The following is a 133305-nucleotide window of genomic DNA, read 5'->3' as shown; positions in this document are numbered from 1 at the left end:
TGATGCCCTCAGTATCAAAAAAATTACTGGCAATCTCATGAGTACTACTTCAATACAACCAAACTCAGGCGTTGGCCTGGTGGTATTACCACTAGACTATTAATCCAGAGACTCAACTCATGCTGTGGGGACCTGGGTTCAAATCCCGCCACAGCAACTGATAGAATTTGAACTCAATTAAAAATATCTGGAATTAAGAATCTACTGATGACCGTGAAACTATTGTCGGAAAATCCCATGTGGTTCACTCATGTCCTCCAGGGAAGGAAATCGGCCGTTCTTACCTAGTCTGGCCTACAGTAAGAAGTCTTACAACACCAGGTTAAAGTCCAATGGCTACGTGTGACTCCAGAGCCACAACAACGTGGTTGACTCTTAACTGCTCTTGAAGGGCAACTGGGGATGGGCAATAAATGCTGGCCAGCCAGTGATGCCCATGTCCCACAAATGAATTTAAAAAATTCAACGACTGAGCTCATCTACAGCTCCCTGCGTAGAAAATTTCCAAAGGTTCATAATCCTTTGAGTGACAGAATCACATATCAGTCCAATACAGCTGACCCTTCATCCTGAGACGGTGACCCCCACCCCCCCCCCCCCCCCCCCCCATCACCCCGCTAGCTCCAGACCAGACGTCCAGCTAGTGGGGGAGAGGAGCAAACAGCCTCTCACCTTTGACCGTCCCAAACCCTCTAAGGCTTGCATCAAGGCCCACTCACTCTCCCTGTCCTGTTATTTGCTGTTCTCTGCTTGTCAAGGCCTCAGCTTTAGATCCCTTCATGGCCTTCTCATCCCCTCACTATCTCAGTAACCTCCTCCAGTGCTACAAATCTTTAAAATCCATGCACTCCTTCTGTGCCCTTGCCCATTCCCAATTTTAATTGCTTCACCACTGGCAGCTGTGACTTCAACTGCCTGAGACTTAAACTCTGGGATTCCCTCCCTAAACCCTCTGCACCTCTGTGTGTGTGTGTGTGTGTGTCTCTATCTCTCTCACTCTCTGTCTCTCTTTCTCACTCTCTCTCTTTCCTCCTTTAAGACTTCCATCTTTGGTTTAATTTAGTCACCTCCCTAATTTCTCTGTATGGCAGAATGTCAAATCTTGTTTAGCAACATTCCTGTGAAGCACTCTGGGGCATTTTGCATTGTTAAAGGTGCGAGGGTTTTAGTTGATAGTGCTGTGGGCCCCACTGCCATTGCCACTTTAAGAATATATTATCTTTGCTCAAAGGCGAACTGGTCCTTAAAGCAGCAGTGCTGTGTGTTTACCTGGGGGTGCCTGTTTTTTAATGGATTGGTGATTGTTTGATCTTATCTAGCAAACAGATGGAGGGGAGGGGGGATGGGGAAGGGCGAGAAGGAGAGGAGGGGGGATGAGGAAGGGTAAGAGGGAGAGGATGGGGGGATTGGGGGAGGAGGAGGATGGGGAAGGGGGGATTAGGGGGAAGGGGGATTGGGAGGGGGGATTGGGGGAGGGGTGGGGGGAACCAAGATTGTGGAGATGTAACAGTGATGTAGAGATGACGGCATTGGACTGGGGTAAACACAGTAAGAAGACTCACAACACCAGGTTAAAGTCCAACAGGTTTATTTGGTAGCAAAAGCCACTAGCATTTGGAGCGCTGCCCCTTCATCAGGTGAGGGGGGGGTTCTGTTCACAAACGGGGCATATAAAGACTCAAACTCAATTTACAGAATAATGGTTGGAATGCAAGTCTTTACAGATAATCAAGTCTCTAAGGTACAGACAATGTGAGTGGAGAGAGGGTTAAGCACAGGATGTGTATTGTCTCCAGCCAGGACAGTTAGTGAGATTTTGCAATCCAGACAAGTCGTGGGTGTTATAGATAGTGCGACGTGAATCCAAGATCCTGGTTGAGGCCGTCCTCATGTGTGTGGAACTTGGCTATCAGTCTCTGCTCAGCGACAGCAGAGTCACTCGATTGTCTGTACCTTTAAGACTTGATTACCTGCAAAGACTCGCATTCCAACCATTGAATTTGTGTCTTTATATGCCCCATTTGTGAACAGAACTCCCGCTCACCTGATGAAGGAGCAGCGCTCCGAAAGCTAGGGGCTTTTGCTACCAGATAAACCTGTTGGACTTTAACCTGGTGTTGTGAGACTTCTTACTGAGATGTAACAGCACAAAAGACAACCAGGCCAGGGTCCTGGGAAACCAGTGCTGGCACTTACACATTAGATGAAGGCTGTGATTCAGCCCGGCTGTGATATCCTCACATGGTTGAATAGCCAACACTCAATGAAGAAATAAAAGCAAATTACTGCGGATGCTAGAATCTGAAACCAAAAGGGAAAATTCTGGAAAATCCCAACAGGTCTGTAAGGAGAGAAAAGAGCTGATCTTTCAACAAAGGGTCATCTCAAAACACCAGCTCTTTTCTCTCCTTACTGCTGCTACCAGTCCTGCTGAGATTTTCCAGCATTTTCTCTCTTGCTGAAGAAATCTGTATCTGTACAAGAAACAGTGGTTTTACCATTCAAATCAGCCTGTGGAGAATTATTCAATATATTTAAGTCTGTACTTGTTTGTAATTAGATAAAGAAATTAGGGGAGGCGATGGCCTAGTGGTATAATTGCTTGATTATTAATCCAGAAACTCAGCTAATGTTCTAGGGACCTGGTTCGAATCCAGCCACGCAGATGATGAAATTTAAACTCAATAAAAATATCCGGAATCAAGAATTTACTAATGACCGTGAAACCATTGCCAATTGTCGGAAAAACCCATCTGGGACACTAATGTTCTTTAGAGAAGGAAATCTGCCATCCTTACCCAGTCTGGCCTCCATGTGGCTCCAGAGCCACAGCAATGGGATTGCCTCTCAACTGTCCTCTGAAATTGACACTATTCTGAATCTGGCTAAGTTAGGGGTTCCATTCGTAGACACGCAGGGTAGAATAGGTGTAGGATGATGCGGCGGCGCGGGCTCGTTGGGCCGAAGGGCCTGTTTCCCGTGCTGGGTTGTTCTTTGTTCTTGTTCTTTGAAATGGCCTAACCAGCCACTCCAATTCAAGGGCAACTAGATGTGTATTGATTGCTGCCAGCCAGTGATGTCCACGTACCACAAATAAATAAAAAAATAGATACAGCCCTTGAGTTTTGAACGGGTACAATGTGGAAGGGGTATTAAGTCATAATGCTTGTTTGGAGAGCAATGGGCTGAATGGCCTTTTGCATCATAACGGATTGTGTGACTGTGGGGGAACGTGGTAGGCACAAATTATTTGTTGTTGACATTATAACAATGACCACACCTCCAATTCGTTGTCAAATGCTCTAGACTTTGCTGGAAGCGTGGCACAGTGGTTACAGCACCAGGGACCCGGGTTTGATTCCCGGCTTGGGGGTCAATGTCTGTGCATTAGCACTGCTGCTTCACAGCTCCAGGGACCTGGGTTCAATTCCTGGCCTGGGTCACTGTCTGTGTGGAACTTGCACATTCTCCCCGTGTCTGCGTGGGTTCCCTCTGGGTGCTTCGGTTTCCTTGTACAGTCCAAAGTTGTGCGGGTTAGGTTGATTGGCCATGCCAAATTGCCTGTTAGTATCAGGGGGACTAGCTAAGGTAAATGCATGGGGTTATGACGATGGGGCCTGGGTGGGATGGTGAGCACTGCAAACTTGATGGACCAAATGGCCTCCTTTTGCCCAGTAGGGTTCTGTGATTCTATAAGGATGTAAAAGGTGCTATATTAATGCAAGTTTCTTTATTTCCCCCTTTTTAATCATTTTCATCATCTTAGGTCAATTCATAACTGTCTACATTGGAGGGATACAAGCTTTGTCTATGCCACTGATCCTCATTTATCCTTATAGAATTAACTAATGGTGCAACAATTTCAGCCTATAGCATGTGCTACATGTACCAAAAAGGAAAATAAAATAAAAATTGCTCAGCAAAACATCCAGAAGAGTTTCATCAGAACATGTTTCAAATGGACAAACCAATCTTGCGCCAAATTGGTTCGGGAAAAGAGCTTGGTCAAAGAGGCAGTGTAAAGGATCACTATAAAGAGTGAGAGAGAGGTGCAGATGTTTAGGGCAGGATTCCAGAGCTTAGGGCAGCACCGCCCTCCAACAACACCACCACCACCCCCGCCCCAAGCCAGCTGAAGATACGGCTGCCAATGATGGAGCGATGGGAATTGGGGGATGCTCAAGAGGTCGGAACTGGAGGAGCGTAGAAATCTCAGAAGGTTGTAGGGGCTGGAGGAGGTTACAGAGATAGGGATGGTTATCAGCAAACAATAACCTAAAGAAGCTTAAAATTGAGATGTTCTTTAATGGAGATGTGTGTCAGCCAACAGAAGGTACACAAGCAGGAATGTGAGTTAGGAAAGGGGCAGCAGTTGGAAAATGTACTGTTAGAAACATGGAGAAAGAGAGAGAGTGAGGTGGGTGGACTGGAGATGAGAGAGAATAGAATCACCCGGTAGGCAAGAAGCTTTTAATTCCTCCCCATTCGGACAGTAAATGCTGTTCGAACAGGCAGACGGAATCAATCAGCTCCCTACAGGCATTTAAAGCCACTCTGAATGAGTTATACTGGGCTCTGCTAATTGTTTTCTAAACAACCCATTTCCTCCTGAGTTAAACTGAGGTTGCATGGATAATGCAGCACAGAATGGGGAGGCGTAGACAGATATTCTGGAGTATTTACTGAATAGGGCAGGGTGGGGGAATCATGTGAGAAGATGAAGGGTAAGGGGTGAATATGTGATGGTGTACGGTGTGTGATAGGAGGTACTGGATGGGCTGAATGGCCTCAACCACCCTGGCAGAACATTCTTCTTCAGGAACAATGGGGGCATCAATGTGTCAGTGAGCGAGGGAGGTTTCATCATGGATCTGTGGTGACATTCCTCAGTGTTGGGTCCAAGTCTGAGACTGGTCCCCACCTGAACCTGGACATTTGGGGGATGGTAGTTGATTTTGAAGGTAATGCCACACGACCACAGTCTTCTCGTGTGGGTGTTATTCAACCAGGTGAAGCATCACGATTGTGGTATCTTCAAAGACGGGCGTCCACCAAGTAGACTAACGAATGAACAGTTTATTAGAGGTGAGTGACTATTTACAGAGAGTGATCGGAAGGTGACCATAACCCTAAGATTCCAGACTCCTAACTGCGGGGAAAACCCACTCTCAGCCCCAAGACTTGCGTACTGAACCCCCTTGGCTGAAGGGGTCATATGACCCTCCGAGAAACCTGTGCCTTAAAGGACAGGGACAGCAAGCAAGCCTGTCCTTCTCGCAAGATGGACACTCCTGGTATGTTCCGTCACTGGACAAGAGGTAATTTTTCCCGTTTCCCACACTGTTCAAGGTCCCAACCAGCTTCCCAGTTGAGTTCGAGCTAAGCTGATATACATTAGCCTGGAGCCTCCACTCTGCCTCACCACTAATGGGAACGTTTTATTCACTCAGAACTGTCAGAAGCACTTAGAATCCAGACTACACCCACGTGATAACAACTTGATTACGGTTAATGGCTGTTGAACATTTGTCAATCCTTCAGCCTACTTCAGCTTTACATTCTGCTACCAAAGATGTGCGGGTTAGGTTGATTGGCCATGTTAAAATTGCCCCTTAGTGTCCTGAGATGCGTAGGTTAGAGGGATTAGTGGGTAAATGTGTGGGGATATGGGGGTAGGGCCCAGATGGGATTGTGGTGAGTGCAGACTCGATGGGCCAGATGGCCTCTTTCTGCACTGTAGGGCTTCTATGACAAAAATATTTCTATGATTTACTTGTTGGATGTGGCCAAATGCACAACACTTTCCGCCACTGATATTCAAATGTTGTGGGTTCCAGTCCCCCTCCAGCAACATGAGCCTGAAATCCAGGCCCAAACCCCTGGTCTTGGAATAGAAGGAGCACCACATTCAGAGGGACACTACGGAGGGAGTGCCGCACTGTCAGAGGGTCAGTACTGAGGGAGTGCCGCACTGTCAGAGGGTCAGTACTGAGGGAGTGCCGCACTGTCAGAGGGTCAGCACTGAGGGAGTGCCGCACTACCAGAAGGTCAGCACTGAGGGAGTGCCGCACCTGTCAGAAGGTAGTAGAGTCATCGAGGTCTACAGCATGTAAACTTTCAGCCCAACTTGTCCATGCCGCCCATTTTTTAACCCCAAAGCTAGTCCCAATTGCCCTCATTTGGCCCATATCCCTCCATACCCGTCTTACCCATGTAACTGTCTAAATGCTTTTTAAAAGACAACATTGTACCCGCCTCTACTACTACCTCTGCCAGCTTGTTCCAGACACTCAGCACCCTCTGTGTGGAAAAAATTGCTCCTCTGTTCCCTTTTATATCTCTTCCCTCTCACCTTAAACCTATGCCCTCTAGTTTTAGACTCCCCTACTTTGGGAAAAGATATTGACTTTCTTGCTGATTTATGCCCGTCATTATTTTATAGACCTCTATAAGATCACCCCTCAGCCTCCTATGCTCCATGGAAAAAATCCCAGTCTATCCAGCCTCTCATAACTCAAACTATCAAGTACCAATAGCTTCCTAGTAAATCTTTACTGCACTCTTTCTAGTTTAATAATATCCTTTCTGTAATAGGCTGACTACAACTGTGCACAGAATTCCCCCAAGTGTGGCTTCACTAATGTCTTGTACAACTTCAACAAGTCATTCCAACTCCTGTATTCAATGCTCTGACCAATGAAACCTAGCATGCTGAATGCCTTCTTCACCACTCTGTCCATCTGTGACTCCACTTTCAAGGAGCTATGAACATGTACCCCTCGATCTCTTTGTTCTGTAACACTCCCCAACGCCCTACCATTAACAGAGTAAGTCCTGCCCTGGTTCCATCGACCAAAATGCATCACCTTGCATTTATCAAAATAAACTCCATCTGCCATTTGTCAGCTCACTGGCCCAATTGATCAAGATCCCATTACAATCCTAGATAACCTCTTCACTGTTGACTATGCCACCAATCTTGGTGTCATCTGCAAACTTGCTAACCATGCCCCCTATATTCTCATCCAAATCATTAATATAAATGACAAATAACAGTTGACCCAACACTGACTCCTGAGGCACACCGCTGGTCACAGGCCTCCAGTTTGAAAAACAATCCTCTACAACCACCCTCTGGCTTCTGTCAAGAAGCCCATTTTGTATCCATTTAGATACCTCACCTTGGATCCCATGAGATTTAACCTTATGCAATAACCCACCATGTGGTGCCTAGTGAAAGACCTGCTAAAGTCCATATAGCCAACATTAACTGCACTGCCTTCATCTACCTTCTTGGTTACCCCTTCAAAAAACTCAATCAAATTTGTGAGATGTGATTTTCCACTCACAAAGCCATGCTGACTGTCCCTAATCAGTCCTTGCATCTCTAAATGCCTGTAGATCCTGCGTCTCAAAATTCCATCTAACAACTTATCCACTACAGATGTGAGTCTCTCCAGCCTGTAGTTCCCAGGCTTTTCCCTGTGGCCCTTTTTGAACAAAGGCACAACATTTGCCAAATCCAATCTTCGGGTGCCTCACCTGTGACTGTTGATGATTCAAATATCTCTGCTTGGGGACTCGCAATTTCCTCCCTAGCCTCCCACAATGTCCTGGGATACACTTCATCAGGCCCTGGGGGATCTATCTACCTTGATGTACTTTAAGGCTTCCTATACCTCCTTCTCTGTAATATGTATACTCAGGACATCACGATTTATTTCCCCAAGTTCCCTAACATCCATGACTTTCTCAACAGTAAATACTGAAGTGAAATATTCATTTAGGATCTCACCCATCTCTTGTGGATCCACACACAGATGACCTTGTTGATCCTCTCTCCCTTGTTGCCTTTTATGTATTTGTAGAAGCTCTTTGGATTCTCCTTTGCCTTATCTGCCAAAACAATCTTGTGTCTCTTTTGTGCCCTTCTGCTTTCTCTCTTACCTCTACTCCTACGCCCCCTATACTCTCAAGTGATTCACTTGATCTCAGCTGCTTGTGCATGTCATGTACCTCCTTGTTCTTCTTGGCCAGGGCCTCAATATCCTGAGTCATCCAGGGTTTCTTTCTTTTGCCAGCCTTGCCCTTCACTCTAAGAGGAATGTGCTTACACTGAACACTGGTTAACACACTTTTGAAAGCCTCCCACTTACCAGATGTCCCTTTGCCTGCCAATAGACTCCCCCAATTAATTTTTGAAAGTCTTGCCTGATACCATCATAATTGTCATGATGTGGATGTGCCGGCATTGGACTGGGATAAACACAGTAAAAAGTCTGACAACACCAGGTTTTAGTCCAACCGATTTATTTGATAGTAAACGCACAAGCTTTCGCGGTTTCCCTCTTCGTCAGGTGAATGGAAACCTCGAAAGCTTGTGAGTTTACTATCAAATAAATCGGTAGGACTAAAACCTGGTGTTGTCAGACTTTTTACCATCATAATTGGCCATGTCCCAATTTAGAATTTTAACTTTTGGGCCAGACCTATCATTCTCCACAGTTATTTTAAAACTAATGGAATTATGATCACTGGTCCCAAAGTAATCCCTCACTAACACTTCTGTCACCTGCCCTTCCTTATGTCCCAAGAGGTGGTCAAGTTGTGCCCCCTCTGTAGTTAGGCCATCCACATTCTGAATGAGAAATTCCTCCTGAATACACTCAACGAATTTCTGTCCATCCAAGCCTCTAATACTATGGCTGTCCCAGTCAATGTTGGGAAAGTTAAAATCTCTGACTATTATCACCCTATTTTTCTTGGAGCTATCTGTAATCTTCTTACATATTTGCTCCTCAATTTCCCACAGACTATTTGGGGGCCTATAGTACAACCCTTCTTATTTCTCAGTTCTACCTGTATAGACTCAGAGGGCGGACCCTCAGATAAATCCCCTCTCGGTACGGCCATGATGTTTTCCCTAATCAAAAGTGCAACTCCCCCTCCTCTCTTACATCCTGTTCTACCTTTCCAATAGCATCTGTATCCTGGAATATTGAGCTGCCAGTCCTGTCCCTCCCTTAGTCATGTTTCAGTAATTGCTATAATATCCCAGTCCCACGTACCCATCCATGCCCTGAGTTCATCTGACTTGCCCGTCAGACCTCTTGCATTGAAATAAATGTAGTTTAATCTGGACTTCCCTTGCTCTGTCGTGCTCTTGCCTAGTAAAAAGTCTGACAACACCAGGTTTTAGTCCAACCGATTTATTTGATAGTAAACTCACAAGCTTTCGAGGTTTCCCTCTTTGTCAGGTGAATGGAGAGTTCTGGCCTCGGACAGAGCATATAAAGCACAGACAGTTTATAGATTACTGATTAGAATGTGAATTTTTACACCTAACCTGCTATTCAAGTCCTAAAGTGGCTGACAATGTGTGTGGAAGGAGCACTGATCACAGGTTAAAGAGATGTGTATTGTCTCCAGACAGCACAGTGAGTGAGGTTTTGCAAACCCAGGCAAGTCACGGGGGTTACAGATAGTGTGACATGAACCCAAGATCCCTGTTGAGACCGTCCTCATGTGTGTGGAACTTGGCTATCAGTCTCTGCTCAGCGACTCTGCGCTGTCGTGTGTCGTGAAGGCCGCCTTGGAGAATGCTTACCCGAAGGTCAGAGGCTGAATGCCCGTGACCACTGAAGTGTTCGCCAGCAGGAAGGGAACAGTCTTGCCTGGTGATTGTCGAGCGATGTTCATTCATCCGTTGTCGTAGCGTCTGCATGGTCTCCCCAATGTACCATGCTTCGGGACATCCTTTCTTGCAATGTATCAGGTAGACAATGTTGGCCGAGTTGCAAGAGTATTTACCGTGTAAATACTTCTTCATGCACAGGTTCAAACAAGACTTCTTCACTGCACAGAATCTTCAACCGATGCTATACACTAGATACATCGATGACATTTTCTTCCTTTGGCCTCATGGTGAACAATCACTGAAACAACTATATGATGATATCAACAAATTCCACCCCACCATCAGACTCACCATGGATTATTCCCCAGAATCAGCTGCATTCTTGGACACATGCATTTCCATTAAGAACGGTCACCTCAGCACCTCACTGTACCGCAAGCCCACAGACAATCTCACAATGCTCCACTTCTCCAGCTGCCACCCTAAACATGTTAAAGATGCCATCCCCTATGGACAAGCCCTCCGTATACACAGGATTTGCTCAGATGAGGAGGATCATGACAGACACCTCCAGACGCTGAAAGATGCCCTCTTAAGAACAGGATATGGCGCTCGACTCATAGATCGACAGTTCCGATGCGCCACAGCGAAAAACCGCACAGATCTCCTCAGAAGACAAACACGGGACACAGTGGACAGAGTACCCTTCGTCGTCCAGTGCTTCCCTGGAGTGGAGAAGCTACGACATCTTCTCCAGAGTCTTCAACATATCATTGATGAAGACGAACATCTCGCCAGGGCCATCCCCACACCCCCACTTCTTGCCTTCAGACAACCACACAACCTCAAACAGACCACTGTTCGCAGCAAACTACCCAGTCTTCAGGAGAACAGTGACCACAACACCACACAACCTTGCCACAGCAACCTCTGCAAGACATGCCGGATCATCGACATGGATACCATCATCACACATGAGAATACCATCCACCAGGTACACGGTAAATACTCTTGCAACTTGGCCAACATTGTCTACCTGATACATTGCAAGAAAGGATGTCCCGAAGCATGGTACATTGGGGAGACCATGCAGACGCTACGACAACGGATGAATGAACATCGCTCGACAATCACCAGGCAAGACTGTTCCCTTCCTGTTGGCGAACACTTCAGTACTACCGGGCATTCAGCCTCTGACCTTCGGGTAAGCATTCTCCAAGGCGGCCTTCACGACACACGACAGCGCAGAGTCGCTGAACAGAGACTGATAGCCAAGTTCCACACACATGAGGATGGTCTCAACAGGGATCTTGGGTTCATGTCACACTATCTGTAATCCCTGTGACTTGCCTGGGTTTGCAAAACCTCACTCACTGTGCTGTCTGGAGACAATACACATCTCTTTAACCTGAGATCAGTGCTCCTTCCACTCACATTGTCAGCCACTTTAGGACTTGAATAGCAGGTTAGGTGTAAAGATTCGCATTCTAATCAGTAATCTATAAACTGTCTGTGCTTTATATGCTCTGCCCGAGGCCAGAACTCTCCATTCACCTGACAAAGAGGGAAACCTCGAAAGCTTGTGAGTTTACTATCAAATAAATCGGTTGGACTAAAACCTGGTGTTGTCAGACTTTTTACTGTGTTTACCCCAATCCAACGCCGGCACATCCACATCGTGCTCTTGCCTGACCAGTCTAGTACTAGGATGACTGACACTGCCTTTACAATTTAATGTGCTCTTCTTAACTTCTGTGCTGTCCTCAACCTTCTCTTCTGTCTCCGTAATGTTGTTTTGGGACTCCTACCCACCCCCCAAACTAGTTTAAATCCTCCCGAGTGGTTCTCGCAAATCTCCCCACAAGGGTGTTAGTCCCCCTCCAGTTCAGGTGTAACCCATCCCCCTCCAGTTCAGGTGTAACCCTCCCCCTTGAACAAGTCAGCCTTTCCCCAGAAGAGATCCCAATGATCCAAAAATCTAAATCCCTGTCCCCTGCATCAGCACTGAGGGAGTGCCGCACTGTCAGAGGGTCTATACTGAGGGAGTGCCGCACTGTCAGAGGGTCAGTACTGAGGGAGTGCCACACTGTCAGAGGGTCAGTACTGAGGGAGTGCTGCGCTGTCAGAGGGTCAGTACTGAGGGAGTGCTGCGCTGTCAGAGGGTCAGCATAGAGGGAGTGCTGCGCTGTCAGAGGGTCAGTACTGAGGACAAACCACACTGTTGAATGTGCCATGTTTCAGATGAGAGATTAGTGTGAGTCTGCCTTCTCAGCTGATAGTAAAAAGGATGCCATGGCTAGTAGGTTCAGGAAGAGCAGGGGCTCCCTGGTGGTTTCAGTCCAGTGTTGTACCGTCAACCAGCATGACACAAGAGATCGATTATCCAGATGATGGCCGCAACATGGCGGAAGTGATGGCCAAGTGGTATTATCGTTAGACTATTGATTCAGAAACTCAGCTATTGTTCTGGGTGACCTCAATTTTCAGAAGGCGTTTGATAAGGTGCCGCACAAAAGGTTGTTACAGAAGGTTAGGGGACAAGGAGTTGGGGGTAAGGTGTTAGCGTGGATAGGGGATTGGCTGTCAAATAGGAGGCAGAGAGTAGGTGTCAATGGGTGCTATTCGGATTGGCGGTTGGTGACTAGTGGAGTGCCCCAGGGATCGGTGCTGGGGCCTCAGCTATTTACCATTTATATAGATGATCTGGAGGAGGGAGCCGAGTGTAAGGTGTCGAAATTTGCTGATGACACAAAGATAAGTGGAACAGCAAATTGTGCGGAGGGTGTAGAAAGTCTGCAGAGGGATCAAGATAGGCTGAGCGAGTGGGCGAGGACCTGGCAGATGGAATACAATGTTGGCAAGTGTGAGGTTATCCACTTTGGTAGGAATAATAGTAGGAAGGACTACTACTTACAGGGCGAAAAGCTGCAGCATGCTACAGTGCAGAGGGACCTGGGGGTCCTTGTGCATGAGTCGCAAAAACCCAGCATACAGGTGCAGCAGGTGGTCAGGAAGGCAAATGGGATGCTGGCCTTCATAGTGAGGGGGATTGAATATAAAAGTAGGGAGGTCTTGCTGCAACTGTACAGGGCACTGGTGAGGCCGCAGCTGGAGTACTGTGTGCAGTTTTGGTCGCCGCACTTGCGCAAAGATATTTTGGCCTTGGAGGGAGTGCACAGGAGGTTCACTAGGCTGATACCGGAGTTGAGGGGGTTGAGCTATGAAGAGAGGCTGAATAGACTGGGCTTGTACTCGTTAGAGTTTAGAAGGATGAGGGGGGATCTTATTGAGTCATATAAGATGATGAAAGGGATGGATAGGATAGAGGTGGAGAGGTTCTTCCCGCTCAGAAAGGACAGCAGGACTAGAGGACACAGCCTCAAGATAAGGGGGGGACAGTTTAGAACAGAGTTGAGGAGGAACTTCTTCACTCAAAGGGTGGTGAATCTGTGGAATTCTCTGCCCGTTGAAGTGGTGGAGGCTACCTCGCTAAATATATTTAAGACACAGGTAGATAAGTTTTTGGTAGGCAAGGGGATTAAGGGTTATGGGGAGAAAGTGGGAAAGTGGAACTGAGCCACTTCAGATCAGCCATGATCTTATTGAATGGCGGGGCAGGCTCGAAGGGCTAGATGAAGGACTCCTGCTCCTATTTCTTATGTTCTTATGACCCAGATTCAAATTCTTCCACGGCTGCTGCTGAAATTTGAATTCAATAAAAAATCTGGAATTAAGATCTACTGATGCGCATTTTCTGATTGTGGAAAAACCATCTGGGTCATTAATGTAAAGGACAGAGAAATCTGCCATCCTTACCTGGTCTGGCCTACATGTGACTCCAGAACCACAGCAATTTGGTTGACTCTCAACTACCATTCAATTCAACAGCGATTAGGGATGAGCAACAAATGTCGGCCAGCCAGCGACACCCATGTCCCACAGATGAATTAAAACAAAATTCAACAGCACATGATTATATTAAAAGTTTAAAGTTTATTTATCCGTATCACAAATATTCTTACATTAACACCACAATGAAGTTACTGTGAAAATCCTCTAGCCATCACACTCCAGCGCCTGTTCGGGTACACTGAGGGAGAATTTAGCGTGGCCAATGTACCTGAGCAATACATCTTTCAGACTGTGGGAGGAAACTGCAGCACCCGGAGGAAACTCACGCGGACACGGGGAGAATGTGCAGACTTCGCACAATCAGGCGAGCGTGGCGGATGGGGTGCCAGTCAAATGGGCTGCTTTCTCCTGCTTCTTGAGTTCCTCTCAAGCATTTTGATACATCTTCAGGCTGCATCAAGGTAAGATTTAATTCACATATCCCAATTTGACTGCAAGGGAGTGGAAACTCTCCACAGAGAAATATATGTCTAGCAAACGACACAGTGTTTGGGAGTTGTCTTTGGCAGATAATAGCCCAGGCCAGCCATAATCCTGTTTTGCAATGATTGTAATAACTGGTTTGGCAGTTCCAAGTTGATTACAATGTTCGGACTATAATGCACACAAGTTGATGACTGCTGCAGTGTAATGTTACCAAAGCTGTTTTGCGTTGCCCCAGTTACACCTCAACCACCCGATCCTGAGAGAGGGAAGCATCGCTTCTCCCTGTACTCGGAACCCCCATCTGAAGGGGTCTTTCTCCCATGACGGAGCTTAGCCGCTTGAATAGGGGGCAGAGGAGATTTACTCTGGTGGTCCCAGGAATGAGGAAACTTTAGCTAATGTGGAAAGACTGAGAGAAGCTGGGATTAATCTCCTTAGAGCAGAGGAGGACATTTAATCAATGCATTCTAAACCATGAGGGGGTTTGAATAGAATGAAGGAGAGAAAGTGTTTCCGGTGACAGGAGGGTGGGTAAGCAGAGGGGACACAGATTGAAGAGAATCGGGAAAAGAACCAGAGGAGGAGAGATGAAAAGAATTCTATCATTTACACACAGCATAGAATCATAGGAACCTTACAGTGCAGAAAGTGGCCAGTTGGCCCATCAAGTCTGCACCGACCACAATCCCACCCAGGCCCTACCCCCATATCCCTACATATTTTGCCCACTAATCCCTCTAAGCTATGCATCTCAGGACACTAAGGGGCAATTTTAGCATGGCCAATCAACCTTATCTGCACTGTGGGAGGAAACCGGAGCACCTGGGGGAAACCCATGCAGACACGAGGAGAATGTGCAAACTCCACACAGTGACCCACACAGACAGGAATCAAACCGAGGTCCCTGGAGCTGTGGAGCAGCCGTGCTAACCACTGTGCAACCGTGTCGCCCTAAATTACAAACCACGTGGCAAGGCCCTTGGGAGATTTGAGCTCACAATCCCTATTTTGTAAGGCCAGTGCCTTAACCTCTGAGCTGCCTGAAATGGTGAGTTGTTGTGATCCGGAAGGCGCTGCCTGAAATGGCGGTGGAAGCAGACTTGATAGGAACTTTCAAAAGGGAAAATTGGAGAAATACTGGAAGGGAGAAAATTTACAGAGATGTGGGATGGAAGAGGAGGGATGAAGAGTGTGAGGAATAATTGGATACATCTTTTAAAGAGCTGGCACAGGATATGATGGGCTGAATGGACTACTCCTCGACTGCATTATCTCGTGATTGTATTCAACAGTTCCTATCCAGGCCATTGTGATTATTAGACTTGAGCTTTCCAGTACAGTCCAAACCTCTGCAGCCCTGAATTTTATCTGGATCCTACTTCCCCATCATCCTCAGGCTCACTGAGCTACTATGGCTCCTGGTTTCATCAGAAATCATTCTTAAAGTCCTTATCCTGGTGTTCAGATCATTCCATGGCCTCTCCCCTCACTACCTCTGTAACCTCCTCCAACCCTTACAACCCTCCCTATCTCTGTAACTTCCTCCAGCTCCTACACCTCTCTTTATCTCTGTAACCTCCTCCAGCGCCTACACCCCTCTCTATCTTTGTAACTTCCTCCAGCTCTGACAACCATCCCTATCTCTGCAACTTCCTCCAGCCCCAGCATTCCTCCCTGTCTCTAACTTCCTCCAGCCCCTACAACCCTCCCTATCTCTGTAATATCCTCCAACCCCAACAGCCCTCCCTATCTCTGTAGCTACCTCCAGCCCCCACAACCTACCATACCTCTGTAACCTCCAGCCCCAACAACCCTCCCCTATCTCTGTAACCTCTCCAGCCGTCATAACCCTCCTTATCCCTGAAACCTCCTTCAGCCCCTATAACTCTCTCTATCTTTGTAACTTTCTCCATCCCCCACAACCTTCCCTATCTCTGCAACCTCCTCCAGCTCATACAACCATATCTCTATAACCTCTATTAGCCCCTACAACCCTCCCTACCTTTGTAACCTCCTCCAGCCCCTACAACCCATCTAGATCTCTGCACTCTTCCAATTCTGGCCTCTTGAGCCTCCCCCAGTACCCATCACTCCACCATTGGTGGCCATGCCTTCAGCTGCCTGGGTGTCCTAAAGCTCTGGAATTCCCTCCTTAAACCTCTCCACCTCTTTCTCTCTCTCTTACTTCAAGATGGTGGTTAAAAATGACCACTTTGACAGGGTTTCTCATAGAGCCCCTACAGTGCACACGGAGGCCATTCGGCCCATTGCGTCTGCACCAACTCTCTGACAGAGCATCTTACCCAGACTCTATCCCCATAACCCCACACATTCACCACCCCTAATTCCCCTAACCTTATACATCTTGGAATGCTAAAGGCAATTTTAGCACGGTCACTCAACCTGACTTACACATCTTTGGACTGTGGGAGGAAACTGGAGCACCCAGAGGTAAACCATTGGAGACATGGGGCGAATGTGCAAACTCCTCACAGACAAGGCTGGAATCGAGCCTGGGTCCCTGGTGCTGTGAAGCAGCAGTGCCACCACTTCTGGTGATCCGACCCTAATGTCTAAATTCCAGATGTCCACTCACTTGAAGAAGGAGCAGCGCTCCGAAAGCTTGTGATTCCAAGTAAACCTGTTGGACACTTTCCTGGTTTCGTGAGACTTCTTACTGCGCCTGCCCCAGTCCAATGCCGGCATCTCCACATCATAAATTCCTGGCACAAATTGTCTGTCTGATAACACTCTGGTCAAGTGCATTGTGACACTTTGTGACCTCAGTGGCGTTGTATGAATGGAATGAGTTGTTATCATGGATTCCTGAGGGGCTGCCTGTGCAATACCTGCTAATCTACTATGCTGCTCCGGGAGAAAGTCGGAGAGGGGAGTTTATTTAACTGTGAGATCCATCGATTGTGACAAATTCAACTTTCGCCTCAATTGCTTTCGGGAAGCTGAGGGGGCTGGACTTACCACAAGCAAAGGCGACAACAGAGATCTTTTATCAGAAAGGAATGTTCAGCTGCTTGTGTCAATCTCAGAAAATTGATGATAGACACAATAAATATTCGGCATTGCTCAGAGACTGAGGCAGTTAGGCTCACTCACTCACTCACTCAAACACGCATATACTCACTCACACACACACACACACGCATACACTCACTCACTCACACACACACCACACACATACACTCACTCACTCACACACACACGCATACACTCACACTCACACACACACCACACACATACACTCACTCACTCACACACGCATACACTCACTCACTCACACACACACACACGCATACACTCACTCACTCACACACACACCACACACATACACTCACTCACACACACACACTCACTCACACACGCATACACTCACTCACTCACTCACACACACACACGCATACTCACTCAATCACACACACACCACACACATACTCACTCACTCACACACACACACTCACTCACACACGCATACACTCACTCACTCACTCACATACACACACACATACTCACTCACTCACACACACACCACACACATACTCACTCACTCACACACACCACACACATACTCACTCACACACACACTCACTCACTCACACACACATGCATACACTCACTCACACGCACACATCACACACATACACTCACTCACTCACACACACACCACATACATACGCATACACTCACTCACACACACACTCACTCACTCACTCACACACACGCATACACTCACTCACTCACACGCACACACACTACACACACACACACCACACACACATACAAATACACAAAGACTAATGTTGTTTCTGTTAGAGATCTCACAGGAAGGAATAGACTCATGCTTTATTGTTTCAGCTGTGAGTGATTGCTTAGCCCTCTCGCCTCTCAGGGCCGTGTGTTCATAATGCACTGCAGAGATTGGAGCCCACAGTCCAGGCAATATTCCCAGCTCAGTGCTGAGGGAGTGCCACACTGTCAGAGGGTCAGTGCTGAGGGAGTGCCGCACTGTCAGAGGGTCAGTGCTGAGGGAGTGCTGCACTGTCAGAGGGTCAGTGCTGAGGGAGTGCCGCACTGTCAGAGAGTCAGTACTGAGGGAGTGCCGCACTGTCAGAGGGTCAGTACTGAGGGAGTGCCGCACTGTCAGAGGGTCAGTACTGAGGGAGTGCCGCACTGTCCGAGGGTCAGTGCTGAGGGAGTGCCGCACTGTCAGAGGGTCAGTGCTGAGGGAGTGCCGCACTGTCAGAGGGTCAGTGCTGAGGGAGTGCCGCACTGTCAGAGGGTCAGTGCTGAGGGAGTGCCGCACTGTCAGAGGGTCAGTGCTGAGGGAGTGCCGCACTGTCAGAGGGTCAGTGCTGAGGGAGTGCCGCACTGTCAGAGGGTCAGTGCTGAGGGAGTGCCGCACTGTCAGAGGGTCAGTGCTGAGGGAGTGCCGCACTGTCAGAGGGTCAGTGCTGAGGGAGTGCCGCACTGTCAGAGGGTCAGTGCTGAGGGAGTGCCGCACTGTCAGAGGGTCAGTGCTGAGGGAGTGCAACACCGTCAGAGAGTCAGTGCTGAGGGAGTGCTGCACTGTCAGAGATGCTGTCGTTTGATGAAACGTTAAAATTTGGCCCTTCTGCGCTTTCAGATGGATGTTAAATGTTCGCTATTTCCACGCAGACGGAATCTCCTCCAATGTCGCGTGTTCAAACATTGTCCACATCTATTTAACACTCTTGTATGTTTGGAGCTTGCCAAAGTTTTGTTGGCCCTCCTATATTACAGTAGTGACTGTGCTTCCAAAAATGTAATTAAGCGGATTTTAAGCATTTTGAGGCATCTTGAGCCAGTGGCACGTGCTGTGGGAATGCAATTCCCCCTTTTCCAATGGTCTGTAAACAGGGAAGCAGAGACTGGGGCCAGATTTCACGGTTTCGCTTGTCCCGAAAGCATGAAATACTGCCCGAGGTTAACTGGATCTTTCCATGGTTCGCCCCTCGCCCACTTTGATTCCCGTGGTAGGCGTGGCAGTAAAGTTCCAGCCTCCAGCCCTGTCGGTCAGACCATTAACTTTATATTTACTGTGGCTGGGTACATCAACATGTAATGAAAAAGCGCTCTGCTTTGTAAAGAGGAGGAGGTTAATCCTCAAAGTGTAGTTTAATTAGAGACTAAAAGAGCATTCTAAAGTTTTGACGATTTGCTTTGAGAGAAAATATTTAAAGATGGCACATTCTGAACCAGATTTTGGAGTGCTGGAGCAGCACGGTGGCACAATGGTTAGCATTGCTGCCTCATAGCGCCAGGAAATGTAGACTCCACACTGTCTGAGTGGTCTGCACGTTCTCGCCGTGTCTGCTTGCGTTTTCCCCAGGTGCTCTCGTTTCCTCCCACAGTCCAAAGATGTGCAGGTTAGGTGGATTGGCCACGCTAAATTGCCCCTTAGTGTCATGGGGACTAGCTAGGGTAAATGTGTACAGTTTGGGGGAACGGGCCTGGTTGATTGTAGTTGGTGCAGACACAATGGGCCGAATGGTCTCCTTTTGCACTGTAGGGATTCTATGTTTCTTTAATATAAAAGCAAATTACTGCGAATGCTGGAATCTATCCTTCGCCCTGTTGCAATGTTCCAGCGAAGCTCAACGCAAACTGGAGGAACAGCATCTCATCTTCCAGCTCGGCACTTCCGGTCTCAACATCAAATTCAACAGCTTCAGATGATTAGATCTACCCTGCTTCTACCCTTTTGTTTTCATTTTATTCAATTTTTTTTTACTGTTCTCTACCTTTTTTTATTGTCTTCCTTCATCTTTCTTCCTCCCACTCTTCCCCCCCTCCATTTTATTCTCCCTTTGTGTACCTTTTCTCTCCTTTCCCCATTTTGTAAATCTGACCTCTCTCACACCCATTCTACCCACCCCCCTTCCCCCCAACATCTTTATCTGTCACAGCATACCCTCTGATTTCAGCCTCTCTGCCATTTGCCCTGGGTACAGAGCTGTCCCCATGTCGCCTTTGGTTCTTTTGAAAAATCACCTTAAACCTACGTCCATCAGTTACTGACTCTTCTGACAACTGAAAGAGTTTCTATCTCAATATTCCCTCCAGCTCTTTTTTTAACGATCAATTTTGTTTTTTCTCTAAGACCACACCCAGGTTTAACAAATCAAACACAGTTAATTTAGAACAGTCAACAAATGCAGATTAGTAATCTTGAAATTTTAAATTGGAAACAAAGCATAACATTCGAAGCATTGTTTTAAAAAAAAGGCCATTTGCCCATTCACACCTCCTATTCTTTCCATGGACTGCCATTAGCAGTCTTTCTGTGGCTAAGACTTATCTTTGATTCGCTCATCCTGCAATATAAATATCTCTCACTTTCTATGCCTTTTAACTTTGACAAATGGTCGCCTGGAGTCAAAACGTCAGCTCTTTTCTCTCCTTACAGATGCTACCAGACCTGCCGAGATTTTCCAGCATTTTCTCTGCTGGCTGTGATTCTTTAATGTACTCCATGAGAGTCGAAGTGAATGAATAGTAAAAGACTTGACTGCACTTGAAAGCAGAAGGGTGTTATTGATGTCTTTAATCGTTGCGTTGATTTCCGTAGCTGAAAGAACGGGAAACTAAGCAATGATTACCATGTTGCAAACGTGTTTGATGATGAATGAAAGGGGAACAGTAATCAGGGGTTGGGACAGTCCTGCTTTGTGATGGAGCACCACCATCGTGTGGTCAACAGCATCAATTACAAGAATGCCTTGCAAGGTTCCACAAAGAGGCAGCCCGCAAACATAAAGCATTTTAAGTGATATAAAAACTGGTAGTGCTGGAAGTACTCCTGGCAGGATGTGCGGAGGGTGAAGCTGATTCAACAGCCTTTCTTTCATCAGAATTAGTTGTGGGTTTTTTTTTCCCCCAGAAGAAAGATGAAACTGCATTGCTTCTACGATTACAACTGTGATTTCAGCTGGAAAAGGCCTTTTGCACATCATGGGCTTTTGGACATCCTGAGGTTGCTGAGCGTGCTATGTAAATACAGCGGAAGGAACTCTACCACCTTGCCTGCCCGGAATCGGCACGGGCAAGGGTCTGACAACGGAAATCTCTGCTGCCCTCAGGCGGGAATTTACTCGCCAGAGCAGGAAAGTGAAATCCCGCCGAGCGTTCCTTGCGACAACAATTCGTATTTATGTAAGCATCTTTAAAGTAACAGTAAGTCCCAAGGAGATTCACATAAGCATTATGAAATAAAGTTCGGCACTGAGACAAATTATAGGATATTAGGCCACATGTCCTAAAGCTTGATCAAACAGGTAATATAAGGAGTGTCTTAAAGGAAGATAGAGAGATGGAGAGATTTAGGGAGGTCCCAGGTAGCTAAAAGCATCTGAACGTACCCCTGTTCAGAGGGAATTTCATACTAACCCCAAGCCCAGGCCTGCTCCCCCGCGGATGGAGCCCTACAGTCTGAGCAGCCTAATGGAAATGCCCTTTGCCATGGCATATGGTGATTTCCTGTCAGGGCTGCTGCTGGACACCGTCCATTGCTGTGCCTACATCCATTGCCGGGACACGCCTTGGCAGGCCTTGTTGCCATCCAGTGGCAGAGGTCCCTCTATGGAGGGATCATCCCCCAATTCATCAGGGACATGGGGTGGAGGCTAGTACACCCAGCAATCCCAGTACAGCCAAAAATTGCACCACTTCACAGGCTCCCAAGAAACTTGTCCTTTTTACCATCTTGGGGAGCCCGTTGACCATAGTTATGTTCATTGTTTTGGGCTGCACTCTCTGTCATTCAAAAAAATCCTTTTATTGATGTTTTATTTGCACTTCAGTCCCACGCTCCTGATCTATAGGCACACTGTGCGGAGGTGGGTCTGGGGTGGAGGGTGAGGAAGGCGGAGGACCTCCTCGTGAACCTGCTCCTGGGCCTGGCCAGGCTCGCCATCAACAGGTCCAGGCAGCAGGCAACCAAGGGGGTCATCCAACCTGTCTGCCCTTCTACCGCGGCTACATTCACACTGGGTATCCCCAGAGAGGGAGCGTGTGGAGTCCACAGGTACCATCAAGGTCTTCTGTGCCTGTTGGGCAGCGTAGGGGGCTGGAGTGTTTTATTAACCATTTTAATCACTTTTTGGTTTGAAATTTTAAGTTAACCACCCTTTGAACATCTTCACTCAAAGGGTGGTGAATCTCTGGAATTCTCTGTCCGTTGAAGTGGTGGAGGCTGCCTCACTCAATATTTTTAAGACGCGGGTTGATAGGTTTTTGATAGGCAAGGGGATTAAGGGTTATGGGAAGAGGGCGGGAATGTGGAACTGAGCCACAACAGATCAGCCACGATCTTATTGAATGGCGGGGCAGGCTCGAGGGGCTAGATGGCCTACTCCTGCTCCTATTTCTTATGTTCTTATGTTTCCTTTCTGGTTTATTTTTTGTTTCCGGCTGTCCTCCCCTTTAAGAGGCTGCCCTACTCACTTTGCCCCTCAGTTTGTTTAGTTTAATTTGCCATGCCAGAAAGAATGGCTGAAGAAACGGCCACCAATGGTGAAGAAATGGGATAAAAGGCCAGAATTAGAGGAGCGCAGATATCTGGGAGAGCTGTGAGGGCTGAAGGAGATTCCAGAGATAGAGAAAAACAAAGCCAAAGGGCTATTTTAAAACAAGGATAAGAATTTTATAGTCAAGGGGTTGACTGACTGGGAGCCAATGTTGGTCAGTAAGCAGAGGGGTGAGGAGAGGGAGTGATAGAGGATTTGGACTTCAGGGGGTAGCAGAGATGAAATTTATAGATGGAAGAATGTGGGAACACAGCAAGGGTGTGTGGGAATGGTCAAGTGTGGAGGCAAGAAAGGAATGGGTGAGGCTTTCCAGAGCAGACGAGCTGAGATGGGGCAAAGTTACCGAGATAGAAATCAGCGGGCGTGTACAAGCATGAAGTGGGAAACTCGTCTTAGAGTCTTTTATTCATCAATGGAGATGGCTTCACTGGCTAGGCCAGTATTGTGGGGTTGATATTCAGTCTTTAATCACAACTTTTATACTCTTCAAATAACCAGACCAAGTCTTGGAGTTTTCTTAAACAGTCGTTTTAATTCAAGCTGTAGCAAAGACTCTGGAAAGTCACAGGTCACAGTGTGTAACTGACCAGAGTTCAGAATTCAGGAATACAGAAGCAGTTGTAGTTTCAAATTCGATGATTAATGAACATATAGCAAAGAATAGGAGTTATCTCCATCCATTCACAGCTATTAAGGTTACATCACACAAGATGTAGATATTAAAATCAAATCACCATTATTGGATATTATAATTAAGCAGATGAGCAATCAGCATAAAGACTTAATCATGTTATTTTAACTAATTCAGCACTGTTACAATTTATCATTGATGTTCCAGTTTGTGTCTGCGGCCATCACTCCTTCTTCCCAGTTCCAGATGTCTGATTGTTGGTGAGAATTCATTCAAAAAGCTTTGGTGCTTTTCTCTGTTGACATTTACAAAAACCTCTGGTTCTTCTGATAACAGCTTCTGTGATTATTCACCCTGATGTGGAGATGCTGGCATCGGACTGGGGTAAACACAGTAAGAAGTCTCACAACACCAGGTTAAAGTCCAACCAGTTTATTTGATAGTAAACCCACAAGCTTTTCAGGGTTTGCCCCTTCGTCAGGTGAGTGGAAAGTTCTGGTCTCAAACAGAGCATATAAAAGGCACACACAGTTTACAGAATACTGATTAGAATGCGAGTCTTTACAGCTAAACTGCTATTCAAGTCCTAAAGATGCAGACAGTGCGAGTGGAAATGCAATCAGGCACAGGCTAAAGAGATGTGTATTGTCTCCAGACAGGACAGGAAGTGAGATTTTACAAGTTCAGGCAAGTCACGGGGGTTACAGATAGTGCGACATGAACCCAAGATCCCTGTTGAGGCTGTCCTCATGTGTGCGGAACTTGGCTATCAGTCTCTGCTCAGCGACTCTGCGCTGTCGTGTGCTGTGAAGGCCGCCTTGGAAAACGCTTACCTAAAGATCAGAGGCCGAATGTCCATGACCGCTGAAGCATTCACCAACAGGAAGGGAACAGACTTGCCTGAGTGATTGTCGAGCGATGTTCATTCATCCATTGTTGTGGTGTCTTCATGGTCTCCCCAACGTACCATGCTCCAGGACATCGTTTCCTGCAGCGTATTAGGTGGACAACGTTGGCTGAGTTGCAAGAGTATGTGCCGTGAACCTGGTGGATGGTGTTCTCACGTGAGATGGTGTCATCCATGTCGATAATCCGGCATGTCTTGCAGAAGTTGCTGTGGCAGGGTTCTGTGGCGTTGTGGTCACTGTTCTCCCAAAGGCTGGGTAGTTTGCTGCGAACAATGGTCTGTTTGAGGTTGTGCAGTTGTTTGAAGGCAAGAAGTGGGGCTGTGGGGATGGTCCTGGTGAGTTGTTCGTCTTCAACATATCATTGAAGACTCCGGAGAAGATGTCGTAGCTTCTCCGCTCCAGGGAAGTACTGGACGATGAAAGGTACTCTGTCCACCGTGTCTGTCTTCTGAGGAGGTTGGTGCGGTTTTTCGCTGTGGCGCGTTGGATGTATCAATCGATGAGTCAAGCACCATATCCTGTTCTTATGAGAGCATCTTTCAGCATCTGGAGGTGTCCGTCACGATCCTCCTCATCTGAGCAGATCCTATGTATGTGGAGGGCTTGTCTGTAGGGGATGGCTTCTTTAATGAGTTTAGGGTGGAAGCTGGAGAAGTGGAGTATCGTGAGGTTATCTGTGGGCTTGCGGCACAGTGAAGTGGCTGTCCTTGATGGAGATACGTGTGTCCAAGAGTGTAACTGATTCCGAAGAATAGTCCACGGTAAGCCTGATGGTGGAAGGGAACTTGTTGATGTCATCATATAGTTATTTCAGTGATTGTTCACCATGAGCCCCAAGGAAGAAAAGGTCATTGATGTATCGAATGTATAGCATCGGTTGAAGGTCCTGTGCGGTGAAGAAGTCTTGTTTGAGCCTGTGCGTGAAGATGTTATGATGTGGAGATGCCAGCGTTGGACTGGGGTAAACACAGTAAGAAGTCTAACAACACCAGGTTTAAGCCACATTGTTACCCACTTTAACACTTGAATAGCAGGTTAGGTGTAAAGATTCACATTCTAATCAGTAATCTGTAAACTGTCTGTGCTTTATATGCTCTGTCTGAGGCCAGAACTCTCCATTCACCTGACGAAGAGTTTAACTACGAAAGCTTGTGAGTTTACTATCAAATAAACCTGGTGTTGTCAGACTTCTTACCATGAAGATGTTGGAATGTTGAGGTGCGAATTTGGCCCCCATGGCTGTTCCATGTGTCTGGATGAAGAACTGGTTGCTGAAGGTGAAGACATTGTGGTCCAGGATGAAGCAGATAAGTTGTAAAATTGCACCTGGAAACTGGCAGTTGTCGGTGTTGAGTACTGAGGCAGTTGCAGTAATGCCATCGTTGTGGGGAATGTTGGTGTACAGTGCCAAGACATCCACTGTGACGAGGAGTGTCCCTGGTTCAACTGTACACTATATGTGCCTTTTATATGCTCTGTTTGAGAAAAGAACTCTCCACTCACCTGACAAATGGGCAAACCCTGAAAGCTTGTGGGTTTACTATCAAATAAACTGGTTGGTCTTTAACCTGGTGTTGAGAAACTTCTTACTATTATTAACCCTCTCAGCCAGCGTTTATGCCCCATCCTTAATTGCCCCTGAGAAGGTGGTGGTGAGCTGCCATCCATGGTTGTAGATACATCCAGTGTGGTTAGGGAGGAAGTGCCAGGATTTTGACCCAGTGACAGTGAAGGAATGGTGATATTTCCAAGTCAGGCTGATGAGTGGCTTGGAGGGAGACCTCCAGGCAGTGGTGTTCCCATGTGTCTGCTGTCCTTTGTCCTTCTAGATGGCTGTGGTCTTGGGTTTGGAAGGTGGTGTCTCAGGAGTTTTGGTGAGTTGCTGCAGCAGCTCTTCTACATCATCTGTTGCTGCTAAGCATCGATGGTGAAGGGAGTGAATGCTTAAGGTGATAGCTGAAATGTCAATCACGTGGGGCTGTTATGTCCTGGATACCCTTTTGTCGTGGGTATTGTTGGCACTGCACTCATCAGCACACCTAGCAAAAGATACCAACTACAAAGGGAACAACAATTGGTACTATTTGAAAAGAGGAAAAAAAAATGCTTGGCAATTGGATTCTAATTGGTGAAAGCATTGCTGTGGGGAATGCACCAAGAACCAGTTAATAGCCACGCTTTTCTTCAAATTCAAAGAAGGCAGATCAACACTGACGGAAAACCTTAAAATGTTTCAGGAATTACAAAAAAAAAATCAATCAGGATTGTTTAGCAAGTGATGTCCAGTTACGGAATCAGATTTAATGGAGTAGCTTAAAGACTGTAAGGAATTTCATTCATGCAGCTGAAGATTCAGAGAGGGCAAACAGATCATCTACGTATCAAAAATACACAATGGGAACGGGAATGTGTCATTCCGTCAAATAAGCATTTCTTGTGGAAACTACAAAGATGTTTGTGACATCTGTGTCTGGAAGGAATCCTATGCCAACATCATCTATTTAATTATTTTTATTCATTCATGGGACATGGGCGTCACTGGCTGGCCAGCATTTATTGCCCCCCCCCCCCCCAGTTGCCCAAGGGCATTTGAGAGTCAACCACATTGCTATGTCTCTGGAGTCTAGGCCAGACCAGGTAAGAACGGCAGATTTCTTTCCCTAAAGGAAAGGGTGAACCAGATGGGGATTTCCAACAATGGGTTCACAGTCATCAATTAACTCTTTATTCCAGATATTTTTTATTGAATTCAAATTCCAGTATTTATTGCCTCCCCTCCTAGTTGCCCAAGGGCATTTGAAAGTCAACCACATTGCTTTGTCTCTGGAGTCACTTGAAGGCCAGATTTCCTTCCCCAAGGATATTAGTGAACCTGATGGGGTTTTCCTACAATGGGTTCACAGTCATCAATTAACTCTTTATTCCAGATATTTTTTATTGAATTCAAATTCCACCCGCCAGTGGTGGGGTTTGATCCCAGAACCCCAGAACATTTAGCTGAATTTCTTTATTAATAGCCTAGTGATAATACCACGAGGCCATCATCTCCTTTTTAGGCATTCATGATGTTGTTAAAAACAAACCAAGTTTCTCCAACCTCTCCTCATAGTAATGCCCTCCATACCAGGCAACATTCTGGTCAATCTTTACTGTACCCTCTCCAAAGCCTCCACATCCTTCTGGTAGTGTGGCAAATGGAATTGAACACAGAGCTTTTATTTCTGTATAAATTGTTGTTCCCTATCCTGCTGCTTTTCTTGTGAGCTGTCCTAGAATGCCTACAGCACAGAAGGAGGCCATTCAGCCCACTGGGTTCTGCACTGATTCTGTGTGCGTCTTACCCAGGTCCCAGCCTATCCCTGTAACCCTGCACGTTTACCATGACTAATCCATCTAACCTGCACATCTTTGAATACTGAGGGGCAATTTAGAATGGCCAATCCACCTAACCTCCATGTCTTTGGACTGTGGGAGGAAGCCAGATCACCCGGAGAAAACTCACACAGACACGGGGAGTGTAAACTGCACAAAATCAGCCAAGGCTAGAATCAAGCACAGTCCCTACCACTGTGAGGCAGCAGCGCTAACACTATGCCACCTTGCCCTGAGGTGTGCACAACAAAAAAAACTCTCGCGGGCATCTTAATGAAAGGGGAAGAAAGAATCTGCAAAAGCTTACATATAGGTGAAGCAACTACATCCTAGCAAGGCAGCTGGATTGGAACTGTGGACAGCATCCCACCTCAGAGCCGACACTGAATACCTCCAGATATCACGATGGTCTCTCCGGTGATGTAGGCTGCATCCTGCGAGCAGAGAGGAAGGAGGCAGCACCTGCACAATCTTCTGGCGCACCGAACCGACGCTGGGCGATGTTCCTTTTAATGTACTGCTTCAAGTTGTCATCTGAAGTGAGGACAGAGCTGAATGGGGTCTTCATGAGACCAGGGGCCAGGCAGTTGACACGGATGTTGGCGGGGGCCAGCTCGTCAGCCAGTACTTTGGTCAGGCCCAAGAGTGCCGTCTTGCTAACGCTGTAGGGCCCAACAATGGACAAGGGCCTGTAGCCAATCGCGGAGCCCACAAACACGATGGAGCCCCCACCTCTTTGCTCCATGTGCGGCACCACCAATCTGGACAGGAGAAAAGCCGCCTTCACATTGACCTCAAAGATTTTGTCCCAGGCGTCCTCTGGGCAGTCCAGTGTCCTCCCCACGAAGGGATTGACCGCAGCGTTAGAGACCAGGATGTCGATGGCTCCGTGGCGCTTCATCACCTCACGGACCAGCATCTCCCTGTCCTCCCTCTTGCCCACGTGGCAGGCGGTTCCCATGACGGCCAGGCCCTCGGACCGCAGCTCTTCCAGGGCACAGTCGACATTGGCCTGGTTACGGGAACTGGGCACCATCCTGGGCACCATCCTGGGCTAGGCGCCGAGCAATGGCCAGTCCGATACCTTGGGTGGAGGCGGTGACCATGGCCACTTTGCCACTCAGCCTTCCCAGCTGCATGGTGCTACCAAAAAGGTGAAACTGGCTGATTGCTTCCTGGTAACATGACTACAGGTTAAGCTGCTGTCTCACCCCCACCCAGTCCCACCTCACCCCGGGCGCACCCAGTGGCCCTGTCAGCCAATCATTGGATGCATGCGTTCTCCGTCCCTAGCGTCGCGGCCAGTCAGAAAGCTACTGGCTTCCTCTGGCCGGGGCGGAGGGAAAGTTTGCCCCTCCCCGGGAGAGAAACGGTTAGCCAATTCCTGGCCGTCCCCAGAGTGCCCACTCCCGATTGGTTGTCAGAAAGCGTTTCGCCCATTTCGCGTGGTGGACGACCATCCTATTGGCCAACCGAGCTGTCAGTCAGGATGTCAGGCGCGGCAGTGGAAAGCGCGCTCAGCTCAAACACTCGAGGCGCCTCGTGAGCCTCATTAGCATAACAGCACTTCATTAGTATAACAGCCAATCGAAATTTGAATTCAAAAACAGGTCAGCAGTAAAATACCTTATAGAAAATGGAAGGCAAAGTATTACCTTCAATAGAAATCTGAAAGCTTAACTCTAATTCCCTTTTCACAGATGCTGCTAGATGAACTGAGTATTGCCTGTTCTTATTTTTAAAATAAGATCATCCGGTTTTTTTCTGGGGGAGGAGGATAATGTTGGAGGGACACTAAACTTCATCATTACCCGTGAATCCAGATGGGCTAGAGTCTTTAACATAAGAACTGGGAGGAGGAGTGAGCCATTTGGCCTCTCAAGCCTGTTCTACCATTCAATAAAATCATGGCTGATCTTTTCTTGGATTCAGCTCCACTTACCCGCCTACACATCACAATCCTTAATCCCTTTACTGTTCAAAAATTTATCTATCCTTGCCTTAAAAACATCCAAAGAGGTAGCCTCAACTGGGCAGGGAATTCCACAGATTTGTAACCCTTTGTGTGAAGAAGTTCCTCCTCAACTCAATCCTAAATCTGCTTCCCTTTAATTTGATGCCATGCCCCCTAGTTCTAGTTTCACCCACCATTGGAAACAACTTCCCTGCTTCTATCTTATCTATTCCCTTCATAATCTTATATGTTTCTATAAGATGTCCCCTCATTCTTCTGAATTCCAATGAGTAGAGCCCCAATTTACTCAGTCTCTTCATTCATAAGCCCACCCTCTCAACTCTGGAATCAACCTAATGAATCTCCTCTGCACCCCCTCCAATGCCAGTATATCCTTTCTCAAATAAGGAGAGCAAAACTATATACAATACTCCAGACATGGCCTCAGCAGCACCCTACACAGCTTCAACATACCCTTGCTGTTTTTAAACTCCATCCCTCTAGCAATGAAGGAAAAAATTCCATTTGCCTTCTTAATTACCTGCAAACCAACTCCTTGAGATTCTTGCACAAGGACAGCCAGGTCTCTTTGCATGCTTCAATTTTTTTATCATTTAAATAATAGTCCATTTTGCTGTTATTCCTACCAAAATGGATGACCTCACATTTATCAACATTGTACTCCATCTGCCAGACCCTTGCCCACTCACTTAGACTATCTATTATCCCTTTGCAGACTTTCAGTGTCCTCTGCACACTTTGCCACTCATCTTAATGTCATCTGCGAATTTTGACACCCTAAACTTGGTCTCCAACTCCAAATCATCTAGTAAATCATTAACAATTGCAGTCCCAACACTAATCCCTGAGGCACACCAGTAGTCACTGATCGACAACCAGAAAAACACCCATTTACTCCCACTCTTCGCTTTCTGTTAGTTAACCAATCCTCTATCCATGCTAATACGTTACCTGTAACACCGTGCACCTTTATCTTGTGCAGCAGTCTTTGATGCGGCATCTTGTCAAATGCCTTCTGGAAATCCAGATATACCACTTCCCTATTGTCCACTTTGCATGTAATGTTCTGAAGAATTCCACCAAATTAGTCAAACATGAGCTGCTCTTCATAAACCCATGCTGCTTCTTACCAATGGGACAATTCATATGCAAATGTCTCACTATTTCTTCCTTGATGATAGATTCAAGCATTTTCCCTACTACAAAAGCTAACTGGCCTATAGTTACTCACCTTTTGTCTACCTCCTTTTATAAATAGTGCCATCACATTTGCTGTTTTCCAATCTGTGGGAACCAACTGAGCCACTTCAGAGTAGAACTGAGCCACTTCAGATCAGCCATGATCTTGTTGGGTGGCGGGGCAGGCTCGAAGGGCTAGATGGCCTACTCCAGCTCCTACTTCTTATGTTCTTATGTTCTTGAATCGCCCCAGAGTCCAGCAAATTTTGGTAAATCACCACTAACGCATTTGCTATTTGTTACCAATTTAGTTGATTGTCAATTGCCATGGTCAATATGCCACTGTCAATGGCCTTGACACTTGAAGTAGACCCTCATGAAGAGGGAAATGTTTTATTTTGAAAGGCTCAGACGAAGGGTCAGCCATACTCAAAACGTTGGCTCTATTCTGTCAGACCTGTGGAGATTTTCCAAAGTTTTCTGTTTTTTCAGATTCTAGCACCTGCACTAACATTTTATTCTGACAACGATGAAGCTCTTACTGCTGTCCCAAATGAAGAAAAATATAACTTTATTGGGTATGTTAACGCCATTGTTGGCCACGGCACACAGTGTACGGAATAGAACCATTGGGAAAAATGGCTGGAGACGCCAACGTAAACAGCGTGCTCCTGCTGATAACATGCTCTCGGCAGGGCATCATTGGTGTAAACACTCTCTTCTGCAAGAATATTATATAGAAGATCGCACAAATGCATCCTAGATCAGAGCATTTACACCTTCAGATTATATAATTGTTCAGGTCAAAGATCTAAGTCATGATCCATTGGGAATGGGGTGGGGGGAGGGTGAGGGTGGCTGTTAACTGCTGGACTGATCATCAAATTGTGCACAAGAATGATCCCAGGAATGAAGGGTTTGTCATATGAGGAGCAGTTGAGGAATCTGGGTCTATACTTGATGAGTTTAGAAGGATGAAGAGGGATTTCATTTGAAACTTACAGAATATTGAGAGGCCTAGATAGAATGAACGTGGAATGGATGTTTCCACTAGTGGGAGAGACTAGAACTCAAGGGTACAACCTCAGAGTGAAAGGATGATCCTTTAAAACTGAGATGAGGAGGAATTTCTACAGGCAGAGGGTGGTGAATTTGTGGAACTCGTTACCACAGAGGGCTGTGGAGACCGTAATTGGGCATCTTTAAGACAGAAATTGATCAATAGAGGAGCAAGGGTTGTGGAGAGAAGGCAGGAGAATGGGGATGAGAATCATTTCAGCCATGATTGAATGGCAGAGCAGACTTGATGGACCAAATAACCTAATTCTGCTCCTATATCTTATGGTCTTCTACTGGCAATGGACATCTAACTAGCACCAAAACATTGCAAGACCCAAAGTCCAAGTGGAAGCTCAATGTCTCACTCCCATGAAATTGCAAGAGTAGCATACAATCAATCTGGCAAATCTTCACAAAATTAACTCAATTCTAGTAGTGTGTTTGAATAATGTCTGCTCTCCTAGTCAACTTTGTCCAGACCACTGGATTTCGGTATCGCCGTACACCCAGGACTGGTACAATGAAAAAGATGCTCAGGTAGGTGACCTCCTCGAAATAAGAAACACAGAAGTAACTATCATCGCTTGGCACAACAATCCAGGTGTGCTATTCGGGAAGGGAGCATTCCATCAACTCAAGGCTGATGCCCAAAGACAAATATATGGTGATGGATATATGATGGGTAGAAAAAGTCCACGAGATCTAACAATATGCTAATCATCATGACATGAGGCCACCTATCGATTGATGTTAAATGGGCCAAATCTGCTTTGTTCACAGGATCTCCAGCATCACAGATGTCAGTCTTCAGCCAATTCAATTCACTCCACGTGATATCAAGTAATGTTGAAGACATAGGATATTGCAAAGTTTCTGGACTCTGAAAATATTCTAGTGATTGTCCTGAAGACTTGTGCTCCAGAGCCTTTGACATCACAACCTAAGCTTTTCCAGTACAACTATAACTTTGGCATCAACCTGGCAAGGTGAAAAATTGCCCAGGTATATCCTGTACATGAGGAATAGGTAAAATCCAACTTGGCCAATTACCGGCCCATCAGTCTAATATCGATCATCAGCAAAGTGACAGAGGGGTCATCAACAATGCTATCAACTGGCATGTACTCAGCAAAAACCTGCTTACTGATGCTCAGTTTAGGTTCCACCAGGGTCACTCAGCCTTGGTTCAAACAGCTCTTGATTCAAGGCAGCATTTGACCAAATATAACATCAAGGCGCCCAGTAAAACTGGAGTCAATGGGAATCGGTGGTGGGGGTGGGGGTGGGGGTGGGGGTGGGGGGGGGGGTGGTGGCTGCGGAGGTGGGGAGCTCTCTGTTGGTGGAAGTCATCCTTAACACGAAGATGATCTGGTGGTTGGAGATCAATCATCTCACCTCCTCACTTCTAAAAACCTGTCCACTGTTTACAAGACACAGGTCAGGAGTTAATGGAATACTCTCCATTTGCCTGGATGAGTGCAGCTCCGACAACATTCAAGAAACTCAACACCATCGAGAACAAAGCATCCGAATGATTGCTGTCCCTTCCACAAACATTCACTCCCTCCATTACCAATGTACAATGACAGCCACATGTACTACCTAGAAGATGCACTGTAGGAACTAACCAAAGCTCCTTAGGCAGCAACTTACAAACCCATGATCATTACCATAGAAGGACAAGAGCAGCAGATACCTGGGAACACCACCACCTGGAGGTTCCCCTCCAACTCACTCACCATTCTGACTTGGAAGCATATTGCTGTTCCTTCACTGTCAGTGGGGCAAAATACTGGAATTCCCTCCCTAGAAGCACTGTGGGTGATCATACTCCTTGGGAACTGCAGCAGTTCAAGTAGGCAGCTCATGGCTCTGTGGCCTCTGCACTTCACTGACCTGCACCTCCCAGTCCTCCCTCTTAACTGTGTGGCAGATGGTGCCCAACTTCACAGGCCCTCAGGCTGAGGCTATCCCGACACTCTGATCAACTCTTGGCCCCATTCCGGTTAAGGCCCTGGGCAATGGCCAGACGGATATTGTTGGTAGAGATGGAGGCCATGACCACTTGAGTTGGATCTGAGCAAAGGCAGCAGCAATATGTCTGTGCGTGTATCCGTGTGTGTGTGTATGCATATGTGTATATTTTAAATATATGATACAAATCAAAATGGAGTATAACAGTTTGAAAACAACCATGGGGCTAGCTGACTTGACCACATTGCAGGAGATATCCAGTAATACTGACTCAAAACAGTTCACTCAACAGGTCTTCTCACTTTACTTGCTGAGTATGTTAACAGTTACTAGGCAGAGAAAAAGTTGAGGCAAAGGACCTCATGTTTATGTACGGAGAAAGTAGTATGTCTGCGATGACTCTCACCAGCTTTTACAGATGTACCAAAGAAAACATCCTTTCCAGACATATCACAGCCTGCTCCGATCAAGACCACAAGAAACTAAAAGGCTCATGAGTCCAGTTTCCCATCCATTAACTCTGTCCACACTTCCCAGCGCCTCGTAAAAGCAGCCAGCATAATCAAAGACCCCTTGCACTCCAGACATTCTCTCTTCCACCGACCGCCTTCTTAGTCGGGAAAAAGATAAAGAAGTTGGGATCACGTACTATCCAACTCAAGAACAGCTTCATAAGAACATAAGAAATAAGAAATAGGAGCAGGAGTAGGCCATCCAGCCCTTCGAGCCTGCCCCGCCATTCAATAAGACCATGGCTGATCTGTCATGGCTCAGTTCCACTTTCCCGCCCTCTCCCCATAACCCTTAATCCCCTCTCCTATCAAAAACCCATCAACCCGCTTCTTAAAAATATTTAGTGAGGCAGCCTCCACCACTTCAACGGGCAGAGAATTCCAGAGATTCACCGCCCTTTGAGTGAAGAAGTTCCTCCTCAACTCCGTTCTAAACCGCCCCCCCTTTATCTTGAGGCTGTGCCCCCTAGTCCTACTGTCTTTTTTGAGCGGGAAGAGTCTCTCCACCTCTATCCCGCTCAAAAAAGACATCCCAAATGCCATCAGCCTTTTCAATGACCAAACCACATAATACGCTGATCTTTCTCTACACCCTAGCTGTGACTGTAACATTATATTCTGCACCCTCCCCTTTCCTTCTGCGCTTTGAACGCTCTGTTCATCTGTAGAGTACAATAAGCAATACTTTTCATTGTATACCAATGCATGTGGCAATAATAAATCAAATTAAAAAAACCAAAGGCAGTTGATGGGGGGAGGGGGGCTCAGAAACATGAAAGAAGCCACCTATCTCTCGTGATGCCCAGTGATTAACTTTCTTGGATCTATATGTGATGTATGTAAACTGTAACCAATATGATTGGATTGTGTGTTCAGCAAGGATGGGCTGAGTGATTGTATAAGAATTACTGATTTTCTTTGTTTGGTGGAGTAGCACATGGCCAGTCCCAGTGGCTTCTCCCTGCTGGTGTAATTCAATAAACTGTCGATTGAATCAGGTTGGAGTGTTGAATGCTTCTTTTGGGTTCATTCTCCTTAAGATGACCACTCAACACTCCGAGCTGTACGGTGCCAGGCCCACTCCATTTCTGTCACATGCTAGGAGTGGGCTCACAGCTCAGCAAATCAGTGCACAATGCTCACACAAAGGAATGTTACTCCATGTGGCCAAGTGGCCAAACAAGAGGCAGCAACAGGATGGCTCCTGACCCTGTCACCCATCATTATGTGACAGAACCTGACTGTGGTTTACGCAGAGAGCTGTGGGGGTCTGGAACGCGCTACAGAGTAGGGTGGTGGAGGCAGGAACGTTGGACTCGTTTAAGATGCAGTTAGATAGGCACGTGAGTGAAACGAGAATGGAGGGATATGGTAGGGGCTATTAAATAGGGTTAAACCTCGGAGACACCGGAAGGGCAGGCTGTATGATTAATATTTTTTGTCTTTATTCCACAGGTGGAGGTCCACCTCGTGTCAAGCGAGGGGCATGCACACGGCGGGTCGTGCGTGGGCTGCTCTTGGAAGTCCAGGAGTGGCCTAGTACTTCATGTCGGTGTGTGTGCTTGATCCTGGACCGGTAGACGGGCACCGCAACAGCTCAGTGACTAGCACTGCTGGCTGTGCAGACACATGGATTTGGGCCTGTGTCTGTGGGAGTTTGCACATTCTCCCTGTGGTTGCGTGGGTTTCCTCCGGGCGCTCCGGTTTCCTCCCACACCCCAAAGATGTGCTCTTAGGCTAATCGGTTTTTACCAAATTGACACTATTTCTTCCCTGAATCTGACTGAGTAGGGTTCCATTCGTAGACATGCAGGGTAGAATAGGTGTAGGGTGATGCGGCGGCGCGGGCTCGTTGGGCCGAAGGGCCTGTTTCCCGTGCTGGGTTGTTCTTTGTTCTTTGGTCAGTGCTCAGAGAAGATAAAAGCTCTGTCACCATTTGGTGGATTGCAGCAGGTTGATTGGTCCAGAAAATAGGGCAGAATTGATTCAGAACAGAACGAAGACCAAAGACATTTGCAAAACCCACACTCAGTAAACTGTTACCTTTTCCCAGCTCACAGCACGGTGGCACAATAGTTAGCACTGCCTCACAGTGCCAGGGACTCGGGTTCAATTCTGGCCTTGGGTCACTGACTGTGTGGAGTTTGCACATTCTCCCTGTATATGCGTGGGTTTCCTCCAGGTGCTCCGATTTCCTCCCACGGTCTGAAAGATGTGGTTAGGTGGATTGGCCATGATAAATTTCCCCTTAGCGTCAGGGTGATTAGCAGGGTAAATATGTTGGATTAGGGGTAGAAGGCTTGGGCAGAATTGTTGATGGTGCAGGTTTGATGGGCCAAATGGCCTTTTTCTGCACTGAAGGGATTCTATGATTTCCTGCCCATCACTGCACCACTACTCCCTATTGGTTGGAGCAGACATAGAACATAGAACATAGAACATAGAACATTACAGCGCAGAACAGGCCCTTCGGCCCACGATGTTGCGCCGACCAGTTACAAAAACAATGACCCACTAGCCTATACCAATCCCTTTTCGTCCATAAACCTATCCAGAGATCTCTTAAACGCCCCCAAACTAGACGCATCTACAACTGCAGCAGGCAGGGCATTCCAATCCCTCACCACCCGCTGGGTAAAGAACCTACCCCTGACATCCGTCCTGTAGCTACCCCCCCTTAATTTAAAGTCATGCCCCCTCGTGCTAGCTTTCTCCATCCGAGGAAAAAGGCTATCACTATCCACCCTATCTAAACCCCTAATCATCTTATATGTTTCAATAAGATCCCCTCTTAGCCGCCTTCTTCCCAACGAAAACAACCCTAGATCCCTCAGTCTCTCCTCATAGGACCTCCCCACCATACCAGGCAACATCCTAGTAAACCTCCTCTGCACCCTCTCCAACGCCTCCACATCCTTCTTGTAATGCGGGGACCAGAACTGCACACAGTACTCCAAGTGCGGCCGCACTAGAGTAGTGTACAGTTGCAACATTACACTGCGACTCCTAAATTCAATCCCCCTACCAATAAACGCCAAGACACCGTACGCCTTCTTGACAACCTTATCTACTTGATTCCCAACTTTCAGGGATCTATGTACACACACACCTAGATCCCTCTGTTCATCCACACTATTCAAAGTCCTCCCGTTAGCCCTATACTCGACACATCTGTTGCTCCTACCAAAGTGAATTACCTCACACTTTTCCGCATTAAATTCCATCCGCCACCTCTCGGCCCAGCTCTGCAACCTATCTAAGTCTCCCTGCAGACTATGACACCCTTCCTCACAATCTACCACACCTCCAACTTTGGTGTCATCAGCAAATTTACTAATCCACCCAACTATACCCTCATCCAGATCATTAATAAAAATTACAAACAACAGTGGCCCCAAAACAGATCCCTGAGGCACACCACTCGTAACTGCACTCCATGATGAATATTTACCATCCACCACCACCCTCTGTCTCCTATCTGATAGCCAATTCCTGATCCAACTTCCTAGATTACCCACAATCCCATACATCTGCATTTTCTGCAGAAGCCTACCATGGTGAACCTTATCGAACGCCTTACTAAAATCCATGTATACCACGTCAACTGCCTTACCCCCATCCACCTCTTTGGTCACCTTCTCAAAAAACTCAATAAGGTTAGTAAGGCACGACCTACCTGCTACAAAACCATGCTGACTATTTCTAATCAATTCATTACACTCCAAATAACTATAAATCCTATCCCTAATAATTTTTTCTAAAACCTTGCCCACAACAGAAGTAAGACTCACCGGTCTATAATTCCCGGCAAAGTCTCTGTTCCCCTTCTTAAACAATGGGACAACATTCGCTATCCTCCAATCCTCCGGGACTACACCAGAGACCAATGACGACCTGAAGATCTGAGCCAGAGGCTCTGCAATCACCTCTCTAGCCTCCCAGAGAATCCTAGGGTAGATCCCATCCGGACCAGGGGACTTATCTATTTTCAGCCCCTCAAGAATTTCCAGCACATCCTCTTTATCAACCGTAATACTTTCTATTTTACACCCCTGCAACCCAATGTCCTCCTCAGCTATATTCATGTCCCCCTGCGTGAACACCGAAGAGAAATATTGGTTCAATACTTCTCCAATCTCCTCCGGTTCCACACACAACTTCCCCCTGCTGTCTGTAACTGGCCCTAATCTTGCCCTGACCAACCTTCTGTTCTTGACATACTTATAGAACGCCTTAGGATTCTCCTTAATCCTATCAGCCAAAGTCTTCTCATGTCCTCTTTTAGCCCTTCTCAACTCACTCTTCAACTCCCTCCTAGCCAATCTAAAGCTTTCTAGTGCACTATCTGAGCCCTCCAATCTCATCCGAACATAAGCCTCCTTTTTCTTTTTAACCATCGACTCAACTCTTTTAGTGCACCACGGTTCCCTAGATCTACCAAATCCACCATGCCTGACAGGGACATACCTATCAAGGACTCGCAGTAGCTGCTCCTTGAAAAAATTCCACATTTCAGATCCCATCATTTGTCTGATGTCAAGCCCTGCTGGTGTGTTCTTATTGGCTATTTCAATCAGCGCTGAGAGAAATGATACCTCAGCCATTCCAATGTCTCAGAACATGCAAGTCTCTCATTTGCCTATCGGTCACCTCATCTACATAATGGTCACCAGCAGACATGATGTCAAGCAGTGAGGAAGGGATAGTCTGCGCTGACTAGCATTAGAAAGCACCAAAAGAAATTGAGATAAAAGAAGACAACAGGAGCAAGTTCTTAAACAAAAACAATATGCTGGAAATATCAGTCAGCCAAACTGCATTGGTGAGGGCAGAAACAATCAATGTTTCAGGTTGCTGACCTTTCATCAGGAAAAGATCTTCCAATGTTATTGGCAGTATAGCCACTCAGTGGAGGAACAATCAATAGTGGCCACACACAGATTAATATGAATTGGAGTCTTTGTATTATCAACACAATAATACATGCAAAGAAGCGGCTAATACAAATTTGTTTAATCAAATACATTAAGAAGGTTGTTTGTATTTTCTATCGGAAACATTCATTCCAAGGTATCTAATCAGTATACTTTCATTGACAATATACATTTGTACAATCATAGAATCCCTACAATGCAGAGGCCATTCAGCCAAACAAGCCTGAATTGACAACAACCCCACCTAGGCCCTATTCCTGTAATCCCACATATCTACCCTGCTAATCCCTTTACACTAGGGTCAATTTAGCATGCCCAATCCACCTAATGCACATGTCTTTGGACTGTGGGAGGAAACCGGAGCATCCAGAGGAAACCCATGCAGACACAGGAAGAACTTGCAAACTCCACACAGACAGTGACCCAAGCACAGAATCGAACCCAGGTCCCTGGAACTGTGAGGCAGCAGTGCTAATCACTGTGCCACCGTGCTAATGGCATATCTGAATGTGAAAATGCTTTATTGGACAAAATTCCCTATTCAATGCCTTCTCAAATTTTTGATCAGAGGAAAGGAGGCTTTAGTATATTTTATTAACAGTTTCATTTGAATAAGGCCAACACTTACATTGGGAGTTAAGGAATTCCCAGAATCTGATGCTCTACATCTTAAGGTTTGAAGAGGTTGCTGTAGACATAACAATGTGGTTTTTATGATTTTCCAAAATTGTCTACATTTCTGAACAACCACAATAATTTGGAAATGTGATGCAATGGATTTACAGGCCACTTCAGAGAACAGTTAAAGGTTAGGTATCTGTTGTAAGATGCAGATCACACATCACATGTACATAGTGCCATTAATGTAAGTAAAATTTCAAATAAAGCTTCAAAGGAAAGAAAAATCAGGAAGCATTTGACAGGGATGCTCATAAAATGATACTACCACATGTTGATTAAAGGAGGAGGTATTAATGAGTATCTCACTGGAGGATCGAGACAGGACAGAAGCTCAGGAATTTTAATTATTAGAGTTGAGGCAGTGGAAGCCATTGCCAATCAATGGAGGGTGAATCAAGTGCAAGAGTTAGAGAACGCAGAGAGAACAGAGGATCGCAGTAGGTTAAGTCGATAGTGTAGAGTGAAGGAGTGACAAATATGTAAGAAGCCAGGGCAAAAAGACATAGATGACAGTTGGTGCAAGGACGGTCAGAAGATTACAGAGATGAGAAGCAAGATTTGGAAATCGTGGAAAATGTCACAGATGAAGCCCTGACTCAGAGTCGACAGTGTAAACCTCCAGCCACGACGATAGTCTCTCCAGTGATGTAGGCTGCATCCTTTGAGCAGAGGAAAGAGACAGTGCCAGCACACTCCTCTGGCTCACCAATTCGACGTATGGCGATGGTGTCCTCGAACTGCTGACGCATGCTGTCATTGGACCAAATGGCAGAGCTGAACTTGGTCTTGATGACACCTGGGGCAAGACAGTTGACCCGGATGTTGGCAGGGGCCAGCTCATCAGCTAACACCTTGGTTAGGCCCAACAGCGCTGTCTTGCTGACACTGTAGGGCCCGATTGCGGGAAAGGGCTGGTAGCCGGCGGCAGAGCCCACCAGCACAATGCAGCCCCCACCCTGTCGCTCCATGTGCGGCGCCACCAGCTTGGTTAGGAGGAAGGCACCCTTGACGTTCACCTCGAAAATTTTGTCCCAGGCCTCCTCTGGGCAGTCCAACGTCCTCCCAGCAAATGGATTGGCTGCCGCATTGGAGACCAGGATGTTGATGGCTCCGTGACGCCTCAAGGTCTCATTGACCAGCGCCTCCCGGTCCTCTCTCTTGCCCACATGGCAGACAGTGCCCATGACATCCAGACCCTCTGCCCGCAGCTGCTCCAGGGCCTTGTCCACACTGGCCTGCTTGCGGCTGCTGATCATAACCCGGGCACCGTCCTGGGCCAGGCGCCGGGCAACGGCCAGCCCGATACCCTGGGTGGAGGCAGTGACCACGGCTACTTTGCCACTCAGCACTCCCAGCTGCATGATGCCAGGAAATTGGATAGGCAACAGACAGCGCAGGGAGCCCTCAGCATCTATAGAGTTAGAAACGAAATTCTTGCTTCGAATAAAAATGGCTAGGACAGTGGACTCTGAACACACTTGTTCCGGTCACGTGCCCCAAGAGGGCGTGGTTACAGCTCTGCCAATCGAAGACCAGCTCGCATGACGGCCCGGCGACGTTGGCCAATGGGATGTGAGCATCTCCCCCCCACCCCCAACGCGAACCGACAGCCTTGCGGCTAATCAATACCCGGCGGAGGCGAGGCCAGCGCTCCCCGCTCAGAGTGCTGTGCGACGGATGGTCCAACTCGCCCCGCCCTCCACGTCACTCAATCAGAAAGTCTCATTACTATTGGTCGGTTGCGTCGCCAATCATGTCTGTGCGTCAGAAACCTCGCCCATTCGCCTGAGCGGTCATTTGCGTAATCGCCTATTTATTAGCTCAGCCGTCACCTCATTAGCATGATAATTTGCGTAACGTTCATTTTATTAGCATAACGGTCAGTTTATTAGCATAACGGTTGGCTGGTGTTCTGTGCTCCCGAGTGTGCGGGTTGATATTAAAAAAACAACAGAAATGATGATACTGAAATGGCCTGCAAAACAAAAGCATAAAAGCGTAAAACCGCGGATGCGAGAAGTTTGAAATGTTTATTCTGTCTTTTTCTGCGGGCACAGGCAAGTATTTCCAACATTTACTCATTTGAAAAGATCTCCCCCTTGTTAATTTTAAGGATCACATTCCCGTCCGTTGGAAAGTCAATAAGTGCCAGCTCGCACTTAAAGTTTATTAATGTCACAAGTAGGTTTTCATTAACGCTGCAATGAAGTTACTGTGAAAATCCCCTAGTCGCCACTCTCTAGATAACACAAACACCTATGTCAGACTCCTATTTTTTTGATGACAGTTCAGCAAACAACACCATTATTTCCACAAAACTCATCTCCAAACTCCATGGCCTAGGGCTCGGTTCCTCCCTCTGCAATTGGATCCTAAACTTACTAACCCACAGACCGCAGTCAGGACAGACAACAACACCTAAGAACATAAGAAATAGGAGCAGGAGTCGGCCATCTAGCCCTTCGAGCCTGCCCCGCCATTCAATAAGACCATGGCTGATCTGTTGTGGCTCAGTTCCACTTTCCCGCCCTCTCCCCATAACCCTTAATCCCCTCTCTTATCAAGAACCCATCAACCCGCTTCTTAAAAATATTTAGCGAGGCAGCCTCCACCACTTCAACGGGCAGAGAATTCCAGAGATTCACCACCCTTTGAGTGAAGAAGTTCCTCCTCAACTCCGTTCTAAACCGCCTCCCCTTTATCTTGAGGCTGTGCCCCCTAGTCCTACTGTCTTTTTTGAGCGGGAAGAGTCTCTCCACCTCTATCCTATCCATCCCATTCATCATCTTATACGTCTCAATGAGATCTCTCCTCATTCTTCTAAACTCTAACGAGTACAAGCCTAGTTTATTCAGCCTCTCCTCATAGCTCAATCCCCTCAACTCCGGTATCAGCCTAGTAAACCTCCTCTGCACTCCCTCCAGGGCCAAAATATCCTTGCGCAGGTGCGGCGCCCAAAACTGCACACAGTACTCCAGCTGCGGCCTCACCAATGCCCTATACAGCTGCAGCAAGACCTCCCTACTTTTATATTCAATCCCCCTCGCTATGAAGGCCAGCATCCCATTCGCCTTCCTGACCACCTGCTGCACCTGCAAGCTGGGTTTTTGCGACTCATGCACAAGGACCCCGAGGTCCCTCTGCACCGTCGCCTGCTGCAGTTTTTCGCCCCGTAAGTAATAGTCCTTCCTACCATTCTTCCTACCAAAGTGGACCACCTCACACTTGCCAACATTAAATTCCATTTGCCATTTCCTGGCCCATTCGCCCAGCCTATCTAGATCCTTCTGCAGACTCTCCACACCCTCCGCACAATTTGCCTTTCCCCCAATCTTGGTGTCATCAGCAAATTTCGACACCCTGCACTCGGTTCCCTCCTCCAGATCATCTATATAAATGGTAAATAGCTGAGGCCCCAGCACCGACCCCTGGGGCACCCCACTAGTCACCAACCGCCAATCCGAATAACACCCATTGACCCCCACTCTCTGCCTCCTATTTGACAACCAATCCTCTATCCACGCTAACACCCTACCCCCAACTCCATGTCCCCTGACCTTCTGCAATAACCTCTTGTGAGGTACCTTGTCAAACGCCTTCTGAAAATCCAGAAAGACCACATCCACCGGCTCTCCTCTATCCACTGCCCTAGACACATCCTCATAGAACTGCAGTAAATTTGTCAGACACGACTTCCCTTTAATGAAACCGTGTTGCGTCCGCCCTATCAAGCAATTCCCTTCAAGATGCCTCTCAATTTCCTCCTTAATGACGCCTCCTCCATGCTCATCCTCAACACCAGTGCCCCACCAGTGCTGTATCCTCGGCCCCCCACTACTTACACACCTATAATTGTACGGCTAAATTCCCCTCCAATTTGATTTTCAAGTTTGCTGACAACACCACTGTAGTGGATCGGATCTCAAACAATGATGAGACAGAATACAGGAATGAGATAGAGAATCTGGTGAACGGGTGCAGCAACAATAATCTCTCCCTTAATGTCAACAAAATGAAGGAGATTGTCTCGACTTAAGGAAACGTAGAGGAGAACATGCCCCTGTCTACATCAATGGATAGTAGTCATGATGTGGGTATGCAAAACCTCACTTACTGTACTGTCTGGAGACAATACACATCTCTTTAAACTGTGATCAGTGCTCCTTCCACTCACATTATCAGCCACTTCAGGTCTTGAACAGCAGGTTAGGTGTAAAGATTCGCATTCTAATCAGTAATCTCTAAACTGTCTGTGCTTTATATGCTCTGTCTGAGGCCAGAACTCTCCATTCACCTGACGAAGAGGGTGTCCCTCGAAAGCTTGTGAGTATATTATCAAATAAATAGGTTGGACTAAAACCTGGTGTTGTCAGACTTTTTACTACATCAATGGAGACAAGTTGAAAGGTTCGAGAGCTTCAAGCTTTTAGTTGTCCAGACTACCAACAACCTGCCCTGGTCCCTCCATGCCAACACTATAGTTAAGAAAGCCCGCCAACTTTCTCACAACACTAAGGAAATTTGACACGTCAGCTACAACTCTCACTAACTTTTACAGATGCACCACAGAAAGCATCCTTTCTGGTTGTATCACAGCTTGGTATGGCTCCTGCTCTGGCCAAGATCGCAAGAAACAACAAAGGGTCGTGAATGTAGTCCAGTCCATCACGCAAACCAGCCTCCCATCCACTGACTCTGTCTACACTTCCCACTGCCTTGGAAAAGCAGCCAGCATAATCATGGACCTCACACACCCCAGACATTCTCTCTTCCACCTTCTTTCATCAGGGAAAAAGATACAAAAGTCTGAAGTCACGTACCAACCAACTCAAGAACAGCTTCTTCCCTGCTGCCATTAGACTTGAATGGACCTAACTTGATGTTTTGCTACACCCTAGCTATGACTATAACTCTATATTCTGTACTGTCTCCCTTCCCTGGTATGCTTTGAATGTATAGTATGCAAGAAACAATACTTTTCACTGTATACTAATATGTGACAATAATAAATCAAATCAAAACTCTGGCCCCTGTTTGGATACCCTGAGGTGGAATTAAGTATGGCCAGTGCACCTAACCAACACGTCTTTTGGACTGTGGGAGGAAACCCAAATAGGCATGGGGAGAATGTACAGATCCCTCACAGACAGCAAACTAACCTGGGATTTGAACCTGGATCCCTGGTGCTGTGAGGCAGCAATGCTAACCACTCTGCCACCCTTATGGAGCACCATGGGCTGGAGTCTCAGTGCTACCAGCCGAGATTTACTAGGCTGATACCGGAGTTGAGGGGGTTGAGCTATGAGGAGAGGCTGAATAAACTAGGCTTGTACTCGTTAGAGTTTAGAAGAATGAGGGGAGATCTCATTGAGACGTATAAGATGATGAATGGGATGCATAGGATAGAGGTGGAGAGACTCTTCCCGCTCAAAAAAGACAGTAGGACTAGGGGGCACAGCCTCAAGATAAAGGGGAGGCGGTTTAGAACGGAGTTGAGGAGGAACTTCTTCACTCAAAGGGTGGTGAATCTCTGGAATTCTCTGCCCGTTGAAGTGGTGGAGGCTGCCTCGCTAAATATTTTTAAGAAGCGGGTTGATGGGTTCTTGATAAGAGAGGGGATTAAGGGTTATGGGGAGAGGGCGGGAAAGTGGAACTGAGCCACGACAGATCAGCCATGATCTTATTGAATGGCGGGGCAGGCTCGAAGGGCTAGATGGCCTACTCCTGCTCCTATTTCTTATGTTCTTATGTTCTTATTATTGTCACATGTATTGGGATACAGTAAAAAGTATTGTTTCTTGTGCTGGTAGGCTTTTCTTAACCGGATAAAGATGGACTTCAATCCGGATAAATGTGTATTGGTCCATTTTGGCAGGTCAAATGGGATGAAAGAGTATCATATCAAGGGTAAGACTCTTAGCAGTGTAGAGGATCAGAAGGACCTTTGGGTCCGGCTCCATAGGACTCTTAAATTGGTCTCGCAGGTAGAGGATGTGGTTAAGAAGGCGTATGGTGTACTGGCCTTCATCAATCGAGGGATTGAGTTTAAGAGTCAGGAGATAATGCTGCAGCTTTATAAGACCCTAGTCAGACCCCACTTGGAGTACTGTGCTCAGTTCTGGTTGCCTCATTACAGGAGGGATGTGGAAGCTATTGAAATGGTGCAGAGGAGATTTACAAGGATGTTGCCTGGATTGGGTGGCATGCCTTATGAGGATAGGTTGAGGGAGCTCGGTCTTTTCTCCTTGGAGAGATGAAGGATGAGAGGTGACCTGATAAAGGTTTATAAGATGCTGAGAGATATAGTTCGGGTGGATTCTCAGAGGTTTTTTCCCAGGGCTGAAATGGTTGCTACGAGAGGACACAGGTTTAAGGTGCTGGGGAGTAGGTACAGGGGAAATGTGAGGGGTAAGTTTTTCACTCAGAGGGTGGTGGGTGAGTGGAATCGGCTGCTGTCGGTGGTGGTGAAGGCAAATTCGATAGGGTCGTTTAAGAGACTTCTGGATGAATACATGGAACTTAATAGGATTGAGGGTTATAGGTAAGCCTAGTAGGTATGGATATCATCAGTGCAACTTGTGGGCCGAAGGGCCTGTTTATGCTGTAGTTTTCCTATGTTCTATTCAATCAAAATGTGAAGATAAAGAAGTGATTCCAGTGAGGCAACTAAGGTTGGATCCAGAGTAGGTATTAATAGCAGAATAATGATTGGCTCCGTTCAAAAGCAACATCTTCCTCCCAGTGTCAGATTTGTCACAGTGCTCAAGGAGACTATTCAGCCTATCACAGAGCATAGAATCCCTCAGTGCAAAATGAGGCCATTCGGCCCATGAAGTCTGCACCAACAGAGCACCTCACCCCCCCAACCCCACACCACCACCACCACCACCACCCTATTCCCATGGAAGTTTAAAGTTTATTAGTGTCACAAGTCGGCTTACATCAACACTGCAATGAAGTTGAACCCTTAAGAGTATTGACAGGCAAAGGGATCTGGGTGTTCAGGTACACAGGTCACTGAAAGTGGCAATGCAGGTGGAAAAGGTAGTGAAGAAGGCACATGCTCGCCTTCATCAGCCGGGGTATTGTGTTTAAAAATTAGCAAGTCATGTTGCAGCTTTAAAGAACCTTAGTTAGGCCGCACTTGGAATATAGTGTTCAATTCAGAAGGTAGCAAAGGCTTTGGAGAGGGTACAGAAAAGATTTATCAGGATGTTGCCTGGTATGGAGTGTATTGGCTATGAGGAGAGGTTGGAGAAACATGATTTGTTCTCATTGGAGCAACAGAGGTTCAAGGGAGACCTGATAGAAGTCTACAAGATTATGAGAGGCATGGACAGAGTGGATAGTCAGAAGCTTTTTCCCAGGGTGGAAGAGTCAATTACTAAGGGGCATAGGTTTAAAGGAGAGATACAAGGCAAGTTTTTTACATAGAGAGTAGTGGGTGCCTGGAACTTGTTGCTGGGGGAGGTAGTGGAAGAGGATACAGTAGTAACTTTTTAGGGGCATTTTGACAAGTACATGAATAGGATGGGAATAGAGGGATATGGTCCCCGGAAGGGTAGGCGGTTTTAGTTAAGTTGGGTAGCATGGTCGGTGCAGACTTGGAAGGCCGAAGGGCCTGTTCCTGTGCTGTAATTTTGTTTGTCCTCGTCTTTGTTCTTTGGTAGCCACACTCTTGGCACCTGTTCAGGTACACTGAGGGAACATAAGAACTAGGAGCAGGAGTAGGCCACCTGGTCCCTTGAGCCTGTTCTGCCATTCAATAAGATCAAGGCTGATCTTTTTGTGAGCTCAGCTCCACTTACCCACCTGCTCCCTTAATTCTGTTACTGTTCAAAAATTTTATCTATCCTTGCCTTAAAAACATTCAATGAGGTACTTCAGTGGGCAGAGAATTCCGTAGATTCACAGCCATTTGGATGAAGAAGTTCCTCCTCAACTCGGTCCTAAATCTGCTCCTCCTTATTTTGAAGCCATATCCCGTAGTTCTAGTTTCTCGGAGAATTTAGCATGACCAGTGTATCTAATCAGCATGTCTTTGGGAGGAAACTGGAGCACCTGGAGGAAACCCATGCAGGCACAAGGAAAACATACAAACTGCACACAGACAGTGACCTAAGCCAGGAATTGAATCCAGGTCCTTAGCATTGTAGGGCAGCAGTGCTAACTACTGCGCCACCATGTCTCAACAATTCTCCCACCTTCTCCCCCCCACCCCACCAACAATGCAAATTCTATTTTTTATCAGATGAGAAAGCAATTCGCTTCTGAATACTGAACCTATGTCCATTGCATTTTCAGGTGCTGAATGTCAAATCCTAACCACCCAATGGGTTAAAACAGATTTGACTCGTGTCAATTTTGCTTCTTTTGTCTATTACTTTAAATCTGTGCCATCTCATTCTCAATCCTTGCCTGACGGGCAACGGTTTCTCACTATCTATCCAGACTCCTAACAATTATGGATACCTCAACCAAATCTCCTCTTAGCCTTCTCTTCAAGGAAAGCAGTCTCAACCTCCCCAATCCATCTGTGTAACTCAATTTCCTTATCCATGAACCGTATTACAATATACAAACCTTCCTCAGTCTCCAATTGTCAGGCATCCAGCTCACAAAATTCTCAACCCCTGATTTTGCTTTTGTTCGGAAGTCAAGACCATATCTTGTTTCCTGCATTGTAAGGGTGTAGCCTGTGTCCACATCTTCCACTGGTCGTATGATTCCTATTCTGAGAGCACTAATAGGATCGTAGAAAAAACTTACACTTGTTTTTGTCATTTTCCACAATGGCCTCTACTTAATTTCCAGCCGTCACCTTTAGACGATAGTTCTCTCCTACCATTTTATAATCAGATAGCCAGCCGGTCTTTACTTGGAATTGATCAATTCAAAGGGTGAAATATTACAGACATATACCGCCTGACTCCACTTTACTGTGTTAGTAAATGTCCCTTTAAATGTGGATGGCACAACGGTTACCACTGCTGCCCTACAGCGCCAGGGACCTGTGTTTGATTCCTGCTTGGGTCACTGTCTGTGTGGAGTTTGCACATTCTCCCCATGTCTGCGTGGGTTTCTTCTGGGTGCTCCAGTTTCCTCCCACATTCCAAAGATGTGCAGGTCAGGTTGACCGGCTGTACTAAATTGACCTTGGTGTCGGGGAGGGATTAGTAGGGTTAATACATGGGCCAAGGGGATAGAGGGATTCCTCCTATAGTCCAAAAGATGTGCTGGTTAGGTACATTGGCTATGCTGAATTCTCCCTCAGTGTATCTGAACTGGCAAGTGTGGCAAGTACGGGATTTTCACAGTAACTTCATTGCAGTGTTAATGTAAACATGTGGCACTAATCAAAAAGCTTAAAACTTAAATGCAGGTTTAGGTTTTTGTTGAGAACAAATTTCAAAACAGTTGTTTAAATATAAATGCATCTGATTCTACAAATTAAAGTACTGCTGTGACTTTTTTTTTCAGTTGTTTGTATTGATAATATGATCATAGAATTGTATAGTGCAGAAGAGGCCCCTCGGCCCATTGAGTCTGCATTGATATGTGTGAAACGCCTGACCACCCATTTACCAGCACTGTGCCTTGAGTGATTTGATTTATTATTGTCACATGTATTAGTACAAAGTAAAAAGTATTGTTTCTTGGACACTATACAGACAAAGCATTCCATTCATAGAGAAGGAAAGGAGAGGGTGCAGAATGTAATGTTAGAATGATAGAGTGTAGAGAAAGATTAACTTAACGCCAGATAGGTCCATTCAAAAGTCTGATAGCAGTGGGGAAAAATCGGTTTTTGAGTCAGTTTGTACATATCCTCAGACTTTTGTATCTTTTTCCCGATGGAAGAAAGTGGAAGACAATATGTCTGGGGTATGTGGAGTCCTTAATTATGCTGTCTGCTTTTCCAAGGCAGTGGGAAGTGTAGACAGAGTCAACGGATGGGAGGCTGGTTTGCTGATGGACTGGGCTTCGTTCACATCCCTTTGTATTTCCTTGCAATCTTGGACAGAGCAGGAGCCATACCAAGCCGTGATACAATCAGAAAGAATGCTTTCTATGGTGCATCTGTAAAAGTTGGTTAGAGTCGTAGTGGACATGCCAAATTTCCTTAGTGTTCTGAGAAAGTAGAGACATTGGTGGGCTTTCTTAATTATAGCGTTGACACGGGGGGATGAGGACAGATCATTGGTGATGTGGGCTCATAAAAACCTGAAGCTCTCAACCATTTCTACTTCATCCCCACTGATATAAACAGGTCCTCCACTATGCTTCCTGAAGTCGATGAGTATCTCTTTCATCCCTACAGTGCAGACGGAGCCATTCAGCCCATTGAGCCTGCAGCAACAACAATCTCACCCAGGCCCTATCCCTGTAACCTCATGTATTTACTCTGCTAATCCCCTGACACTAAGAGGCAAGTTAGCATGGCATATCAACCTAACTCGCACATCTTCAGACTTGGGAGGAAATTGGAGCACTCCGAGGAAACCCATGCAAACATGGGGAAATGTGCAAACTTCACAACAGACACCCAAGGCTGGAACTGAACACGGGTCCCTGGTGCTGTGAGGCACCAGTGTCAACCACTCTGCCACCCTTGCTCATCCAGGAACTTTTTAAAGGGTGTGAGGCCCTTGTGACTGACCCTTCAATTGACGGGAACGGTTGCTCCTTATCTACTCTGTCCATCTCCCTCATAATCTTCTACACCTTGATGAGGTTGCCTCCCGCTCTTCTCTGCTCCAGTGAAAACAACTGAAGCCTATCCAACCCAAACCTATGATAATTGTCACTTATTTCTAATCTAATATTTTATAATATTTCTTTTTATTTTTATTTTCTATTTTCTAAAATTTGTTTTTATTTTTATTTTTTAAATTTTTATTTTCTAAAATGTGGAATCATTCAAATATAGTTCTAATCACAATCCTGTTATCTAAAAAGAGACAGTTGATAAAGATTGTGTGCTAAATGTAAAACAATATGGTGACAAAGATGACATTTCGTTTGGTCATTCAGAACCTGAGAATTGCTGAATAAAGAAGCTTTTTGTCTTGCACTCAACAGGACAGATCACAAGCTAACCAACAGTAAAGGGAACAATAATTTAAACTTCATGACAAGATACTGAAAAGTGCCCAGTCTTCGACCACAGATTATCCTGGAAGGGTAGGTATCTCAAAAACCTAAGTAACACGTGAAGTTAGTCGTTTTATTGTTCTATAGAGGAGGCAGTGTCATGGTGGTATTGTCACTGGACTAGTAATCCAGAGACCTCAGGTAGTGCTCTGAGGACCTGGGTTTGAATCCCACCATGGCAGATTGTGAACTTTGAATTCAATAGAAATCTGAAATTAAAAGTCTAACTGTTGTAAAACTCCATCTGGTTCACTGATGCCTTTTAGGGAAAGAAGTTTGTCACCGTTACCTGGCCTATATGTGACTCCACACCCACAGTGCCTGGTTCTGACTTGCCCTCTGAAATGGCCTTGCAAGCCACTCAGTTCAAGGGCAATTTAGGATGAGCAAGAAATGCTGGCCCAGCCAGCGATGCCCGTGTCAATGAATAAAAAAAATCTATGAAACAGTAACACGAGTGATATTCTCCACAAGCAGCATGCTGCAGTCAACCAGAGAGATGCTCTGCCTATCTCACAAATGTGTAATGTGGTTTACGAATTTCATTGCTGATCTAATGCCAGGTATATATGCTGATGTCCCAACAATCAAACAGCAAGTCTCTTTGGCTGTTAGCAATAGAAAAGCACAGACTATACCCAACCAAATCGAAACAGGGGGTGGGATTTTCGGGCCACACTCGCCCCAAAACCGGAAAATCCCACCCTAGGTCAACAGACCTTTCCATGGTCCGCCCCTCACCCACTATGATTCCTGTGCAGGCAGAACAGGGAAATTTGCCCCATAGTGTCCAATAGTAGATGTGATTCCATGATTGGACAACATCTGCTAAACAATCCTGATTGTGCCAAGAAATCCAATTTATAATTGTCAGTCAGGCTCGCAGTGTGGCTCTCTTATGCATGCCAGAAACCACATATATTCACTCACAGAGCCCTGTTCTTTACAGACAGGAGCATGTCTACATATTACACCTTTTCCAGCAAAAGCTTGGGGGAACTGCCATTCTCTAATTCATTCCCCATGACAAAGCATTGACCAATCAGAGTCAACCCGCCCGGCTTGCATTTGAACAAAAGCAGTTAACTGCTCCCTACTGCATTCTCCATTGTAAAGCCTCTACTAATGTTGACTTGCCATTCGATCAGCGTATTCTTTTCTCATGCAGTATAAATTATTGTTCCCTTGACTGTTCACTTGCTATCTGTCCTGAAGAGTGCAAATCGAACTGTTTAGACAGCATGGGGAGAATTTTCCCATCCTGCCTGCCCTGGGACTTGTAGTAGGTGGGGAAAACCATACAAAGGTGGTTGACTTCAGGAGGGAATTTCTGGCCTTGAGACAAACGTGGCAGGAAAGTACTGCTCCATGTCTCTTTTTTCAGCAATACTAAATGTGACATTGACTGTGACGTGTCTGGTCTAGAAACAATAACTGATCAAGATAACATACAGTTGATCAATAGTTGGGCTGTAAACGGCATCCTTCTTTGATAAAGCTGGAATTTAAATTGATTGTATGATATATTTTCAAATGCAAGAGCCAGATTTCAGTAACGGTGTTAGGCTACAGACAACTTCCCATGCTGATTTCACAGAGCTAACTAGTGAGAGACAAACTGACTGCTAGGCTTTGGAAATTCCACAGAATCTATATTTTGCTACTGCATTCTGTTTCTCATTGGTTGCTGGGAGTTTTGAAAGTAAGGGTGAGATTAACATAGAGGTTGAGAGCCATTGTAGGTCACTGAATGTGGGAGAAATGAGTGAACAGGACTTGGTGCAGGTGAGGACAAAGGCAGCAGAGCTTTGGATAAGCTGAGGTTAACAGTGGAAGGAAAGTGGGAACTAGTGAGGATAGCAATGGAATAGCTGAGTCTAGAGCTAACAAAGGAATGGATGAGAGTGTTAGCAACAGATCAACTGAGACAGGGAAAAGTTTCAGAGGTGGAAACAGACATATAAAGGCAAAATACTGCAGCTGCTAGAATCGGAAACAAAAACAGAAAATGCTGGAAAATCTCAGCAGGCCTGACAGCATGTGTTGGTCAGAGACTAGAGCCAACTTTTCCAGTCAGGATGACACTTTGTCAGAGTGAGAATAGGGAATCTTGGTGATGGCACAGAGATGTGGTCAGCTCATCTTGGGGACAAATGTAACATCAAGGTCATAGAATCCCTACGATGCAGAAGGAGGCCATTCGGCCCATTGAACCTGCATCAACAACAATCCTACCATGCTCCATCCCCATAACCCCACATATTTATCCTGCTAGTCCCCCTGACGTTAAGGAGGAATTTAGCATGACCAATCTGGTTGCAGTGCAAAGAGATTTAGCGGTACAGGTTCAAAGCTCCTTGAAAGTGGAGTCAGAGGTGGACAGAGTGGTGAAGAAGACATTCGGAATGCTTGGTTTCATTGATCAAACATTGATACAGTAGTTGGGATGTCTTGTTGAAGTTGTGCAAGACGTTGGTAAGGCCACATTTGGAGTACTGTGTACAGTTCTGGTCACCCTATTATAGAAAAGATATTATTAAACTAGAAAGATTTATTAGGATGCTACCAGGACTTGATGGTTTGAGTTATAAGGAGAGGCTGGGATTTTTCCTTTGGAGTGCAGGAGGCTTAGGGATGATCTTTTAGAAGAATGAGGAGCATAGATCAGCTAGATAGTCAATCTCTTTTCCCAAAGGTAAAGGAGTCTAAAACTAGAGGGCATAGGTTTAAGGTAAGAGGGAGGAGATACAAAGTGTCCAGAGGGGCATTTTTTTCACACAGAGAATGGTGAGTGTCTGGAACAAGCTGGCAGAGGTAGTAGTAGAGGTGGGTACAATTTTGTCTTTTAAAAAGCATTTAGACACTTACATGGGTAAGATGGGTACAGAGGGATATGGGCCAAATGCAGGCAACTGGGACTAGCTTAGGGGTTTAAAAAAAATGGCGGCATGGACAAGCTGAGCCAAAGGGCCTGTTTCCATGCCGTAAATCTCCATGACAATCCACCTAACCTGCACAGTTTTGGACTGTGGGAGAAAACCGGAGTGCCCAGAGGTGGGGAGAATATGCAAACAACACAGTCATCCAAGGCTGGAATTGAACCCGGGTCCCTGGCATTGTGAGGCAGCAGTGCTAACTGCACAACCATGCAACCCCATCATGAACGTGCTGGTTTAACCTCAGACATTTGACAAGGAGAGGAATGGGATGGGTGACTAACAGAACTGAGATTGTGTTGGGTATACAGGACAGTATGATCATTTTGAGATAGTGCAGTGTATTGTGAAAATCTGGCGTAGAATTGTTAATCGCATCTAACAGTAGGCATTTTGTTTTGTTTGGTTTTTTTTGCAAATGTGGTTAAGTTGAGTACAGTCTATTCTAAACAACAAATGGAACAAGCTTTTGATTCAGTTAGCCAATCATTGGAACATTTGATATACATTCCTGACATGGCACTGAAATGTATACATGATGTTTCTTAATGTGTGATCAGCAGAAAGCCCCTTTGCCCCGTTGGCAGCATTCTGTTCATGGAAAATACCACATAGCCACAATTGGACAGCTAATTGTTGAAGAATCTTCAGTATGCTAACAGATATACTGACAATCAATTGGAGATAATTAGTCAGGTTCACAATGTAGCTCCTTTACTCTTACTGGAAGCGACATACGTTCATGTATTAGGTGGCCCTTTAAAGGTGGTGCCTCGATCTCAGTGGAGCCAGTTCCTAAAGTTTAAAGTTTATTTATTAGTATCACAAGTAGGCTTACATTAACACTGCAATGAAGCTACTGTGAAAATCCCCTAGTTGCCACACTCCGGTGTCTGTTTGGGTACACTGAGGAAGAATTAGCATGGCCAATGCACCTAACCAGCACGTCTTGCAGACTGTGGGAGGAAATCAGAGCACCCGGAGGAAACTCATACAGACACAGGAAGAACATGCAAACTCCACACAGACAGTGACCCAAGCTGGGATTCGAGCCCAGGTCCCTGGCGTTGTGAGGCAGCAGTTCTAACCATTGTACCACAGTGCTGCTCTGTCTGTAAGGGTCCCTGCCTCGCCAGACTGATGGTGTAAACCACACCCATTCTTTATTTTTTGCAGTTAAAGAGGCAAGATCTGGAGGGAAAACTGGAGCTTGATAGTTCTCAATGGTAAAAACTGGGCGGAATGGACAAGATGGGCAAAGGTCCTGTTTCCATGCTGTAAACTCTATGATCCTATGACAAGTCTCACGAGAACTGATACTTTGTCAAATTCTCATCAGATTTTGTCCTATGTATTATTTGCATGGGATTAAGTTCTGCAATCAGTTTGTATAGCAATGTAATTCTTTTTAAGTTTTATTACAGACATCATGGTAATGACACAGGATTAGCAATCCAGAGGCCCTGGACATGCTTTGGGGACATTGTTTTATATCTCACCGTGACACGTGTGGAATTTAAACTCAATGAATGAAGTTAATTTCAGTATGACCACAAAACTACCATCAGAGAAATCTGAAGACTTGGAAGAGGAGTTGATAACAGAGCCATATATGTTTCATAAAGAAACAAAGATTGTTTGGGTTCTTTGGAAATTAAATCTTTACCATCCTGGTTTCAAATGCCTCTAAATGGTCACTAGTCAGAGATAATCAGATAGAGGAACATGTTGGTACGCTCAATGTTCCTCTCCCTTTGTGCAGGTTACTGTTGGATTAAATCTTTTGACACAATAGTGGGTTAAAATTGTGAAGACCATTATTCAACTGTAGATTTGGTCAGTCAGTTGCTATGCCAGAAGAGAAGGAGCACAGGTTTGCAAATGATATGTGGTTTTAATAGAGAGGGAAAAAAAATCCCTTTGGTGGGAGGTTCAATAACCAGAGATAAAAGGTCAAAAATCATTGGGATAAAGGTCAAGAGGAGAGAGGAAGATAATGTTTTTCTCATTCAGAAAAGTGGCGTGATCCAGAATGCTCAATCTGAAAAGGTGATGGAAGCTGATTCCATAAAGAATGTTGAAAGGGAGGAACTGTTTCTTATCTCAACATTCCAAGGTCTTATCTCTGAGATGGGCGTAGACATTCCAATCCTGTGATTTTACATATAGTCTCAAGCAGCCTCGTAGACACATTCAAGATCTTAGCTTTTCGTTGCAAGTAAATTATTTTGGACCTTGACATAATTTTCCCACAGTTCCTGTCTTAACTATTTATGATATTATAGATTTGAGAGACAAGTGTTTTCAACATTTCTGTTTTCAAACCTTCACATTAAATATTAAAGTCTTTTTCAAAGTGGAAGTATGGACAAACAACTGACACATCCCATTTTTGTACAAAATATTATCTGACTCTTATCTCCAGAACTCGCTACAAAAAGGCAATAAAATGCAAAGACTACTCCAGGAATGTCCATTGAATCTTCTAGAAGGTGTAAAAACCCTGGACTCCTTAGGGAACAGGAGGCAGGAAAACTTCAAAAGGACTTCAAAGTAAATTCAGTTCCTTCTTTGTTTGAAACAATTACTTACTGAAAATGAACATAGAAGCATTCTTTGTGTTTTTCAATGTATCAATGAGACTGCAAGAAGCCATCTTGGGTTAGCAGGGCACAGAGCTCCTGGGAAGAACTCTGAGAGACAATATCAGAAAGAGCTCTTGGCCAAGGGAGGACAAAAAGGAAGGTGTCAAGAAATTGACTGCTGTTCTACCAAAAGAGTCCAGGCAGTTTGCAGGTACCATTGCCACAGAATTAGTGAACAATAGAAAACCCTCTCTCTCTCTCCCTTAAACCTACTGACCAGCTGGATCCACCGAAAAGGCAAACCTCTGAATATTCAACTACAGAAGCTATCACAGCTGACAGAATTCTTCAACAATAGCCTTTCATTTCAGACAACCTACAACTCACCTGCAATCTATAAACATGCAAATGACCAAACTGAAATGACCAAACTGACTCACCTGCAATCTATAAACATGCAAATGACCAAACTGAATTTAATCTATATAGGTATCTTTTATTATTATCTCATTTAATATTTTATTGTGTTTAGGTAGTAGCTTTATTACTTCTTCTGAGGCAATTTACAGTTGTGCTGCAGTAATAAATGAATCTATATCCTGTTGAAGGTTAAAGGTTTGCTACTGGTTAGTTTTAAATTCGATCAGTCATAAATTAAAAGGGAGACTGCCACAGGCACACATGCACTTTACTATGCTCAGATTTACCAGAACTGAATCAAATTTCTAGTGTAGTTAAATGTTAGTTTCTAATAATAAAGTTAGATTTTAAAAATTATATTATGGTTAATAACCTTAATAAATAATTATTGCAGTGTTCATTGACAATCAAGTCCTTCTCAACATCAACATGGACAAGTTTCGCACCTTTTAAAAATATTCTGCTTTTCTCTTCTTACTACCAAAGTGCATGACCTCACGCCAAACATCATCTGCCACCTTCCAGCCTATTCACTTAACCATTCATATTTCTTTATAGGACCCTTGTCAGACCCCACTTGGAGTACTGTGCGCAGTTCTGGTTGCCTCACTACAGGAAGGATGTGGAAGCTATTGAGAGGGTGCAGAGGAGATTTACAAGGATGTTGCCTGGATTGGGAGGCATGCCTTATGAAGATAGGTTGAGGGAGCTAGGTCTCTTCTCCCTGGAGAGACGAAGGTTGAGAGGTGACCTGATAGAGGTTTATAAAATGTTGAGAGGAATAGATAGGGTGGATTCTTGGAGGCTATTTCCCAGGACTGAAATGGTTGCTATGAGAGGACACAGGTTTAAGGTGCTGGGAAGCAAGTACAGAGGAGATGTTAGGGGTAAGTTTTTCACTCAGAGGGTGGAGAGTGAGTGGAATCGGCTGCCGTCGGTGGTGGTAGAGGTGAACTCGCTGGGGTCTTTTAAAAGACTTCTGGATGAGTATATGGGATCTAATGGCATTGGAAGTTACAGATAGTTCTATGGCTTGGTAGGTATAGATGTGATCGGCGCAACTTGTGGGCCGAAGGGCCTGTTTGTGCTGTAGTGTTCTATGTTCTTCTCAGCTTCTTTATGCCCTTCTCACGCTTACATTTCCAACTAGTTTTGTTTTCATCACCAAACTTAGATCCACAACACATTGGCACAGTGGTTAGCACTGCTGCCTCACAGCGCCAGGGACCTAGGTTTGATTTCCGGCTTGGCTCACTATCGGTGTGGAGACTACATGTTCTCCCCATGTCTATGAGGGTTTCCTTCCACAGTCTGAAAGACATGCTGGTTAGGTGCATTGGCCATGCTAAATTCTCCCTCAGTGTACTTGGGTGTGGCAACTTGGGAACTTTCACAGTAACTTCATTGCATTGTTAATGTAAGCTTACTTGTGACACTATTGAATAAACTTCAAACTGTTGTTTGGGATGAATCATTAATTTCATTCCACTCCATGGGTTCCCTGTCTGAGGGCAGGTCCTTGGCTTATTGTCCACTGATAATAAGGTTCCTTGGAAGGTGCTGGAGCAAATTGTGCGGGGGGTGTGGAGAGTCTACAGAAGGATCTAGATAGGCTGAGCGAATGGGCCAGGAAATTCCAGGAAATGGAATTTAATGTTGGTAAGTGCGAGGTGGTTCACTTTGGTAGGAATAATGGTAGGAAGGATTATTACTTACGTGGCGAAAAACTGCAGCAGGCGACGGTGCAGAGGGACCTTGGGGTCCTTGTGCATGAGTCGCAAAAACCCAGCTTGCAGGTGCAGCAGGTGGTCAGGAAGGCGAATGGGATGCTGGCCTTCATAGCGAGGGGGATTGAATATAAAAGTAGGGAGGTCTTGCTGCGGCTGCATAGGGCATTGGTGAGGCCGCAGCTGGAGTACTCTGTGCAGTTTTGGGCGCCGTACTTACACAAGGATATTTTGGCCTTGGAGGGAGTGCAGAGAAGGTTTACTAGGCTGATACCGGAGTTGAGGGGGTTGAGCTATGAGGAGAGGCTGAATAAACTAAGCTTGTACTCATTAGAGTTTAGAAGAATGAGGGGAGATCTCATTGAGACGTATAAGATGATGAATGGGATGGATAGGATAGAGGTGGAGAGACTCTTCCCGCTCAGAAAGGATAGTAGGACTAGGGGGCACAGCCTCAAGATGAAGGGGGGACAGTTTAGAACGGAGTTGAGGAGGAACTTCTTCACTCAAAGGGTGGTGAATCTCTGGAATTCTCTGCCCGTTGAAGTGGTGGAGGCTACCTCGCTAAATATTTTTAAGACGCGGGTTGATGGGTTTTTGATAAGAGAGGGGATTAAGGGTTATGGGGAGAGGGCGGGAATGTGGAACTGAGCCACGACAGATCAGCCATGATCTTATTGAATGGCGGGGCAGGCTCGAAGGGCTAGATGGCCTACTCCTGCTCCTATTTCTTATGTTCTTATGAATTGATCCCACTCTGTTGGCATTATTCTGAACCACGCACTAGTATTCTGAGGAAACAACTGATCAATTATGAATATAGATTGTAAATACTTAGTGCCCTAATAATGATCCTTCCAGCACCCCATTGGTCACAGCCTTCCACTTGAAAATTCCCCATTTATCCCTACTCTCTGTCTCCTCCTACCTGTTAACCAGTTTGTTTTTCTTTTCAGCTTCTCCTGTTTCACTTGGGATTGCTGGTTGATCACCCTTCTCCATCTCCTCATGTCAGCCATTCATTTTTCTTCTAATCCTGTTTAAGTTCTTTAACATACATCTTTCCATCTGGCCTTCGCCATTCACCTTCTTATTCTTGGCAGTCGTGGCATCTTTATCACTTGCCCCACCGCACTTTCTGTGTATCTCTCTCTCTCTCTGCACCATGCCATCATACCATTTCATCTCTGCTCAGCTGCTATGATGCTTCCACAATCTTCATGAAATCTCCTAATATGCTGATTCCTGATTTTTTTAACTCTAGTCACTATGCACACCTATCTCTGCATCCACACTTCATTAGTATTGAATCATTGTCCTCTTCTGGATATTGCCATAGTTTCTGAATGAGAGAACAAGGCTGGTCTTATCGATTCTTCCTTTCAGTTCCAGTGATGCTTTTCCATCTCATAACACTCCACTGCACCTCTTTCAATTATTTCAATCAGAGCTAATCGATTGATTAATTTCTATTTCTATGTTTCCATTTTCTGCTACCACTGATCCTAGGTACTTGAAATACTCACTTTCTCTCAATTTTCACCCATAATCTTTACTCTGATCCTCTTCTTAGACTCAAACTGAGTCCATAAATTGGCTCTCTGGTATGCTAATCTTCACACCCCTGCCTTCCAGTATTTTTCACCAGTTATCCAGATATTTGGTCATGTTCTTGTCACTTCCATCTTAATAGTTCAATTCCATCTGCGAATATCATAGGCCAAGGCACTTCCCACCCCACGTGCTCAACGTTCATAACAATCTGGAAGAGAAATGGTTCCATACTGTTTATCAGCCCTCTACCCCTGGAAAATGGAATTGTCTCACTAACTCCTGATTTCAATGCTCCATTGATATTGGGACTACCTTTAGGTCCTAACTCTGGAATTCCTTGCCTAAATCTCTCCACTTTTCTCTGTTGTCCCTTTGGGTGCTCTCCAAAACCTCTTGGATCAAGCTTTTCATCACCTGTCCTGATAACTCCTCTGTGGCTTGGAATCAGACTTTGTTTGATCATTGCTTCCGTGGAGTACATTTGAACCTTTCACTAGTTGAAGAATACAACAGTAATGCAACTTGTTCTATCAGCAGCTTGACAGAAATATAGATCAATGGGAGAGCATATTTAAATGTCACATGGCCAGTAAAGTTCCTTGGTATGTGCCCAAGGGACCCTCAAAGAGAGAATATAGACTCTCGCCCATGTTTGATGTATGGGGTGGGGATAGAGGGGTGGGTGATTCTTCCATCCCTTTGCACTACTTTTGTAGTGCAGCAGGCGGGATACTCGAGCGGAGGCCGTTTTATGAGCTCTGTACTGGAGGCTATGGCACCTATGAGTCTCTGAGCACTGGATTTCCAGCTCCATCACCTCCATGCCAGAAATTGGCGCAGCTGCCTAATGTATTCAAAATGGAATTTAAAAATCATTTGAATCCCGTTAGCAGGCCAGGGACTGAACTCCCAGGTCTGGCGGTGTTTCTTCACCTGCCAGGAGTGGTTCACTTGTGGGGAGCTGCTGGTCCAACCCAACTGGAGTGAAAGAGGGCCATAGAGGCACCCCCAGAGGGGCGGCTGCTGGGGGAGCATGCCCCCAGGCATTGCCACCTTGCCAAGCTGGAGTTGGGCCTGATGGAGTGGGTAATTGGTGGGGATTGGGGCTCCTGTTGCAACTCTGCATTTGGGCTCAGTGACAAATTAAGGGGGGGGCGCCTGCAATTGGGGAAGGCCATCGGGGTGAAGGGGGGGGGGGTCAGCCTGCTGGGGACGGGGTTGGGTCTGCTGGGGAGGAATTGGTGCTGCTGGTGGAGGAGTGATAGGGGGTGATCAGGAGATCAGTGCTGGAGGGAGGCATCGAGGCGGGCGGGGAGAGGGGGTAGAGGCTGTCCACGCATATTCAGGGGGCCAGTGATCAGGCCGTGTAGGGGAGGGCTGTGTTGCACAGCCGGTGATGCGGGGAATGTGGGGCTGGCCAGTGATCAAGCTGGCCATGGATCATGAGGTCAGCAGCACTGATAGATGGGTGCATGAGCAGAGACTCGCTCAGTGCTATGCTGCCGGTCTCTCTAGTGGGAAAAACCCCACCCACTTATTTTTGGACTAATTCACGCTGAGGCACAGAGTGTGGGAGATTCATTTTCAAACTCCCATTGAAAAAAACAGCATGATTTACTCAATTTTTTTACATGAATTTGACACTTAAGAGTTTTTTTTGGAAGAATCACCCCTTGGCCATCGAAGTATTTTGTCAGTGAATTTAATGTACTACTGTCTGCTATCTTAAAATTAAAACACCCTGATATTGATCACAAATTGTCATTATTCTGTTTATTCTATGCATGATAGGTATGAGTAGGGTATGGGAAGAGCATGGGAATGTGACAAAGCATCAGAGATTAGCCATGATCATATTGAGTGATGGAGCAGACTCCAGGGATGAATATCCTACTCCTGCTCCTATTTTCCATGTTTCTATGATTTGCATTTTAGAAAATGGGATAACACAAAACGAAGAAATCAATATTCTATATGAGAACATTTTGAACAAAGAACAACACAGCACGGGAAACAGGCCCTTCGGCCCAACGAGCCCGCGCCGCCGTCCCACTGTCCCAGTGACCTATTCATGATTTTAGTCGAGGCCTAATGTGCGAGGATCAGGGAGGTCCAATTTGGGGACAATTTAGTACCCAATCAATCAGCCTAAAAGCACATCTTTGGGATGTGGGAGGAAACCGGAGCACCCGGAGGAAACCCACGCAACCACGGGGAGAACGTGCAAACTCCCACAGACACAGGCCCAAATCCACGTGCCCACACAGCAACAGAGATAGTCTCTGAGCTGTCATGTTGCCCTCGAGATGGTCCAGTTTAAGCACACTAACGACATGAAGCAATAGGCAACTCCCGAAGCAACGTCCAAGAGCAGCCCACTACAACCTGCCGCATGCATGCCCCTTGCTGGACTTAAATGCCTGTGGAGACAAAAAAATTCATTATTAAACAGGCAAAGACTGTAACATCCCTGAGGCAAAAACGTAATCCCAAGCCTACAATGTTTAGTAAGGCCTACTATATCCCCCTATATGTAGCCCACTCATGTGGCTGTCTAAGTGACTCTTAAACAACCCTAGCGTGCCTGCTTCCACCACCTTACTCGGTAGTGTATTCCACACCCCCACTACCCTTTGCGTGAAAAACTGCCCTCTAATATTTGTCTTATACCTAGCCCCCCTCACCCTAAGCCCGTGACCCCTCGTTCTATCCATTTCTAATAGCGGAAAAAGCTTACCACCATTTACTCTATCCATCCCCTTCATAATCATAATCTTATAATCTTATAAAATTTGGAGGAATCTAAAGATGTGGGAGAGGAAATGATAATTGTTGGATTTAATTCATGACGGAACAAAGGTTGTTCAAGTTCTTCGGAAAGAGAAACACAGTTCCTTTGCAGATTTCAGCTACCCTGAAGTGATGACATTGGTCAAAGGGATGATCTTCATGGAAACAGGTGAGCAAGTCAAGGTACTTATTGTCCTGATGTGCAAATGTGCCTTTTTCTGTAGTGCGCTTTGGGGTAAATATTTCCAAGCACAATAGCCAAATGTGCTTATGTGGCGGTTGGAGATTAAAGTCATGACAATATCACATCCTTCATTGCCTTGTGAGAGGGAGGGGAAGACTCCAAAAGAGGAGGAAATTCTACCTGGATATAGTGCTGCCAGAATGCACTGGAACCCAGCTCCAGCATTTCATATTTAAAGGCATTAATGGCTTTTCCCCATGCTTCACTGTTGTAATCTTAGACTGTTTAAACTTCGTGATCGTGATCATAATGATTAATTGCACCTGTTGTTCTGATTGATGTTGATGTTTAAGGTGGGAATACTTTGAGACGCAATCAGTTTGTCTGGAAAGCCAGATATTTATTCAGTTTAGTCAAGTAGGTGTTTATTTAGCAAAAGGCCTAATGAGCTTTTGTTTAACAAAGGTGGTGAGGACTCTTGGGGTGTTTTCTTGATTAAAATAATTGTTTGGTAAGAATTTTGATTAGGTTGATTGTATAATGATGTAGTTAATGGGAGGACAAAAATGGTTTCATTTTCATTTTAAGATAATAAGCAGTTGGGCCTGGATCTGGAGATCATTCTTGTTCTCCCTCTCAGGCTGTTAACGTAAGTCAAAGCAAGTATGCGTGTGTTTTGCTAACTAATTTTAAAGAGGGAGTTTAAGTCTATAAGAGAAATGTTACATACTTGGAACTGATAGTGATTAGTTAAGAACATAAGTAGTAGGAGCAGGAGTAGGCCATCTAGCCCTTCGAGCCTGCCCCGCCATTCAATAAGATCATGGCTGATCTGAAGTGGCTCAGTTCCACTTTCCCGCTTTCTCCCCATAACCCTTAATTCCCTTGCCTACCAAAAACCTATCTACCCGTATCTTAAATATATTTAGCGAGGTAGCCTCCACCACTTCAACGGGCAGAGAATTCCAGAGATTCACCACCCTTTGAGTGAAGAAGTTCCTCCTCAACTCTGTTCTAAACTGCCCCCCCCGCCCCTTATTTTGAGGCTGTGCCCTCTAGTCCTGTTATCCTTTCTGAGCGGGAAGAATCTCTCTACCTCTATCCTATCCATCCCTTTCATTATCTTATACGTCTCCATAAGATCCCCCCTCATCCTTCTAAACTCCAACGAGTACAGACCCAGTCTATTTAGTCTCTCTTCATAGTCCAACCCCCTCATCTCCGGTATCAGCCCAGTGAACCTCCTCTGCACTCCCTCCAAGGCCAAAATATCCTTGCGCAAGTGCGGCGACCAAAACGGCACACAGTACTCCAGCTGCGGCCTCACCAATGCCCTGCACAGTTGCAGCAAGACCTCCCTGCTTTTATATTCTATCCCCCTCGCTATAAAGGCCAGCATCCCATTCGCCTTCTTGATCACCTGCTGCACCTGCAGGCTGGGTTTTTGCGACTCATGCACAAGGACCCCCAGGTCCCTCTGCACCGTCGTATGCTGCAGCTTTTCACCCTTTAAATAGTAATCCCTCCTACTATTATTCCTGCCAAAGTGGATAACCTCACACTTGCTAACATTGTACTCCATCTGCCAGGTTCTCGCCCACTCGCTCAGCCTATCTAGATCCCTCTGCAGACTTTGCACACCCTCCGCACAATTTGCTTTTCCACTTATCTTTGTGTCATCAGCAAATTTCGTCACCCTAGACTCAGCCCCCTCCTCCAGATCATCTACATATATTGAGATGTCTTGTTGAAGTTGCACAAGACATTGGTAAGGCCAGACCTGGAACACTGTGTGCAATTCTGGTCACCCCATTATAGAAAGGACATTATTAAACTAGAAAGAGTGCAGGAAAGATCCACCAGGATGCCACTGGGACTTAATGGATTGAGTTATAAGGAGAGGTTGGATACACTGGGACTTTTTTCTCTGAGGCGTAGGAGGCTGAGGGGTGATCCTCCGGAGGTCTATAAAATAATGAGGGGCACATATCAGGTAGATAGTCAATATCTTTTCCCAAAGGTGGGGGAATCTAAAACTAGAGGGCATAGGTTTAAGATGAGAGGGGAGAGATACAAAAGTGTCCAAAGGGGCAATTTTTCACACAGAGGGTGCTGAGTGTCTGGAACAAGCTGCCAGAGGTGGTAGTAGAGGCAGGTACAATTTTGTGTTTTAAAAAGCATTTAGATAGTTACATGGGTACAATGTGTATAGAGTGATATGCGTCAAATGCGGGCAAATGGGATTAGCTTAGGGATTTTATAAAAAAGGGTGGCACGGACAGGTTGGGCCAAAGGGCCTGTTTCCATGCTGTAAACCTCTATGACTCTATGACTAAATCCTCTTCAGAATTTTAAAGACAATTCTGAGGTTAGCCCTCAGCCTTCTCTGTTCTAGAATTAAAACCCCAGGCTGTTCAGTTTCCCTCATGTATTTCTTCTGTCCTGTGGAGGATGAACACAGCATACATGTCAGCTTTCAGCAGTAATGCTGTTATTTTCCAATACTGAAGGAACAACTATTAAAAGCTCGTGGAGTAACCATCACCCAGGGTTGCAGAATTTATTTCATACAATGGCTCTAAGCTATAATCCTTTGAAATTTTAGTGTACTTTATTACCGCTGTGACCTTTGGGCAATAACACACTTCTACAGATGTAGTCAACATTTATAGAATCATAGAATGGTAACAGCATAGGAGGAGATCATTCCACCCATTGTGTCCATGCCAACTCACTGTAAGAGCTTCTTAGCTAGATTCCAGGAAGCTTCTTTTTCTCAAATTGGTCAGACTGATCTTAATTAGTTAGCAGTTAGGAATTATTTCTTGTTATGCTTATGTATTGAAAGCTGTTAAAAGTTAAGCAAATTAATTTGTTAGAGTCAAGCTGTGCTGTTAAATAAAATTTGTTTTGATAAAAGCTCTCTGTCAGTAGAATCACACCTGGAGAGAAACATCCTATCCTCACATTAATGCCGAAATAGAAACTTGTGGTCTTGTCTGGCTTCATAGCATACTTTAGGATTTCTGATTTGGTATTCTAACACAATGCAAATGAGTCTATCAGCCCACAGTGCAGAGCAACATTGGGCTCTGATTGGTCGAGTTTCTTCACAGCGGGAAAACACTGATCTGAAGTCATTGAGCTGACTTACTTCAGGATAAATATTTTCCACGGTGCTTTTAAGTAACAGTTGTGTTATTTATGTTGAAATCCAAAGTATTTGTTTAGACTGGGTTTTGTGTTAAAAAAGATAAGAATATGAAATTCCACTGAGTAAAGCCTCTAGGCAGAGAAGTCACAGTAGAAGAATGAGCACAGCATGTCCAGCATGGCCCGCTGCAGGCTCTCGGCATCCTCTGGTAAAGAGCCTGCCATATGGGCCACATGGGCTCATAGAGGTTGAAGAGCTCAAAATAGGGATAGAGATACTGAGCCCATTTTGTATCTGTTACATGTATGAGATTAAATGGCATATAGGGTTCTATCTTGTTGGGAACATGGTTAAAGATACCACAAGAAGTGCTTTTGTATTGTGTCTATGCTCATGTGTGTCTGTGTCTGTTCTCATGTTATTTTGAAGGTTGTGGGATAGTATTTCAACCTGAATGCTCATCATCTAATTTACAATTGAGCAGAGAGATTATTTTAGATTGCGTGGCTATAGGCAAAGTCATTCCCATGTCTTTTTGAATATATTTGTATATGGATCAGTTCTTGAGGCTCGTACTTCTGACCAGGAGTCCGGGAAGTGATAGGGGAGAGTGTGCAGCTGAGGAATGCACTGCTCACCTCAATCCATTCTAACTCCAACTCCAGGGGAAAATCCCAGCCTTTTTGATTCTCTTTGGGGGCATTTGTTATAAAAGAAAATGGCAGTTTCACAGTTAATATTTGAGATCAGGATAAATGAGAAATGAAAACACACACAGAAATTAAACCCAAACTCCCAACCCTGCTTCCATCTATTTGCTGAACATGTTTGTGTTCACTCCACAGCTGACCCTGAAAGTTGAAGCACAAAACAAGATTTCCAAAACCCAGTTAGCTTCTCTTTGTAACTGCGCTGCTGAGAATCCAGACATGGGAAGTTGTAAGTTTGTACCTTTATGCTGTTACTATAATCCCACTCTTGCATTTAAAAATAATAATTAAACGCAATCGATTTTCATTTCAGCTTTTTCAAAGAAAAACGCCGTTCACCGTCCAACGTTCGACCAAAAGTAGGTTGATTCGGAAGTGTTTCTAGACCCCACACAATGGTATGTAAGAGCTTACTTTGTTTGAGCTATTACACTATGAGATCCAATTATTTCCTCCTTTCCTGTTATTTGGCAGTAACCTGGAGTCTTTGAAGAAATACTTGACCGGGTATAACCTTCCCAGAGGATGCACAGACGGTATAAACATCTTATTGTTTGGAATAGCTGGAACTGGCAAATCAGCCACCATTAATACATTCTTCTCAGCTTTGGACCCAGTTGGAAAAGCAGCAGATATTGCCCCAACTGGAGACCATGATGAATCTATCACACCCGAGGTAACCCTTTGCTGTGAGATGCCTAAAAATTGATTTGCAGAATGTGGGTATTGTTGGCAAGGATGTCACCTTGCGTAAACTTAAAGCCAGCTCAGACAGCAAAGTTCAGAGTTGATGTGGGATTGAAGTGACATACGTGCTGGGAATTTACGGTCTTGCTTGTCTTGAAACTGTAAAATACCAACTGAGGTCAACGGACCTTCCTATTCTCTGCCTGTCGCCTGCTCCAATTTACTGGCAGGCTGGTAAAATTCCGGCCATAGACTCAGACCGGGTAGATTTCCTTCAGTAGGGGACATTGGTGAATCAGTTGGGCTTTATGGTCACTTTACTGAAACCACCTTTTTATTTATAATTTTTAGAAAATTGAATACTGTAATGTCCTAACTATCTTAGGGATTGTGGGATTTAAATAAAAAGTGATGTGGTTTGCACACTTAGATTTATTTTAACAACAAAAAGATTTATTGTAAGAGCTTTCGCCTATACAGAGTAGAAACTGAAACTAAAACCAGAAGCCTCTGAAACACCCGATGACATCACCATCAAATTATGTGATCTGCTGTTAAAGCAATCATGCAACTACTTAAATAGATAATATCCCTTCCATTTTACTTCTGTGGTCATAACAGCATGTTACTGTGCTATGCACAATCAAACATCAGACACAATCAGTAAGCAAGTTGATCAGGAGAATATCTATTCCTCTGGAAGTACATGACATTTTGGAATCTGACTGTCCTTGACCCTGGAAGTATGATTTGGAACTTAGGTAGACACTTTTTTAAAACTATTTCTGCATCATTCACACATGGAATAGTAAAGACACTATTGTCATACAGCTACTTAAATATATAATAAATCCTGCTTTTCCTCCTGAACATGGTGGGATTTGTACTATAAAGAAGTATGGCAAGAGTTAAGAAAAGAGAAAATGCTGAAAAATTTCTGCAGGCCTGGCAGCATCTGTAAGGAGAGAAAAGAGCTGACGGTTTGAGTCCAGACGACCCTTTGTCAAAACTCTGTTGAAACGTCGGCTCTTTTCTCTCCTTACAGATGCTGCCAGGTTTTCTTCTGGGATTTTCCAGCACTTTCTCATTTGGTTTCAGATTCCAGCATCCATCGTAATTTGCTTTCATTTCGCAAGAGTTAAATTGTAGGGCTGAAATACACTACTATTCACAATATGATGTAGGGAGATACATGACTGAGGATTATACGGGGGCCCCAAGTCGAAGTCAACGTGGATTTAGCTCCAAGATGGATTATACTTTCTACATATTTAAATAGTTATGTCACGCTAATAAACACCGCTGCTCAATCTTTCAAACCCTCATGAGACCTATTGAACAATCCTTTATAACATGGTGGCAGCTAATTAACTAACCCCGAACCTAAGTAGTTGGTTAAGAGTTTCTGGAGCAGCGAAATGGGGAGTGTGTCCACATCTGCTGTTACTGACTGCTCGATTGGCCACAGCAGAGGCCAGGTGGCAGCATCATGAAAATTTGTTTTGAATAGCAGAAACAGATCACCATGATGGATAATCCACGAGGATATTATCAGCAGTTGGTCATTTCAATCTCTCTTCAGTTGGAGAATCTCCAGTAAATCCACCCAGACTTCTTGACCATGACAAAGTGCAAAGAATGGGCCCAGTCTTCAGCTTGGTGGTTGGGAGCATCAAGGAATTGGAGAAATTATTTCAAGCTGCTAAGCATATGTGCAACACAACTCAGACTAGAGGAGGTCCCTTACCCCATATAGTTTCCCAGCAGACCATAGCAATGTTTGGAAATGGATTTCCTCGTGTTTAAGCCTTCCTCATTGTGGTTAATTACTTAACCCAGCAGATCAAAGTGATGCAGCTATGCAAATGACTTCTGACATCATTAGGTCTTTGAAGGAAGTGTCTGTAAGCCAAGAATCAAAAAGTGCTGAAGAAACGCTTCAGCCCATCGAGTCTGCACCTACGCGTCTGAAATACCTGACCTCCCACCTGAATGTTATGATGTGCCAAATGTTCATTCAGATACTTTTTAAAGGATGTGAGGCAACCCGTCTCTTGCCCCTTCCAGCCAGCACATTCCAGACCGTCACCACTGTCTGGGTAAAAAAAGCTTTTCCTCACATTCCGCCTAAGCTTCCTGCCCCCCATATTCAACTTGTGTCCCTTCGTGACTGACCCTTCAACTAAGGGGAACAGCTTCTCCCTATCCGCTCTGTCCGTGCCCCTCATAATCTTGTATACCTCGATCAGGTCGCCCCCTCAGTCTTCTCTGCTCCAATGAAAACAACCCAAGCCTATCCAAACTCTCTTCATAACTTAAAGGTTCCATCCCAAGCAGCGTCCTGGCTAATCCCCTCTGCACCCTCTCCAGTGCAATCACTTCCTTTCTATAATGTGGTGACCAGACCTTCACACAGTAATCTAGTTGTGGCCTCACTAAAGTTCCAAACAACTCCAACATGACTTCCCTACCTTTGTGATCTATCACTCAATTGATAAAGGCAAGTTGTCCCATATGCTTTTTTCACCGCTGTACTAACACGCTCTTCAGTTTTCAGAGATCTATGGCCAAAAACAACATAGATGCTCCTAGTGCGGTGCCTCATTCACAGAGCCTCCTAGTGCAGTGCCTCATTCACAGATCCTCCAAGTGTAATACCTCATTCACAGATCCTCCTAGTGCGGTGCCTCATTCACAGAGCCTCCTAGTGTGGTACCTCATCCACAAAGCCTCCTAGCGTAATACCTCATTCACAGATCCTCCTAGCGTAATACCTCATCCCCAGAACCTCCCAGTGCGGTACCTCATCCACGGAGCCTCCCAGTGCGGTACCTCATCCACGGAGCCTCCCAGTGCGGTACCTCATCCACGGAGCCTCCCAGTGCGGTACCTCATCCACGGAGCCTCCCAGTGCGGTACCTCATCCACGGAGCCTCCCAGTGCGGTACCTCATCCACGGAGTCTCCCAGTGCGGTACCTCATCCACGGAGCCTCCCAGTGCGGTACCTCATCCACGAAGCCTCCTAGTGTGGTACTGTTCACTGAACCAGACCAGTTGGCGTGCACTACTGGCCCATAATTCTCAAATGAATATTTCTTGCAATTTCTCATCAGCTACCCTTTCAACACAAGATCAGTTCCCTGAGGCACCTATAATGTAACAATGAGGCAGAAAGAGGTATTTGCATCTGCACCATTGAAACCCTTTTGACAGAATTGGGCCCAGTTTGCAGTTTGGTGGCTGGAAATACCAAGGCAATTGAAGAAGTTGTTTCAAGCTGCTGAGCATGTGTGCAACACAACTAAGACTAGAGGGAGCCCCTTATCTCATACAGTTCCCCACTGTTTGGGAAGACTTTCTAATGGCAACTTTAACATATTGACCCAACCTGCTGCAACATGGATCAGCCACATCGGAGCTCCAGGTGGGCAGAAATCTTTCCACTCAAGTTCCCATATTGCCAAAGGAATTAATCTCAGGGTTGGCAGTCAAGGACTACCAGAAGGTTCAGGATCAAGAAAAGTTGAACATTCAGAGACAGGCTTTCACCTTGTAATAAGTCTTCAGAGGTAGAAGTCCCTTCATCAAAATTTCTTTATTTACAATTCCAACAGCAGTACACAGAGTGCTATCCGTCAGCAGTCTACAAAGAACAAAGAAAATTACAGCTCAGGAACAGGCTTTTCGGCCCTGCAAACCTGCACTGACCATGCAGCCCAACTGAACTAAAACTCCCTTCCCTTCCAGGAACCATATCTCTCAATTCCCATCCTATACATGTATTTGTCCAGATGCCCTTTAAAAGTCACAAAACAATGACACCCAGTGTGGGGCTTGAACCCTCGACCCTGAGATTAAGATTCTAATGCTCTACTGACAACTAGCCGGGCACATCTACCTTCGGAGTGCCAGAGGTTACTGACAATCCTGGTTAAATACAAGGAAAATACTCCCTGATTGACCATTAATTGACTCCTTAATCAGAGAGTTCATGTTCCAATAGGCCAACCTCAATGGCCTAATTGAAGTCATTATACACCGCCAATAGGAGGTACCACACCTGATTTGTTACACAGAGGACCAGGGACTTTGGCAGAGTAAGTATCGTCTGAAAAGATGATGATCAACCAAAATCATACCTGATTCATACTCCAGATGGCACGATCCAATGGAACAGGAAAAGTCTCCATCTCGTCCCTTGAGGTGAACATTCAACGATACAGTAAAGCCAATCAGATGGAGACAACCAAATGCCACAAACACAATTCAACTCCAAGCCAAGAAAACTTGCCCAAAGCAAATGAGCCTAACAGTCTCCCAAACTTGACTGTAACACGAGAGGTTTGAAGATGGGAGAAGGACTAGTACTGGGGTTGGGTGTTGTATAAGGGTATTGGCATAGCCAAGGTTAACGTGAGACTGGAGTGTGATAGTCACATGGCAGGAAATTGGGGACAGAATTGTATCGAGAGACTAGAGTTGGTGTCAACATGAGATTAAGTCAGTCTGGGCTTTGCTTTGTGCACGTGTATGTAGTTATGTGTTATCAATAAACATTACTGTCCAATCTTACAAGCCTCTAAACCTCTTTCTGAGATCCACTGAACAAATCCTTACAAAAAGGATTTGGACACTTTTCCTCTGGATTATTAGTCCAGTAATGTAACCTTAACATTAGTGTACCGTTCATTCTACTTATTTAGAGACAATTGTTTTTCATAGAATCAAAGAATTTATGGCACAGACAGGCCCTTCCACCCAAACTACCCCATGCCGACCAAAAAGCCCATCAAAGCTAACCCCATTTGCCAGCATTTGGCCCATATCCCTCAAAACCTTTCCTATCCATGTATCTGTCCAAATGCCTTTTAAATGTTGTCAATGTCCCTGCCTCAACCACTTCCTCCGGCAGCTCATTCCACATATGTGCCACCCTCTGTGTAAAAAACCTTGCTCCTCAGGTTCCCATTAATTCTTTCCCTTCTTAACTTAAACCTATGCCCTCTTGATTCCTCAACTCTGGGAAAAGACCCATGCCTCATGATCTTATACACCTCAGTAAAACAGAGGTATATAAGATCATGAGGTAGTGAAGCAATTTAGTAGGCATGGTTTCAATCCAAACACTTGAGCAAATAATCTAGGCCAGAACTCCCAACTTTAATAGTGAGTCAGTGCTGCACTCTGAGAGGGCTAGAACTGAGGGAGTGCCGCACTGTCAGAGGGTCAGTAGTGAGGGAGTGCCGCACTGTCAGAGGGTCAGTAGTGAGGGAGTGCCGCACTGTCAGAGGGTCAGTACTGAGGCGGTGCCGCACTGTCGGAGGGTCAGTACTGAGGCGGTGCCGCACTGTCGGAGGGTCAGTACTGAGGCGGTGCCGCACTGTCGGAGGGTCAGTACTGAGGCGGTGCCGCACTGTCGGAGGGTCAGTACTGAGGCAGTGCCGCACTGTCAGAGGGTCAGTGCTGAGGGAGTGCTGCACTGTCAGAGGGTCAGTGCTGAGGGAGTGCTGCACTGTCAGAGGGTCAATACTGAGGCAGTGCTGCACTGTCAGTACTGAGGCAGTGCTGCACAGTCAGAGGGTCAATGCTGAGGTAGTGCTGCAGTGCCAGAGCATCAGTACTGAAAGAGTGCTGCACAGGCAGGATCAGTACTGAGGGAATGTTGCACTGTATGACAGTCATTAGTAAAGAAGTACTGCATTGTCAGAAAGGCAGCACTGAGGGAGCACTTCAATGTCAGAGCTACCATTTTTTGGATGAGACATTTAAGTGAGAACCATCTGCCTTCTCAACTAGACATTAATACTGCACACTATTGGAAGCAGAGCAGGTGACTTGTCCCCAGTGTCCTGACCTAGTATTTATTTTTCAATATGTGTTTTTACCAGTGTTTGTAGGTGTTTTCTGTATGCAAATTGACTGCCATATTTCCTATATAACAATAATGTCTGCACTTCAAAAGTATTTTATTATCTAGAAACTGCTTTGGGATGCCCTGATGTCATGAAAGACCCTATATGAATGTAAGCATTTTCAAATATTATTTTACAGCTCAGGTACTACAGATTAAACATGTTGAAGTTGTGGGATACGGCTGGTTGGGATACACTGAAGGATGAAAGAAGAACCAAGACAGTCTTGACAATGATCCTGGAAGGAAGGGTGCCACCAAAAACCAAGGTGAGTTTACCTGATTATTTCACTCTTTACATTTTTTTTTAAGTTTACTGACATTCTTCAACATTTGATTTGATTTACTATTGTCATGCATTAGGATACAGTGAAAAGTATTGTTTCTTGTGCGCTATGCAGACAAAACATGCCATTCATAGATTATATAAGTGAATAGGATAGGGTGCAGAATGTAGTGTTACAGTTACAAGTAGAATGTAGACAAAGATCAACTTAATGCAAGGTGGGTCCATTTAGAAGTCTGATGGCAGCAGGGAAGAAGCTGTTCTTGAGTCAGTTGGTACGTTACCTCAGACTTTTGTATCTTTTTCCTGATGGAAGAAGATGGAAGAGAGTATGTCTGGGGTACAGTGGGGTCCTTAATTTTGCTGGCTGCTTTGCTGAGGCAGTGGGATGTGTAGACAAAGTCAATGGATGGGAGGCTGGTTTGCGTGATGGACTTGGCTACATCCACAATCCTTTGTGTTCTCTTGTGGTCCTGGACAGAACAGGAGCTGTACCAAGTTGCTATACACCCGTACAGGGCATTTTAAAAATCTTAGTTAACTTGAAACTACAATTGAAGTGAGAAAGGTGCAACATTCACAGGAGATAGTTTCCAATATGCCAGCCATGGTTCAGGTGGTTGGGCTTCTCTTAGATATAGCTCCAGAGACTAAAGGGATCAAGGGGGAAGGGGGCATCAGGATATTGAATTCAGTGATCAGTCATGATCAAAATGAATGATGGAGCAGGCTCAAAGGGCCAAATGGCCTACTCCTGCTTCTAGTTTCTATGTTTCTGCCTTTGGGTTAGAAGGTTATGAGGTCAAGTCCCACTCTGAGTACTTTTTACAAACATAATGAGCAGAAATTCTGCCTGACCTGTCAGATGTACATAAACAATGGTATGGTCACTATTCTGAAGAGGAGTGGGGCAGCTTCTTGCCAATACTTATCACTCAATAGATATCACAAAAACATACTGAGCGAGGTTCTCTGGCCTCCCAGCCATTTGTTTCCCACCAGCGGGAGGTGGCATGTTGTTTGTTAGTGGCGGGATTCTCTGATCCCGCCGCTGTCAATGGCAGGAGAATTCCGGCCCTTAACTGTTATTATTGCTTTGTTTGTGGGAACATGCTGTGTAAGGTTGGCTGCTGATTCTTCACACATTATAACAGCAATTACACATCAAAAGAACATTATCCCATTGGCAGTAAAATACTGTGGTCATGAACAACATTATATAAATGTAACGGTGGATTGGCCATGCTAAATTTGCCTCTTAGGGCCCAATTTTACCATTGCATCATGCCCGTTTTTGGCACAAAAATGTAGTAAAGTCAGGTGTGAGGCCATTAACGTGATCCGCACCTGCATCTGCGCAGATTGCCACTTTACCAAAACCTGGGAATGGCAGCGATCCGATTCATGCCCGAAATGGGCGCAACAGCAATTTAAATGCATTTGCATACATTTACATTGAATTACTGCCTGCCCAACTTTATCAGTATTTTCCCCTTTACCGCCACATTCACCGATCTGGAATTGCGTCAAAATGAACGTGCTGAATAAAAGTCTGAGTCGGGTGCCTCTGAAGAGTACATTCAGTGTTTCCAACGGCTCTCTAACTCAGATCAGTGGTGGGGCGGAGGAGGGAGGCGGGTCAGATTGTTCTGTGCTTGTGGGGTGGAGGGGAGTGAGACCAGATCGTTGTCTGGTTTCGGGGGGTGGGAGGGGAGGAGGTGGATCAGATGTATCTTTGGACTGATCGCTCACTGGTGGGGAGGGGGGGGTGCAGATGGATCTCTGGTGTGGGGGGAGAGGTCAGATCAATCTCTGGTCGGGAGGGTGGTGGGGAGCAGGGGGGGTTCGCTGCCACTCTGCGTACGATCGGTATAGGGGAGTGGGGTGAGTATGGTGACCAGTCTGAGAAACAGGCGGGCTGGGGGGTGGGATGGAGGAGGTTGATAAGGGGGATGGTGATATGTGTGCGTAGTTGCAGGGGGTAATAAGGGGGATGGTGATATGTGTGTGGGGGCCATCGCTCCAGCTTTTCGCTCCCAGGTCGCTTTCTCTGCTTTCTGCAGTTCAGGAGCGATCTGACACGTGCACGCTTTGCGCTAAGCCACGCCCACAGCAGGAATGGGACCCTCGATTTTTTTTTTCAGGCTGAGTGCGTATGGGGGCGCTTGAAAGTAGATGTCTAAGTGGGATCTGCATTACGCCCAGATTCAGCACTCAGGATGAAAATGGTAAAATTGGACCCTTCATGTCTAAAGCTATGTAGGTTAGGTGAATTGGTTATTTTAAATTGCGCCTTAGTGTCCAAAGAGGTGCACGTTAGGTTGAATAGCCATAGTAAATGTGTGGGATTACAAGGTTAGGGTGGGGGGTGGGCTTGGGTAAGATTCTCTTTTGAACAGTCAGTGCAGACTTGATGGGCTGAATGGACTCCTTCTGCACTATAGGTATTCTATGGGGTCTTATGACTAGACTGCCCCTTATTGCCCTGGGAAACCCGAAGATCACTCTTGACATGGTGATTTCAGGCATATTCTAATCAAAGTCTTCATTCTGGTTTGTGGACTGTGAAAACTTTGAAATGGGCTGGTCACTTTAACCTCCATGTCACCTGGACACCTGGCAGGCTTCCATAACACAGCAGCACTCCATTCTGTCAAAGAGGCTGTCCTTTCTATTGCAGGTCTTTCTCTTTCTGTCTGTTGGTGCAGGTAGCAAGGGCTCCCCGAACTCTGAATGGCCAGGCTGGCAGGGGTGTTTTTTGCAATGGATGAATTTGCACCGCTCAGGTGGGTGGATCATGCCCAGTAAAATGGAAACAGAGAATAGCCCAAAAAGTATCACATACAAACTGGGATAAATGCACAGAGAAAGTACAGAAATGGTGAGAGGGACAGATGCCTAAACCTGAAGTAGGAGTACATTTGAATTTCAGATTGGTGAATGAGACAAATGGGCCTTATCACGGAACATCTTCAGTATCTATAGAGCGAAGCAATTGCAAGCATTTGTGCCAATGATTCACTCATGATAATAAATTCATTTTTCTCTAATTTAGTTGAAGGAATTCAGTCAGGACTCAATTAATTTTAAGTATCCAGTCAGTCCTGAAAATGTAATTCATGGAGTCGCATTTGTTTTTAACATTGATGCAGTGGACAACATCAATAATGACTTGATGAAGCGGTTTAAAGATTTACAAATCCTTGTAGCACAGAAATGTAAGTCTCTACCTTACTTTGTGCCCACGTTATCTTTGTCATCAGGCAGTTTAATGTTTAATATTCACATCTTTATAGAAAACCTTTTGTCCTAGATATTTACAGAATTGTGATTGGAACAAACTTTGACAAATTAGCAATTGCTGAGCGTGACTATCAAAACATTTATGACTACAAGCCGTTACAAGAGAAGGTAACAGGACTGTCTTAATTTGTAAAATCTGTTGCATTGTATTAATTTGATTGTTTTAAACTTTTATTCATGGATATATGAATATAATGGGCAGCATGGTGGCACAATGGTTAGCACTATGGTTAGCTGCCTCACAGTACCAGGGACCCAGGCTCAATTCCAACCTCGGGTCCCGTGTCTATGTGAGTTTCCTCCGGGTGCTCCACTTTCCTCCCACAGTCCAAAGATGTGCAGATTAGGTGAATTGGCCGTGCTAAATTGTCCCTTAGTGTCCAAAGATGCGTAGGTTACAGGGATTATCAGGGTAAGTGAGGTTATGGGGACGGATGGGGACTGAGTTTGGTAAGATATTCTGTCAGAGAGTGAGTGCAGACTCATTGGGCTGAATGGCCTCCTTCTGCACTGTGGGGAATTTATTATTCTATGACTTTACTGGCAAGTCCAGCATTTATATTGCCCATTCCTAATTGCCCTTGAGAAAGTGGTGATGAACTGCCCCTGCTTACTGCTGCATGTAACATTAGTAACTGTTAGTGAGGAAGTTCCAGATTTTTGACCCACTGGGGATACCAGTCATGATTCCTTGGTCGGAAGCTTTGAATTGATTGTGTTCTCAATGTCCCTGCTCCCTTGTCTTTCTAGGTGGCAAAGGTCGCAGAATTGGATAGTGTTGTTAAAGAAGGCTTGAGTTGCTGTAGTGCATTCTGTAAATGACACACACTGCTGCCACTGTGCATCCATAATGTGGATGGAATGTCAATCAAATGGAGCTGCTTTGTCCTGGATGGTGTTGAGCTTCTCGAGTGATGTTGGAGCTGCACTGATTCAGGCCAGTGGAGAGCATTCCATAACACTCCTGATTTGTGCCTTGTAAATGGTGGACAGGCTCTGGGGAGTCAGGGGGTGAGTTACTCTGTAGAACTCTTTTTCTGATCTGTTGTTCTGGCAACAACATTTATATGCTAATCCAGTACAGTTTCTCCTCAAAAGGCTGTAACTGGGGAGGATTTCAATGTTGGCAATGCCATTGAATATCAAGAGGCAGATCTTGTTTGGAGATTTTGATTTGATTTGATTTATCATTATCACATGTATTAGTATACTGTGAAAAGTATTGTTTCTTGCTTGCTGTACAAAGAGTACAGTTTACAGAGAAGGAAATGAGAGAGTGCAGAATGTACCGTTACAGTCATAGCTAGGGTGTAGAGAAAGATCAACTTACTGCAAGGTAAGTCCATTCAAAAGATTCAAAAGGAGATGGTCTTGCCTGGCACTTGTGTGGCATGGATGTTGCTTGCCACTTGTCAGCCCGAGCCTGATGTTTATCTGGGTCATGCTGTATATGGATATGGACTTTTCATTATGTGAGGAGTCGTGAATGTTACTGAACATCGTGTAGTGATCAGCAAACATTCTCATCATGGAGAAATAGACTCATGGGAAGGTCATTGATGATGGTTGGGCCTAGGACAGTACCTTGAGGAACTCCTGCAGTAAAGTCCTGGGGCTGAGATAATTGACCTTCAACAACCACAAGCACCTTCCTTAGTACTAGGTATAACGCCAATCAATAAAGAATTACAGAATTGCTGAAGTGTAGAAAGAGACACTCAGCCCATTGTTCCTGCACCAGCTCTCCAAATGAGCAGTTCACTCAATGGAAACTTTCCCCCAATTCCCATTGACTCCAGTTTTGCTCAGCTCCTTAATGCCACACTTGGTCAATTGTTGTCTTGATGTCAAGGGCAGTCACTCATGCCTCCCTCTAGCATTCAGCTCTTTTGTCTATGCTTTGACCAAGGCTATAATGAGATCAGGAGCTGAATGACCTTGGCGGAACCCAAACTGAGCAGCTGTTGCTGAATAAAGGTTATTTCATAGCACTGTCATCAACATCTTCCATACCTTTGCTGGTGATTGACAGTGGACTGATTGGGAGGTAACAGGTCAGATTAGATTTGTCCTGCTTTTTGTGAACAAGACGTATTTGGGTAATTTTCCATATTGTTGCCAAAACACCAGTGTTGTAGCTTTAGAGGAACAGCTAGACTAAATATGCAGCTAGCTCTGGAGCACAGGTCTTCAGTACCACAGCTGGCCTGTTACTGGGCCCAAAAACCTTTGCAACATGTAGTGCCTTCAGCTGGTTCTTGCTGGTAGTTTAAGTGAATCAAATTGGCTCAAGATGGCGTGAGTGGGAGGGGTGGGGCTGGGGGTGTGGTTTGTATGGTGGGGTTGAGGAGAAAGTTTTGGAATTCTCAGATTCTGACCCAGTGATGGTGAAGGAATAACCAAAACAATGGATGTTTGAATTCTCACTGGGAAATTGGAGTTTTTCAATGTGACCATTTTACTCTGATGGCTGATGGTATTAACTGTTTTCAGTCACAATACATGTTGCTCACTGAAAATGGACCAGCATTTTTTTAACACAAATGCAAAATCTGGACATAACCTTGGGCTCTCTGCCCCTCTCCCAATTAACTGAATATCCCTGGGAAAGGAGGGGAGGACTGAAAAGCCACTGAAACGCATTCAGAGTATGAGGCAGGGTTTAGCTGTCACAATGAAGGAATATAGGCAGCTAAAAGAACATCAATGGCATCCTCTAGATTCCAGTCTTGCCCAAATGTTTTGTCGTCTAACCTCTGAGATAAACATTGTGGAATCAATGAACTCCCATTCGAGACTTCTGAGCTTAAAATCCAGACTCGAGTGTTCAGCTGTTGTAGAGTCCATCCTTTCGATGACGAATTAAACTATCTGCCTCTAAAATCGATGTAAGGGACTGTTTGACAACTATTTTGAAGATGAGAAGGGAGTTCATTCCTAAATCTACACTTATCAGTCAATCAGTGCTTAAATGCAGGTCATTGAATGGTTTATTTAATTTCCTATTTGTGGGAGCTTGCTGTGCTCAAATAAGCTCCACACATTTGAATAGATATTAATTTAAATAATGCCTTTCAAAATCTCAGGATGCCCCAGAGATTATAGTGACATTTCAAAACTGGGGGAACCTGTGGGAAGGCAAAGTGAAGTCTGGTAAGTGGGAGGCTTTCAAAAGTGTGAAGTAGAACCCTGGATGACTCAGGATACTGAGGCCCTGGTTAAGAAGAAGGAGGTACATGACATGCATAAGCAGCTGGGATCAAATAAATCCCTTGAAGAGTATAGGGGGTGTCGGAGTAGAGTTAATAGAGAAATCAAGAGGGTAAAAAGGGGACACGAGATTTTTTTGGCAGATAAAGCAAAGGAGAATCCAAAGAGCTTTTACAAATACATAAAGGGCAAAAGAGTAGGGCCTTTTAAGGATCAACAAGGTCATCTATGTGCAGATCCATGGAAGAAGGGTGAGATCCTAAATAAATATTTCTCATCAGTATCTACGGTTGAGAAAAGCATGGATGTTAGGGAACTTGGGGAATTAAATAGTGATGTCTTGAAGAGTTAATGTATTACAGAGAAAGAGGTGGAAGTCTTAAAGCGCATCAAGGTAGATAAAGCCCCGGGACCTGATGAAATGTATCCCAGGTCATTGTGGGAAGCTAGGGAGGAAATTGCGGGTCCCCTAGCAGAGATATTTCAATCATGATAGTCACAGGTTAGTTGCCTGAAGATTGGAGGGTGGTAAATATTGTGCCTTTGTTTAAAAAGGGTTGCAAGGAAAAGCCTGGGAACTACAGGCCAGTGAGCCTCACATCTGTGGTGGATAAGTTATTGGAAGGCATTTTGAGAGACAGGATCTACAGGCGTTTAGAAACGCAAGGACTGGTTAGGGACAGTCAAGAAGGCTTTGTGAGTGGAAAATCATGTCTCACAAATTTGATTCAGTTTTTGTGAAGGGGTAACTAAGAAGGTAGACGAGGGCAGTGCAGTTGATGTTGTCTATATGGACTTTAGCAAGGCCTTTGACAAGGTACTGCATGGTAGGTTGTTGATCTCACGGGATCCTGGGTGAGGTATCTAAATGGATACAAAATTGGTTTCTTGACAGAAGCCAGAGGGTGATTGTAGAGGGTTGTTTTTCAAACTGGAGGCCTGTGACCAGCAGTGTGCCTCAGGAATGAATCAGTGCTGGCTTCACTGTTATTTGTCATTTATATTAATGATTTAGATGCAAATATAGGAGGCCTGGTTAATAAGTTTGCAGATGTCACCGAGATTGGTGGCTAGTGGATAGTGAAGAAAGTTATCTCTGATTGCAATGGGATCTTGATCATTTGGGCCACTGGGCTGACAAATGGCAGATGGAGTATAATTTAGATAAATGTGAGGTGATGCATTTTGGTAGATTGAATCAGGGCAGGACTTACTCAGTTAATGATGAGGCACTGGGGAGAGTTACAGAACAAAGAGACCTAGGTGTACATGTTTCATAGCTCTTTGAAAGTGGAGTCACGGGTGCACAGAGTGGTGAAGGAGGCATTCAGCATGCTTGGTTTCATTGGTCAGAACATTGAACACAGGAGTTGGGACATCTTGTTGAAGTTGTACAAGACATTGGTAAGGCCACACTTGGAATACCGTGTACAGTTCTGGTCACCCTATTATAGAAAGGATATTATTAAACTAGAAAGAGTGCAAAAAACGTTTATAGGATACTGCCGGAACTTGATGGTTCGAGTTATAAGGGGAGGCTGGATAGACTGGGACTTTTTTCTCTGGAGTGTTGAAGACTGAGGGGTGATCTTATAGGGGTCTATAAAATAATGAGGGCATAGATAAGATAGTCAATATCTTTTCCCAAAGGTAGGGGAGTCTAAAACTAGAGGACATAGATTTAAGGTGAGAGGGGAGAGATACAAAAGTGTCTAGAGGGGCAATTTTTTCACACAGAGGGTGGTGAGTGTCTGGAACAAGCTGCCAGAGGTAGTAGTAGAGGCGGGTACAATTTTATCCTTTAGAAAGCATTTAGACAGTTACATGGTTAAGATGGGTATAGATGGATATGGGCCAAATGCGGGCAATTGGGATTAGTTTAGGGATTTAAAAAAAAAGGGCGGCATGGACAAGTTGGGCTGAAGGGCCTGTTTCCATGCTGTAAACGTCTATGACTCTAGCCGCTGTTATAACATAGGAAAGTTGACAACGAATCTGTGCACCAGAAGCTCCCACAAATAGCGATGAGATAAATGGCCACGTAGCCTGTTCCTTTTAGAAAATGTCAGTTCACCTTTGTGATAAAAAGTAGACAATTGCCTTGATTAGTTCACAAATTAGTATAATAAGACCTTTCTCTCTCATTTTTCCCTTAGTTCAAAAGGTTGTCCCAAAAACTGGGAATAGAGAATCGCAGCATGTTTGCTATTTCAAATCAGTTGAAATTGGATAGGATAGATCAGACAAAATGTATTCTTGCTTTGTACATACTGGAAAATATGGTCAGAAACATCGATCTGCACTTCAAGTCAAATGGGTGTTGAGCAAACACAAATCTTATACAGAGCTATGTAACACATCCTCTTTCTGTATCATTGTGACTGACTTAATCTAGTTTAAAACTCAAGCTGAAAATCCATTATCCATTAAATTGTGTTGTAGGAATTGACTTTCAATTTAGGGATAGTCAGCATCACAAATGCATAATTATGATATTGTAGCTTGCCCAAAATAACCTGTTAAAAATACATTTTTGTTTCAAGTCATTTGAATTGAATATTAAGTTAACAGCACTTTACCTGGGGGCCAGAGCTTTTATACAGAAGTCCAGCCACAAACAGCTTTCTGTACAGATGTTTATTCCAAGATTCTCAGACTCTGTTATCTCTAGAATTGGCTACAAAGTATCATTAAAATGCAAATAACTTCTCCAAAAAGGTATGAAATTCTTTGCCTTCTGAGGGAACAAGAGACAGAAAGATACTTCCAAGTGACTCCACCGTGATTACCATCTGTGCCAGCTGGAACAATGGCTGATTTGAATTTAACATAGCAGCCATTTTGCTTTGGTTGTGATAGGATAGGCTGGCAAAAAGCCATTTTGTGCAGAGAATCTAGGGAGATCGCTGGAAAATTATTCTAATGCACAGCACTGGACAAATGGTGACAGTTGGTTTCTCTCTACCACCGAGACTCACAGAGATGGTTGTCCAGAAATCATCGCTATTCTGCTGAAAAGGAACCCAGGCAATCCTCAAGTGTTATACCAGCAGAAGCAGTAAAGAAAAGGAATCTTCATTTATTTCCTATCCAAGCTGCTCTAACATTGTGAGTCCAACTACAAAGACAATCTCTGTTTCAACTACAGAAACCTCTCCAGGTGCTGTACTCTTCACCAGCAAGATATAGGCTTGTAGCCTTTAGTTCTAATAGTTTTACTAGTATTTTTTCTCCAGTGATTCTTATTGTTTTAGGCTGCTCCCTCCCTATTACTCTTGATCTTCAAGTATTCTTGGGATGTTTTCTGTAATGAAGACAGTCACAAAATATCTATTGAATGCTTATATAATTTCTTTTCAATTTGATACTATCCTTACACTTTCCATGGCTAAATGAGAAAGTTATCCTTCTGAAATAGTTTTTCTTTATTAATAGAACATATATATTTGCTGAAACATATGAAATATTGCTTTAAATGTCTACTACTATTCCTCTACTGTACAATATTTTAATCTATTTTTCCAGTTCATTTTAGCTGATTTTGTTCTCATACCCTTTATTAAAATTAAGATACTAGGCTTAGACGCACACTTCTCACCCTCCAACTGAATGTGAAATTCTATCATGTTATGAACAATATTTCCCAAATGCTCTGTTGCTATGAAGTTATCAATTCATTCCATTCAATGCACACTACCAGATATAAAACAGTCTACTCCCTAGATGGCAGTTAAATATACTGCTCGAAGAAATTGTCCCAAATGCACTCTGGGCTCATTCTCCAGGCTGCTTATATCAGTCTGATCTGTCCAATCTATATGAAGATTAAAATCATCCATGGTTATCTCAGTATCTTTCCGATAAACTCCCATTATCTCATCCTGTATACTCTGTCTATTAATCAACAGCTGCTACCACTCCTTTTTACTACACCTTGTTTCTTATCCCTCTGGAATACCCTTGAATGCTTAGGTCCCAGCTTTGGTTACCTTGCAACCTGTTTCTGTAATGTCCCTCATTCATACGTATTTATTTCTATTTATGCTGTCAATTAGTCTGTTTTGTTATGAATACTGTGCACATACAAATCTGGAACCTTTAGTACTTTTTTTTTTACCATTTTTGCAAACTCTAGCCTTATCTGCTGGTGCACTTTTGAGTTTATGTGCTCTGTTTCTCCCTGCCACACTCTGATAATCGTTACCAATGTTGTTGCCCTGAATTAATGCCTGTCTTTTCTCTTTAATTTACATAGCTCCCATTATGTGATCCCTCGCCACCAGTATTTAGGTTAAAGCCTGCCCTACCAGTTAGTTATGCAACTCACCAGAACCCTGGTCCCAGCGTAGTTCAGTTGAAGACCACCCCAATGCACAATTTCCACTTTCCCCAGTACTGAGTCAGAACCCATTTCTCTCACACCAATCTTTGACCTTTACATTTAACACTCATTGTATTTACCCCATGCCAATTTTTATAGGGCTCAGGCAGTAATCTAAAAAATTGTGGCTTTGCTTTATACTCTCACCTTTAGTTGCTTATAATCTCTAAGCAGAACCTATTCCCTAGTCTTATCTATGTTGTTAGTATATATGTGGACCAGAGTAACTTCTTCTCCCACTGCAAGTTCCCTTCCAGTCCTGAACACGTATCCCAGATCCTGGTATCTGGCAGGAACACTGTCTTCTAGATGAACATTCTCAATTGCGGAGAACAGTGTTAATCCCCCTGGCTTTACTATCGCCTACAGCTACATCCCTATTAACTCCCTTCATTTGGAATGACTTCCTGTGTTGTAAAGGTTTGTTCAATAGGTCTCACAAAGAGGTTCAGAGGTTTGTAAGATGTTATGATATGGCAAGAGGTAATTGCCCGACTGTCCAAATCCCAAAGGGAAATTTGAATAAACTATCACAACAATTTACAAGTTGTATTTTATGAGAAGGTACCGGAGAGATAATTTTAAACCAGTTGTGAAGATCTAAAAATTAAATTCAAACGTTAAAAAACCACAAAGACACAAGATTACAACACATCACCTTCTTCCCATGGCACTTTCCCATGAAATTGAAGAAGGTGCAACACCTGCCCCTTTACCTCTTCCCTGCTCACCATCCAAGGACCTAAATACTTGTTTCAGGTGAAGTAGCACTTCACGTGCACCTCCTTCAATCTGGTCTATTGCATTCACTATTCCCAATGTGGTCTTCTCTACATTGGAAAGACCAAACCCAGACTAGGTGATTGCTTTGCAAAATACCTTCGTCCGACCACAACAGGACCCAGACCTTCCTGTCACTTGCTATTTTAACATACCATCCTGCTTTCCTGTCCACATGTCTGTCCTTGGCCTGCTGCAATATTCCAGTGAAGCCCAAAGCTAACTGGATTCAATTTATTGTTGTCACATGCATTAGTAAACAGTGAAAAGGATTGTTTCAAGCATGCTATACAGGCAAAGCATACTGTACATAGAGTAGGAAAGGAGACAGTGCAGAATGTAGTGTTACAGTGTAGGGTGTAGAGAAAGATCAACTTAGTGCGAGGTAGATCCATTCAAAAGTCTGACGGCAGCGGGGAAGAAGCTGTTCTTGAGTCAGTTGGTATGTGACCTTGGACTTTTGTGTCTTTTTGCCGACTGAAGAAAGTGGAAGAGAGAATGTTCGGAGTGCATGGGGTCCTTAATTGTGCTGGCTGCTTTTCTGAGGCAGCAGGAAGTGTAGACAGAGTCAATGGATGGGAAGCTTGTTTGCGTGATGGACTGGGCTTTGTATGCAACCCTTTGTAGTTTCTTGCAGTCTTGGGCAGAGCAGGAGCCAAAACCAGCTGTGATACAACCAGAAATAATGCTTTCTATGGTGCATCTGTAAAAGTTGGTGAGAGTCGTATTTCCATAGTTGTATTTTCATAGCCTTCTGAGAAAGAAGGATCAGCACCTCTTCTTCCGATTGGGCACTTTACAGCCTTCGGGACTGAACATTGAGTTCAACAACTTCAGACTGTGAATTCTCCCCTCCACCTTCACTCCATTTTTAATTTCTACCTGTTTGCATTTCTTCCATTCATTTTCCCATCCCATTTTTTTATCCCATCTTTTTTACCCTTACCACCGTCTCCCCTCCCCCACCCACCAGGGCCATTTATTACCTGTCTCAGGTTGTCCTTTGACACTCTGCTTATCTTTGTTCTGCTATTAACACATTCAGATTTTTTAATGTGCCACTATCAGCATCCTTCTTAGCCATGATCGTCATCATTTACATTCCCTTTGTCTTGTTGACCATGATCTGTTTGTCATTCCTAACCTCCACCTATCTCTGGCCATCTATCTCACCTCCACAGTTCTATCCATCCCCCACAACAGTATAAATCTTGTCCCAGTTCCAGCTTCCTTTAGCTCTGACAAAGAGTCATCCAAACTCAAAAAGTTGGTTCTATTCTCTCTTCACAGATGTTGTCAGACCTGCTGGGATTTTCCAGCATTTTCTGTTTTTGTTGCAGATTCTAGCATCCACAATATCTTGGCTTTTTCTTAAAAGTAAGAAAAACTTTCTGCAGCTGTATACAGCCTTATTAAGACCATACTTATCGAGTATCGTGGGCAGTTTTGGTCTCTTTACCAAGGAAGGATATATTGAGAATAAAGGGGATGCAATAGAAGTTCATCAGATTGATTCCTGGGTTGGCAGGGTTGTCCTCGGAGGAGACATTGAGGAGATTTAACCCATATTCACTACAGACTGAAAAAGTGAGAGGTGATCACAATGGAATATTCAAAATTCTTACAGGGCTCGACAGGAAATATGCAGGAAGGAAGGATGTCTCCCCTGATTGGAGAAAGGAAGAGGGGTGTCTCGAACCAGAAGACAAAGTCTCAGAATAAGAGATCCGTATTTAGACCAAAATGAGGAGAAATTCCTCCAGAGGGTGGTGAATATTTGGAATTCTATGCCGCCCCCGGGTTTGTTCAAAGCAGAGGTCAATAGATTTCTAGATAGTAATGAAATAAAGGAATACAGGGGTAGGGTACAAAGATGGTATTGAGATATTAGAAATATCAGTTACACATCTGAGACAGGCATCACAGACCAAGAGTATTCCCTTTGCCTGTGATCAGTATGATCCGTATGAGGCTTTCTTACTCTTCAAGTATGCATTCCAATCAAATGCTTCAGCAACAATACTTTTGAGAGATTAAAAATAAATTGGATTATTCACACGCTTATCCAGAATTAATATGTAACATCTCACAAGCACACCAAGATTAGATACAAGTGAAGGCACTGTACTTCTCCAGATTATAATTATCTCCGCCATTGATTTAACGGGTGGAATTTTATGGCCTTTCTCGAGCGACACCAGAAATTCCCACCCAAGGTCAACAGACATTTCTATTGTTCATCCCTCACCCGCTCCGAATACGTCCCGGGCAAGGTGGTAGAATTCTGGCTAATATCTCTGGTCTCCCTCACAGCAGACCTATAGTTCCTCAGATGGCTGTGATGCTTTCAAGTTAAAGTGACAGTTTTGTAAAGTGAAGGATTCTAAGCAGGCTCCGAGGTTTCTTGTGGTTGAATTTTGAGGAGGTTGGTTGCTGGGTGTTTTGCAATTTATTACCAATTCTGGTTCACAGACAATGGTTCAGTCCATTGTCTCTTACTGAAACTGCCTGCAGTTTTAAAAACAGATAATAAACTTGATTGTCTCACTATGTGACTTTAAACAAGTTCAAATTCTTTTCCAAATAAAGAGTTGGTTTTCGTGTGTTGATTATATACCCTGCATTGTAGATTAACACCTCTGAAGGCTTGGATAGTGACTTTGTTTAAGAATGACCCATTCAATCTGATCAGACCCTTTGATTGGTTTCAGGGAGATGCATTGATTTACACAAGTCTGGAATTTTCTTATGTTCCCTCATGACGTGCAGTGGTTCCTATTCACAGAAGAATACCCACACATGGCAATCCTTTCCAGCCTTTTTTTATGTCCAGTTTTAAAATCTAAGATACTTTTGGGAGTTCAGAATAAGGACATGCTGGATATAATACAACAAAGCTGGAAACTGTAGCCTTTCCTCTTGTTAGAACATAAGAAATAGGAGCAGGAGTAGGCCATCTAGCCCTTCGAGCCTGCCCCGCCATTCAATAAGATCATGGCTGATCTGTCGTGGCTCAGTTCTACTTTCCCGCCCTCTCCCCATAACCCTTAATCCCCTTGCCTATCAAAAACCTATCTACCCGCGTCTTAAATATATTTAGCGAGGCAGCCTTCACCACTTCAACGGGCAGAGAATTCCAGAGATTCACCACCCTTTGAGTGAAGAACTTCCTCCTCAACTCCGTTTTAAACTGCCCCCCCTTATCTTGAGGCTGTGCCCTCTAGTCCTACTGACCTTTCTGAGTGGGAAGAGCCTCTCCATCTCTATCCTATCCATCCCATTCATCATCTTATATGTCTCAATGAGATCTCCCCTCATTCTTCTAAACTCTAACGAGTACAAGCCGAGTTTATTCAGCCTCTCCTCATAGTTCAACCCCCTCAACTCTGGTATCAGCCTTGTTCAAATCTCATCAGAGAGATCTCGGGGTACATGTGCATAGCTCCCTGAAAGTTGGCACCCAGGTTGATAAAGTTGTTAAGAAGGTGTACGGTGTGTTAGCTTTTATTGGTAGAGGGATTGTATTTCGGAGCCATGAGGTCATGTTACAACTGTACAAAACTCTGGTGCAGCCGCACTTGGAGTATTGTGTACAGTTCTGGCTGCCACATTATAAGAAAGATGTGGAGGCATTGGAAAGGGTGCAGAGGAGGTTTACCAGGATGTTGCCTGGTATGGTGGAAAAGTCTTATGAGGAAAGGCTGAGAGACTTGAGGTTATTTTCATTAGAGAGAAGAAGGTTATGAGGTGACCTAATTGAGGCATACAAGATGATTAAAGGATTGGATAGGGTGGACAGTGAGAGCCTTCTACCTCGGATGGTGATGGCTAACACAAGGGGACATAGCTTTAAATTAAGGGGTAGTAATTATAGGAGGGATGTCAGAGGTAGGCTCTTTACTCAGAGGGTAGTAAGGTCGTGGAATGCCCTGCCTGCAGCAGTTGTGGACTCGCCAACTTTAAGGGCGTTCAAATGGTCAGTGGATACGCATATGGATAACATTGGAATAGTTTAGGTTAGAGGGTCATTAGATTGGTTCCACTGTTCGGCGCAACATCGAGGGCTGAAGGGCTTGTACTGCGTTGTAATGTTCTATGTTCTATCACTATGCACTGAGGACACATTCACAGGATGGTGTTCTCAGTCAGGCTTGTCATAACAGCTGCAGCTTTTGTGATGCATTTGTTGATTTCAACATTAAATGACAGATTGTTGAAGATGATGGAGTCTAGATATATGAAGCCGTCAATAACCTTCAGCGTCATACTGTCGATGCTGATAGAAGAAGGTATGGCAACTTTCTGGACCAAGATATTTGTCTTCATATTGCTGACAGTCAAATCAAACTCTTTCCAGGCCTGAGTGTGTCTGTCCATCTCCTACATCCTCTGTATGGAATTGTCAGCACTGAGCAACTCTTTGATGAGAATACAAGAGACTGAAAGACAGAAGAGTCAATCTTCCAAGAGAATAGTGATAGGGCAAGTAACCAAGAAGCAAAAGATGTACCAGGAGCAGGTGCGCTGCTGTTAAAAAACGAAAAGCAGAGAAAAGCTGAAACAAGCAAAGAAAATGCAGCAAAGTTTGCAGTTTGAGATTGGTGAGCTCAATGTTGAGCACAAAATGTTATAAAGTGCCTAACTTAATGATGAAGGGCTGTTTCCTCAGCTGGTATAGAACCTCACTGGAAGAGTGAGGACAAATGTCAGTGTGATAGTAAGGCGGAGAATTAAAATGGTAGGCCATTGAAAACTCCAGCACATTTGTGGACTGAATGAGGTGTTCCACAAAGCAGCTATCCAATCTGTGTTTGGCCTTCCATGTATAGTAGACTGTACATAGGGCAGCACGGTGGAACAGTGATTAGCACTAGTGACTCAAAGCGCCAGGGACCCGGGTTTAATTCTGGCCTCGGCTCGCTGTCTGTGTGGAGTTTGCATGTTCTCCCCGTGTCTGCGTGAGCTTCCTCTGGGTGTTCCAGTTTCCTCCCAGTCCAAAGATGTGTGTGTCGGGTCGATTGGCCATGCTAAATTGACCCTAGGGGAATTAGCAGGGTAAATGAGGGTCATGGGAATAGGGCCTGTATGGGATTGTGGTCGGTACAGACTTGCTGGGCTGAATGGCCTCCTTCTGTACTGTAGGGATTCTATGACTGCATTTTGAGTGGCAAATGATATACAAAATTGGAAACATCACTGCTTCTCCTGGAAGGAGTGCTTGGGGCTTTGCACAATGAGGAGAAGAGAGGGTAGAGGGTAAAGTACGGACGTTGTATTCCCCATGCTTACCTGGAAACATGTCATGAGAAGGGGATGAGCTGTTGGGTGGGGGTGTGATTGAGGAATGGAACATGGTGTCGGAAAGAGAATGGTTCCTTCAGAATGCTGAAAGCAGATGGGGAAGATGTGTATGACGGTGGCATTATATTGAAAATGATCCATTGAATATGGAGACTGGTGAGGTCAAAAGTGAGGACAAGGGAAAGAGATGGGAAGACATGAGAGCAGATGTGCAGGAAATGCATCAGAGACAGTTCATGATCCTGTCAACCTCGTTTGGATGAGGGTGTGTGTGAAATCTTCAGTTGAGGATAAAAAGGACAGAATCAAAAGGTGCTGTTGCACCATTGAATAAAAGCGACAGAAACAAACTAGGTCAGTGGAATGGAGAGTATGTGGAATTGTAGCCATGGAAGACAGTGGACAGGAAATCAAATAGACAACACAAAAAGTTAACTTAGTAATAACAAGAGGATACAGGATAACAAACAGCAAGTGGCAGTTCAGTATAAGAGCACTCTTGATGCAGAGTAAGGAGCCTGAGTAAGATCATGTTATGTAGCATAGATATCTATTAAAATCAAGGATAGAAAGCCTCTGAAATGATAAACTTGTGTTTATCTAGTCTGATATAGGACCACAGTACACCCAAATTACTTCATAGAATCCCAACATGGCAAGAGGAGGCCATTGAACTTGTCCCAACAACAATCCCACCCAGCTCTATCCCATAATCCACATATTTACCTCACTAAACCCCCAAGGGGCAATTTAACATGACCAATCAACCTAACCTGCACATGTCTGGAGTGTGGGAGGAAACCGGAGCATACAGAGGAAACCCACACAGACACAGGGAGAACATACAAACTCCACACAGACAGTGACCCAAGCCGGGAATCAAACCCGGGTCCGTGGCACTGAGAGACAGCAGTGGTAACCAATGTACCACTGTACACAGAAATGAAATATGTTTGCAGTGTAGGCATTGTCCAAATGTAGGAAACAAGGCAGCCATTTGTTCACATAAAAGGTCCTTAAGTGGCACTATTATAACGATTGCATTTTGATAATGTTGGGTGAAGAATAAGTGTAAGTGAGGACACCAGGGACAATGAGTAGATATCAAAACTTTTACATCTAATACCAACCCTGGGGGTGATAGCTGACCTGAACCATATAAATACCGTGGCTACAAGAGCAGATCAGAGGCTGGGAATCTTTTGGCGAGTAACTCACCTCCTGACTCCCCCAAAGTCTGTCCATCATCTACAAGGCACAACTCAGCAGTGTGATGGATGCTGTCCATGCCTGTATGGGTGCAGCTCCAACAACACTCAAGAAGCTCGACATCATCCATGACAAAACAGCCCAGATTGATTGGCACTACATCTACAAACATTCAATCCCTCCACCACCAAAGCACAGTGGCAGCCGTGTGTACCATCCACAAGATGCACCACAGCAACTCACTGAAATTCCTTCAGCTGCACCTTTCATACATATGAGCTCTACCATCCAGAAGGACAAGGGCAGCAGGTACCTGGGAGGACCACCACCTGCAGGTTTCCCTTCAAGCCACTCACCATCCTGACCTGGAAGTATATTGGCTGTTCTTTCACTGTTGCTGGGATCAAAGTCTTGGAACTCCCTCCCTAACAGCACTGTGGGTGTACCTACACTTCATGGACTGCAGCGGGTTCAAGAAGGTAGCTCACCACCAGCTTCTCAAGGGGTAATTAGGATGGGCAATAAATGCTGTCTCATTTGAAATTCTGATGCTAAAGCACTTATAAGAGTAAAGACCTAATGGCTATGCTATAGAACGAGACAATATTGGCTGTCATCAGTCTGTAGGCGATGGAATAGCAAACACTGAAAAAGTTGCATCATATTTAATGATCAAAATCAACCCGTTATAAAGTAAAATGCAAGGTATTTTCAGTGCAATATTTCTGATCAGGCACAGTTTGGATCAGGAATGCTCCAGATGTTCAATGTCCTACTTGTAAGCGAGAACATTTATTTGCTTGCAATCACATATACACAAATTCTATTTTGAAAATATATCTCTTGTTCAAAGTCCAAGCCTCTCCTAGGATTGGAGCAATTGTCATAATTAATAATTGTGCAGTGCATGTTACAACAGAATTGGTGGAGAGAGATTCAAATGCAAGAACATTGTTGGACTTGAGTCATTTTGCGTCCCACTGACCATCTGCAAAGTGCCTTGGAATGTTCCACCACTTTAAAAGATGTCTAGAATTGCAGCTTGTTGCCAGCTCACAATTTGCTCTGCCTCTTCTCTGCATGTGCACAGGATCCCCGGCACCGCCACTCTCGATTGTAGTTTTATGGCACTGGTCATCGAACAGCTTGTCTTGGAGGAGGAAGAGAGAGAGGGAGAACAAGTTTAAGGAGTATTCAAAGGCCTTCCCCCCCAATGAATAGCAAGATTCTAATAAATGAAGATTAAAATGGTAGCACTCTTTACATTTCAACCCCTTACTGTGGACAAAACAACAGACAAAGCTGAGAAATCATTTTAACCGTGTACAGAATCTTGTTTACCTGACATGTATGCTGTCAACTATCTGATCCACACGTTATTAAAAAAATGACAGAGGCCTTAATGAGAATCCAATAAAGAGTTACAAGGATAACAATAGCACAGAGGTTATACCTTCGGCAAGATGGAACCATTTGGGATTATTTTTCTAGAGGAAAGACTGAGGTGTACCTTTAAAGGTATATTTAAGAATGTGAAAGGAATTGACAGGAGAGCGAGAGTTGATGAGGGCGATTCTTCCAAAAGTGCTGAATTGGCAAGAAAACTGTTCTAGATCATGACTGTTTTTTCAGTTCAACTTCAAACTCAAATCTCTGCACTCTGTGCAATGCAGAGGTCACAGTCATGAATATCATTAAAAGCTTGGCGGGGGACAGGGCCTATTTGCGCCAGAGTCTGAGAGTTCCGGAAATCTGTGCATGCGCAGTGGCTCCGATCTGTCAAATCACAGCTCGATTGCTGGTCAGTCCTGGACGCCCACAGTGCTGCCCCACCCCCCACAGTCCTATCGTGGCCCACACAAACACTCCCGATCTCCCATCTCAAAGCATCCCAATCTTCCCAGCGCCCCCAGCAGATCCCGCCCCTGACAGACTACCCCCCCACCCCAGCGTGCCCCAATCATTGGCCTCCCTCCAGCCCCGACTGGATCCCAATGCAGAGTGCCAGCAGAAACCCAGACCCCTACCAATCGCCACTTAGACCGTGTCCACAATAGGCCCCACCCAATTAGCTCTGCCCATGATAGGCCCCACCCATTGTCCCATAGGCCCTGCTCGATGCCTTGTGGGCAGTGCCAAGATGCCCACTGAGCATGGGCACTTTGCCCCTTGGACAGTGCTGGGGGTACAGGCTGGCACTGCCAGGGTGCCCACGCCCAGAGGGCTTCACCCTCCCTCCTTTCGCTCCAGCACGGTCTCCTCTAAACATCACTGGAGTGAAGTACTCCTGGCGGGCTGGGAGATACAATCGGGTCTGGAGAATTCATTCTCGGCCTAATAATGACATTTAAAATACATTAAAAACAGATTTAAATTACTTACCTCTCTTTCTGCCAGTTTCAGCATGGTTCTGACTGTGCCTGTTCTCCAGCTGTGGGAGACACATGCGGAATCCTGCAAAATGGCTGACATGCGATTGTCCCATCCTGAAGCACCAAAAAATTTGGCATCAAGATCAGAAAATTGAGCTTGCTGTTTCCAATGATATTTGCCCTTTGAGCCTGTTCCATTATTCAATGAGATCATGGCCAATCTGTAATCTAACTCTACCTTGTCTTTGTCCCTACATCTTAGTATTGTTTGATTTCAAAAATCTAATCGCGGATTTAAAATTAACTAACGTTGCATCGATTGTCTTTTCCAGAAGACCTCCAAACTTTACCTCCTGAAAGGTCCCCTAGACCTTGACTTCCCAATCATTGGAAATAGGCTGTATGAGCCAACATTTCTCTTAATATTTTGAAATTTATAAGCAATTTACTCCTTTGACTTTTAAATTCCAAGGAATTCACTCCCAGTCGATGTAACCTGTCCTGGTAGCTTTACCTTTGGAGTCCAGGCCAAGACTAGAACTAAGTAATTATCTTACATTCATGGCCAAATCATTCCAAAAGGGAATTCAGGAGAAAACTCTTGTGGCATCTGACTGACTTAGCAGTCCTGTTTTACAGTTCTGTACACACTTATGACTTTCAGCGTCAGCAGAAATGTTAGAAGTTATGTATAAGAACACTGGATCACCAATTCCAATGCTGCACGCCCTGCATTTCATGATAGTTACCTTTAATTGCATTGCCTAGCATTGATGCTTTGAATGACTTTTTTCCATGGCTTTCTTTTAACTGGGCTCTTTTTGAACTCTGTCACGGCACCTGAGATAAAGCGGATAATTTTGCCAGAGAATTCGCACCACCATGGTTCTGTCATCAAACACACCTTGGTGATCCACTTCTACGGACCTCGCTTGTGTATTTGAAATCTTTTCCAGCAGAATCACGGTGCAAATGTCTTCTCTTTGTACTCCCCGATTTGCTGTTGTGGAATTAACATTCACTTCAGTAGCTTTTCCCTTTGTGTGTCTTAATCACAAAAATGGATGCATATTAAAAATTTGGAATAATAAGCACAGGAGGAGGCCATTTGGCTCATTATGGCCCTGTGAAAGGTCTATCCCATTAGTTCCATTATCACTCTTGCTTTTTCGCCCACAGCCCTGCAATTTTTTTAAATACCCCCTTGGAAATTCCTATTGAATCTGCTTCCACCACTTCTGCGACACTGCATACCAGGTCATGACACATCCCAATGTGAAGAAAAGCTATCCTCATTTCCGCTTCAGTTTGTTACTAATTAAATTAAATCTATACACCACTGATTACCAAGTACCCTGCATGTTTTCTTAATCGCTGGTCAATTTGAAGTGAATTGTTTTGGAATAATAAAAGTATTACTTTGAACCCATTTCAGAGCATTGCGAAGATCCTCAGTTTCATGGGAAACTTTATAAACAATGAGAACACATGGATTTCTGGAATGTCCACCCATCAGAAGATCTTTATGTACGTTTCCCTCTCCATAACATTCCACTGGAATTAAACAGAACTGATGCTGAATTAGTCAACATTACACACAAGGGCTATTTTATTGATTTTCGGCAGAAATGTAATTCTTGGGGTTGCGAGAAAGGGGTCAGTTATATTTTCAGCAAAATGATTGTTTCATGCTCTCTTTTCCAACCAACCCTCTTTTTTCCTGCTCCTTCCTCAAGCCTGTTCTATTCCCCTCGCCATTCCCACCCCTCTCTCCCACTCCAGCCCCAACCTCTGATCTGCTCTCCCCCTTCTCCATATGGTCCCCCGCCCCTGTCACCCTCATCTCTTCCCCTACACCTTACCCATCCTCTCCCCCAACATCCTTCCAAATCCATCCTCCCCCCACAACCCTCTCCCCTGCCCCCTCCCCCCCAAACCTCTCCCCTGCCCCCTCCTCCCAACTCTCTCCCCTACCCCCTGCCTCCTCCCCCCAACCCTCTCCCCTGCCCCCTCACCCCGCAACCCTCTCCCCTGCCCCCTCACCCCGCAACCCTCTCCCCTGCCCCCTCCCCCCAACCCTCTCCCCTGCAACCCTCTCCCCCCCCAATCCTCTCCCCTGCCCCCTCCCCCCAACCCTCTCCCCCCCAACCCACTCCCCCCAACCCTCTCCCCTGCCCCCCAACCCTCTCCCCTGCCCCCTCCCCCCAACCCTCTCCCCTGCCCCCTCCCCCAACTCTTTCCCCTGCCCCCTCCCCCAACACTCTCCCTTGCCCCTTCCCCCCAACCCTCTCCCCTGCCCTCTCCCCCCCACCCTCTCCCTCCCAGCCTCTCCCCCCCAACCCTCTCCCCCAGCCCCCTCCCCCCAGCCCCCTCCCCCCAACCCTCTCCCCCCAACCCTCCCCCCAAGCCCCCTCACCCCAAATCTCTCCCCCCCACCCTCTCTCCCCCCCAACCCTCGCTCCCCCAGCCCCCTCCTCTCCAACCCCCTCCTCACCCGAACCTCCTCTCCCCTGCCCCCCAACCCCTCCCCCCACCCCCTCCCCCAACCCTCTCCCCTCCCCCTGCCCCCCAACCCTCTCCCCTCCCCCAGCCCCCCAACCCTCTCTCCCCCCAACCCCTCCCCCCACCCCTCTCTCCCCCCAACCCCTCCCCACAACCCCCTTCCCACCTCCCCCTCCCTCCATCCCTCTCCCCTGCGCCCTCCCCCAACCCCCTTCCCACCTCCCCCTCCCCCCATCCCTCTCCCCTGCGCCCTCCCCCCAACCCCTCTCCCCCCCAAACCTCTCCCCCCACACCCATTCCCCCCAACCCTCTCCCCCCACTCCATTGGAAGTTTGCACGGGAATTGTCCAAGTTCAATCCTAGGGGCGATTGTGTTGTTCTGTGGCTTTCCCCTGCACTGCAAGTGGTGGATGCATAGCTTGCAATCATAAAATTCTGGGTTCAAGGCCCACTCTAGACATTCACCCAGAAGTGTGGGAACCATCTGGAAACGTGATTTAAATTGCAGAACTTTGGACTGTTCTGGCTAGATTACACCATTGGAGTCATAAAATCCCTACGGTACAGAAAGAGACCATTCAGCCCATCACGTCTGCACCAACACAATTCCACCCAGGCCTTAACCCCATATATTTACCCTGCTAATTAGGCAATGGTCTAGTGGTATTAGACTAAACTATTAATCCAGAAAATCAGCTAATGTTCTGGAGACCCGGATTTGAATGCCATATTGGCAGATGGTGGAATTTAAATTCAATTAAAAAAATCTTGAATTAAGAATCTACTGATGACCAGTAGGGAAAACCCATCTGGTTCACTATTGTCCTTCAGGGAAGGAAATCTGTCATCCTTACCCGGTCTGGCCTACCTACAACTCTAAAGCCACAGCAATGTGGTTGACTCTCAATTGTCCTCAGGCAACTAGGGATGGGCAATAAATGCTGGCCAGCCAGCAAAGCTCATGTCCCACAAATTAATTTAAAAAAAATCTCCTTAAGGGGCAATTTAGCACAGTCATTCAACCTAGTCTTCCCTTTCTGGCTAATTATTGAAAACTGATACCTACAAGACCCTTGGGGTGCTCCCCAGCCTGACTCCCACATCGTGACTCCCACAGCCTACACCTCCCTCACTTCAACCACCAGCACCATGGGATGTTCCCTCCCATCTCCCTACATCCCCCCTCAGAACTTTCATTCCCCATGGCATAGTGGTTAGCACTGCTATCTCACAGCACCAGGGACTGGGGTTCAATTCCCAGCTTGGGTGACTGTCTGTGTGGAGTTTGCACATTCTCATTGGTTTCGTCTGGTTTCCTCCCACACTCCAAAGACATGTCAGCCAGGTGGATTGGCCATGATCAAAGCAAAGGGTTACGGAGACAGGATGGAGGTGTTGGGCCTTGGTAGAGGGCTCTTTCGGAACATCAGTGCAGATTTGATGGGCCAAATGGCCTCCTTCTGCATTGCATGGATTCTATGGATTCCAGCCACCACCACCATAGTTCTACAGAATGCGTGGTGTGAGAGTGGAAAGAGAATACAGACTCCTAGGACATTGGAACTGGTTGTTTGGACTTACAACCTCGATAATGGGATCATTATCTTGGGGGTAGAGATTGAGTAATGTTTTCTGGGGAGAATTTAAATAAGTTGGCCAGAGAATGGGAAGCTGAAAGTGGATTCAGATAGAAAAGAAGCAAAGCTGGAAATAGAAGGCATAGAATGAGTGAATATGCAAGATTAAGACAACAAAGTCAAAAGTAGTTGAGAAAAGAAATGTTCAGTAATCTCTCGAATATATTTTGCTTTATGAATCTATTGAATAAGACGGATGTGCTCCGGATGTAGATAGACATTTGGAAGTATAATATCATAGTTATTAATTAAAGAACAACAGGAGTTGGCAGATCAGCATTTGTGGTTACATTTTTTAGTGTGTCTTCACACCCACACTGTTTTTTCCCTTTGGGATATAGTGGGCGTAGTGTGAATAGAACTTATTATCAGCCCACTGGATTGTATTGTGGTTAAGAAGTCCTGGCCTGTGCTCAGGTGTGGGCTGGTGGAAATGAGCAAAGTGGGGTGGAGGGGCTGAACAATATTGGTGAAAGAAACAACCTCAACTGTGAGGATGGATGATACAGTGGAAGGAGCACTAAATTAGGCTGGATTGAAAAGTGGAGTATTTTGGATGTTGGAAATCGGAAATAAAAGCAGAGATTGCTGGAGATACTGAGAGAGAGAAACAGAGTTAATGGACTTGATCTTATCTGCCATTCCCCACCCCGCCCCCCCCAACCCCCTCATGCCAGCCAAATCTCCGTTCACTCCAGCAGGATAGGAAAAGCCTGCCAGTGTGAACAGTAATAACTTTTTTGCCAATGTTTCTGTTCTGTATACTTAGTGTTGTGAAAAAATAGATGTGAAGTAAGTTTTGTGCAATGTGTGGCTGTGAAGGGACCAAAGTAAGGTCTCTGATAATGTGGAAGACAGGAGAGATTGAGTAGCAGGACAAATTTAGTCTCATAGGGTCAAAGGAAATGGGGATGAGGTAAGAAACAGAACATAAAGTGTGTTTGGGTCAGATTGGTAGTTGAATGAAAGCAAAAATAATCCAGACAAAGGAATGGAAATTTTCCTGTCTTGCCTGCCATGGGAATCGTAGCAGGCGAGACAGGAACATGCAAAGGCCTGTTGACCTCGGATGGGATTTTCCAGTCTTGGGGCAAGCATGGCTGGAAAATCCCACCTTAAGTCCTGAAATTGTTGAATTCAATGGGCCAGAATTTCCATGTCACAGTAAGATTGTCACTATACCCCTAATCCTGCATCTGAGTTAAGATCTTACTCGCCCAAACATTCAAAAATGCAATGCAGGAGTTCAGGAATCTTCTCTGCTGAGTGCAAGAGAATTGGGAGAAGTGAAGCCATTTTAAAATAATGAGGGGCATAGATCAGCTAGATAGTCAATATCTTTTCCCAAAGGTAGGGGAGGCTAAAACTAGAGGACATAGGTTTAAGGTAACAGGGGAGAAATACAAAAAGATCCAGAGAGGCAATTTTTTCACACAGAAGGTGGTGCATGTCTGGAATGAGCTGCCAGAGGTAATAGTAGAGGTGGGTACAATTTTCTCTTATAAAAAGCATTTGGACAGTTACATGGGTAGGATGGCTTTAGAGGGATATGGCGGGCAATTCGGACTAGCTTAGTGGTTAAAAAAGGGGCGGCATGGATAAGTTGGGCCAAATGGCCTGTTTCCATGCTGTAAACATCTATGACTAAGCCATATTTCCATTTTTTAACAGCATTAACTGCTGTAAAGTACAAATGGTAGATAGGGTTTGCTGGTGAATGAGGAGGTTTGGGTCGTCAGTGGGCAGGGGGGAGAATCAGGTGGTGAGGTGATCAGATGATCATGGGGAGTAAATGTAAAAGATAGTCGGGGTTGTGGGCAGTAGGGTGTGTGGTCAGTTGTGGGCGAGGGTAGTTGGGGTGGGATTGGGGGAGTGGGTGGGGGCTTCAGGGCAATTGGGTGATGCAGTGGAGTCAGGTGGTGGTCAGTATGATAGTTATCCAGGTGTCAAAAGTGGTTTGAATTCCTCTAACTTTCCATGGATAGCTGTTGCTATCAGGTAGTTGGAACCACTCGAAGTCTGCAGTATAATTTGGAGATTTGGACAGTTCACAGTGCAAGGTAATTGTCGATCAGGTGTTCACACTCCCTGGACAATGGCTGCAAAAGCCTTACGTGGCAACCTCTACCAAGTGGTGCACCTGATGCACCTTTGGGGTACCCTTCTGATACGACATCCGAGAATTCAGAGTCTGGACTAAAACACCAGATTCTCCCAGTATGGTCTTACCAAAGCCCTACACAGTTGTACAGTTGTTGTGGACTGAAATGAGGCCATGTCCTGCATCAAATCAGCCAAGGACAGTTCCAGAGAGAGGTAGGTGTGGCTGCCTTTTGAAGGCTCATCTCTGCCAACAGTTGGTCAACCTTCAGCAGAACTGAATGTCAGAATAATTCTCTCACGGCATGAAGCCGATGTGATATCAAATCCATGTGTAGTGGAATTGCAAAGACCAATCGGTTGTCTGGTTTCTCATTTGGAATGTCATCTGTAGTCTTGGAAGAAAGCTCTCCCTTGAGACTTATATAATTAAGTGTTTTTAAAACCTATTTTCCTTTTGAGACAGTGCTTAACTGGAAAAGAAACCAAAACATACTCCAAGTTTCTGGGAGGCGTTTATTAATGGGAATTCCCCAGACACAGCATCAGACCTTGGAGAAATGAAACTCTGGGAGGTTGCTGGGGAAATGGAAGTTAATTGGGAAGAGTAAAGCGTAAGAGCTAATTGGGCATAGGTTTTAGGTGCAAGGAGCAAGGATTAAAGGAGATGTACGAGGCAAGTTTTTTACACAAAGGGTGGTGGGTGCCTAGAACTCGCTGCGGGGGAGGTAGTGGAAGCAGATATGATAGTGACTTTTAAGGGGTATCTTGAGAAATGCATGAATAGGATAGGAATAAAGGGATAGGGTTCCCAGAAGAGTAGGGGGTTTTTATTCAGTCAGGCAGCATAGTCAGTGCAGGCTTGAAGGGCTGAAGAGTCTGTTCCTGTGCTGTAATTTTCTTTGTAAAGCAGGCCAAGAGATTGGGTTTCAGCTGGTCGTCAGAACAGGACTGGCTACGAAGGAATGGCTGTAAAACTATGTGTGTAAGCCAGCTAAAAGGATTAAAGTTGAAAAAGCAGCATGAACAGTGCAGACAAACTGAAGAGCAATCTGACCATAATGTGCACTGGATGTTATTATATGGTCATGTGAAAGTGATTTTGGGAAAGCTATGAAACACTCTGGATTGTTGTGACCGGAGTGAAGGAGGCTTCACTTTGTTGGTGCTAATCATATCCATGGAACACAGAGTGAAGAGTTTATGGGAGGATAATTTAGAATCAGACACTGTAAAAGGAGTAGTTGAATTTTATCAAAGCGAAGTAGAGTTGCATAGAACATAGAACAGTACAGCACATGAACTTTGGCCTACGATGTTGCACTGAACATGATGCCAAACTAAATTAATCCCTCTAATCTTGCATGTTCATGTGTTTATCTAAAAGCCCCTTAAATGCCCCTATCGTATCTCCACCATCACCCCGGCAGCATGTACCAGATACCTACTACTCTCTGTGCAAAAACTTACATCTCCTTTGAACATTCCCCTCTCACCTTAAGTACATGTCCCCTAGTATTAGCCATTTCAAAAAGATTCTGACTGTCAACCCTATCCATACCTCTCATAATTTTATACCTCTAACAGACCTCCCCTCAGCCTCCGCCGCTCCAGAGAAAACAACCCTAGTTTGTCTAGCATCTCCTTTTAGTTCATACCCTCTAATCCAGGCAGCAACCTGGTAAATCTCTTCCGTACCCTCTTCAAAGCCGCCACATCTTCTTGTGTAATGTGGTAACCAGAATTGAACACAATAGTTTTAAGTCTGGCTTAACCAAAGTTTAATAAAGCTGCAACATAACATCTTGATTCTTGTACTTAGTGGTCCGACCAATAAAGGCAAGCGTGCCATACACCTTCTTTACCATCCTAACTACTAATGTGGCCACTTTCACGGAGCTATGGACATGAATCCCAAGATCCCTTTATACATCAATGCTTTTCAGTGCCCTGCCATTTACTGTATGCTTTCCCTTAACATTTGATTTCCCAAAGTGCAGCACCTCACACTTGCCTGTCAACCCTATCCATGCCTCTCATGATTTTATACACTTATAGGGAGTGTAGGGACAATAGTAGATGGTACGGGGTATAGTTAGTTGTGGGGGAGGATAGATGGGGTGGGATTAGGGAGTGGGTGGGGCTTAAGATAGTTGGGTGATGCAGTCGAAGTTAGGTAGTGGTCAGTATGATAGTTATCCACGTGTCAAAAGTGGTTTAAATTCTTCTAACTTTCCATGGATAACTATTGCTGTCAGACAGTTGGAACCACCGAAAGTACGCAGTTTAATTCTGGGAATTGGATGGTTCACAGTTCAGGGTAATTGTCCATCAAAAGTTCACACTTCCTGGGCAACATCTGCAGAGGGGAGGATCCTCTGATGGACCTTTGGGGTACCCTTCTGATATGACATCCAAGAGTTTAGAGGTTATGGATTAATTCTGAATCTGGACGAAAACACCAGATTCTCCCAGTATGGTCTTACCAATGCCCTATACAGCTGTAGCAGTTGTTGTGGACTGAAGTGAGGCCATGTCCTGCATCAAATCACAGTAAGAAGACTGACAACCCCAGGTTTAAGTCCAACCAATTTATTTGATAGTAAACTCACAAGCTTTCAGGGTTTGCCCCTTCATCAGGTGAATAGAGAATTCTGGCCTCAGACAGAGCATATAACAGCACAGTTTACAGATTACTGATTAGAATGCAAGTCTTTACAACTAACCTGCTATTCAAGTCTTAAAGATGCCGACAATGTGAGTGGAAAGAGCATTATGCATAGGTTATAGAGGTGTGTATTGTCTCCAGACAGTACAGTAAGTGAGGTTTTGCAAACCCAGGCAAGTCATGGGGGTTACAGATAGACAACGTTGGCCGAGTTGCAAGAGTATGCGCTATGTACCTGGCAGATGGTGTTCTCGTGAGATGATGTCATCCATGTCAATGATCCGGCATGTCTTGCAGAGGTTGCTGTGGCAGGGTTGTGTGGTGTTGTGGTCACTGTTCTGATGGCTGGGTAATTTGCTGCGAACAGTGGTCTGTTTGAGGTTGTGCAGTTGTTTGAAGGCAAGAAGTGGGGATGTGGGGATGGCCCTGGCGAGATGTTCATCTTCGGTCCAACACCGGCATCTCCACATCACGAGTGCATCAAATCAGCCAGTTTCAGAAAGAGGTATAGGTATGGCTGCCTTTTAAGGCTCATCTCTGCTAACAGTTGCTCAATGTTCAGCAGAACTGAGTGACAGAACGATTCTGTCATGGCATGAAGCTGATGTGATATCAAACCCATGGTGCTGGAGTGGAGTTGAGAAGATCGATGGGTTTCTGGTTTCAGATTTGGAATGTTATCTGTACTCTTGCAAGAAAGCTCTCCCTTGGCACTTATGTAATGAAGTGATTTTGAAACCTGTTATCCTTTTGAGACAGCCCTTAACTGGAAACAAAACCAAAACACACTCCAGGTTTCTCTGCCTGTATCTGCAGCTGATCTATATCCCACTGTATCTTTTACACTATCCTCAACTCCACCTATCTTTGTATCGCCTGCAAACTTACTAATCCACCCATGTATGTTTTCATCCAAGTCATTTGTATATATCGCAAACAGCAGAGGTCCCAGTCCCAGTAGGGATCCCTGCAGAACACCACTAGTCACAGACCTCCAGCCAGAAAGACACCCTTCTACCACTACTCTGACTTCTACGGGCAAACCAATTCTGAATTCAAGCAGCCAAGTCACCGTGGATCCCATTCATCTTAATCTTCTGGATGAGCTTACCTTGAGGGATCTTGTTAAAAGACTTACTAAAATCCATGTGCACAACATCCACTGCCCTACCTCATCAATCATCTTGTCATCTCCTCAAAAAAAGTAATCAAGTTAGTAAGATATGGCTTGCTCCACATAAAGCTATGCTGACTTTCTCTAATTAGGCCATGGTTTTCCAAATCCTATCCCTAAGAATCCTCTCCAATAGCTTCACAACCACTGATGTGAGACTCACTGGTTTATAATTTCCTGGATTATCCCTTTTACCTTTCTTGAACAGAGGAACATCATTAGCTACTCACCAGTCCTCTGGGACCTCTCCAGTAGCTAGCAAGGATACAAAGATCTTTGTCAGGGCCCCAGCAATTGGTCTCTTGCCTCTCTCAATAGCCTGGGGCAGATTGTATCAGGCCCTGGGGACTTATTTACCTTAATGTTCTTCAACAGACTAAACAACACTTCTTTTTTGTTCTCAAAATACCCCAGCATATTAGCATGCTCCACACTAATCTCGCTATCATCCATGTCCTTCTTGGTGAATACCAATGCAAAGTATTAATTTAGGATCTCACCCACATCCTCTGCCTCCAAGTACAAGTTCTCTCCTATATCCTTAAGTGGTCCTACCCTTTCCCTAGATATCCTCTTGCTTTCAATATATGTATAAAATGCCTTGGGATTCTCTTTACATAAGAATGGCCCCTCCTTGCTCTCCTAATTTCCTGCTTGAGTTCTTTCCTGCTTTCTTTATATACCTCATAGGCCCTGACCAATTTTAGCTTCTTAAACCTTACATATGTTTCCTTTTTCCTTTTAATTAAATTCACAATCTGCCTCATTATCCAATAGTCCTTATCCGACCATCCTTGTCCTTCCTCCTGAACTCTGATCGGTACATCTTTAAACAATGCCCATATTTTAACGAGGCCTTGCCCGATATCAACTGCTCCCAATAACTCTCCCTAGCTCCTGCCTAATTCTGTTGTAATTTGCCCTCCCCCAATTTATTACCTTCCCACAAGGCCCTGACTTATAGCTATCTCAAAACTTAGGAAGTGGTGATCACAGTTTCCAAAATGCTGTCCCCCTCTGAAAGACTTGCACAAGACTTTGGGACTGCATGTAGTGTCAGCTGAGAAATCGAAGATTTGCCATACATGCATCAGCTATTTGAAGTATAATTTACAGTTTCTACTGCAGCGAGGTCGGAGAATTTGGCGACCAGTCAAGTCTCCGTTTATTGCAGCAGGATGGGAAAATCCTGCTGGCATGAATGGTGGTAGGATTCTGGCCAATGGTTTTCTTCCAAGTGTCCAGGGCAACATCTATCCCTTGGAAGCATCTCCTCAGAACTGACTATTCTGGTTGTTAGTAACGAGCTGTTTGCTGGATCTTGCTGTGCATTTTCTATACTGCAACACCTTTTAAAAATATCTCATTATTTTAAAGTGCTGATGCATCCTCTGATCATGGAAGGTGTTATATAAAGTGGAGTTTTATTTTTACCGTTTGCTGTCTTTTGGTTTTAAGTATCCACATTAACTGCACCTCTGCCAAACCTCCCCCCCCACCAACCAACCTTCTACTCAAACATCTTCAACTTGTGCACCCCCATTTAGTGTTTAAACTCAGCTCTGTATGAATATAGTTGCCCCACTTCCTACTTCAGGATGATTTTGCTGCTTAGTCTGCAGCCAGGATTGCCAACGCTGAGGGGGTGACTGCTGCACCTCAAGGGTCGGTGCTGGGACCACAGTTTTTAACAATAAACATTAATGATTTGGAAGAAGGAACTGAAGGCACTATTGCTAAGTTTGCAGATGATACAAAGATATGTAGAGGGACAGATAGTATTGAGGAAGCAGGGGGGACTTGGAAAGACTAGGAGAGTGGGCAAAGAAGTGGCAGATGGAATACAATGTGGAAAAGTATAAAGTTATGCACTTTGGAAGGAGGAAGTCTTATGGCATAGACTATTTTCTAAATGGGGAAATACTTAGGAAATCAGAAGCACAAAGGGACTTGGGAGTCCTTGTTCTAGATTCTCTTAAGGTTAACGTGCAGGTTCAGTCAGCAGTTAGGAAGGCGAATACAGTATTAGCAATCATGTCGAGACGACTAGAATACAAGAGCAGGGATATACTTCTGAGGCTGTACAAGGCACTAGTTGGATCCCATTTGGAGTATTGTGAACAGTTTTGGATGCCATCTCTAAGGAAGGATGTGCTGGCCTTGAAAAGGGTCCAGAGGAAGTTCACAAGAATGATCCCTGGAATGAAGAGCTCGTCGTATGAGGAACAGTTGAGGACTCTGGGTCAGTACTCATTGGAATTTAGAAGGATGAGGGAGGATCTCACTGAAGCTTAGAGGACTGCGAGACCTGGAAAAAGTGGATGTAGGGAGGATGTTTCCAATAGTAGGAAAAACTAGAGCCAAAGGGCACAACCTCAGGCTAAAGGGATGAAGCTTAAAAACAGAGATGAGGAGGAATTTCTTCAGCCAGAGAGTAGTGAATCTGTGGAATTCTTTGCCGCAGAAGGTTGTGGAGGCCAGGTTATTGAGTGTCTTTAAGATAGAAATGGATAGGTTCTTGATTAATAAGAGGATCAGGGGTCATGAGGAAAAGGCAGGAGAATGGAGATGAGAAAAAAATCAGCCATGATTGAATGGCGGAACTGACTCGATGGGCCAAGTGTCCTAATTCTGCTCCTATGTCTTATGGGATCTGCAGGGGCTGGATCATAAGCAGCACAGTAAGTCGTCTCACAAAACCAGGTTAAAGTCCAACAGGTTTATTTGGTAGCACAAGCCACAAGCTTTTGGAGCTCTGCTCCTTCATCAGGTGGACATATAAAAGCACAAACTCAATTTACAAGATAATGGTTGGAATGCGAGTCTTTACAGGCAATAAAATCTTAAAGGTACAGACAGTTTGAGTGGAGAGAGGGTTAAGGACAGCTTAAAGAGATGTGCATTGTCTCCAGCCAGGACAGTTAGTGAGATTTTGCAAGCCCAGGCAAGTCGTGGGGCTTACAGATAGTGTGACATGAACCCGAGACAGTTGAGGCCATCCTCATGTGTGCGGAATTTGGCTATCAGTCTCTGCTCAGCGACTCTGCACTGTTGTGTGTCATGAAGGCTGCCTTGGAGAACGCTTACCCGAAGATCCGAGGCTGAATGCCCATGACCGCTGAAGTGTTCCCAACAGGAAGAAAACACTCCTGCCTGGTGATTGTTGAGCAGTGTTCATTCATCTGTTGTCATGGCGTTTGCATGGTCTCCTCAATGTACCATACCCCGGGACATCCTTTCTTGCAGCGTATCAGATAGACAACGTTGGCCGAGTTGCAAGAATATGTACTGTGTACCTGGTGGATGGTGTTCTCACATGAGATGATGGCATCTGTGTTGGTGATCTGGCACATCTTGCAGAGGTTGCTGTGGCAGGGTGTGCCGGATTATTGACGCGGATGCCATCATCTCACGTGAGGACACCATCCACCAGGTACACGGTACATACTCTGCAACTTGGCCAACGTTGTCTACCTGATACGCTGCAGGAAAGGACGTCCCGAGGCATAGTACACTGGGGAGACCACACAGGCTGCAATAATGGATGAATGAACACTGCTCAACAATCACCATGCAAGACTGTTCGCTTCCTGTTGGGGAATACTTCAGCGGTCATGGGCAGTCACTCTCTCAGTGCTGACTCTGTATCAGTGCAGCACTCCCTCAGTACTGACCCTCTGACAGTGCAGCACTCCCTCAGTACTGACCCTCTGACAGTGCAGCACTCCCTCAGTACTGACCCTCTGACAGTGCAGCACTCCCTCAGTACTGACCCTCTGACAGTGCAGCACTCCCTCAATACTGACCCTCTGACAGTGTGGCACTCCCTCACCACTGACCACCCGACAGTGCAGCACCCCCCAGTACTGACTCTGACAGTGCAGCACTCCCTCACTACTAACCCTCTGACAGTGCAGCACTCCCTCACTACTGACCCTCTAACAGTGCAGCACTCCCTCAGTACTGACCCTCTGACAGTGCAGCACTCCCTCAGTACTGACCCTCTGACAGTGCAGCACTCCCTCAATACTGACCCTCTGACAGTGCGGCACTCCCTCACCACTGACCACCCGACAGTGCAGCACCCCCCAGTACTGACTCTGACAGTGCAGCACTCCCTCACTACTAACCCTCTGACAGTGCAGCACTCCCTCACTACTGACCCTCTAACAGTGCAGCACTCCCTCAGTACTGACCATCTGACAGTGCAGCACTCCCTCAGTACTGACCCTCTGACAGTGCAGCACTCCCTCAGTACTGACCCTCTGACAGTGCAGCACTCCCTCAGTACTGACCCTCTGACAGTGCAGCACTCCCTGCTTAATGCCGTGGACTGTGCACTGCAACCTCTGGGATTAGATTTGAACCAGTCACAGTTTACTAAGAAACTTATACATCAGTAATTGGTGCTCAGAAGTTTAAAAATTATATTACTGGGTAGAACATTCAGAGTTTGAATGTTTATATCCAGCCCAGTTTAGATTGTATATTTGAAATCTGTTTTCCACGATAATGCTAATATTAAAAGTGAGTGGCTGATTGTCATTACAACCTCTCTGGCTTAACCATTAATGCTCTCTCAGGTTACCTGGCAAGTTGTGTTTCAGGTTGCGCCCTAGATGCCAGCAAAGTATACATTCAGAAAATTAATTTGCAAGAAAAGCAGATAGGAGAAAGTACCTCGGGTGTGAGAGAGTCAGGATTGTTTCCAGTTGGGACACAGTTCATTGTTTTTCCATTTGGATCCAGAGCTAAGAGGAATGTATTGATAGTGGCTGATTTACCAGCTCCCACCAAACTGAACAGTAAGAGGTTTGACATTGCACAAATGCATCCTCAGAGATTCCAGGTTATTGTCAAAGAACAAGAAGTGAGGGACATGTTAGATCTTAAGGTGGTTTGTTGAAATCGAGTAATAATTTAGGTGCTGGTTTTATAGTAGCAGCACATTCTAATCAAGTCAACTTACCCTTGGTCAAAGTTACACAATGACTGGCATCACTTGTGGAAAATTCTGAAACGTTCTCCCAATTCGGGAAACCTGAAATGGTGTTCCACACTGAAAAGACTGAAATGAGAAATAATTGTATTAAATTCTACTTTAAATGCGAGTGTCGTGTTGCTGCAACAGTGCAATGTTACAAACTTATGGATTCCCCTGACTGGATTCACAGCGCATTAACAGCCAATACCTTGTGAAAGAGCTTTGGTGGGCCCAATTTTACCATTGCGTTGCACCTGTTTTTGGGAGCGAAAACCTGGTAAAGTTGGGTATGAGGCCATTAACACGATCTGTGCCAGCATCAGCGCAGATTGCCACTTTTCCGAAATCCGGGAATGGCGGCAATCCTCTTCGCACCCAAAATGGGTGCAACAATGATTTAAATGAATTTGCATACATTTAAATTAAATTAATGAACTGCACGCTCAACTCTATCAGCATTTCCCCCTTTACCACAGTGTTTGCCAATCTGGAACTGCGCCATAATGGACCTGCTAAATAAAAGTCTGAGTTGGGTGCTCCAGCTGCTGAAGACAGCATTCAGTGTTTCCAACAGCTCTCTGACTCAGATCAGTGCTGGGGGAGGAGGGAGGCGGGTCAGATCATTTCTCTGGTTGAGAGGGAGGGGAGTGAGGCCAGATCGTTGTTGGGGGGGGGGGGGGGGGAGCTCAATCGCTCACTGGTAGTGGGGGGGGGGTGGGGGGGGCACAGATGGATGTCTGGTTGGGGGGGGCAGGGGGGTCGCTGCCACTCTGCAGGCGATTGGTAGAGGCGGGAGCAGAGATGGCGATCGGTCTGGGAAGTGGAGGTTGTGGATAAGGGGGACAGTGATGTGTGTGGGTAGTGAGGGGGTGGATAAGAGGGACAGTGATGTGTGTGGGTAGTGGGGGTGGTGGATAAGGGGGACAGTGATGTGTGTGGGTTGTGGGAGGGAGCAGATAAGGGGGACAGTGATGTGTGTGGGTAGTGGGAGGGAGCAGATAAGGGGGACAAGTGATGTATGTGGTAGTGGGGGGGGTGGATAAGGGGACAGTGACGTGTGTGGGTAATGGGGGTGGATAAGGGGATAGTGATGTGTGTGGGTAGTGGGGGGATGAATAATTGGGACAGTGATGTGTGTGGGTAGTGGGGGCGATGGATGAGGGGTCGGTGATGTGTATGGGGACTATCGCTCCTGCTTTTAGCCCCCGGGCTGCTTTCTCCACTTCCTGTGGCTCGGGAGCAATCTGAAATGGGCGGGCTTTTTCAAATTTTTTTCCAACTGCGCATGCGCAGTTCAGAGCCCTGGTAGCTTTGGCCGTGCTAAGCCCCACCCACAGTGCAAATAGGACTGGAGATGACTGAGTCCGTATGGGGGCGCCTGAAAACAGATTTCTAAGTTGGATCTGCATTATTCCCAGATTCAGCACTTAGAATGAAAATGGTAAAATCAGGGCTTGTGTGTCAGGCTTTTGAAATTCAGAACTTATTTCATTCTTTTCAGTTTCTGTTTCTCAGCATTGGGTGTAATCACTCGACAAAAACAACAGGTTGAGAAGGAGAGGAATGCAGAGGAGGTTTTTAAATTTTTGTGTATTTAAAAGTTGAATCAAGGTATTATAAAGAGGTCGCTCTGTGAAAGGAAGAGATTTGATGGGCTGAATGGCCTCTTGCTATATTGTATAATTCTATGATTTTACAATGTTCTTTTAAACCTATTTGTTTAACCATGTTCATTTATCTGTTATGTGATTATTGTCAAATGTTGTTTGATAACGTAACTGTGGAGTTGCTTCGGAATATTTGCAAAGATGTAAGTTATAGTTAAATTCATTTCATTGATTTTTATCCTTGACCCTGCACATGGTATCTCTTAGTTTGCTTCCTGCTAAACCAGTTCTCAGTGTTTTAGTAACAAGGACAATGTTCCATTCCCTCTCACATTCCCGGAATGATTTGGCATCTCCTCAGTTTCAGTTTCTCACCAACATCCCTCACTTTATTCTGGAGCCCTTGGTGTTTCTAAATCTCTGCATTTCTACGCTATAAGGTCATTAATCTGGAATATTTATTTCTCTTCCTTTCTCATAACACACAAACTGCTAAACAAATTTGTGTTTTTTTATTTCAGATCTCCTGAAAAACTTGCTTTTATTACAGTCTAGGTGGCTTTATTTTTATTTTTAACACTGAGCTAAACTTTGCAAATAAATAAAACAACATATGAATTAGGAGCAGATTTAGTCCATTTGGACCCTTGAATGTGCCACCATTTGAGAAGATGTCATTTTGTCTCAATTCCAGTGTCTTGCCTACTCCTATACCCCTTTACTTTCTTTTCAATCAAGAATCTATGTAATTTAAACTTACAAATATATTTAATGACCAAACATTAACTGCACTCTGGGGAAATGAATTCCACAGGCTAATGCATCTCAGAGAAATAAAAAATCTCCTCATTTCTATTTTAAATGGGACATCCTTTATATTTAAATGGAGATCCCTTGTTCTAATGTCTCCCACAAGAGAAAAACATCTCAGCCTCCAGGTCAGGTCCCCTCATGATCTTATTGGTTTCAATAAGACAACCTCTCATTCTTCTAAACAATGAATACAGGTGTGATCTATCCAACCTGTCCTCATAAGATAATCCCTTCAGCCCTGGAATCAGTTGAGTGAATCTTATTTGGACTGTTTCTGCTGAATTTCTATTCTTTTTAAGTAAGTATACCTAACCTTACACAGTGCTGTAGATGTAAGCTCACCAAATGTTGCAAAAGTATATAGTTGACTTTCCTGAAATAACTGCAAATGTGCATTTGCATTCCTAATCACTTGCTGTACCTGCATACATGTAACTAGACACCCAGATCCCTCTGTACCACAAGGTTCTGCAATCTCCCTATTTAAACAATTTATGACTTTGTTACAGAGAAGTTCACATTTTCCTATATTAGATTCCAAAATGAAAGAAAAATATTTATTAAATAAGTGATATTCTTAAACTTTTTCAATTCATATTGGAGTCAGTAGGGAAGGCTCGCAATTTAAGGCTTGGAGATGTAGCCAAAATTATTCTTGACACATCTGTGTGCTTGAAAAGAAAAGTTTGTCTAAAGAAGTTCAGGTTAGATGGATTAGCCATGGTACTTGCACAAGATTAGAGGGATAGGGCAAGGGTGCAGATGAGAATGCCTTTTACAAATGGATGATCTCTAAGGAGCTGGCCTTGCCATCTCTATCAGACTCTGCACCCCAGATTTTCTGTGCATTGAATGCCAGAAAATCTGGTCTGAAAACTTAGCTGTGCTTCTGGAGAGAAACACACCGATTTCCAGTCAGGACTAGACACTGATGTGATGGTACTGTGCCTTTAAGAAATGTATTTTAATCATGTTTCTTTGCCGGATATTTTGTCGGCACCGTATTGTCTGTAGTCAGTGTCCTGTATTGTCACTGAGGGAGTATAATTGATATCATGTCTATTTTAATCAGAACTAATGCAGTGTGCAGTTTTTAGTTTTGTTTCTCAGTTGCTGCCAGGAGCTGATGGAGCTTCTTTTTTCCAGAGACTTTCTGACAGGTCCAAGACTGAGGAGCCTCAGAGATTTCATCCAACACTCAAGGGACCAATTCACATAGGTGTTAAAAGCTGAAAATTCAACATCATGTGAGCATATTTATTTTGTGCTAAGTTTGAAGAAGGGTGTATGTCTGTGGGGTGGTGTTTAACTTGGAACAGCAGAAATAGCTAGCTGTTACAAGTGAAACCGCATCATGTTTAAGTCTTGTAATTGGTAAAAGGTGTGCTATTACCCTTTTCCAGACTTAGTACAAAAAGCAGAATGTGTAAGAGAGGTCTCTGTACAGAATATAAGCCCAGATCAGGGTCGTTTGTGTCAAACTCCTTTTAAATAATAGATTCTGCATTGAAAATAGATAAATGGGAGGGGATTGCAGAGAAAGCTTCAGTTAATACCTCACCCAAAAGAAAGGTGTTGCAACTATTACTGATCTCTGAGCTGACCCCATATTATGTACGGGCCAGTGGGGTGGAGGGTGTGGGGGGGTGGGGGGTGGGGGTAGGTGAGCATCAAAACCGGCAGCCCACCCATCATAGTTAAGTAGATAATCAAGGGTTAATTTTGCTCAATACCAAACCAATTGACCCTAATTAGACACTGCTCACTCCGTAACACATTTGACAACTGGATTGGCCTGAGGACAGGTCTTCTTCCCCAGTGAGGGGAAGAAGTCCCACTTGGCCTTTGTTTAGCCCGCTGGATGCACATTATGGCTGCAGAGTGGGCCAGTGTGCAGCGAGCAGGTTGGCTCCATGCCTACTTTGCTCATGGGGGTGGGGGTTGGTGGCTGGAGGGATGGAGTTGAGTTGTCCATGCCTCCTGGAATATTCCAGCTACAGATTCTCTGCAAAAACTGATGCTCTCTGGTCATGGAACAGGTTTGCTCTTAGAAAGTGGAGAGTGGGCTAATGAGGGTCAAGGCCACTTTCCTAGTAAAGGGTATGCATCTAATCATGCCCCTGCCACTTTAAACAATTGTTCTTGAACATTGACAGCAACCACGCCTTTAGGCTAGAAGTTTGGTGTTAAGCTAAAATTGAACGGGCTGTGTAGTGTAGCATTTTATCATAAGATAAATTGCTGCATCCATTTGCCTGCAAGCTGGCCGCCTCTGAAGTGAATAGAATCAGGCCCAGTAGAGAATAAAAATCAGTCCTAGTTGAGCCACCCTGACACTAAAGTAGTGACTTGGGTTCATAAAGCCACCTAGGGTTAGTTTCTGAAGGATTGAATTATAAAACAGGGAAATATAATGTTAATCTCATATGAACAGTGGTTAGACTGCATTGAAATTTGTGCTCAGTTCTGGCCTCAACATCAGAGCAGGGATATTAAAGCACTGGAGAACGTGCAAAACCTATTTACAAGAAAGATACAAAATCTGGGAGGTAACACTTATCAGGAATGTTTGTAGCCGCTGGGGCTCTTTTCTCTAAAGAAGAGAAGACTGAGAGGTGAACAGATTGGAATTCTGTGAAATAAGGAAACCATAGCACTTCCCAAGGGATTCACGTAACAGGAATGAAATCTATTGTCCTTACCCAGTTTGGCCTACATGTGACTGGGGAAATCAAAAGATTACAGCGCGAAGGAATAATAAAACTGGTCCAGTTTGCAGAATGGGTAGCACCCGTGGTTCCTATTCTTAAAGCCGGATGGCTCGGTGCGCCATTGCAACGATTTCAAACAGACGATAAATCGTTACTCTCAGCTAGGCAAATACTCAATTCCCAGGATTGAGGACCTGTATGCAAAGTTGGCAGGTGGACTCCTATTCACAAAACTGGACATGAATCACGCAAACCTGCAAATAAGGCTGGATGAGGATTCGCAAAAATTTGCCACAATAAATATGCTGAAAGGCCTCTTACAGTATAAAAGATTGCCTTTTGAGGGTTTTGTTAGCTTGTGCCTTATTCCAAAGGACCATAGAGAGCATCCTATAGGGGTTACCACAGGTTGCAATTTACCTAGATGATTCCACATTATGGATAAAACAAGGGTGGGACATCTGCAGAACCTGGAGGAAGTTCTCAGGAGATTAGCAGCAGTGAGAGTGCATCTGAAAAGGGAGAAATGTGTCTTTTTAGCACCATAGGTAACCTATCTCGGATACCAAGTGGATAAGTCGGGCCTGCGTCCTCTGGAGGACGGGTGCAAGCAATAAAAGATGCCCCAGCCCCCAAACCATCCAGGAGGTACAGACATTTTTTAGGACTGGTAACATACTGCGGGAAATTCATGCAGAATAGGCCTCCATTCTGGATCCCCTCCACCAGTTGCTAAAATAGGGACAAACTTGGGAATGGTTGGCCCACTAGGACAGGGCCTTAAAGAAAATTAAACAGCAATTCTCATCCAAAAATGTATTGGTACATTATGACCTCAAGAAGAAATTGGTACTCACCTGTGATGCATCCCCAAATGGAGTGGGCGCAGTCCTGGCACACAGGTGGCAGAATGGACAAGAGCAGCCAACCAGGACCCTGGCAATGGCAGACTGAAGATATGCCAAGATTGCAAAGGAAGGACTGGCAGTAATCTTCACAGTCAAAAAAGTTTCACCAGTACTTATATGGTGAAAATTTACGATCATAACAGATCATAAACCCTTGCTGGGCCCACTGAAGGAAGACAAAGCAGTGCCGTCGATAGCGTCAGTCCGGATCAAGCATTGGGCATTATTGCTGGCGGCATATCAGTATCAGTTGGAGCACTGACCAGGGACTAGATAGGCAAATGCTGATGCCCTAAGCTGGCAACCAGACACCAAGAATGTTGATACCCAGAATGGAGGAGACGGTGATGACGTTAAACTTTATGGACACCCTCCTGATGGATGCACACAGTATATGCCAGTGGACGCAGAACTGTATCGGTGAAGGTAAAACATCTGGTGCTAACAGGGCAGCTGGAAAAACTGGTCCATCCACAGTTCCATACACACTGGAGCAGGAGGGAGCAAATCACGGTGGAAGATGGGATACGGCTGTGGGGAGCACGGATCATCATCCCAAGGCAGACCTGTCGGGACATACTGGCCGAACTACACCATGGGCACCTGGAATATCAAAAATGAAGATGCTGGCCAGGAGCTATGTCTGGTGACCAGATCTTGGCGCAGACATAGCGAAACTGGTAGGACAGTGCTAGAAGTGCCAACAGGGGCAGAAGGTACCACTGGCCTCATTAGAGACAAAACTCTTAAGGTGATTACTTGACTATGGGGCCACTCCACACGCCACCATGGGAACCGCGCCAGCAGGGTTACTGATGGGCAGACGGCCCTGCATCAGACTGAACCTCTTGTTGCCAAACCTGGAAGGTAAGGTGGAAAGACACCAGGAAGCCCAATACATGGGCCATAACAACACTTGTCTAGAGAGGCACTTTGAAGCTGGGGAGAGAGTTTGGGTCAGACATTATGCAAATACTCCCATCTAGATAACCGGAACAGTTGAGTCCAGGACCGGACCAGTATCCTGCCGAGTATGCGTAGCTGCCTACACATTTTGGAGCCGTGTCCACCCTGCAGCCCTAGCAGAGTCCCCCTTGACAAGCCAGTACCACCTCCCCTGCACCCTTATGGGGACCTCAATGTCTAAAACGAACACAGGGAACAAAGCTGTAGCGATTTTCCCCTACCACTTGAAATGGATGAGGAACCAGACCTCTAGCATTCGCCCAACCGTTATACGCTGCCGACATCAGACGCCGAGTTGGAGGATCCAGACCTGGCACTCAGGTGGAGGAAAAGACCCCTGAGGGAAGCAAACCAAGGGGATTCCTTGCACTTTGGTGGGGAGGAGTGTGATGACTTCAGCCAGGCTAATGAGGTTGGCTTGCCAGAGTATGAACAACCTAATGAGTCCTAATTAGTGGTTAAATCAGGGAGCCTAATGCTCTCCCTATTTAAAGCAGGTGTGTCAGACTCCCAGCCTGCTTTCAGCAGGGAGCCACTGGAGAGCTGGCTGTGTACAGGTGTAAATAAAGTAACTTAGTAACGGGACTTTCACCTCTGTGGAGTTATTAACCTTACTGTGTCCTGAAGCATTGTTTTCCTGATGAATTCAATGCCATCTCTCTGTGTGGCTTGGCAAAAGCAGTTCGTAAAGGCTTCCTGTCTGCATATTCTCAAGAGAGATTTCATTAAAATGGCTTGTAATCATTGTTGAAGAATGAGTGATCACATTTTTAATATTTCTGAACTTCAGGTCTTTTGAAAGTTTTTAAAAATTAGTTTTTTTAAAAAAGGGTATTTTTGTGACATTGATACATTACTGGATGAAAATGGATAATACGTATTAACATACATACATTGTTCTTTAAAATGAGAAATGTGGTAGACTCAGCCATGTGCTTTCATATCTCAGGAGAAGGGAACTGAAAACCTGCAGGGGACAGATGTTGATGTGTGCAACATCCTGGCTGGAATTTGTGATGTAATTCTGGGCAGTTCAGTATAGTATTGGTTCTTGTTGCTTTTTATTCATGGATTGTGAACATTTCTGACAATTTCAGCATTTATTCACCATCAGAATTGTGTAACGGAAGGTGATGGTGAGCTGCCTTCTTGAACCACTGCCATCCATATGGTGTTGATACACCTACAGTGCAGTTAGAGAGTGGATTCCAGGATTTAACCCACTGACAGTGGAGGAACAGTGATATATTTCCAAGTCAAAATGTTGATAGTTGGCGTGGAACTTTGATGTGCTGTTGTTCCCAAGTACTTCATAGAATTATAGAAATCTTACAATGCAGAAAGAGGCCATTTGACCCATCGAGTCTGCACCGACCACAATCCCACCTGGGTCCTACTGCCATATCCCTACATATTTTACCTACTAATCCCTCTAATCTACACATCTCAGTAAACTGAGGGGCAATTTTAGCATGGCCAATCAACCTAACCCACACATACAAAGAACAAAGAACAAAGAACAACCCAGCACGGGAAACAGGCCCTTCGGCCCAACGAGCCCGCGCCGCCGCATCGCCCTACACCTATTCTACCCTGCATGTCTACGAATGGGACCCTACTCATCTTTGGACTGTGGCAGGAAACCGGAGCATCCAGAGGAAACTCATGCAGACACAAGGAGAATCTGCAAAATACACACAGACAGTGACCCAAGCTGGGAATCGAACCTAGGTCTCTGGAGTTATGAAGCAGCACTGCTAACCACTGTGGTGCTATGCCACCCTCCTTCTTCCTGTTGATTCGAGATCTTGGTTTTGGTGAAATTCTGCAGTGCACCATGTGGATGGTACATTCTGTAGCCAGTTTGCCAATGGTGAAGGGAGTGAGTGGTACCTTGCATTGAACGGTGGCACAGTGGTTAGCATTGCTGCCTCACAGTGGCAGAGACCCAGGTTTGATTCCTGGCATGGGTCACTGTCAGTGCAGAGTTTGTATGTTCTCCCCGTGGCTGCATGCGTTTCCTCCAGGTGCTCCAGCTTCCTCCCACAGTCTAAAAGACATGCTGGTTAGGTGCATTGGCCATGCTAAATTTTCCCTTGATATACCTGAAAAGATGCCGGAGTGTGGCGAATCGGGGGTTTTCACAGTAACTTCATTGCAGTGTTGATGTAAGCCTACTTGTGACACTAATAAATAAACTGAGCTAAACAGCACATGGACTGCTTTCTCCTGGATTCTGTTGAGCTGAAGGAGTGTTTTTGTACTGCAGCCATCCAGGCAACTAGGAAATCTGGAGTTGAGATATTCTCCACAGAATTCTAAAAATCTTTGCTCTTGTAGCCTTTATATTTATGAGGCTATTACATTAACATTACTCAGGATATTTTTCAGTGGATTATGCTGTGATAATACTGTTGAATGTGAAGCAAAGGTGGTCATTGCCTGGTGTATGAGCAATCCAAATGTTACTTGGTGCTTTGCAATAAAGACTGATATTTGACCAGGTGTTGCTGCACACAAGCATAGCTTGCTTCAGTATTTGAAGAGTCACGAATTGTACTGAACATTGCGCAGTTATTGGCGAACATCCCCACATTTTACTTTGTGATGGACAGAAGGTTCATTGATGAAGTAGCTGGAGATGGCTGGGCCTGGGACATTACCCTGAGGAACTCCTGCAGGGATAGGCAGGAATTGAGTTGATTGACTTCCACAAACATCTTCCTTTGTGCTAGTTTTGACTCCAACCAGCAGATTCCCATTGGCTCGAGTTTTGCTCAGGCTCCTTGATGCCACACTCGGTCAAGGGTCATCCATTTCAATTCAGTTCTGGGATTCAGCACTTTTGTCCATGTTTGGACTGAGGCTGCAATGAGGTTAGGAGCTGATTTGCCCTATTGGAACCCAAACTGAAGTCAGTGAGCAGGTTATTGCTGAGTAAGTGTCACTTGATGGCACTTTTAATGACACAGCCCTTGACACCACCATTCTCAACAAAGCCAGAGTTGAATTCAGGCTCTCTGTGAGATGGTGTGTTTCACTGTGTCACCATATGCTGTGTAAAGCAGTTGCTCACAATTGAACTTATTAGTACCCATCTTATGGATAGTTAATGTACATTGTTAACCACATATATATATTTATAAGGCTGACTTCTTTTAGCCTCTGAAAACCATTATAATGAGTAAAATGCCTCTGCTGTAATGATGTCTGGTTCACCACAAGTTCTGTTTCTTACCAGTGCAATTGTATGGTCAAGAAAAAATACATAAGGACATTCTAAAAAACTAAAAGTTACTGCTTGCAAAGGAGAACCAGGAATTCCGTGTATTCTCTTTGTCTACAGAGTGTCTCGTGAGAATGAAGATCTCCGAAATGCCCTACTGTTCATAAGTATTTATTGTCGTTATGTCTTAACCATGATTTCCCTTTCATTTATTTCCCATTTTCTATCTGATTGTAACTATGCTACTGTACATCCTGGGATGGATTAATTTAAAAAGAAAGACTTATATTTATACAGCACCACTCACATTCTCAGGACATTTACAGGCAATGAAGGTGATTACAAGCAATGAAGAAATTTTGAAATTATTTTTGTTATGTAGGAATTGCACAACCAATATCTGCACAGCAAGCTTGAGGGATAATTATTGACAGGGATACAAGGGAGAACTCTCCTGGTCCTGTTCAGAATTGTGCCATGGGTTCTTTTACATCCAGCTGAACAGCTGTTTATCATCACACCTCAGGCATGCAACAGACAGGTTAACTGCAGGAAATGCACTAGAAACATCATCATTTGGCTCTGTGGACTCGACTGGTGGAATTCTATCGGTTCGGTCCGCTGCAGGTCTGCATATGCACAAAAGTTCCGTCTGCTGTTGGAACTGTGCATGTGCAGACACAGAGGTCTGCAAGTGCTCAACATCTTCCTCTGTTCCTCTGTTATTAATTAAAGTGGGAGTGTGGGTATAATGGGCCATAAATGGACATGGACTGCCATGTTTACCATAATGAGGTCATTGAATGCAAACTCAGGGGAATGACTGTCTCATTACAAGGTCAGAGATTATGATGTAGCTCAGGACATCCTAATAAAATGTGGAGAATCATATTCAAGAAAAGTAGTGAAATTTCACTGGGATGTCTATGGGAATGGGACAGTGAAGGTTCACTGGGATTGGGAAGGGTACAGTGGAGTTTCACTGGAATGTCTATGGGAAGGGGACAGTGAAGCTTGACTGGGATGACTCTGCATGGTATAGTGGCTAGCACAGCTGCGTGACAGAGCCAAGGACCAAGTTTGTTTCTGGCCTGGGTCATTGTGTGGGTTTTGCACATTCTCTCTGCATGGGTTTCCTCCATTGCTGTGTTTTCGTCCCACAGTCCAAAGATGTGCAGGTTAGGTGGATTGGGAAGGAAATGCTGAGGGATCCTGGGATATAGTGGGGAGTGGGCCAAGACAGCATGCTCTTTTGGATGGTTGGTGCAAACTTGATGGGCTGAATTACCCCACCTTCTGCACTCTAAGGAATTCTATGGCAATGGGAAAGTGCATTTTCACTTAAATACCAAACATGTAAGATCCTGAGGGGGCTTGACAGGATAGATGGTGAGATGTTTTCACAAGTGGGAGAGTGTGGAACAAGGGGACATAGCTACAAGATAATGGGACGGTCATTTAAAACTGAGGTGCGTTGACATTTCTTCTCACAGAGGATGCTGGATCTCTGGAATTCTGTGCTTCAAAGAGTGGTGGGGGCTGGATCTTTAGAAGTATCTAAAGTGGAAGTGGATAAATATTTGATCTAGGAATACAGGATTATGAGAAATGGCACCGAAAAGGAGTTGAAGCTAGCAAAGACCATCCATGATTGTATTGAATGGTGGGGCAGGCTTGAAGAGCCTGGTGGCCAACTCCTGTTTCTCTTCCTTGTGTTCTTCTGATGCTATTGCACAGTCGGTGCAATCTTTGATTCTGCAGATGTTAATGGGAGGGAAATCACTGACAACTCTCTGGTTCATCCTGCTGTTTAAGATGCTCTGACAAGAGAGTGCAGGGATTGAATTCCCATGGTTTGATTTAATATTGTTCACAAGACTAATTCAGAAGGCAGTAAAGAAAAAACCTTCCTGTACAGGATCGGTGTTAAAAATAAATCTTACAGGTTGAAAGATCTTGGTTGGGTTCAATAATGGACACATTTCTATTGACTGAAGCAGTGGGATGCGCTGGTGCTGTCTATACTATGCACATAACTGGTGTGCATTTTCAACCTAATGCGTTGAAATCTGGTGAAATGTGGTGTATGACTGGAGTGGAGGAAACCCATGATTTTGGGCTCAGATATTTTGTTCATTAAAGTGGGTGTGTCGTTATAATGGACCATAAATGAACATGGAATGTCAGGTTGAACCTCATGAGGGCATTGATGCAAACTCAGAAGTGGCTGTGTCCCGTTACAAGGTCAGGGATTATGATGTAGCTCAGGACATTCAGACAAAATGTGGAAACTAATGTTAAAGAAAAATGATGGAGTTTCACTGGGATGTCTATGGGAATAGGACAATGATGTTTCACTGGGATGTCTGTGGGAAGGGGACAGGGGACTGGGATGACTCTGGGTGGTGCAGTGGCTAGCACAGCTGCATCACAGAGCCAAGGACCCAGTTTGAATTCAGACCTGGGTCACTGCGTGGAGTTTGCACGTGCTCCCCATGTCTGCATGAGTTTCCTCTGGGAGCTCTGTTTTCCTCCCACGGTCCAAAAATGTGCAGGTTAGGTGGATTGGCGATGATCAGTGCTCAGGAGTGCAGGGGTATAGTGGGGAGTAGGCCAACATAACATGTTCTTTCAGATGGTCGGTGTAGACTTGATGGGCTGAATGAAACCCTTCTGTACGCTAGGAAATTCTATGGCAGTGGAAAACTGAGGTTTCACTTAAATATCTAATTATAAGTTCCTCAGTGTGCTTGACAGGATAGATGGTAAGATGATTTCACAAGTATGAGAGTCTGGAACAAGAGGACATAGCTACAAGTTAATGGGACAGTCATTTAAAACTGAGGTGTGTAGAAATTTCTTCTCGCGAACGGTGGTGAATCTTTGGAATTCTCTGCTTCTAAGAGTGGTGGGGGCTGGGTTAGAAGTATTTAAAGTGGAAGTGGATAAATATTTGATAGATTGAAGAACAGAGGGTGATGGGAAATGGCACAAAAAAGAAGTTGAGGCCAGCAAAGGTCATCCATGATTGTACTGAATGGTGAGGCAGGCTTGAAGGTAGTCAACTCCTGCTTCTATTCCTTGTGTTCTTGTGATGACTATTGCACAGTCAGTGCAATCTCTGATTATCTATAATGTTAATGGAGGGGTGGAAATCACTGAGAACTCTCTGGGTCATCCTGCTGTCTAAGACTGTCTGACAAGAGAGTCCAGGGATCAAATTCCCTATAAACTCATTGGTGGGAGGAAAACCATGCTCCTGCAGAACAATGGCTTGTCCGTTCATTGGCCAACACATTTGTGATGATGTGTGCTTTGTCCAATGGCAGGAGAAAATATGGTGAATGAATCCACAGCTGGGAACATAAGAACATAAGAAATAGGAGCAGGAGTAGGCCATCTGGCCCTTCAAGCCTGCCCCGCCATTCAATAAGATCATGGCTGATCTGTCGTGGCTCAGTTCCACATTCCCGCCCTCTCCCCATAACCCTTAATCCCCTCTCTTATCAAAAACCCATCAACCCTCTTCTTAAAAATATTTAGCGAGGTAGCCTCCACCACTTCAACAGGCAGAGAATTCCAGAGAATTTGGAGGTGAAGACAGAGAATTAGATCACGGTATGGGAGAGAGAAAAGAGCAATGGGTGCGGGACTTTGGGTCAGGCCTGGGGTTGTCCCTAGCTTTGGAATTCAGGATGAGGTCATTCCGCATAGTTTGATTGAATATTGTTCACAAGACTAATTCAAAAGGCATTACAGAAAAAACTTTGCTGCACAGGATTGGTGTTAAAAATAAATCTTACAAGTTCAAAGATCTTGGTTGGGTTCAAATCATGGATACATTTCTATCAGCTGAAGGATTGTGGTGGGGAGATGCTGTCAATACCATGCAGTCACCTGGCGAGTATTTTCAAACTAAGGCGTTTAAATCTAGTGAAATGTGGTGTATGACTGGCGTGGAGAAAACCATGATTTTGTGCTCAAATATTTTGTTAGTTAAGAGTGGAAGTGTGGATACAATGGACCGTAAATAGATATGGACTGTTAGATTTAACATAATGAGGGCATTGAATGTAAACTCAGAGAAAAGCCTGTGTCTTGTTACAAAGTCAGAAAATAATGTTAAAGAAAAATAGTGAAGTTTCACTGGGCTGGGAATGGGATAGTGAAATTTCACTGGGCTGGGAATGGGACAGTGAAGTTTCACTGAGATGGGAATTGGACAGTGAAGTGTCACTGGGATGGGAATGGGACAGTGAAGTTTCACTAGGCTGGGAATGGGACAGTGAAGTTTCACTGGGATGGGAATGGGACAGTGAAGTTTCACTGGGCTGGGAATGGGACAGTGAAGTTTCACTGGGCTGGGAATGGGACAGTGAAGTTTCACTGGGATGGCAATGGGACAGTGAAGTTTCACTGGGATGGCAATGGGACAGTGAAGTTTCACTGGGATGGGAATTGGACAGTGAAGTTTCACTGGGATGGCAATGGGACAGTGAAGTTTCACTGGGATGGGAATGGGACAGTGAAGTTTCACTGGGCTGGGAATGGGACAGTGAAGTTTCACTGGGATGGCAATGGGACAGTGAAGTTTCACCTGGATGTCTATGGGAAAGGGAGAGTGAAGCTTGCTTGGGATGACTCTGGGTGGTATAGTGGCCAGCACAGCTGCATCAAAAAGCCAAGGACCCAGGTTCAATTCTGGCCTGGGTTATTGTGTGGAGTTTGCACTTTTTCTTCGTGTCTGCGTGGGCTTCCTCTGGGCGCTCTGTTTTCTTCCCACCAAAGGTGTGCAGGTTAGGTAGATTGGTGATGATCAATGCTCTGGGATGCAGGGGTGTGGTGGAAGTGGACCAAGTGCTCTTTCAGATGGCTGAATGTCCCCCCTTCTGCACTCCAAAGAATTCTATTGCAATGGGGAAGTGAGGTTTCACTCATATATCTAACAAGTGACATCCTGAGGGGGCTTGACAGGATAGATGGTGAGATGTTTTCACGAGTGGCAGAGTCTGGAACAAGGAGACATAGTTTCAAGATAATGGATGGTCATTTAAAACTGAGGTGCATTGAAAGTTTTTCTCTGGAATTTTCTGACCCAAAGGAGGCTGGATTATTAAAGGTATTTAAAGTGGAGGTGGATAAATATTTGATAGACGAGGAATAGAGGGCAATGGGGAAAAGGAGTTGAGACCGGCATAGATCATCTATGAATATATTGAATGGTGGGGCAGGTTTGAAGCCAGTGGCCTACTTGGCTTCTATTTCTTGTGTTCCTATGTTGTGTTCTTGTGATGACTATTGCACAGTCAGTGCATTCATTGACCAACACATTTCTGATGATGTGTGCTTTGTCCAAAAGGAGGACAGAATATGGTGAAGGTGATAAGTGCTTATCATTATGAAGTGCTTCTAAAGGTTAGTCATGGCAAAAAATCAATTCCTGTCCACCCGACAGCCTGGATCCACTACTGTTCCCCTATCGCCACAATAGATCCACAGCGGATGCCATCTCCCTGGCCTTATGCTCAAGCATGGAACACCTAAATAACAAAGATACCTATGTCAGACTCCTATTCATAGACTACAACTCAGCCTTCAACACCATTATTCCTCTGAGACTTATCTGCAAACTTCGTGGCCTGGGGCTCAGATCCTGCCTCTGCAACTGGATCCTAGACTTCCTATCCCACAGACCACAGTCAATAAGGGCAGGCAACAACATCTCCTCCACAATCATCATCAACACCAGTGCTGCGCAAGGCTGTGTCCTCAGCCCCTAACTATGCTCCTTACATACCTCTGACTGTGTGGCCAAATTCCCCTCCAACTCGATTTTCAGGTTTGCTGATGACACCACCGTTGTAGATCGGATCTGAAACAATGACAGGATAAAGTACAGGAATGAGATGGAGAACCTGGTGAACTGGTGCAGCAACAATAATCTCTCCCTCAATGTCAGCAAAACGAACAATATAGTCATTGACTTTAGGAAGCGTAAAAGAGAACATGTCCCTGTCTACATAACTGGGAATGAAATAGAAATGGTCGAGAGCTTCAAGTTTTTAGGTCCCTCCATGTGAACGCCTTAGTTAAGAAAACCCATCAACGCTTCTACTTTCTCAGGAGATTAAGAAAATTTGGCATTTCCGATACAACTCTCACCAACTTCTACAGATACACCATAGAAGGCATTCTTTCTGATTGTATGATAGCCTGGCATGACTCCTGCCCAAGACTGCAAGGAACTACAAAGGGTCATGAATGGAATCTGTCACTCAAACCAACCTTCCATCCAGTGACACTGAATACACTTCCCACCACTTCGGAAAAGCAGCCAGCATAATTAAGGACCCCATGCAACCCGGACATACTCACTTTCACCTTCTTCCATCAGGAAAAAGATACAAAAGTCTGAGAACATGTACCAACCAACTCAAGAACAGCTTCTTCCCTGCTGCCATCAGACTTTTGAATCAACCTATCTTGCATTAAGTTGATCTTTCTCGACACCCTAGCTATGACTGTAACACTACATTCTGCACTCTCTCCTTTCCTTTTCTATGAATGGTATGCTTTGTCTGTTTAGCGTGCACGAAACAATACTTTTCACCGTATGTTAACACATGTGACAATAATAAATCAAATCAAATCCCTGACTGATCGAATACCTGGCTATCTGAGCCTTAAATGTTTATGCAATATGGGTGCCTCCTGTAGGAAGGTCATGGACTCATAGAGGTTTATAGCATGGAAACAGGCCTTTTGGCCCAACTTGTTCATGCCACCTTTCTTTTAAACCCCTAAGCTAACCCCATTTGCCTGCATTTGGCCCATATCCCTCTCTACCCATTTGGCCCATATCCTCTCTACCTGTGTAACAGTCTAAATGCTTTTTAAAAGACAAAATTGTACCCGCCTCTACTACTACCTCTGGCAGCTTGTTCCAGACACTCACCATTCTCTGTGAAAAAAATTGCCCCTCTGGACACTTTTGTATCTCTCACCTTAGACCTATGCCCTCTAGTTTTAGACTCCCCTACCTTTGGGAAAAGATATTGACAATCTAGCTGACCTGTACCCCTCATTATTTTATAGACCTCTGTAAGATCACCCCTCAGCCTTCTACACTCCAGAGAAAAAAGCCCCAGTCTATCCAGTCTCTCCTTATAACTAAAACCATCAAGTCCCGGTAGCATCCTAGTAAATCTTTTCTGAACCCTGTCTAGTTTAATAACAATAATAGGGTGACTAGAACTGTACACAGTATTCCAAGCGTGGCATTACCAATGTCTTGTACAACTTCGACAAGACATTCCAACTCCTGTATTTAGGGTTCTGACCAATGAAACCAAGCACGCTGAATGCCTTCTTCGCCACTCTCATCCACCTGTGGCTCTACTTACAAGGAGCAATGAACCCGTACCCCTAGATCTCTTTGTCCTGTAACTCTCCCCAGTGCCCTACCATTAACTGAGTAAGTCCTGCCCTGGTTTGATCTGTCAAAATGCATCATCTCACATTTATCTAAATTAAACTATAATTGCCATTCATCAGCCCACTGGCCCAATTGATCAAAATCCCGTTGCAATCCTAGATAATCTTCTTCACTCTCCACTATTCCACCAATCTTGGTGTCATCTGCAAACCTACTAATCATGCCTCCTAAATTCTCATCCAAATCATTAATATAAATGACAAATAACAGTGGACCTAGCAACAATTCCTGAGGCAACCGCTGGTCACAGGCCTCCAGTTTGAAAAACAACCCTCTACAACCACCCTGTCTTCTGTCATCAATGTAGAAACTTGAGGACAGCCTCAACCGGGATCTTGGGTTCATGTCACACTATGTGTAACCCCCACAACTTGCCTGGTCTTGCAAAATCTCACTAACTGTCCTGGCTGGAGACAATACACATCTCTTTAACCTGTGTTTAACTCTCTCTCCACTCACATTGTCTGTACCTTAAAGACTTGATTACCTGTAAAGACTCGCATTCCAACCATTATATTGTAAATTGAGTTTGTATCTTTATATGCTCCGTTTATGAACAGAACTCCCACTTACCTGATGAAGGAGCAGCGCTCCAAAAGCTACTGGCTTTTGCTATCAAATAAACCTGTTGGACTTTAACCTGGTGTTCTGCGACTTCTTATTCTATCATCAAGACAATTTTGTATCCATTTGGCTACTTCACCCTGGATCTTGTGAGATTTAACCTTATGCAGTAACCTACCACGTGGTACCCTTTGGCCTTGCCAAAGGCCTTTGCATAAACTGTATAAAAGTCCTTTGCATAAATGTAAACTGCACTGCCCTCATCTACCTTCTTGGTTACCTGTTCAAAAAGACTCAAGTTTGTGAGACATGATTTTCTACTCACAAAGTCTGTCTCTGATCAGTTCTTATTCCTCTAAATGCCATAGATCCTGTCTTTCAGATTACCTTCGAATAACTTACCCACCACAGATGTGAGGCTCACTGGCCTGCAGTTCCCAGGCTTTTCCCTGCAGCCCTCTTTAAACAAAAGCACAACATTTGCCACCCTCCAATCTTCAGGCACCTGTTGATGATTCAATTATCTCTGCTAGGGGACCCACAATTCCCTCCCTTGCCTGCCACAATTTCCTGGGATACATTTCATCAGGTCCCAGGGATTTATCTACCTTGATGTGCTTTAAGACTTCCAGCATCTTCTCTTTCGTTATATGTACACTGTCAAGAAGAATCACTATTTATTTCCCTATGTGATAATAATAAATCAAATCAAATCAAGACTGGTTGCCTATTCTGTACTACAGGCACTCAGTGGGTAACATACCTATCTCTGTGTCAGAGGGCTATAGGTTCACGTTCCACTACAGGGTCTGAGTCTAAAAATCAAAGCTAACACTCCAGTGTAGCACTGAGGCTGTGACACACTGTCTGAGGTGCCATTTCTCAGATATGACAATAAACAGAGATCCCACCTGCCTGCTGGGGTGGATGTAAAGGATCCAACAGCAACAATTCAAAGGGCAGGCCAGTCTCTGGTCAATACTTATCCCTCAATCAGCATCATATCCCTCAATCAGCAGCACAAAAACAGGCTACGTTTTGTGAAGAACAAGTCTTGTTTGACAAACCTGCTGGAGTACTTTGAGGATGTAACCAGCAAGGTAGATAACGGGGATCCTGTGGATGTGATCTATCTGGGCTTCCAGAAGGCATTTGATAAGATGCCACTCACGAGACTAATCCAGAAAGTTATATCCCAAGAGATTGGGGGTAGAGTAGTGGCTTGGATTGAGGATTGGTTAACTGATAGAAAGCAGAGGTTTGGGATAAATGAGTCCTTCTCCAGTTGGCAATCTGTAACTAGTGGGATCCCAAAGGATTCAGTTCGCAGACCATAACCATTTATAATCTGTATCAATGATCTACAATCAGGGACAGATTGTAACATAGCAAAATTTGCTGACGACATGAAAATAGTAAAGCAGGCTGTAATGAGGAGATAAAATGTTTACAAATGGATATTGACAGGCTCAGGGAATGGGCCAGAATCTAGCAGATGGAGTTTAATGTAAATAAATGAGAGGTTATCCATTTTGGCCAGAAAAATAAAAAGGCAAATTACTATTTAAATGGGAAACAGATTCAAAAGGTGTCTGTTCAGAGGGATCTGGGTGTCTTTGTGCATGAGTCTCAGAAAGTGGGTTTGCAGGTGCAGAATGTCATAAGGAAGGCAAATGGAATCTTGGCATTTATTGCAAAGGGTCTAAAAGTAGAGAAGTGTTGTTAGAATTTTATAAGGCATTGGTGAGACTACACTTAGAGTATTGTGTTCAGTTTCGGTCACCTTCTTTGAGGGAGGATGTGGTGGTACTGGAGGCAGTTCAGAAGAGATTGATTCCCGGTTTGAAGGAGCTATCGCATGAGTAGCAGTTGAGTAGCTTGAGTTTGTACTTGCTGGAGTACTGAAGATTGAGGGGGGATTTGATTGAGGTATATAAAGTACTCAACGGGATTGCGAGAGTAAATGTTAACCAAATGTTCCCCCTTCTAGAACAATCCAGGTCAACAGGTCGTTATTGTAGAGTAACGGGGGGAGGTTCAAGACAGAGATAAGAAGCTACTTCTCACAGAGGGTTGTGAATCTATGGAACTCATTGCCCCAGAGTGCAAAGGATGCAGAATCAATTAATGGATTCAAGGAAGAGATAGATAAATATTTGACCATGAGCGGGATAAAGGGCTTTGGGGAAAAAGGCAGGGATGAGATAGAGATCAGCCATGATCATATAGAATGGCATAGGCGGCTCGAAGAGCTGAATCGCTTATTCTCACTCCTAATTCCAATGTTCCTATATTCCTATGTTCTCAGGGACAGCCAGTGGGAGCTTCCTACATTACAAAGTGACACAGTCCAAAAGCATTCCATCAGCTGTAAAGGGTTTTGAAATGTCCTGAGAGAGTGAAAGGAGCTGTGGAATTGTGAGTCTTTTAAATTAATCCATCCCCGGGATTACAGGCTCATATCACATGGTAATCACAGATAGGGAGTGAAGAGGCAAACAGCGGAACTCATTAAATGGGAAATAGATACCAGAGAAAAATCTACAGAGGGAGAGACCATAGTGAACACAAAATGACAGCAGTTACCTGTGACCCATTGTAGAGCATTTCGAAGATCAACATTTTCCCGAGACACTTTGTAGACAAACAGAATATATGGAGTCCCTGGTCTTCCTTCACATTTGGAAATGTTTAGTTCTTTCACAATATCTTCATAGATTTTTCCTTGACCATAACATTCCACTAGTATATAACAGAACTCACAAATAAATAAATACACCCACACAAATCAATACACACACACACGCAAAACACACATGTATACACACACACATATAATATATGTATGCAGAAGAAACTACAGAAGTGTGGTGGGAGAATGAAGCTCACTAACCCAGAGAGTGTGTTTGAATCAAATACTGGTGGCATTAAGAACACTGGTGAAAGCTTTATCATCAACCGTGCTATATTTTTGAAAAGTACTCTGAGGAACTCCTCCAGTGTTGAAGTGGAACTGAGATGATTGACCTCCAAGGCTGTAATTAGGTCAGGAGCTGAGTGACCCTGGCGGAACCCAACTGAGCTTCAGCGAGCAGGATATTGCTGAGTAAGTGCCACTTGATTAGCACTGTTGATCTTTTCTGTCATTTTACTGATAGTCAGGAAAGGACTGATGGAATGGGTAATTGGTCACCGTCAGTCCAGTCATGATCATAACAAATGGTGGAGATTCAAGGAGTCAATCGGCCCACTGCTGCTCATTTAAATCTTTGTTAGATCACAGCAGAATCAGGGGCGGGAGAGAGAGTGATCATTCATTGGATCACACTGGGAGCAGGAAGAGAGATAGAGACCTGTCACTGGATCACACTGGGAGCAGGGAGACAGAGACCCGTCACTGGATCACACTGGGAGCAAGGAGACAGAGACATGTCACTGGATCACACTGGGAGCAGGGAGAAAGTGATCTATCACTGGATCATACTGGGACCAAGGAGACAGAGACCCATCACTGGATCACACTGGGAGCAGGGACAAAGGGACAGTTTACTGGATCACTCTGGGAGCAAAGAGAGAGAGAGAGAGACCCATCGCTGGATTGCACTTGGAGCAGGGAGAGATGCCGGCATTGGACTGAGTTAAACACAGTAAGAAGTCTCCCAACGCCAGGTTAAAGTCCAACAGGTTTATTTGGTAGCACAAGCCACTAGCTTTCGGAGCGCTGCTCCTTACCTGATGAACCTGAAGAACCTGACTTACCTCATGAAGGGGCAGTGTTCCAAATGCTAGTGACTTGTGCTACCAAATAAACCTATTGGACTTTAAGCTAGTGTTGTGAGACATCTTCCAGCAGGGAGACAGAGACCGTCACTGGATCACACTGGGAGCAAGGAGAAAGAGACCTGTCACTGGATCACACTGGGAGCAGGGAGAGAAAGAGACACTGGTCACTGGATCACACTGAGAGTAGGGAGAAAGAGACCTGTCACTGGATCACACTGGGAGCAGGGAGAGAAAGAGACACTGGTCACTGGATCACACTGAGAGTAGGGAGAAAGAGACCTGTCACTGGATCACACTGGGAGCAGAGAGAGAAAGAGACACTGGTCACTGGATCACACTGAGAGTAGGGAGAAAGAGTCCTGTGACTGGATCACACTGGGAGCAGGGAGAGATATTTTTGGATGAGCTCACAGTTGCAATTGTACAGCATTTAGTAAAAAAAGGGTGGCAGGATGCAATTCTCACCAGTAAAGGACGGGATGGAGCCTAATCCCGCTGTTGAAGCTGGCTGCTGAGCTCAAGGGGCACTATTGTGCAGGCGCTCTGATCTTCCAGTGTACTGATATCGGAACCCACTGTCAATCAAATCCCCTCAACATCCTACTGAGTTCCCCCTTCCTTCTCCCCCACAGAGCTCCCCCACAGAGCTCCCCCACCTCCCCATGACATGGCCTAGTCTTCTTCAGGTCCCATATTCCCTGGCACTGCCTGGTGCCAGGATGCCCAGTGAGCACTGCCACGGTGCTAGGTTGAATAGCTTCCTTCTTTGTTGTAAGATTTTATGATTGCTGGAGTGCAAATTGGAAAATCATATTGAAATTTCTAGGATTTCTGTACAAATATAGGATAGAGGTGAGCAGTGAGCTAATTGATCCTCATTCCCCACTGTGCCCAATCTGTGCCAATTCCAGTAAAAATTTCCAACTTTTTAGCAGGGAAGGAGTATTTGTTGTTTTAGGAATTGATGTTTGAGATCAGGATAAAGATGCTGAGAAATAATAATTAACACACATTTAAATCTCTTCTGCATTCCTGCCTCTCTGTTTAAACAGTTTGTGCAATCACTAATGTCAACAATGAAAAGCAGAAAATGAAAGTCAATATTGACTTGAAATGTCAAACCCTGACAGCATTTGTCAGTGTGGGTGTGAAGACATCCAATTAGTTTGTTTACTGCAGGTTACAGTTCACAACGTCACTGTGAAGGCGGACATGGGAGGCGGTGAGATTGCAATTTTATATTGTGACTGTGATTCCATTCTCACATTTAAAATTGTTTAATGAATTTAATTCTCATTTCAGAATATTCAACAGAGAATGACTTTCACCATTTAACTGTCAGCAAAAAGTAAGCTACTTTGATCATGAAATGTTTCTAGACCAGTCACGCCGATAGGTAAATGATTATTTTAAAAAACCCCTCAACATCTTAGTCTTTCCTCTCTTCATTTTTTTCCTCTCCACAAGTTTCATGAAATCTCTTCAGAGCAAGCTGTGGAACTATAACCCTCCCAGAGCATGTGGGGACTCGAAAAATATCCTACTGTTTGGCTTGGTGGGCTCTGGGAAATCAGCCACTATTAATACAATCCTCTCAGCTCTGGATCCAGAAGGAAAATCTATAGGTTGTGTCCCAACAGGGCTGAGTTCACCAATTACACCTGAGGTAATCTTTCCTTTTCCTGCATTTTAAAATTATTTCCATCATTATTAACATTATTGGCAAGGCTGTTATTGACCATCTCCTATAG

The 133305-nt window shown here is 45.0% G+C and overlaps 3 protein-coding genes across 4 annotated transcripts; 1 reads left to right on the top strand and 2 right to left on the bottom strand.

The window, feature by feature from the left end:
• Positions 1 to 27299: 27299 nt before the first annotated feature.
• On the bottom strand, positions 27300 to 28495 carry LOC145337580 (dehydrogenase/reductase SDR family member 4-like). Of its 2 annotated transcripts, XM_080182372.1 has the most exons (2): positions 28246 to 28424; positions 27300 to 28122 (listed from the first exon to the last, which is right to left on the bottom strand). In XM_080182372.1, exons 1-2 carry the CDS (start codon positions 28406 to 28408, stop codon positions 27848 to 27850), a joined length of 438 nt encoding a protein of 145 aa, XP_080038498.1. In that variant the 5' UTR covers positions 28409 to 28424; the 3' UTR covers positions 27300 to 27847. The 2 variants fall into 2 exon arrangements, with proteins under 2 accessions (XP_080038498.1, XP_080038497.1); XM_080182371.1 differs by having other exon boundaries at positions 27300 to 28495.
• Positions 28496 to 39087: 10592 nt separating this feature from the next.
• LOC145337609 (dehydrogenase/reductase SDR family member 4-like) lies at positions 39088 to 41266 on the bottom strand. The gene has a single exon (XM_080182408.1). It carries the CDS (start codon positions 41120 to 41122, stop codon positions 40358 to 40360), a length of 765 nt encoding a protein of 254 aa, XP_080038534.1. The 5' UTR covers positions 41123 to 41266; the 3' UTR covers positions 39088 to 40357.
• A 2768-nt stretch (positions 41267 to 44034) lies between these two features.
• LOC145337590 (interferon-induced protein 44-like) lies at positions 44035 to 95980 on the top strand. The gene is made up of 9 exons (XM_080182382.1): positions 44035 to 44084; positions 50844 to 50945; positions 67111 to 67204; positions 67289 to 67334; positions 67450 to 67651; positions 73715 to 73843; positions 76916 to 77078; positions 77174 to 77271; positions 95852 to 95980. The coding sequence occupies exons 3-9, from the start codon at positions 67195 to 67197 to the stop codon at positions 95978 to 95980; spliced, it is 777 nt and encodes a 258-aa protein (XP_080038508.1). The 5' UTR covers positions 44035 to 44084; positions 50844 to 50945; positions 67111 to 67194.
• Positions 95981 to 133305: the final 37325 nt, after the last annotated feature.

This window comes from Carcharhinus amblyrhynchos, unplaced genomic scaffold (assembly GCF_965287045.1).
Source record: "Carcharhinus amblyrhynchos unplaced genomic scaffold, sCarAmb.v2.hapA scaffold_53, whole genome shotgun sequence".
NCBI lineage: Eukaryota > Metazoa > Chordata > Chondrichthyes > Carcharhiniformes > Carcharhinidae > Carcharhinus > Carcharhinus amblyrhynchos.
This window is presented reverse-complemented; position numbering and strand designations above follow the sequence as displayed.

What these genes read in the sequence shown, in the direction of transcription:
- LOC145337580 (XM_080182371.1), bottom strand. Translation starts at nt 28,495, where the DNA reads ATGGTGCCCAGGATGGTGCCCAGTTCCCGTAACCAGGCCAATGTCGAC.
- LOC145337609 (XM_080182408.1), bottom strand. Translation starts at nt 41,122, where the DNA reads ATGCAGCTGGGAGTGCTGAGTGGCAAAGTAGCCGTGGTCACTGCCTCC.
- LOC145337590 (XM_080182382.1), top strand. An exon ending in CGTCCAACGTTCGACCAAAA is followed by an intron (nt 67,335 to 67,449) that starts GTAGGTTGATTC and finishes GTTATTTGGCAG; the next exon opens with TAACCTGGAGTCTTTGAAGA. An exon ending in AATCCTTGTAGCACAGAAAT is followed by an intron (nt 77,079 to 77,173) that starts GTAAGTCTCTAC and finishes CTTTTGTCCTAG; the next exon opens with ATATTTACAGAATTGTGATT.